Below are 107807 nucleotides of genomic sequence, written 5' to 3' on the forward strand. Positions count from 1 at the left end.
TTTTGTTTCTAGTTCTTACTTTTTTAATACCTTGTATTTTCTTTCTCATTTTTTATGTAAAGCACTTAATTAGCCTACCATTATGAAATTTGGTATATAAATAAACTTGCCTTGCAATGAAGCTAAAAATATAAACAACTACATCATGTTGATATGTTATTTTTTTTACTATAAAACTCTTACGACAATCATGTCTTCTAATATCTTCAATTGTTGCGTATATTGAGCTGTAGCAGATACATTTTGTAAACAACTTTACTTGGACCCATTGTGCAAACTGTCTCTTTAATACCACATGGTTTATTTACATGTTGCTGCTGATTGGGCTAACATATATGACACACCCACCAAACGAGAGAAAACGCATCTCAAACTGTAGCAAAACATTGCGCACCGGTTTGAGCTTTGAACGTGCCCCAGGTGACTGATATTCCCATTCCTACCTATTCATGTGACCCCTCACCGGGATATCACCGTGATAATGTGACATAAATAAAAATCCACTAACCCTTTCACGTAGCCAAGAAATCTAGATGCAACCTAGCGGCAGCAAATCTAATTTGCAGCCAGGGTAGTCTAGCAACTCTCCGTTGGCTTGCGAGCTGGAAAAACCAAACTCTGGTCAGGCCAATCACAACGTGTATAGAGTCGGTGGGCGGGCTTAACATAATGACGGCAGAGTTGCGGCGGTTCCAAGTGCTACTTGTAAGCTGGCGAACAGCTGTCTTTCGAATCGGCTTTGGCCGCGACTCTGGAAGTCTTGGAGTTAAGCTTTTCTTTGAAAAAAGAACGGCACTGAAGTCATTCTTAAAAAAGGAAGATGTGTTCTCAGTTTTGCCGTCCAGATACGGCAAAAGTTTAATCTATCAACTAGCTCAGCTTCACCACCTTTGTTGCTCTGGTTGGTTGTAGCGCTATCCTATTGCGTGCAGAGGGAATTTGAAAGACAACCGTTTATCCCGCCCCTCGGATTGAGCCCTGCCAATGGTGTGTTCCCAGACCCAACATCTTGATGTGGGTCTGGCTTGACAGGCTACCTTTCATGTCTACAACAGGCTACTTTGAATTTAGATTTTAGTAAATGTGATTTTCTTCCTTCCTTCCATGCCTAACTATCCATAATGCAAGAAAACAAACATTCTTCGTCTTCTAGCGTGTTAAATCTGCCTTGGTCTCCAGGATCCCTCTGGCTCTCCCGGTAATTAGTGAAGGTGAAGTGATATGGGGGCCTGGGACACGAAAGGCAGGGGGGAGAAGAAGAGGAGGGTGGGGAAGCTGAGAAATGTCACTCGCCGCTCTTTGTGGGTGCCAGAGATAGGAGGCTTACCGGCCGCTCCAGGCAGCGTTGCTCCCCATGGCCTTGCAGCAATGTGCTGCGATTGCAATATGCCATTGACTCCTCCTTAATCGCTTTTTCTGGATCTGCCACGTCTGCTTACAGCAGCCTGCGTGACTCCCGTCAGTGAAACCGAGAGATCAATACAATGTGGGAGATGGCTATTACTGAGCGTTATTGCATCCTAGCTAGCCATTCTTTGTTTCCTTGGTGTATGTTAAGAGAGAGATGTGCACTGTATCTTTTCCTTTTTTAAATCATATTGTTATTGAGGATTTTCTACCTTCATTCTGACCCTCTGTCTGAAGTGAGCTGTTGTTAAGGGGCGGCTACTTTAAAGGTCACATGATGTGGATTTTTAAAATTATTCTATAATGTTTCCAGAGGTGTACTTATATTGTTAGTATGATTTTTTACATCATAAAATGTCATAATTTTTAAATAAAGGCATTTTTCTATCCTGATTTTAGCCCTCTGGCTTGAATGCTCTATTTGAAGGGACGTGTCTGCTGTGAGACTTCAGTGTAAACGCCAACTGTTGTGATTGGCTGACATCTTTGCATTTGAAATGCATTTTTTTTTTACTATAACACTTGTCGAGATTAACAAATCGTGAAAGTGTTGATTATAGCATTATTTTTAGATCTTTTCCAATGACATGAAAGGCTGCAGTGATGAGCATTGAGTAGCCTACACACACAGTCTATTGATCGCGTGAATGCAGTGATCTCGTCATTGCAATGCTTTTTCTCTTATATTTTTCTCTTTCATTATAACGGGAGTTTGGGTAAGTGTGCAAATACACTTGCGACATGTGATTGACAGCTTCAGCCATTATAAAGAGAGTGTTCTTTGATCGCTCTCTGTAGTTTAATTACAATTTAAATAACAGATTTGTTTCATGCTACTAAGGGAAACAATGTGAAGTTGATCGTTTAGTCACTGGCTTGATTCACTGATGCATAAACAGTATTAAACGATTTAGAAAGAAAGTCTTTGTGAACTTGAATATTTAGCAACACATCAGAAGTCACTGATCACAGATCAGGCATTAATGAACACTGTTACTCACTGTTTGAGGCGGCGCTTTCGAATCCATATGGTAAAAGTCTGTTTGTAAAGCCTGTGCTGACATCGCGACTGATAAACTGAATCCATTTCACTCTGGGCGGGCAAAGCAAAGAAAGGGGAGGTAACCTTTCCCCGTATGATAACATATAGGGAAGATTCCAGATTGGCCCATCTGAGCTTTCATTTTCTCAAAGGCAAAGCAGGATACTCAGGGCTTGGTTTACACCAAGCGGCAACCTCCCCCAGTTCTCTTGAAGCCAATACGGAAGTGATTTAAACTGCAATTCATCGACTGCATGGCTCCAGAAGGGAGCAGAATCTCATTGAGCTCCATGTTAAAATGCCCAACTTTACAGCAGAAAAAAAAACTTGTTTACAGCCTGGTAAAAATTGTGGTTTTGGTCTATATATCTAATTTTGCCCTTCATGATAATTGTGAGGGGGGTGATTTTTTTTATAACTCATTCATTTACATTATATAAAGCCTTAAAGTTTGCATAATTAAGGGCGTGGCCACTTTGAGTTACAGGTGGATAGCCGTTTGTCTGCTGTCTGTTAGTCATCACGTCACCTGAGCTCCACCCACGTCCCACCTTTTTGCCCATTTTCTGTTATCCGGGAGTGATGCGCGATGACTCGCTGCCAAGATGGCAACAGCCATCTCGACCCTACTGCTCTTCAGAATCCTATGGGTGACGTCACGGACTCTACGTCCATATTTTTTTTACAGTCTATGGTTTACACCTATCGCCATTACTAGCCACTGGGGGACCTAGGCAGACTAGGGCAACTCATATTAATGTTAAAAAACCTCATTAAGTCAAATTTTCATGTCATGGGACCTTTAAAGCTTGTCAGTAAACGGCCACTGTTATAATTGGCTAACGTCACTGCATAGGAAACAGAATTAATGCCCACTCGCATGTGAGTAAGTGTTTTGAAAATATTATCCATATAAAACCATCATTTACAGACAAAGCATTATGCAATCATTTATTTACCATTTGTGATGTAGCTGCTGTCGGATCCAATACATACATTTTTCCCAAAAAGTTTCTTTGCTAACTCTCCATTACACTGTACCTCGTTTACAAACCAAAATGCTCCTAACAAACATATAATCCTGCAATGTGATCCGGGACGCCATTACACTAAGTGCAAATAGTCCGGCTTGTTGGCAAATGCTATTTACACTAACTCCACCCACTGACGTCTGGTTGGGCCAGTCAAAATTATGGAAGACACTGGATTGTTTACAGCAGCAAAAGTGTAGGGGGCTAGGAGCAGAACGTTTTGATGCAATCAACCAGATGTTTAAATCCGCCTTTTGCCGAACTTGCTCTACTCATTTTTCCCATCACATATCAGATCAGAAAGGCATTTATTTTCAATAAAATGGATATAAAGTGGATATAAAGTGTCTAACGTGTTTAATAATAAAGTGTTTATTGGTTAGGGGTAGGTTTAGGTAGGGCTTTATTGTCCCAATAGGTGGCATCCATTTAATAATTTTAAAGGAATAGTTCACCCAAAAATGAAAATGAAATTACTGCAGACTGTGAATGCAATCAAATATTAGCGTCACAGTCACTTGATGGTGGCTCTGGTGATGAAGCTGTCAAGGCCTTCTGAAAAGAAGCGATGTGTTTGTATAAGAAAAATATCCATATTTAAAACTTTACAAACTGTAATCTCTAACTTTCGTTAACTGTCGTACGCGCATTCACGAGAGACTGGCGTTCCAGCGTGACAAACTGTTAATGGAGCATCTCCATTTGATGTCGAAGCACGTAATCTTGAGACATTTGCACGATCACTTCCGCGTTTTGTCTCAGACCGCCCACTAACATCCGGCACAGCGCCGGAAGCCGTTTTCGCCATTGGTTAATTATGGAGACAGCACAGAAGATATTTTTACACTCCCGGTTTAAAAGAGTGTTAATGCACTGAGGAATAGCCAAGGATATAAAACCTGCGGGCATAAATGCAGTCTGACACTAGTGTTTACTCATCAATATTTTGACCATGCTTTTATTAAGGTCATTGTGCTGAAACGAAGTAGATATTCTACTATAATAAGGTGAATAGCCGTTAATATGTAAACTTTCAGAATGCAATAACTACAATGACATTATATGTTATATTTATAACGATACTTATCTAGAAAATGCTAGCATAATTATTTTTGTTTGCAATATACGTCAGGAAAAAGCTCTGCCGCTAGTACACTCAGAGCTATACGGAAGTGGAGTCGCTGTCTGAGATTCTACCGGAAATACGTAAGCAGCGTCCGTGCTATTCAATTCTTCACATGGATGTCGTTCGATGTCAACAAACGTGGTTCTCGCGAGAACTAGCATATTCTCACCGGAGCATCCTACGTCATACGCTGGAACGCCAGTCTCTCTCGTGCGAACGACAGTTAGCGGAAGTTAGAGATTACGGTTTGTAAAGTTTTAAACATGGATATTTTCCTTACACAAACTCATGGCTTCACTTCAGAAGGCCTTTATGAACCCCCTCGGAGCCGTGTGGAGCACTTTTATGATGGATAGATGCACTTTTATGGACTTAAAGGCCCACTGAAGTGCCTTGGAACGCGCAGCATTATTCAATGTGTTGACGTAATTTCCCCTCAAACGGCTCCAGCTGTTAGCAGCTCCTCCCCTTTTTTGAAACAGCTAATAGCGTTCCGTTATTTCCTCAATTTGACTAGAGCCTTTCTGTTTTTTTAATGCCAGTTTCCTCCAAATCTAACCGTTTATCATCATAATCTCCTCCATATCTCCTTGAAATACAGCATTCTGTGCAGCATTTAAATGGGTCTGATATGTTTTGTTGTCTGCGCCGACTCGCGCATATGATCCACGGTGTGCTCTCACTTATGTAGTCAACGGCTCTGGTCTAGACTATGTGTGTGTGTGCTGCTGCGGTGCGTGAAACTATCGTGAACCCAGACTTAATTTGCCTCAATTGAAAACATAGTTACACTGTCTGAATCGTTTCCTATCGCATATATAGTGCGCTATGTGCCATTCACCATGTAGAAAATAGTAAATGCGTGAACAACTGACCGTTTTCAGACGCAGTTCAGCCTCTATTTATAGTGTAGGGGGCGTGACGCTTCAGATTCTAGAGACCGTTTGATTGGACAGAAGATGTGATGAGAAGATGAAGTCTGCGATGATGTCATCAAAATCTGTGATTCGTTTTAACGGAAGTGAGAGACTGTAAGTTTTGAATGCTTATATCTCCTAAACGCAAATTTTGTCATTGTTTTGGAACACACCAGCTTATTCATAACCTTAAGGCTAACATAGTCATACTAAAAGCTAAAAAACTTCCATTTTGAGTTCAGGGGGCCTTTAACAGCCATTCACTGCCATTATAAAGCTTGGAAGACATTTTTTATATTACTCCGATTGTATTAGTCTGGAAGAAGCATGTCATATACGCCTAGGATGGCTTAAAGGTAAGTAAATCATGGGATAATTTTTTGGGTGAACTATCCCTTTATCCATCCCACTATTTGTCTGTCCATCTGTCTATTCGTCTGTATATCCATCCATACATCCATCCATCCCACTAAAAATGTACAATGTGTTATTACTGTTATTACCGGTAGGCCTATTGCATACTGTTAAATGTACAACAACACTGAGGTGCAAATAGTATCTGCCACTAAAATCATCTAACTATTACACTTATTGCAAAGAAAATACTGCTATTTTTACATATTGTAAATGGAATATAACTGTGGCAAGCAGTCGAGGCCGAGGGACCGTGAGAACGGGGCGAGGCCGGTGGCGTGAGTGATAATGAGCGCCAGCCGCGTGCCGCAGTGGTCTCGTGTCTCACAGTCCCTTGGCCTTGACTGCTTGCCACAATAACGCTATTTTTACTTAGTGTAAATAGCATCTATTGAGCAGAAAATATGCTATTTTTGCACTTAGTGCAAATAGCCGCTGCCTTAAAATAAACCATCCATGTGTTTCTGATGCATCCTTTTGAAGTCGTGCTGTTTAAACCAGGTGCATCAAAGTGAGTTTCCACTCTTCCATTTTTCCTGTTGTCAAACATGCATCTACTGTTTATCCAGTGTAGACAGTGTCAGGGATTATAATGGGTAAAAAATACTACTTCATTCTATTTCAGTCAATCGTTTCTTTGTAATTATTTGTGAAATTCACTAGCAATTTTTTAATTGTTTCGACCTTTGTTTCCACCACTGTTTTTCAGTGCATATACTACTACTGCACACGCATAAACACACCACTCACATATGCATGTATACAGTGTGTGTGTGTGTGTGTGTGTGTGTGTGTATCATCACCTGCTGCCACCAACCATCAGTGGGTCATATTGGCCTTTAACACATCACTCTCTGTGAATTACATAGCTGTGCATATCTGAGAGTGTCTGCGGAGGCGATTAGGAAAGGTTCTTGCGTGAAGCTCCTTGCATGGCAACAAGGCGGCTTAGCTACCGGTTGCCAAGGACCAAATCAGAGGCGAGCCCCTCTGAGGAGATTCTGTGCCAAAAAGGCGGAATCCCCCCCTCCGTGGCAGCACTATAAAATGCCACTGCTGGGTTACCATGGTGACCACATGGAGTCAATGAAGGAGAGAATGGGGCCACATGTGTCTGTTAAGGGTGGCAGATTGGCAGATCCGAGATGTATCCTGTTGTGGAGGAGAACGCTGTGAAACACATCGGGTCTGGATTAACCAGACAGCACAGTAGCTGGCAGTCTCAATGTGACAAATGGGGCAGTTTTGCCCCTAACTGACTGCATTCATTTTGAATTAGCGACAAATGTGGAATGGAGCAGATAGTAGAAGACCCTTTTTTAATGTATAATCAATATGCTTGCCATAATATAAAAGAATGCAACTACATAGCTGGTCAATATATTAGCCTACTAGAAAAAAAGCACTATCATCTTAGGTTGTCTCCTCACACCACACCTCCCATTCTGAACATAGGCAAACCCTTTGTAACTGCATCAGGGTTATTATTTTGAAACCATATAATTATTAACATGCAGCCTCGTCATTGGCTGCATCTTAACACTACTACCAAACACCAACAAATAATGTTTCATATGCATGCATTAGCGTATTATGCTAAATTCATGACGTTTTTTTCAGTTTGTAATTTTAGTACTTCAACGTAAACTTATTTTAGCCATTTAATGTATCCAATATTTATGTTTTAGTTTAAGTTTTTCATCTAATATTTTTTATTTTTTTTATTTTACTACAGCAGTATTTCAACTAACAAATTACTAAACAACTTACTAACAAATACTTATAGTTTTAGTTATCGATAACAACACTGGTTCACAGTTTATATTTAGTCAGGGTGGACGTCTAATTAAATGACATCTACCCTGAAAGAGAAGTGAAAACTGCCACGAAGTGTTAGTGCAAGGGGTTGTGAGTAGCCTACGGTTCCAAAAATCCGTCTGGGCACCTTTGTCGCTTACTTGTCAACGCGCCGTTTTTTTTGTTACTAATTCTGATCTCACATACTATTTATTTATTATGAAAAAATTGGAATACAGTGATAACCCACGTTTGCCATTGTGATCAAACTTAAGACGGAAAGAGAGTCTTTACTGACCTCTAGTGGCCGTGAGGTGAAAGCACAACAAAGTTCAGTTATAGTTTAGTTCTTCACAGATGTTTTTTTTTCCCAACCCATATTTCTATATTGATGCAACAATACACTAACGCATGACTTCATCACCCCAGTCATTCCCTTCTGCTGAATAAGTAGAAATAGTATTCTTTTTTCTTCTTTATGGTTGTGCTTTTGGCCAATACGACAGTTTGAAACCATAAACAGAGCAGCAAGAAGGCTCATTTCCAAACATGGACATATTCAAGCCATTACATGATTTTATGGCCAACATCCGACCAAACTGTCAAACTGGATCATTAAACAAAGAAGGAACAATCTACAGGCAACCCGCTGAGTCCTCGATGTTGTTTTTGGATGGAGCTGGTTTTGGTTTATTGCTCTTTGGCTGTACTGCAGTATAATGACGCATTTACGCTACACAATGTGATGATGACCTGAATCAACCTAGTTTAGGAACAATAGGGTACTAAAAATACCACTCTCCTCATCCTACTACAGGACAGGCCAGTACAGATGATGTTTTTGGACGGTGAGACTGAGCCTGAGATCTATCTGGGGAATGCATGCAGTTATAAATAACATCTGCTCAATGCCAAGCAGAACATTCCTGTTTGGATTTCTTTAAGAAAAAAAAGAAAAGAAAACACCCAAAACGAAAATTTTGGCCATCAGGCCATCCAAATTATAGGTGACTTTTTTGTTCTTCACTTGGACAGTAAAGAAAAAAAACGTGGCGTTTGGGGATTCATAGGCTAATGCAAGTCAAAAGCTATCATCACTTTGAGATAAAAAAACATACAGGCAAAACTTGGATGGTAAATTCACGGCATATTTTCATTTTTGGAGGAACTATTCCTGGAAATAAAGTTTCTAGATTTTTTTTTTTTTATATATGTAGGTTCTACAATATTTCTAGATCACTAATCTATAATGCACAATTGTGACAAGGTGAGATATACCTGCAAATACCATTTTAACTTTACGTTTGAACCATATTGTTATGCTGATACTATAATTCAGTTTTAAAATTTGAAAAATGTTGTAATAATTTGGAAAAGTATTAGAGCAATACATTGGAATTGGAAATTGGTAAAGTATGCAAACATAAGCATTTTTACCACTTTTCTCAGACCTTTGGACCCCAGCCTATATGACATATTTATACAGTATTAATCTCAGGACACATTTGCTTGTTTGTGAATCATTATTTATTTGTAAATTTACAACAATCATCTTTCATCCAGGAATCAGTAAAAAAAAAAAAAAAATCTGCATAATATAAATACAGCTTTTCTTTTTATCTAAATATAATATATATATAAAGTTTTGCTTGCTGTGCTGTAGAACACACCTGCTTCTCCCATCAAACACAGATACTTTAAGGCAATAATTGTTCAAACTTCACAGCTTTTCAGTTGTCAATGTTTCTGTTTGTCTTCACACATTAATATATTAATATAAAATCGCTGCACACGCAAAGGAATTTAATCCTAGACACGCTGCAATTCATACCTGTCCATATTTACAGATCATCTACTGGCAAATATCTTGCAGAAAAGTGCAATGTGTCAGTTGTTTGCTTGTATTTCGTCTTTCAATGAATAAAACACGAGTTAACATTATTAACTAATAAGATATGAATAGCAAAACAACAAGCATTAAGACAGACGAGTTTCAAAGCAAATTCAGGAGGAATTCAATTCTTAATCAGTACGTATACAAAAATTACAACTAAATCTATAATTACAATTTATAATTTAGAAAAAAAATGGCAGTAAGGGTATTTAATAAACTGCAACTGTGATTGTCCACTATTCACTATTCTCTGAAAATTTGGATTTAGATACTTTGTTTAGATTGATACCTCCAGAAATCCATTTACTCGAAATGAGATTTGATTGACAAGCACATTTAAATACGTGATGTGGTTACTCACAACATCTACAATAATCTTAGAGAAATTTGCGGCATCAGAGTTCTATATCAAAAAAGAGAAATACAATCGTTGTCAATACTGCGAGTTATGGGAATTTAAAAACAACTATTTTGTGCAATTGGTGTGTGTGCAAAATATTTCAGAAACAAAGTCACATTTGAACTGTAATCTATGATGAACGTTTTTACAATTTGTCCAATATATATACATGATACTGTTTTATGTAAAAGCAAACCTGCAGTGAGGCCTAAAAGTTCTTATAAGGATTGCATCACAATTTTACGAAAGAAAAAAGTTAATTTGTTTACAGTACCGATTCGCTCAGGTATTTTTGACTGCCTGGGAGTTTGAAAATAAATATTAACTCACTAGATGAGCTATAATTAATGCAATATGGACAAAATTACAAAGAAAAGAGCAACCACGTGGACTGCCTAATAATTGGAAACACATTTGCAATTTACACATTCAACCACCGGGGGTGCTATAGCTGAAAATGAGATCAGCTACATCGCATTTCTAAACGCGTTTCATGTACCACGCTTATAAATAACCTGTCTCTTCAGAAAGCTCACTAGGTAAGCAAGTCATTCTTAGAATACCATGCAGAGGTATACTGGTTAAAAATATTCACATCACAGCCTGTGAAGAACACACTCCTTTCGTGATACTACAATGTGCTCACAAACATTGGCAGTTGCATGAGAAAGCATTGTCACTTCAATCCACAAGTAGAGCAGGATGAGGGCCAAAGAGCTCCTTAGCAAAATAAATCACTGTTGGAAAGATAAAAAAAGAAGGTCAGTGCATCTAGCATAGCATCTAGAAGGAGCATTTCATTAGCGGGGGTAAAGAACAAACTAAAAAAAAAAAAATAGGTAAGAAACATAATAATCAATAAAAGCAAACAGAAGGTATGTGGTAACACTCACAATTCTTCCGTAATCGGTGGCAAAGGTCACTCCTTTATTGGTCCTCTCTTGTGAACCACTGCTGCTGCCGCTCACAGAGTTCTTCCGTATGATACCTGAAGTGAGTTTGTGGAAATTACATTAACACGCATGTATGAGTTACTACCATTTATGCTGTCATTTATAACCAATAAAAGGCTGTTATTATAAATATATATATTACTTTGTAAAAAAACAAACAAAAAAAAACAACTGCATTTGTGTGGGTCTGAAGCAGACATGCACATTTCAAAGTATCATTAAATGCACACAGGAACTCTGATGTGCTCTTGAAGGGAAAACTCCTTGAAAGGGATAGTTCACCCAAAAATGATCACGATTCTGTCACGATTTTGAAATTTGGCTGACAATTAATTGTCAAAAAATTGCGGTTATGCCGATTAATTGTCTGTTTTAGGGCTTTGTCATTCTATTTTTGTGTGTGCTTCATTCATTAAATAATTGTGATGAATTTTAATCCTTTGTATGTTATAATTTTGCAGCGCAAGATTACAGTTAACACCTTTTAAATATTAAAAGAAATGTATTAAATTCAGTGCATAACTGAAACAATCAGAAGAAATTGGCCAATAACAGAAAAGGCCATAAAATGTATCATTCATACACAGTATGAACTAATGGTCACTTTTTTAGTTGGTAAATACAATCCAGAATCCACTAAATACACACTAAATACAACTTTGTTGTAGAGAAAAACAACATATTAATACAAATATATAATCATAAGCTATATAAGCAATAAACTCCAGCAAAAGATGTCATTTTATGCAAATCCACAGCCCTTTACCTACAGATCTAGTATTATAATGGGTCGGGACTGTTTGAATGCTGAATGTGGAATGATTGACAGCCACAGCGAAGGGAAGACGAGTTTTCGTCAACTTGAATTGAACGATGTAAATATTCTTCTGTCACTCACATTAAGCTATGGAATGCCTCCAAATGACTTTGAATATATTTGAACTTAATAATTAGTGCTTGTCTATTTCTTTTGTCCCGTAACGTTAGGCCTATAAAAGAGCGCTATAAGATTAGATCAAATAACAGCGATAAGACTGTTATTTAATAATCGCGACAGGCCTAATCATTTACTCACCCTCAAGCTGTTCCAAACCTGTATGACTTTCTTCCGCTGAACACAAAACAAGATATTTTGAAAAATGTCGGAAACCAAACAGTTTATGGACCCCATTGACTTCCAAAGTATGGAGGAAAGAAAATACTATGCAAGTCAAAGGGGTCCATAAACTGTTTGGTTTCCGTCATTCTTCAAAATATCTTTTGTGTTCAGCAGAACAAAGAAACTCGTACAGGTTTGGAACAACTTGAGGGTGAGTAAACAGTGACAGTTTTCATTTTTGGGTGAACTGTCCCTTTAAGGGATGCACTTAACAGTTGATTGCTTATCAGTTAATACACTTAATCGCTGTCCCTTTAAATCAGTGCTAGATGATGAAATATGTCCAGTATCAGAATGTCTGCTGATGTCAAATAATAAAAACATTTATTGATAATACTGCAGCTGTCAGCTAATAATTAATATGCTGTGGATATTTTGTACATCCCAAATGCCAAAGTAATATTTATTCCAAATGTAATTTCTGAAACAACCATTCTTTGCAGTTGACATCATCGAGCCCTCTTATTTTTAAACCTCATCAACAACTTGACCTCATTGTGGCATGAAGTGCCCACTTTTCATGATCCAATCCATTCCTGATGAATACAATTAAAGGATTAGTTCACTTTAAAAAGAAAGTTACCCCATGATTTCCTGACCCTCAAGCCATCCTAGGTGTATATGACTTTCTTCTTTCTGATGAACACAATCGGAGTTATATTAATAAATATCCTTTTGTTTCCAAGCTTTACAATGGCAGTGAACAGGGCTCACGAGTTTGAAGCTCAAAAAAGTGCATCCATTCTTCATAAACATACTCCACACGGCTCCGGGGGTTAATAAGGGCCTTCTAAAGCGAAGCGATGCGTTTGTGTAAGAAGAAAGTCACACATACACATAGGATGTGTATATGACTGTGTATAGGATGTGTACTAACCAGCCGCAACGGCGATCATGACGATTCTACTTTACAAACAGTTTTTATTTCTGCGGCGTTGTGGCTGGAACAACAAGTGAAGATTATGCGTTTTATTTAATGTAAAAAGAATTTAAAATGAGTTTGAATTTCATTTGTCGTGACCCTTATAGACGTAGCCTTACTGAAAGCAACAATGGATAATTCACCTCAGATCTTGAAAATAAATTTAAGGAAACAGCTATGTTCATACTGTCAACTCAAGGTGAAACAAGTGTATTCTATAGTAAAAAAAAATAGTTTCAGTCACTCAGTATGTATTTTTAATCATGCTAAAATGGTGTAAGATTTAGGAATCCAATATAGTTCATCCATTTCGTAGCAAATGCAGTCAGCCCACCCACACGCTCTTCTGATTAGCTGTGATTTTTGATTGATTGATCTTGGGATTGATTGATTGATTGATTAGCCATTTGCATAAAGTTGAAATTTCGCTTGATATTATATTGACATTCTGTCGCCAACGATCACTGTCGCTCGTGTAGCCGGAAGTCGCCAGCGCTCCATTGAAATGAATGGGATCATGTCGCTGCGTGTCGTTGGCGGTGTGAACGAGGATGAACGAGAACCGTTTAAATTTGCTATTCAAAGCTGCAACAGAATTAATGAACAGCATCGAGCTGTTTATTTCCCCTGCTTGTCTGAATGCCTGGGTATGGCAACTGCCATACTCTGCCATACGTAAACGCCGCCCCTCTTTATGGGTGACTAATTTTAATTTGAAAGTGAACTAATCCTAAGTCCCACCCTATATTTCTCTTCAGTTTCACATTATTCAAGTATAAAATAGATTGTGAATGCATTTCCGAGTTGAAATGTGGTTTAAAGCAATAAAAAAACTTTGTAACTTCACCTATGGTACCTGAAGGTGGCAATATGTCCAGTCTTTGCAGGCTATTTCGGCGAGAGGTGGGGTACCCTCCGCTCTTAGACAGGCGACGCTGGCGGCTGGACAGCATGGCAGCTGGAGACACGATTCCCGGAGGGGGCACTTTACCCATCCGTTTGTAGAGCTCTTCAATCTCTTGCTTTTGAGAGGCCTGGAGAGTCTGAACCTCTGCCAAATGTCTGAGAAAGAGGGAGCAGGAAAGAGAAATGATGAGGAAAAGGATAGGAAGACAACATTCTCAAGTCGGTGCTTTTTCAACTTTGTCAAAAATGAATGTGGACGGATCAATTCATTATTTGAATAATTATTTAAAATAAATATTTGACTAATTTAGGTTTAGATTACTGGTAACCTAGTAGATCTCCTTCACCAATATATCACAGGATATAGAACGTGTTTTTCTGTATTTTTGCATATTTTTACACTGTCATCAGATCTTCAACCAAGATATATGATATAAAATGTATATGATTATATAGGGCATAAATGTGACTCTTCATTAACAAAAAAATAACATTTTATATTTATTTATATTCTTAGTTGAATGATGGCAAGGCGTTCAGGTTCTGATGCAGCAAAGCATCTCCATACCATTAAACTACCACCAACATGCTTCTTAGTATGAGGTTCTTTATATTAAACGCAGGGTTTGGTTTTTGCCAAACATAGCAAGTCCCACGTGTGCCAAAAAGCTCCGCTTTTGATTCATTTGTCCATAAAACAAAGCAAAGACTGAAAACCTTTCACAGCACTGAACATGTTTGGACATATCCAAAAAATGATTTGGGATGATTTGGGACAAAAATAATTAGAGTTTGCTGCTTAACAGGTTTTACATTATGCTGAGCCACACAGTTGAAATGTGATTAAGCTCTTCGTAAAATGTGCAAAATGTATAATGGCCTGAGGGGTTGTTTAATAGACAAAGGCAACCCACGGAACATACTATAGGCTCACCTCTCTCTGAGTTCCTGTAGCTCCTCATACATTCCCTCGTCTTCACTCTCCGTCTCGTCGCTGCTGGCGTATGATGTGCTGCGCGTGTAGCTCATCCACGGCTGATTTAGATTGAACTGAGGACTCCCGGTTGAACTGTCCAGCAAACTCACACTTATCCTCCTCCGCCTCCTTTCTGTCTCCTCCTCCGCCTCCTCCTCTTCTTCACCTCCACGCCCCTCGTCTGGTTCTACAACTTTTCTGTCCAGGGTTTTAGTTTCTGCGGTCCACAAGGGGGCACTGTCTGAGCTGCGAATAGTCTCACTAGGCTGTTTGCTAAGTGGTGGTGATTCATTCAGAGAGCTGGGACTGCTTTCTGATCCCCCCTGTATGTCTGTGCTGCTGCCTGATTGGCTGTTGTGTGTGGGGTGCGTGGTTTGGGGAACTTTTATAGGACATGTTAAAGTTGGCATGGATGTTGGCGTAGCTGTAGGGGTGGGAGTTGGCGTCGTGTTGGGAGTTGGAATAGGAATCTCCTTGCTTGGACTGACTTGGAACCGTCCCACTGTGACAATAGACTTTTTCTCTGTAGACAAGGAGATAAGGATATTGTTTTTCTATCACAACAATGTGGACGTGTTATAACAGCAAGACAATCGAGAACTAGATTTTTACATATTCTAAACACAATTGGAGTGGTAATAAAGGTTATAAAATGCATAACTGAACAATGTGCTTAGTATGCAGTGAGCTCTTACAGTCACTAGATGGCAGCTGTGTGTTTTTATTTTAGCCACTGGCAACACAATTGGACATTATCTAGGAACTTGTGACACTATAAATTGGTATACTTAAAGTCAAATTGGAACAACTAATTTTGTACTAAAGGCATTTTAGTAGTACAAAAGCAGTGCTAAAGTTCAACTAAAGTTATATTAAATAGACTTGTTTGTGCTAAAGTGGAACTATTCCAAATATACTTAAGTACAATTTAAATATACTCTTGTATTTAAGTTTTGAAATGCAGAATTCACTCAGCATAAACTTCAAATGTATTTTGGTGACATTACAACTGCAATTCAATTACACTGTAAGAGTGTTGAACATACATTAATATTATACTGATAACAAACTTTTAGTGATTTTAGAACACATTGCAATGCCATTCCAAGTAAACTTGCTTCATTATAGTGTGTTTCAAATTGGCTACATTAAAGTAACCTTTATAAATAACGACACAGCTTATGAATTTGCCTTTTGCCGACATTTTTTGCCGACTTGCTTATCCGGTGAACATCAGTGAGACAATGTCATTGAATGTAGGAACCATTACGGACTGGAATCAAACCCGGGTCGCTGCCACACAAGTGCACTCGCTTTACCAGTTACGCCACCACGCAGATTGTTGGACCATGCAAAACTTCTTTAATACTGTTACATAAGTAGCCTACTGCTATAAGCAAATGATATGGATTTAAATACTGTGAATCGCAGAGAAAAGTCTCAATATGGGCGCAGTAAGGTGTGCATGAAAATAACTGCAAAAACGGCCTGTATAGAACATTAAAGTGCATTTAACTTGGAGCAATAAATAAAGCCAGCAGACACAACATTAAATATCATCTGCAGAATGTTTCGCTTCCCTTTTACCTGACATGACGCATAAACCGCCATAACTTTTTATTCTTGTGCACGCACTAAAACACAGACAGTTGGTGGAAGAATGTGAACGTGCAGATGCAGAACTGCTTGTGTTTCAGTGTGTGCGGATGGAATAAAAACATCTCTGCCGTTGTCTCTGCACGCTTCAACTCTCGATGCACTGCACATCTGCTCCTGATGTAAAACGCAATGAAATGATTTGCCAATCTTGTATTACGCTGCAGATTTAAATGTGATACTTTTAATGATTTACTTTTCATGCAGTTAACGTTTCTGAATTTATTTGACATTTTAACTTTTTGTGTAATTTTTGAGGACTGGTCTGGATCATTTTAATAAACATAATGCAACGGGCGATTAAAGTACCATTAATGGGAAAAGTGTTTTAGTACAGGTGCATTGGAGTGTATTAGGAATACACTAATTTTGTCATAATTAGATTACATATATTAACTTTTGTAACTATGTCTGTAAAGCTGTTTTGCAACCATGTACAATTGTGGAAAGTGCTATAAATTAATTTTAATTGAATTAAACAATAGTCTACCTGATATTCAAAGTGTGGGCAAATTATTGAAAAGGTTAAGGTCATAATTATAAAACTTGAAACATGAATATTTTCATCCCAAAACATTTCCTGTAAACTTTTATCTAGGCCTATACTGTTTTTATACTCCACAAGTAAAACTCAAATACAGTTCATTGAATTTGACATTTAATCATAACAGGTCAACAGAGGATGACTGAAGTAGTACTTAAATATCTAAGAAATTTAATCATTTTATTTGCAAATTGCTTATTATTACATTTGCGCTGTAAGCAAAAGTTGTGTTTGGAAATTCTGCCCTGAATTGAAACTAGATGTTTCAGTTCATACCTTACATTTCTTTTGGTATGCACAAAAAGAAAGTCTACATAGCATCATCTAAAAATAATTTCATCATTTTCAGATTTGAAATACATGGTGAGACTTGTGTTTAGCTGCAGTTCGTTTCTTGACTCTTTCCTTCTGAGAAATGTGCCAAATCTGCAATATTCTCTAGCGAGTTTAGTTATTTAGCAAAAGTACAGCAAAACCGATTATTGGCGAGTGTGCGAAACATTGATCAAGCATAGCGGTCTGACGTGTCAACTTCTGGTTCAGCCAATGGTAGGACGTTGGTTTAGCTTCGACAGTTACAATGTTTTCAAGTCATGTCAGAAAGAATGTATTTATGAGTTAAAATGCACATGAACATCAGCCCACTCGTAATTATGAGTTTTGGTAACTTTGGATTTTCAGAGCTCGGTGCGTGACAATGGATGGCCTACATTTATTTCATACTAACCATTCTACAAACCCTTTAATATATTTACATACATATTGCTTGAGACATACTGATATAAATATTATAATTAAACTTTATTTGGAGTTCTTCTTTATTGCACAATGCATATTTCTTAATATTAAGCCTAAAATGTGTTCAATATCACTATTACTAAGGATAGTATGATCACTGTATAATTGAAATGCAAGATATTTAAAATATACCTAAACTATGTACTTTAGTATATCTTTAGTTGGACCTCAGCACTATTTATGGATAACTAAAGTGCGTTAAATACAAAAATACTTTTAAGTATACCAATTTAGTAAACAGTTGCAGGGTATTTATATTTAATACATAAATATAAATGTATTTGTAGTATATTTAGCATAAAATAAATGGATTTCAAATACATTTTAGGATATTTATTTTTTACTAGGGTTCAGAAAGACAGCAAAAACCTTAGATTCAGAGTGGACTACCGCTCAAAGTTTTGGGTTTAAGATTTAAGTTTTTGAAATAAGTCTATTATGCTCCTCAATGTTGGATTTGTTTGATTTAAAAATACAGTAAAAACGAGACAACTTCTGTGTCTTTGTGTACATGGAACATAGGGTGTGTGTGGCTTGTTTATGGGTGTGTGTGTGTTTGACAGATGGAAAGAGTGCAACTCACCTTCAGATATAGGTGAGAGTCTGGATTTGGCTGCAATGGTATTTGTTTCAGACACTGCCAGGGACATGGATAGAGTGGGGGAGGACCTTGGGACAGGCGGGGACACCTTTTAAAACAAGTTGAAAAACATTAATAAAAGTGTCAACCCCAGACGTCTTTCTACAGGTGCTTTAAGACATTCAGTATAATAACAGACAACACCCATGTCAAATAATTTACATGCTCAGAACAGGTTTGTCTGAGTATGCTAACAAAGATTTTCCCTTTCATATCATATATATTGACAGAAACACTTAAAAGAACTTCTTGCGTCTTGTGTCTGTTTAAATGGTACACATCAATAGAGTTTGGCTTTAGAATACTTTTAAGTGATAGTTCACTGCCAAAAAATAAACTTTAGTAATTTTTTCTCACCCTCATGTTGTTGCAAACTGATGTTGAAAGACTTGTTTTCTTGAGTGGAACACAAATTAAAAATGTCTTTCTATATTACAGATTTTAAAAAATCAACCTAAATATATTTCATATGGCTATATATATCTGTGTTGAATGACTTGGACAGTCCTGGACTAGATCAACGGGGTGTCACTAAATTGGTACGTACGAGAATTATATTGTTATATTAATACAAGTAAAACAGAGATTATATTCGGGTCATATAATGTCTGTTGTTATTCATATTGAAAAATCAGACAGGTTAAAACATACAAGTATTTAGGAGTGATGATAGATGATATGTTATCTTGGAAAGGTCATATTAATACTCTCTGTAAAAGAATAATGCAGAGAATCTACTTCCTTCATCATCCTAGGTCGTTTGGAGTAAGAAAGCAGATTCTTCTGTTATTTCTGTGATTATGAGTATACTATAATATTGCAATTCCATATGGTACAAGAGTTTGTCTGTTATGCTAAAAACAAAGTTGTTTAATCAAATTGTAGGTCAGTCTCTTTAAAAGTTATATATTTTATCTTATTACAACAATTTGTTAAGGCTGGCTAATAATATAGTCTCTGACCCTAATCATGTCCTGTATAATGAGTTTATATTATTACCATCAAACCAGAGGTACAGGGTTCCAAGATCCAACAGAGTGAGGCTGAAACACTTTTTTTGTGCATCAGGCTATCTTAGAGTTGAATAAAACACTTAAATACAAAATTAAGAGTATAAGAAGCGAAGGTGTTGTAATTTTATAAGCGTAGTATAAGAGAGTAAGGTGTAATGTAATGATTAAGAGGGTGTTATGTGTGAATACATGTTTTAATTGTAAATTGTATTGTGTGGATCAAGTGTGTGTTGATGTTTATTGGATGTTGATTGTTGTGAACATAGATACCGTCATGCGAGATAAATTTCAGACTTGTCTGACAATAAAGTATTTTTGTGTGTATGTGTCGGTTCAAGCGCAAGTAAATGCGAAAGAGGAATCAATACGGTGTTCGAGCGTCGCCTCTCTTTTTATCTTTAACAAAACGGCACATGAGTCCCGGTTTTCGCATCTTCTTCCATTTTTTAAATCTTTTGAATGTGTAAATTGGCAAGAAAAAACACATCCAAATGATAAACTTTCACTCTATGATGGTTAAACTTGGCAGTTAATCTGCAAACCACATGTGTGCTGAACCATTGGGTCCGGTCCGTAACTGTGATCCGTTGCACCCTTAATAATTAATGTACACACTCATAATCATGATTGCTTTCTTACCAGAGATGGAGAAATATCCAACTCCCGTAAGCAAAGTGTCCCTGTCCCCAAAAATGTTGGTAGTCAAAAGCGATTCACCTCGTAATGAGTCTCGTAACTGAATGTGATGATCTAAATTTGAATATTTGTGAGCAGACAGAAGATTCTGCAATATTTCTCGTTTTGTGTTCCATAGAAGAAGAAAAAAAATCATACAGGTTTGGCATGTTCGAAAATGCCTCAGAATTCTCATTTTTTTCTGAACTATATGTTTATGAAAAAGTTGTTAATGTGTGTTATTTCGAACACTCACAGTGTTTTGCGGGCTGGTGGATGTGGAGGATGCTGGTGAGCTTGTGAGGGATGGGGCGCGGGTGCTTGATGCTGAACTGTCTGCCCGTTCTCTGAGGTTAGACTGGCTATCCGCAAGTGGGCTACTTCTGGACACTGGAGAAGAGCTTGGGTTTGTAGGAACTGTTTGTTTAATCTCCGGAGTGGTGCTCGTTCTTAGCTCCCCAGGAGAGACTACTGGTGCTTGGTTCCCTTCTTGAGGTTCAGGAACTGGTGCCGGAACCTGCGTATGAGCATCAGGGTATTGAAACATATCCATATACTGTCCGTTCATTGCCCCCTGGTGGTATGGAGCATCGGCGTTGCCCATGCTTGCATGCTGAGCTGGATACATTGGGCCATACCCTGGTTGAGGGGTCATTTGGAAACCTTGAGGGATGGATCCAGCGGGTATAATGGATTGTGCAAAGTTCATAGCTAGAGAAAGAACATTGGCCAGGGAAATAAAGGGCTGCTGGGAAGGTGATGGCCACATCCCTGCAGCTTGCGGACCAGATGGAGGGGCAACTGGAAGCGGCAGATTGTTGGTTTCTGCTTGAGGCGCCATCTCGTAGCACTGCTGTACTGGTGAAACGACAGAAGAGGACGAAGAGGAGGAGAAGAAGTTTGGGTTGCTGGGAACACGGGTGAGTGGACTTGGGTTGAGGGAACTTTTGAGGGAGGCGGGATCCATTTGGTAGGGGTAGGCGAAGTGGGTGTTCTGAACGTAAGGTGGTTTGGTGAACTGAGGAGGCATGGCAGACATCTGGTTTGACAGATATGGCAGAAAATCAGGGTGGCCGTACTGCGTGTAGTTGGGCACAGAAGACTGATAGGTCTGTGAGGAACCTGCAGGAAACAGAAATAGAAAGAGAAAAACTGGGTTAAGCTCTATACACATAGCAGCAATTAAATCATTCTGGGTGGGGAGAGGTCACCAGCAGTCATTGTCACCCATGTATAGTAAGAAGTGGTGTGGCATTGTGGCTAAAACTTAGGACAAGAAAGAAGTTGCGGATTCGAGTATCACGAATGACAAGCCATGACCCGCTTTGAAAAACAGGCAGGCAGTGGAATGGGGGGAATAAAACTCAAGGCCTCGAGGTGCATTTTTTAAAAGTTTAACAACTTTAAACTTGAACGCCATGTTTTTGAGAATGCCATATCATGAGTGAGACGCTGCAAAAGACATCAGAAGCAAAACGCGAGCACAAAGGTAGCACATGTTTACACAGAAACACGATGGAAAAGTTGCGCAGTGGAATGGAAAAACACCTTTTGTTTGAACTGGCCTTGAGGGTATATTCAGACCTGTAGAATATGTTCCAAAACAGAGACTTAATTTGTTACAATGTTGCATTTTCTTCTTGGTCCAGATTGCTTTCACAAGGCAACATTTCAAAGTCTACCAAAAGTCACAGTGTCCTCTCATTAATCAAAGTACACCTGCTTATATTCCGGGATTCCTCTCACAATGCCATCCATCAAGATGGATTGGCCAGTTTGTTCAGTGGGCTTTATCTGAAGCTACCTTTACAAACTCTTATTGTTTTTTATGTAATGCATTTGCCATTATAAATTATGATACCACTTGGTTCACTGGTCCGATGCTTTCTCACCACAACTGAACGGCTCCAGAGTTCATTTTCAATCAGGCCGATACCACCTCATTCAGACGATCTCGGACCAGTTGTTTTGGTTCTGATCCGAGCACGACAGTCGTGTTCAAATATACCGGTTTGTCTCCGCGAATCGCCAACTCTTGTTAAAAATAACTTTTGCTCACTTCGTCAATGTCCATGTGAAAGTACCTAATCACTTTCCAATGTTCAACTTTGTATGTTAAAAAAATGACGTTCTTTGACCTATCATTGCTGTGCTTGACTTTTGGAAAGACTGCATAAACATCATTGTGGCATAAAAATAAAGCCATAAACGGGGATGTGACCTCTCTCCTGTGGAGCTAACCACTTTGGAGCATTTATCAAACTCCCTGTGCCAGTCCTCGACGTCCTGTGCGGATACAGTTACACAATGATTTGTCACCATAAAGTATGCATCGTTAAAGAAAAGAAAAGACTAGTCATCTCGAAGTAGAGCTTTTATACTGCGCACAGGCTCTGTAATACGTGTAGTTTGTTCTCACAGAAATCTACTTGTTCATTTTGAAGTAGCAGGTGTCAAAAGCAAATCCTGAGATGCGTCAACAATGACATTGGCGTAAAAACCTGGTCTCCATGGGGATGGGCGTTCAGAAAGCCAATTGCAGAGTGGGATACACAAGATATCAAGTTTGCTCCAGTAGCCTCACAGCTAATGGTGTGCAGACATAGTGCTCTCAGTAACAATGTCATCACCGAAGGAAACAAGATGAAAGAACAAGACAGAGTGAATGTTCATTATGATGGCCCTCATAGACTGAACGTCCTCAAAGGGGTCCGGACTGTACTGATGGGTTGTGTGTCCGAACATAGCGCTCGTTACCTGGAGAGACCAAAGATGATTGGTTCTGATATTGAAAGCTGGTGGTGATCTGAAAAAATTGTAAATCACCTTCATGCTAAAAATATAAAAATTTTGGCCTGGTTTCACAGACAGGGCTTAGTTTAAGCCAGGATTAGATTAGTTCAATAAGGACATTTAAGTAGCTTTTATTAACATCCCTTAGAAAAAACATTACTGGTGTGCATCTTGAGACAAAACAATGACACTGACATATTTTAAGATACGTCAGAGCAAGTTGCTTTCAGTTAAAACAGCTCAACGATGCACTTTATTGTGGGACTGTAGGCTTAAGCCTTGTCTGTGAAAATGGGTTAATATGTTAATCTGATTCATTAATACTCCGCAGAGATGGAAAGAGTACCTGAAAAACATACTCGAGTAAATTTACAGCAAACATGACTCCATTACAAGTTATAAGTCACTAATTCCAATACGACTTTAGTAAAAGTCTTACTGATTTTAACAGAACTTAAAGGGTTAGTTCACCCAAACATGAAAATTCTGTCATTAATTCCTCACCCTCATGTCGTTCCAAACCCATAAGACCTTCGCTCATCTTTGGAACACAAATTAAGATATTTTAATGAAATCCGAGAGCTCTCTGACCTCTACATAGATAGCAATTTAATGAACACTTTCAAGATCCAGAAAGGTAGTAACAACATTGTTAAAATAGTCCATGTGACTCCAGTGGTTCAACCTTATTTTAATGAAGCGACGAGAATACTGTGCAAAAACAAAAAAATAATGACTTTATTCAACAATTTTGTTCTGGCCTGTGCCAGTCTCCTACATAGTTTACATTGTAAATACAGCGCTCCTGTGCATGTGTCGTGTTGCTCACGTTGATTCTTACTATTAATTAAATAGCGGTTTATGGAGGGGCCTGAGAGCTCTCGGATTTACTCAAAAATATCTTAATTTGTGTTCCGAAGATGAGCGAAGGCCTTACGGGTTTGGAACGACATGAGGGTGAGGAATTAATGACAGAATTTGAATTTTTTTGGTGAACTATCCTTTTAATTATTTTACTCATACTGAACATCTATTGGACTTGATTTAAGTTGCATGCAAAAACAGGTACAAAACACTTTCTATTCAGTAAATCTGACTGAATCTATATTATCTAACAAGTTTATAGCTACACTTTTGGGTTTGCATTCAGTTCCATGTAGTATAATTACTATTTGGATACAAATTTGACCTCGTTCTCATGTAAATTACATTTCAGCATGATCAAGTTTGTATTGTAGTAATTATTAATGGGCCATTCCAATAACCATGTTATCATTTATGGCTGTTATCAACACAAATTCTCAAAGTAGGCAGAGCTGCTTAGGAACATTGTGTACTGTAAAAACTAAGCACAATACAAAATTAAAGGAAAGAAGTGCATGATGCCTAAAGAAGAAAAGTGGTTTATTGTGTAGACAGATGAATGTACCTGTAGTGTGGAAGGATTGTGAACGCAGGGGCCGGACGGGTGGAACAGCATCAGGATCGACGTAAAAATCGGCGCTCAGAGAAGGAGAAGAACCACGGGTCACTGGACCTATACTGGTACCAGCATAATCTGAAGGACATACACACAAACAGGTTTATATCATATTTGACACTTGTGTTGTTTTATATTAAGCAAATTAAATGTTCAATACCCTAACCCTTAGAGAAAGCTTTAGATTTTAAAGTAAACTCTTTCTAGATTTGAATGAAGACATTATTTAGTCCCTTCCTTAAACCATTTTTGTGAGAACCAAATACATTAATAAAAAGATTCAAGACTCTATACTGATGTAGAGCATACTGTATGTTCATAATTATTATCCATCCATGTCTTCACACATGCTTTATATGATCAGTATTTGTGTGCACGTGTGTGTATGTGGCCTGCATGTGTGCATGTTTGTTACCTGGCAACGAGGAGGAGGAGTGTGTGCGAGCGAGGCCCTGTGTGTAGAGATTGGGCTGTGGGGAAAAACAAAGCGCACGTTGGCATTAACGTCATTATCTAGCAAAGTGACAAAGTTAGCAACACGTGTGTGTGAAATGATAAGATTGATTGTCCCTCAAGCACGAATAAAGTCTCCAATCAAGCTGTTCCAGAGGCCTTTCTCACTAATGACTGTTGAATATTGATGACTAAGTTCTCTTATTCCAATTAGTGAGCGGAACAGTGAGAGGAACGCGTCTTTGTGAATGGTTATCTCTAACATGATGACATCAGGGGTCAGTCGTTCAAAAGTAATCTGATCGGATTGGATCAAATCTTGAAAATGGGTTGTTCAAAAGAAGAAAAAGGATTCTGAAATCAGATAAGATGACAAAATCCAATCTTGGCTTTGATCAGGATCAAATCATCAGTGTGTTGTTCAAAATTTTTTAGTAAGACTGGGATACCTTTGATCCAAACAATCAGGATTATACTGATCCCAGCAGTAGGGTGGATTGCAGGGAAAGAAATTGAATAAAACTTCAAAACTGGTCAAAAAAATACAACATTTGTATCATGTAATATAACCACATTTTTTATTTTGCTCTTGATTAGTATTAGAAGTAGACATTAGGCTACTTGCAGTAAAGTAAAAAAGAGATTTTGGTGCCATAAAATAATCCCCAAACAGCTGTAAATATCAAACAAAATTATTATATTAAATTGAAAGTGTTATTTATCACTGTTTCTAAACTACATTGGCACAATCACAAGAGATGAACCAGTCAAAAGGCGAACACAACGTTTTTTCATCACCATGTCCCTTTAGGGCCTTCGTAGAGCACTAATAATCCAGATTTGGTAATCTGAAAAAGTGTTTCTGGATCAGGATGACCCGACCCAATCCAATTTTGCTTTGAAAAAAACAGCACAAAAGTAAAATGGATTACATGATCATGGATAGCAAAACATTCTAGATTTACTAGATTCAACTTTTTGAACAACTGGCCCCAGAAGATTGGATTCCTGAACCACATCATCTAAAACCCTTAGATGGTACCTTGACAAAAGCTTGCAGAAAATACATTGATTTTGAGAATCACCCTTCAACCTGATAGTTTACTCAATAAACATAGAAAATATAGATATAGAAAATGCTCAATTGCACGATTAATCGCACAAAAGGGTGTAATTAATCTATTTTCATCTATTGACAGCCCTTACATATTTAAAAAGTAATAATAATGTTTGTAAATTCTTTGAGTGGATACACACCTGTGAAGCAGACAGTGTGCCGACTCCGCTCAGGTAAGGCAGATCAGCGGTTTCTCTCGGACCGAGTGGTTCCAAAGGCTCTCTCCTCATCAGGGCTTCTGCCCGACGGATGATATCCCTCATGCGGTGGATGAATCCCTCTCTCTCCCCAGGTAGGATAAACTCATTATGTACCTAAAAGTGGTGCAAAGAGACGAATAAGTAAATTTTGAGTCTTCTTGCATGATCTGTTGAGCAGACTTTATTAATGAGTTCAAAGGTCTCCTTCAAAGGTACTGGAATTAAACACAGAGCAGTGAACAAAGACATGTACTCATAATGCAGAAAAGAGAAACACCACCGTCTATATTTAAGAGTCCTAAATCCAGTCTCAAGGCCATGGACAGGCTGATCAAAACTACTTTTAGACACAGCTAACACAAAGAAGCCAAAGAAAGCAGCTAACAAAAGTGATGTTCAGAAAACACACTCACCCTAGATTCCATTCTACATAAATATTTTTTGCCTCATATCAATACTGACAAAAAGTTGAACTGTTTTAAACCTAAAAATATACTGCTAATTGTGCGGCTGAAAAAAACAAACACAAACACACAGACAGGTCACAGAGGTCCAACAACACTAAACACTAAAACACTAGTAGCAACACGAAAAAAACATTTTCCAGTGATTTTCAGGGCTAATTGAGAATGTGGTGACAAACATTTAAAAACCAGTTCTTTCTCCTGCATGCTAAAAATATGTCAAATATAGCTGACAAGTCACAACAGACACATAAGAACAGGTTTTCCACTGGTAATTGAAGATGTAAAAAAATGTTTCAGATGAACAGAAATGGAGCGTCGATTTTCCACTGTGCATTCGAGGTTGCAGAGTTTGTGCAAACACAGAAGCTGAAACATCAACACTTCTCACGGTATAATGCAGTTCTCACAAAAAGGGCCACTTTATCTGTGTCCTTGTGTCCGCTTTGACGTCCATAACGTTCCCCTTACAGACATTCAGTGAAGTAGTAGTGGAGAACAGGGGCAATTGTAACATGCTTTATATTTTCCTTTAATACAGACTACAGAAATTGTAAAAGTACTTACAATTTATTAGACAATTACAATTTTTTATTTCTATTTTTTATTTTATATTGTATTTCATTTGATTATTTTCGCTGTGTTGCTAGCTCACCATCACTGTAGCAATGTCTTCTGGGTTGTCTCCATCCAGATCGAATTTAAATGTCACCATCTTGCTGTTGTGGGTCTGTAGTTGACACTCTACGACCCGATCCACTTTATCTGATAGCTAAGACACAGGCAGGGAATGAGGTGAGAACATTTATGTTAGTGCATTTTAAAAAAAGCTATTGATTTGGAAAGTTTGACACATTTACATCCCCAGTCTTAGCAGACCGTAAGGTTGGGAGCCACGTATGAACAGTTAATTAAAGCTAGAAAAATTGACTGATGAGTCACCCCAGTGATGCGTAGCCGTGAGCGAGCTCTCTTCCTGAGCAGCTTGGTTCCTGTGCGTTTGTTCTGACCTTTCCCGCTCCTCTCCGATAGACCCTCGTTTCCGTCACTCAAACCAGAGGTGACATCAGAAGCGTAGCTGTTCCGAGAGGAAAGGATACAAAACACACGGTGATGTTCCGAGTTCCTGAATTTCACAGAACTCGACTTCACAGAACATTTCTTTAATCAGTTCACCATTAGCACATAAAGGCCAAGTCATTTACGATAGATCCTCTAAATCAGGTTGAGCTAATTCAGTATAATGCAGCTGTGTTCTTGTGTACCCATTTTACCATATGCTTTACCTTTGATTTGAACAGAAATGCTTTTTAGGGTAAATTGGTCCCCTGAGCTAAATCATTCCCATTAATGCATTTACCGCTGGGGTATGTGTAGTGTATGTGTGTGTGCTTGTAAATGAGAAAGAAACTGCTCTCCACTGGAGCTTTACAGCCACCGTGGGTATATACACGTGGCATGATGTTGGTCAGTTGGTCAGTAAGATTACAGCTCTCACAGCTGGGATCAGATCCACATTTTCTTGACGTCAAAACAAAAGCCACACATTCACACACACACACACACACACTGAGGGAGGTATTTATTTAAACAACAGCCTTTTTATTATATACAGGGAGAGCAGAATTATTAGGCACGTTGATTTTCTGATCATATTTTTTTTCCAGGCACATTTGACCAATTCCAAACCACAGTAATCCTAATAACTACTATTGATTTAGTATTTAATAATGTATAAGTGATATATAATTGTTCATGAAGGCTGGAAATGAAAATCACCTTATATTCAGGTGTGCAGAATTATTAGGCATGTTTTCTTTTACAGATAAATTGAGCCAAAAAAGAGATTTAACTCAGACTGAAAAGTCAAAACGTATTTAATGCCCATGAGAAGGATGCAATACTAATGCAATACTAGACATTGCAGTTAAGGCATGACCATTGGACAGTGAAATGCTCGTTGGGTCAGCAGGATCTGACAAAAACATGTGGCGGAGAAAAGACACCTGTTAACCGCAAAAGAATTAAGAATTAAGGTGAAGAATTAAGGGTGAAACCATCAGGAACCCTTTAGTCTCCAGCGCCACCATTTTCCAGAGCTGCAACCTACCTGGAGTCTCCAGAAGTGCAAGGTGTCAGGATCTCAGAGACTTCAGTTAGGTAAAGAATCCTAAAAAATGACCCCCACTAGATAAGAATCACAAGCTGAAGTGTTGTAAAATACATGAAGCCTGCTTTTTTATAGGCTTTATAGGTTTTATAGGTTGAGAATGACTCTTGAAGGACCAGCACCACATCCTCTAGTACCACTGTTTGAAGAATTCATCTTCCAGAATCTGGCAGTACGTTTTGAGAGTTCATTTTAGTCCATCCTGAAGTCCGTTTTGCAGAGATGGACTAAAAATGAACTCCCAAAACGTACTGCCAGATTCTGGAAGATGAATTCTTCAAACAGTGGTACTAGAGGATGTGGTGCTGGTCCTTCAAGAGTCACTCTCAACCTATCTGTCCATAAAGCCTATAAAAAAACCTTCTTCATGTATTTTACAACACTTCAGCTTGTGATTCTTATCTAGTGGGGGTCATTTTTTAGGATTCTTTACCTAACTGAAGTCTCTGAGATCCTGACACCTTGCACTTCTGGAGACTCCAGGTAGGTTGCAGCTCTGGAAAATGGTGGCGCTGGAGACTAAAGGGTTCCTGATGGTTTCACCCTTAATTCTTCACCTTAATTCTTAATTCTTTTGCGGTTAATAGGTGTCTTTTCTTCACCACCTGTTTTTGTCTGACCCTGCTGACCCAACGAGCATTTCACTGTCCAATGGTCATGCCTTAACTGCAATGTCTAGTATTGCATTAGTATTGCATCCTTCTCATGGGCATTTAATACTTTTTGACTTTTCAGTCTGAGTTAAATCTCTTTTTTGGCTCAATTTATCTGTAAAAGAAAACATGCCTAATAATTCTGCACACCTGAATATAAGGTGATTTTCATTTCCAGCCTTCATGAACAATTATATATCACTTATACATTATTAAATACTAAATCAATAGTAGTTATTAGGATTACTGTGGTTTGGAATTGGTCAAATGTGCCTGGAAAAAAAATATGATCAGAAAATCAACGTGCCTAATAATTCTGCACTCCCTGTATATATATATATATATGTTTAGTGTGTAGGTAACTGTTAATCAGAACTCAACTTACCTGTCGACAGGAGAGGAAAAACCACTGGCACTTCCTGACTGGGTCTTCTCTGTATTTTGGGACACAGCAATGCTCTGTGTGTGGACCAATGGCAAAGAAAAATTCTTAGCAATTCAAATCATTACTCAGTTTAGCTAAACCTCATTCAAATGAGCATTTTTTTAAATCATTTAAAAAAATGTGGGGCATTTTAGAGCTGCTTTTTCATAATCGCTGTAGTATCACACTGTAAAAAGTGATCAGTTGACTTAACTTAAAAAAAGAGAGGAAACCCATTGCCTTAAAATTATCGAGTAAATAAACCATGTGTTTTTGAAACATTTTTTTTACTTTTATTACTTAATAATTTTGAGGCTACGGGCTTCCTAACTGTTTTCTAAGTTAAGTCAACTGATCATTTTTTACAGTGCAGTCTGAAATCTTACATTTTCCTTTAAATTATTAGTTACGCATACAACCATAGATAAGTTTGGGGTCGTTAGATTTGAATGCTTACCAAGGCAGAATTTATTAGATTTAATATACAGTAAAAACAGCAATACTGTGAAATTATATTACAATTGTTTTCTATTTTAATATATTTTAAAATGTCACTTGTTTATGTGATGGCAAAGCTGAATTTCCCACACCAGTCTTTGTACTGACTCCAAATTTTTAATTGTTAGGGTAGCTGGGATAATATAACAAACAGGGGTGTGACGAGACACTTATCTCACGAGACAAGACGAGACACGAGATTGGGTTCACAATAATGAGATGAGACAAGATTTTTACATAGTATTTTTAAGAATCTTAATGATGAAATACAGTACATGACAAGAAAAATTGTTTGCATTGTTTGTCATTTCAGTTCTACTCTCTCAGTATGAATAATCATATGCAGTAAAAGACAACAAGCACTATAAAAGGTCAAACTCAACCGACTGGCTTCTTTCCTGTACGATTGTCTCTTCAGACCTTAGAACTGCACATGAGCTTCTTTTGACCTCCTAACTGAACTCCTGCCCACAAATTGATCATAGATAATCTCACCCTAACCCTAACCTTTTTCTTCAAGTATGATACAGAGCTAAGAGATGGTTCAAACTAGATAGCTTTCATATTGGGAGATATTTGCATGCCTCAGAGGGCAGCCGCTTTCAAACAGCGGTTGCTTATTGAAATCGTATCTAAATGAGCGCTCCCGTTTACTTTCACTTTCAATTTCGCGATCATGAGTACACTGTGAATAGGGAGCAGTGGTGCTGAACGCGCATTTTAAAATATAAGACAATTGTCTGATGCTTCTGTTGCGCAACTAATCCTCTGCCATGGTCCAGTCAGTCTTCTCGTCACGTGATCAGTGCTGCGCACTATGTACGACTCTAACAGCTCGTTTTGGATGAGCTGATGGAATTAAAGCGACTGTTATCCACCTGAATTAAATTGTTTTTATTTCTATAAAAAGCAAAATGTAAACGTAGCGTTGGCATATTCTATCTTAACTTCACCCTCATGCTCTGTCATGACCAGGGGTCTCATTTATAACCATTGCGTACACACAAAACAGGCCCTGAAAGAGGCGTACGCTACTTCTGACGCATAACTTGTGATTTATAAAAACAAACTTGACGGGAAAATTTGCGCACCTGCATGCAAACTCTGACCCATGCGTACAAACTCTTACAGAGTGACTTATAGAGTGAGAAAATTAATGAAGAAAGAACAATTTAAAACTCTGTTTTTTTTATATACACATTTACAGTATTTATATTAATGTTCCAGTTCCATTAATGGCGATATGCACTAAAATTACAAAGTCATTACTCAGAATTTAAACAAAAATTATATGAATTTAGATAGACATGTGGATGTGCGACTTTTGATCACTTTTCCTCTGACACGCTGTTTTAATGACAGCAAGGATTAAATATAGGCTAATTCCAATAATTCCTCTTTAAACTAAACTGCAGATCTCATGTTCTGACAAAATACTTACTTCAATATTACAGACACTGCAGGATTCAGTGGTCGAACGGTCCATTATCCTGTTTGAACAGGTCCAATGATAATCTTACTGTACAACCACAGCTGCACGGACACGGAGTGTACAGACGTCTTCACAAAATTATGAAAAATACCACTGTATTTGAAGGATACAACTTGAAGAAAAATTTAAGATTTGCACGTTTCCTTTTTTAAAATACTTTGAGTCAGATGATTGTATTTACGATGCAATAAATAAGTAGGCCTATCTGTTTAAATTAAAATAGCCTAAACATCCTATATGTTCACATTATCAGCAAAAATGCATGAATTTGAGTTGAAGGGTTTAAAATTAACAAAATATTTTGAATTAAAATACATTTGACACCAGAGGTGGGTAGTAACGAATTACATTTACTTCGTTACATTTACTTGAGTACATTTTTTGGGTAACTTGTACTTTTAGAGTAGATTTAAAGATGGGTACTTTTACTCTTACTCAAGTAAATTTCTTGTGAAAAAACTGTACTTTTACTTAGTTACATTCGGTGGCGTTCCTCCGTTACTGTCAAATGGTAATAATTATATTATATATATTAAAATAAGTGAATATGACTTTCGCAAGTCTCGCGAAACGTTGGAGAGGCTGCTTCGCGAGAGGACGCATCACCCGCTTATAATTAGCGCGCGTTTAGTCGGAAGATGTGTGTGAGCTACGGGAGGCAGATTGCCCGTGGCCTCAAGTTCAGTCTATGTTTTCACTCCAAGATGTAAAAAATAATAGTTTCATAATGCGATGCATGTTGTGTGCACCAAAACGAACTGACATCTCTCAGCATACAAGAATTCCACCCTGAAAAGAACATGTAGCGGTAAGTGTCACAATGATGCCTATATTTGAACACTATTAACGGTCATTTGGTAACTATGGGAAATTTTCCCTTATTATAATACTATTTCACACACTGTCCGAGTGTTTTCCTCATATGCGCTCTTGTGCAAGCAATGAATCGTTTGAATCCTCCAAACAACACACGTCCACGAACAAACGTTCTCATCTTCACATTTACATATCCTTTTCTTCACAAAACGAAACAAATTGAATAGCCTAATGTGACGTCTTGCATTTATACACAAATCCGGACAGACACCTGTCTGAAGTGTAGAAAATACATACAAATAAAAACGGTATTGTATTTTATTCCTACCTAAAGAATAGCCTATATACTTATACAAATATAAGAACAAAGTATGTTTTAAGAAGAGCTCTAGTTAGCCCAGCACACCATTAATTTACACTGTTTAACCATTAATCACACACACACACACACACACACACACACACACACACACACACACACACACACACACACACACACACACACACACACACACACACACACACACACACACACACACACACACACACACACACACACACACACACACACACACACACACACACACACACACACATATATATATACATATATATATATATATATATATATATATATATATATATATATATATATATATATATATATATATATATATATATATAAGGTTCATTAGCTTACATTAGTTAACATGAACTAATAATGAACTGCACTTATAAAGCACTTATTTATCTTTATGTAAATTTAAACATTTACTAATGCATTATTAAAATATTGTTAACATTAGTCAATGCACTGTGAACTAACATGAATAAACCATGAACAGCTGGATTTTTATGAACTAACGTTGACAAAGATTAACTAATGCTGAACAGAGGTGTTGTTCATGGTTAGTTCATGTTAACTAATACATTAACTAATGTTAACTAATACAACCTTATTGTAAAGTGTTACAGAGAGGTGTGTGAAAGCTCTCCAAGTAGCCTGAAATTCAGGGTTTTCGCTTATCAATCAGATCGAAAGTAACTAGTAACTAACTACTTGAGTAGTTTTCTCATCGATTACTTTTTTACTCTTACTCAAGTAAATATTACGATTGTTACTTTTACTTTTACTTGAGTAAATATTTCAGTAAGTACTTGTACTTTTACTTGAGTACAGATTTTGGCTACTCTACCCACCTCTGTTTGACACATAAAACATTTGGCCCGTGGAAATGAATGAATAAACTTTATTTTTAAAAAAATATCTGAGAAGTATTTTATACAATTTTGTTTTTATGGATATTTTGATATATTTATTCTAAAACATAAAAAGGATATTGGATGATTGTCAGCAATGTACTGTGTAAGGCACAAATGGCATCTATAGTCCGTACCTAATATTTTTCAATGTCTTGTACCTTTGACAGTGTTCAACATGGTGTCACGTGGATGGTAATATGCATGCAAATAATATGCAGATGAGGTTTTGCATAGTAAAACTAGGCGTTGTAAGCTCCATATATGGTGATGTCGGGGAGGAGATGGGGTGGAGATGCACGTATGCACAATATTCTGCTGGCTGTGATTTATAAATCTAGCTTTTGTGCGTACGTACACTTTTAGAATGAAATCTACGCAAAGTTTTATAAATGAGACCCCAGGTCATGACAATATGACGCGAGACAGCTTTTCACCTCGACGAGATCTCGTCACACCCCTAATATAAAACAATCATTGCTCTAATCATTTTAAGCATCTCATGCTCACTGGCAACCTACCGAGGGGAAACGGAGAGCTGGGATTGCAGCAGCTGGAGTGGGATGGGCTTCAGTGGGTGGAGCTTCAATGGGTGGGGTTTCCACACGAGGAGCTCCACTGGTTGGTTGCGGAGCTGTGGAGGGTTGGTTTACTTCAGGTTCCTGAAGCCCAGAGGGGCTGAGGTAGCCATCCGTCTCACAGTCAGCTGCAATGGTAATCGTAATTCAATCAAACAGAAGAAAACTATGCACTTTAGCAGCCTCAATTAGCTGCACACTAACAAACTAGAGACATCATGTGTGACCTGGCAAGGCACAAGATTATTCAGTGACTTTCATGGAGGTTACTCATTTTAAAGGAATTTTCCATTTTCCTTTGGCAGCGGCTATTTGCACCAAGTGAAAATAGCAGTAACCCTGACCGATAAACACTATTATTAAACACACGTTAGACACTTTATGTCCACTTTTGGAATATTTTCTTAATTTTTATTGAAAATAAATGCCTTTCCGATCTGATATGTGATAGGAAAAGCGAGTAGGGCAAGTTCTGCAAAAGGCGGAATCGAACCTCAGATCAATTTGCGAAGTTAGTGTAAATAGCATTTGACAACAAGGTGGGCTATTTGCATTTATGTGTAAATAGAAACAGTTTTTTGAAAGGTATTTTAAAGTCTGTTGAATTATTGAATGAACACTACAGTTCAGTTAAGTTTTTTTGTCTCATTTTTATCAAAGTTAAACAGATGCTTAATATTTTGTGGAATCTGTGATGCATTTTTTTTTCAGGATTCTTTGATGAATAGAAAGATAGAAAAACAGCATGTATTTGAAGTATAAATCTTTTGTAACATTACGTCTTTACTGTCAATTTAATGTATTCTTATTGAAATTCCTTTAAAAAATCTTACTGACCCCAAACTTTTGAACAGAAATGTATTTGAGATATATGATAATAATAAAATTATACATAACATGTTCACTAATTGGAGCCAAATGTAACGAAATGGAAACAAGTGACGAACAAACAGACAGTTATTTATTATTTTTTTATCGAATTCACTCTTTTAAATTGCCATGTACAGTAAGTTAGTAAACATTCTGTACATGCAAACGATCCAGAAATAAATGTTTGCTGACATACAATGTAGCAACTGTTCATCCACTAACAAGTAAATCATGTTTGTTTTAAAGGACATTTGGTCATGAGAAACATGTTTGAAGGTTTGGCTGGTCATGGGAAACATGTGGATCAGTTCTAATGGAACAATATTACAATCAACCAGGCAGATTTGAGGTCAAGGTTTACAGTTATTGTCAAGTTTAGACAACCATGGTTAGAAGCTTCAACACTCATACTACATGCTTATTCACCTATCATTTCCTTCTGATTCTAGAGGTAAGTATGGATAGGATTAAGTTAGGACTATGTTTTTGGACGGGAACATGCCTTGGCAAAATCACTGCAACCACTGCACTACACTGTTTCTGTGTGCACATGTCAGAGTGAGAGTTTTGGGTTTCATTCAGATGTGCTCTCATAGTAAGTTGTGTCCTATGACAAAGTCATGGAAAAATACATTCAGCAAGAAATGGAGATCAACAGCAGATTTGATTTTGGAAAACGTACAACACACACTGAAAGACTGGTTGTTTACTTATTTGAAACGGTTACAACAAATGTGAATGCCTGGAAGAAATCGTGACGTAAATCCAAGTGTAATGGATTATTATAAAAAATGTAAGGCAGGACTGGTTCTATGCATTGGTTGTGGATTGGACTTTGAGTTGCACTTAAAAGTGAAGTCAGATGAACATGAGCTTGCAGGATCAGGGTTGAATTGGATCAAATTAGAAGTTCTGTGTACGTCACATATGCATGGGCAAATTGTTCACAGTAAGATCTAAAACTTGCATTTAGAAACCTGATGCCATTACCATTTAATTCCGAACAGTTAAACTCACATGTTGCTGATGAGTAGCTGGCATGGCGTATGTTGAAATGCTGCCGCTGGTCCGTGTCCGGCTCCTCGGGTTCAGTGGCAAAGCTGGCATTAAAGCCAGAGTCCAGAGATTCGTTTGCAGGCAGGGAAATGGGACCTGACACTGTGACAGTGGGCGGAACTTGTGTAGGGGTGGATACTGCCGTCTCTACAGGAGGTTTGGGAGCCGGTGGGTAAGAGACTGAAGGTTCGGCTTCAAGACTAGGTTCCGGTTCCTCCTCAATCACCTCCTCTTGACGCCGCCTCTGCACCTCTTCAGCCTGACGGCGGCGTTTCTCTCGTTGGCGTTTGATGGTGGTGACGCGGTCACGGATGGCTTTGGCCACAAGCTTGTAGTCGGCCTCACAGACGAAGCCAAGAACAACCTGAAGGACATGGATTAGGCATTATGTTTGCTGATCTGTTCAGTAATGGCATGGCAATTAATTCTCACCGCAAATCTCACCATCTCCTGAGCCACCTCCTCCGGGACATCCTTGTAGAGTTCGAACAGAAACTCGATGGCATTGTTGTCCTTGTATTTGCCATGGAGCTTCTTGGTGTCATCCATCCGAAGCCAGAGTTTAAGGCCAGACTTCACCATGTCGTCTTCCTCGGCCAGCTCAACATGGACACCATTATTCTCCTGGAAGAAAGTGTGCTCTAACAGGTCCTGGATAGTGTACCTAAACAAGATATCAAAAAAACACATGATTATATACTTCTTCTATGTTTTTCAAAAATACATCAAGGTTTTGCTGGTTAGCATGGCCTAGTTAGCTGCTACTATCACTACTATCTTCTTCCCACTAGAAGCCAGTCAAAATTTGCTTAGTATTTTGACCAAACATACAAAATAGTAAATATTTAATTATTATACTGAGCTAGCTATTACTTTAATAAATGCTAATTATTTCCCCAATCTTTTCAGCCAATTTTTAACTATACTGCCTTATTGCAAATACACTATATTGCCAAACGTATTGGGACACGCCTCCAAATCATTGAATTCAGGTGTTGCAATCACTTCCATGGCCACAGGTGTATAAAATCAAGCACCTAGGCATGTAGACTGCTTCTACAAACATTTGTGAAAGAATGGGTCGCTCTCGGGAGCTCAGTGAATTCAAGTGTAGTACTGTGATAGGTTGCTAAATATTCCACGGTCAACTGTTAGTGGTATTATAACAAAGTGGAAGCAATTGGGAACAACAGAAACTCAGCCTCGAAGTGGTAGACCACGTAAAAATCACAGAGCGGGGTCAGCGCATGCTGAGGCGCACAGTGCGCAGAAGTCGCCAACTTTCTGCAGAGTCAATAGCTACAGACTTCCAAACTTCGTGTGGCCTTCAGATTAGCTCAAGAACAGTGTGTAGAGAGCTTTATGAAATGGGTTTCCATGGCCACGCAGCTGCATCCAAGTCTTATATCACCAAGTGCAATGCAAAGCGTCAGATGCAGTGGTGTAGAGCACGCCATCACTGGACTCTAGAGCAGTGGTTCTCAAATAGGGGTACTGCAGGGGGTATGTGAGAGAAAGTGGAAACTGACATTTAGGAATAAATCATGAAAATAGGCTATTGCTATATGCGTTGAAAATGAATTCATAAATTATGTTGAGCAACTGAGTGAATGTCAAAGATCTTAAGAGGACAGGCCAATGTATCCCATTGTAAGGATCTCTGACAAATTAACACAAATGGGCATACTAGACTTGTATAGACATATATGAATACTGAACTGTTAGATAAAACACACTGACACTTAGTTAAAACACATTGAAAAAAAAAAGACTGATTGATTGAACTGAAAAACACAGATTTACCTTTTACTGTTATGTCTAATACTTAAGAGATTTACATAAAACTGGAGTTGCACAAAGCAACACGAAATGTCTTATATAGTTATAAACAGTTTTATATAGCTATATACAGCTTTATAAATGTTAAATACAGAAATGTCTATAAGAAATAAACTTGCTCAGGGGGCATCAGATATAATAACTGTCTCACTGTTATTCTTATTCAGGACTCAAATTGGCACCTGCTGGCTGCTACACTGTTTCTCCAGCCTCTGGGCTCCCTATAATTTCACTGGATTTTAAAGCTAAATGTTGTTGTCTGGTCAAGGGGTACTTGGCTTGAAAAATCATAAAAAAGGAGTACTTAAGGCCAAAAAGTTTGAGAGACACTGCTCTAAAGAGCTTCTCTGTCTGGCAATCTGATGGACGAGTCTGGGTTTGGCGGTTGCCAATTGTAAAGTTTGATGGAGCGGGGATTATGGTGTGGGATTGTTTTTCAGGGGTTGGGCTTGGCCCCTTGTTGTTCCAGTTAAATTAACTCTTAATGCTTCAGCATACCTAGACATTTTGGACAATTTCCTGCTCCCAAATTTGTGGAAACCTTCCTGTTCCAACATGACTGCACACCAGTGCACAAAGCAAGCTCCATAAAGGATTAAGAATGGGGTGTCATTAAAGTTCATGTGCATGAAAATCAGGCGTCCCAAAACTTTTGGCATTATAGCGTATAAGCATAATAAGGTCTCACATCTTATGGGAGATGAGCTGTCAGACAAGCACTCTGAGGTCCTAAAATGACAGAGTAAGAACATTCACCCGCTAAATCTGAAGTTAATTAAATAAACACTATTAATCATAAGAAATGCCTGCTGCTGCTGGATGAAGTGAGTCATTACTAGTGGCTATTGACCAAATGTTTGGTTGGATGACATTAAATGGACCATTATCCAGGCAGAAATGTGTTATGCTGAATTACACCATTTTAAGGGTAGAACACAAGTGGTGTGATTGAGTGATTTCAAGTGGAGAACAGGTTGATTACTGATGGAAACCCACATTTCAGTTACTTCTCTACAGATATATAGAAATATTTGACTCATGTCAATTGTTTTTAGTATAAAAGTGATAAAAACCAATTGATAATTGAAATGCTTATATTTCTTTCACTAAAAACTGTTTAGTTTCACAAAAAATAGAATTTCACACAATATTGGTGCGCTATTGTGTGAATTTTTAGGCATATTAGAGTAACACGAGTACCACAAGTAACACGAGTTATTTATCAGATTACTTTTTTTTCAAGTAACTAGTAAAGTATTGCATTACTTTTAAATTTACAACCAGTAACACAAGTTACTTTTTCCCATTTATTGACTGACCTCTTCAGTCCTCATGTTGAGAGAAATCAGCAGTAAGTTTTGAGGCGTTGTGTGCGCTGTGAACATGATGGTTATTGTAGTTATAGACTAAATATCAGCAGGGGGGGGGGGGGTTGTATTTTTTTGGCAGGGTTCCCTGCAAAAATTTGCATTCCCGGGGCTAAATATCACATAATTGGGGTCGCATCAACCCGCGGACATGAAAAACAGCCCGCGGAAACAGTGTTAAAATAGCCCAATTACGCAGGAAAACCGCGGACTTGGCAACACTGGCTGAAAGGTTTATTTGAGCTGTGCCCTCTACTGTATAGGTATGAATCTGCATTTCCTTCAGCCTGAGGATTATTAATTTACTCATTAATTTGCTCATTCGCATTCATTTACTCATATTTACTTTTAACGAGTGAGGGCATTTCATTTGCCAAAAATATAACTTGTTTTTGTTATTAACAAACAAACATATGGAAGCTGCCATAGAATAAAACATAAAAAAGGTAATTGCAACTTTTTATCTCGCAATTCTGTCTTTTTTCTCAGAATTGCGAGATATAAACTCGCAATTGCGAGTTATAAAGTCAGAATTGCGAGATATAAACTTTTTTCTCAGAATTACGAGTTTATATCTCGCAATTTTAACTTTATAACATGCAATAAAAGGGTTTTCCCTCAGAAATTGGAAATTGTGATTATGTAACAATTCAATGAAAAGAAGTCAAAATTGTGAGATATAAAATTGTGAATTTATATCTCTCAATTCTGACTTTATTTCTTGCAATTGTGAGTTTATTCTGACTTTAAATAGCAATTGTGAGAAAAAAAAAGTCAATTATCTTTTAAATTGTTTTATTCCGTGGCAAAAACTAGCTTCCCAACAAACAAGCAAGCCCAACCCAGGTGAGAAAAAGTAATTTAAAAGTAACGCAAGGCAATACTTTTCGTAAAAAGTTAAGTTATTTTTTAAAGAGTAACACAATATTGTAACTCATTACTTTTAAAAGTAACATTTTAAAATAGCCCAAAAATATATTAATAATGTGAATGAAATTAGCTGGGAGTCAAAAAGACGGCCAGGAATATTTTAGTAACTCTGAGTGTAACTCTCTTAAGCGACCCAAAGCCCTCTGATACCACAGAGGTCATGCCAAACAACCCAGGGGAGAATGTTTATGCCCCAGTAACACCGTGAAAAAGTCTGTGTCAGTGTCTTTGACACTGTTGATTCTGCAACATGTGTCAACTGACCAATGTAGGGTGGAACAGAAATATCAACCAGTGGAGCTGGGTAAAAACATAGTGGCGTGCAGGGCTCTCTGAGGATCCTGTATGGTATTGTTTAAAAGCTAAAGGGACAAGAATCAGGGTATTGTTGTTTTAATGTGCACACAGTAAAAACTCGTCTGGCGGGTGTTAAAACATTACAGCAGCTGCTGGCGCACATACACAACTTGGCAGTTCTTTGGTTACAGATTTTCCTGTTTGTTGAATGACCTTGTAGACATTATAGTTACCTTTCGTCTTTGTTCGTTCGGATGCATCCCTCAATGATCTCTTTCAGTTCAGGGACTTTCACTTTGTAAAAACTGTCTGGCTTCATTCCCTGAGAGAGAGAGAGTGTACATTTTTATTTATTTATTTATATTGTCATGCTCATATAAATGCTTTGGCAATACAATTTGTCATGCCAATAAAGCTCTTTTGAATTAAATTGAGAGAGAGAGAGAGAGAGAGAGAGAGAGAGAGAGAGAGAGAGAGAGAGAGAGAGAGAGAGAGAGAGAGAGAGAGAAGAGAGAGATGGGTGATGGAGGGAGAAGAAGAAGAAGAAGAGGTAAAAAATATTTTTTGATACTGTAAATGTCACAGGTTTCAATCATTTTGATGGACGGCATGGGCTGGAAAAAAGAGGGAGGGAAGTCAATGCCATAATGGGGAAATCTTTTTGTGTGTGTGTACATTTGTCAAGTGGGCTGACTAAACACACACCATCATCACACAAGAGATCTCTGTATGTTTAGCGTAAATGTTACACTTAGTTATAGCAAGAGATTAGTAAATATAGACCAGACTAGTTTAGAGGTCAGAGTGGCAGAAATCCAGTTAGGAGTATCTCTAAACTGTAAATAAAAGTGTGAATGATGTTGTATGCGCATGTTATTTACAAAATATTACATTTTTAGGGACTCAAATGAGGAAGATACAAATAATATTTTCTGTATTTATAGACTTTCATACAGTTACATACAATGTGGCTCATATTTTGTCAACATTTGGTCCTCACAAGCATAGTAAAGAAAACACCTACAGTACATTGTGTGGACCAGACTTATTAAATATTCTTTTAGTGCTGATTTACACTAATACGCAGAAATTACTTTAGTTAAACATGGCATTTGCATTTCATTTTTTAGTTTTTATTGCTGAAGTAAGAGTGTTCTTCTGACCCTTTAAAACTAATATTTTTTACTTTGAAATGTCACATGCAAAGAGGTTAGCCAATCATAGAAGATATCATTTATGTATAGACGCGGGAAAAGGTCATAAAACGTTTAATGAAGACCTCGACTAACATTATAAGTGGACAGGGGAAGAAAAATAAAATAAAAACCAACTAATGAATATAATACAGGCATGATTAAATTAAGGAAATAAATGTCCTTGGTTTAATACAATTTAATCTCAATTGACAGCATTGATTCATCCCTCAGTTGAAACGTTTCAAATGCGTCTTCTGAGACCACTTGTGTTTGGATTTTGTGGAGACTCTCGCCTCTTTTCTCATCACACTCAACTACATCACTTTCCCTTTTGATATACAAATACTACAGCATGAATGAGCCAGTGTAGGCAGCTGAATATAATAGCATAACATAATTTGTATTTATTGGCCGTATAAAACTGTAAGCAGTTTTTCCTCATATTTATTCAACAGAACACACCAAGCCAGAAGTACGTTCAGTCCTTCTGGGCTAAACAGATCCATGTTATCAGTGTTATCTGTTGGGCAGCTAATGACAGGAAACAGACGCCATATTGTGGAAAAAACATTGATTATACAAAGCATGCTTTGTGGAATAGAGTTTGGTTGTCTGTTTCCACAACTCTGTTTTACAAGCCTTGTCATCTCAAACACACTTACAAAAGACTACAAAGGACACTTTGATTAAGTCTATACTGGATATTAAAGCAAAACCCTTCATACATAGAAATGCAACTGCACATAAAAAGTATTGTTTTTCAAGAAAAACCTTCACGTTTTCATTTATATGATAATAATCTGGAATCCAAGGAAACGCTCTTTTCACAGTACATCTCCTTTGCTAAGTGTAAAAGCAAAATGAAGTCAAGCTCTCGTTCTGGAAATGCGAGGCAGCTGAAACCACACCGTAAAGTAGATGAGGTGAAAACCACAAAACTGTGACGCTGAGGACATTTTCACAGCATTATACCCACTTCAGAACCAGCTGATTCAAAGTCCTCACCACAGTGATACTGAACTCAAACATGTGAAGTGAACATAACCTAATGTGTGAATACATGTGTGCCATGAACAGTTTTAAATCCATCACTTAAAACGGTGTTCCTAGTCTGAAATTCATGGTGGAAAGCTGTGCCGTAACTTCAGTATTCTTCCAGCCAGGCCTGGTGCCATATGCTCATTGCGAAAGGCATTATGAACTAGATCCATGCTTCTGTTTGACAGAAAATGTTTGTGGCAACAGCAGGCACCTCAATGTTCTGAGCTGGCCAGAAAATACAGAGAGGAACTTGCTGACGTAACCAGGGCGCTTTGGTATTGCTCATTCAGATAATAGGCCCATTGAAATGTTGAGATGGAAAGTAAAAAAGAAAATACAAAACAGAGGTGCGATTCAGCGTAAAGTGGGTGGGGGGCATAAAGTTCTCACCCCTGAAAACCGCTTCTGTCCGAAGCACTGGGCAAAACTGATCTCATAGGCTTTCAACAGGGGTTCAAGAGGCATCCAGACCAGAGTGTTGAAAGGGATTAGCGGAGTATAACAGAATGATTTTTCACTGGTCAGCAACCTCTTGGTGACATCAGTCTTTTGAGGAGACCCCCTTGAGAGCATGAGGCAAAGAACCAAATGAATGAATCTGTTGTGAATAAACCTTCTGTAAGAAGTGAAAACCCTGATATAACCTTCAGTAATCGCATAAATGTCTTCTCTAGAGATCTCAACAGATTATCTGAATCAAAAGTCAATATAAAAGTATGCTGTTTTCACCAAACACATACAATATCAAATTATCGTCGCTATGCTAAACACATTAGTTGGCAACGTTAACACCTGTTAATGTTAATTAATAAAAATACTATTGTTCAGAGCTACAGTAATTCATGTTTGTTCAAAATGCACGAAATTGTTCGGATTTAGTAATGTAGAAATGTGCATTAACCAAGATTAAAAATAAATGCTGTAACAAAAATGTTAACTACTGCATTAACTAATGTTAAACAACTGAATCTTTTTGTAAATTCATTTTACCCATTCATTTCATATCTCTTACTATGTCAGCAACTGTCTCATTTGATTCTTGTTCCTAAGGAATATTTTGGCAAAACATATGATACTTTTATGAAATATAACAGAAAATACCATCCAGTCTTGTTAGCTATCAAAGAGCAAACTCTGAGCATTACGATTCCCTTCCCTGTTGGACACAGTTGCTCTTAGTAAGAAAACATCACAGTTGTAGATATGAAATGACCTTTTCCCCAAGGATTGCAGACAGATATGGCAACCTTTCTAGCTGTCAGCATTAACTCTTGCCCTACCATTGACGATTTATCTTGTCATTTATGAGAAAATACTTCCCTGCCATTGACGAGTTTTTACGTCTTTCCGTGTTTTCACTTTTATAAGGTAGGGGACGCTATTACGCATTTCCTGAATGAGTACAGAATCTCCAGCGGTCCGTTCTTCGTACGTCACTAACTCAGTTAGCTGGATTTGATTGTTGACGATTTGGCATGATCTTGGATTGTTTGGTTCTTCAACGCTCATCCTGGACTTGCTGTCATAGCAACAGGCTCGTAAACTCAAACCTGCTCGGGGAGCAGGCTTATTTCATGTAAAAAGGATTCGGTTGCATCTTTTTAAGCGGCGTTGATACTTAAAATCAGTCCCAGCCACTGCTTCTTTATTACAAGAGTTCCTTACTGAACCAGGGGCAAAAATCATTTTAAATAATAATACATTTGAAAATATTATAACGTTGTATATAATACTACAGACACAGCCACTTTTCAGAGATTTATTTGTGACGGAATAATTACTTTATAATTTTATTGGAGGTTTACACACATGCTGTACAGTTAATATGAGCCGTGCATTAATTTGAGTGATGACGGCTATTATGGGAGTGGCTTGATGCAGTGCAGGGGATCTAAATAACTTGATCTTGACCCTTAAGAAACTTTAATTAATGCGGTCACGTAACAAATCTGCTTCAAATATAAAATTACATGAATTGCTATTTACAGCATTGAAATAAAAATGTAAAGGCTGTAAAAAGACTAGAAATTGTGAATATAAATAATTGGCAATCATGTAAAAAAAAAAAGAAAAAAAAAGGGACATTTAATTTATCTTTTATAACTTTTATGTGATTTTGGTCCCATGGCTGTTTCCTTATTTATAAAGGTCTAGAAATTCGTCAAGTTTTTCGTCAGGTGTCTTTTTTAATTGTATGATGTCATTATGTTGCTGTCTTGCCGGTGTTGTGCTGAATTTCGACCCCCTGCCCGATTATTACCCCCTTTGTTGAAGTCCCTACCTTATTGCCTAATCCTATCCCCAACCCTAATCCTAACCCCTCCCCCCCCACCTACTCCTAAACCTACCAATACAAGGGGGGTAATAATCTGGCAGGGGGTCGAAATTTAGCACATCACCAGCAAGCAATCGCTGCATTGCTGATCGTGGTTTCATTCAAATATCGATGCATCTGCCCTCTTCAAGGGCACAAGAACGCAATAAACTCAGACAACTTAATCCAGATATTTTAATCCAATCCGCAAATACGTTTGAAGAACCAAATTAGCCAGATATCATCACGATTATAAGATCTGGCATCAGTCAAATCATCTCAAATGTATTAAAGGTGGGGTAAGTGATATTTCAAAAATGCTTTAGAAAAGGGGCATGTCTGCTAATGATGGTGAGAAGAGAGTGCTCAGTGCACGTCATTATTCAAAAGACCCGACACACAGGACAGACATTAGCCGAGTGACGACAGAAAGAGAGAGATGGCAGATAAAAAACAAATGTGGAAAATGTCTGTGGAACAAAAGAAGGCTTACGATCAGGCAAGAAGTATCAGCTTTCCAGCACTGGAGAGAACTCAAGGAGCGGGAAGGCCTGCAATCGGACGCAGAGGTTGCTTTATTCTTCTTCTTTTTTTCATTGATTTTGTTTTGTTTCAGAGAACTAATATATGCTGGCTTTTGCTTGAATATGCACTTGTGTCTTGTTCGCTTGTTTGTCCATTTGCAATCGTACTGTCGTTCACTTCAGCGATGATAAAGACCCATTCATTGCCACACTCGATAAGCCTGGAGCATCTAAACCTCCTCCACTGTCTGTTTCAAGCGTCAGCTCCCAAAGTGTGTCCGCAAAGATAATATACTCCTAATATATGTTTGTTTCCTTTGGCTCCTCTTTTCGCGATCGATATAACCCTCTAATCTTGTCATAATTGTAATATGTTGGTGCTCATGCTATAGAGTTGTTCATGAGAACTGTTTGTGTTTTTGGGATGGAAGGGATGACTCTCATTGAACATTCAACCTGGATTACCATAGTAACACGCATTGCTTTCACTTATTGATGACATCATACCCTCGGCCGTCTGGCACAGCAGATTCCGCCATAGTCGTTGCCTGCGTTGCATTCGTATGTGTGGGGTGAAGCTATCACAATAGGGGCGAGACCCTTTTGGGGTAGGGGCGTGTTTGTTTTGGTGATTTGAAAAGCACTTGCTCCACCTTTAAGGGAGGTACGAAGAACGGACCCCAGATCAAAACACAGGCAAAGAAGAGAAACGAGCAATCTCATATGTAGACAGATGCATTATGCATATGAAAAATAATGCGATTATCAACAATAAACAGCATATAAATCAAAACGGCCTAATGTTACAGACTGAAATGATGACCCAAGATGAGCTACAGGACTGTGCAAGCATTAGGGATGTTGATGGACTCTATCTACTCCATCTGTGTTTGTTCAACGCTCTGAATCTGATCTGGATTTTAGACTTGGACAAAAACGCGATTTTCTCATCTTTTTGCTCAAACCGTTGCTTCTTTAATGGAACTTCAAGTGTTGATAAAAAAAGAATACACAAAACTGTTTTTTGTTCGTTTAAAAGCAGAGGGTCTGTTCTTTCTTTTGATATATTGCATGTTCAGATAGTCATACAACAAAATACTCTGGGGGCCATGACATTTCTGTGAAAATGACCAAAAACATGAGTACAAACTTTGGCGGGAAAGAGTTAAAATACCACTTGTTTGTGAACCAAACTGGAAGCTTCACAAACAAACTGTGCTCTACTCTAAATCATTAAATGTACTCATATACTGTACATAAACAAGAACACTACCCCACAAATGTGTACAGAAACCAAGTGTTAAAGGGCCGAGTTGTTTACGTCTAAACATTTTCTCATGAGAACTGTGATAAGGGTTGATTAGCTTGGCTAAATCTTAGTTCATTTTACAAGCAAGATTCATTATGCAAAGCCAATAAATCGACCTAAAAGCTTTTGACTGCAGTGAAAAGGCTGTCAGTTTTCTCCTGCATCTCGGCTAATTGACCAAAATCATCGTACTGGCACGGACCTCGAGCCTGATGGGAAGGCTTTCATCTCCACAGTGCATTTAACATGTGCAGGTAAGCAGCTTGGGGTGAATTGGAAGCTAAATGTACAAAAAACAGCAAGGTAACATGTTTCAGCAAATACATCATGTGTGGCTCAGTGTTCATAAACATGATTTCAGTGTTTTTTTATGGAATCAGAACGGTTTAAGCTGCCATGATGGTGGCTGTGTAAAGTTTAACTCACTTTCTCCCATTTATACATAAATCTCCCAATTATATAATAATACAAATATTTAACCTTACAAGCTGTATGACTTTTAACTTCGGTGGAACACAAAAGAATATATTATGAAAAATGCCTGTGTCTCAGTGGGGCTCTAAACAAAATTTGGCAAAACAGTTCTAACATTCTTCGAAATATCTTTTCTGTTCCATGGATGAAAGGAAGTCAGATAAATACAGGTTTGTTACCTCACGATTCAAGCTACACGTTTCATCAGTACATACATTACCTAGGAATCAAACCTGTCGCACATGCTCTATCATTTGAGCTAATGTGGTACGACCACATGCTTCTGTGACATCACTGGCTCCGCAAAGACTAACAGACATAATTAACGTCTGATCCAGCCTTAATTCTCTTCTGTTTCCCTCTCGTTCTGCATGTCACTCAATTGGCTGCAGATACACTGGAGGTCATACACGGTTGAGAAAGAAAGTTTTCACAGTCATTTTGGAAAAAAACATCACATTCCATGTATGTTTAATATAATGAGGTTTCATCAAAGTTTTATCTATGTTTATGTGTAGGCAGATGAGGAGTGATGTGTACATGGCCTAATTATAGCACTTCTGATATGCAGAGGTGTTACACAATCTTTTGCCCTCCCAATAACATGCACATTAGTAAGTTTGGTCCTAACGCCTCCACAACCTCACGAGAACAGATCTGTCCCCATGGCAATACAGGACCCAGATTCACATCTAAGAGAGACTAATTGTATTACACTTAGCTGGAGCCATGACAACAACAGCATAACATTACTGGAACAACTGATAATTTAGTTTAGATGAACAGACCAAACTGAAATTAAACATACAAAATACACTCATTTACATTTATATAGTAAAATTTGATGCAAGATAATAAACATTACATTTACATCACAATTCAATACCATGTCTGTTGAAAAAAAGAATAAATATAATATTATCAAATAAATTATTTATTAATTTATAAATGGATAAAAATGTCTGTCTGTCTGTCTGTCTCTGTCTGTCTCTGTCTGTCTCTGTCTGTCTCTGTCTGTCTCTGTCTGTCTCTGTCTGTCTCTGTCTGTCTCTGTCTGTCTCTCTGTATATGTCTGCGTCCGTCCGTCCGTCTGTCTGTCTATATCTGTCTCTCTATCTATATCTGTCTCTCTATCTATGTCTATCTGTCTGTCTGTCTGTCTGTCCGTCTGTCTGACCAAATGACTTTCAAAGTGTGAGGCTCTTGAGGGCTGTTAATTTTCAGGAATGAGTCACAGGTGGTTCAAGCGCATTTTTTCACCTTACAATCTTATGACTTTCAGAAGTTAGAAAGAATGACAGGTTAAGAACTAAGTAAGAGACTGTGTTGCCATGGTAACACTAACACACCAAGAGAACCCTGTGGCATAACAACACAAGAATTTTAAGTGCAGGGACAGCAGTTCATAAAGTTGCGTTTGAGGGCCCATCCGCCCAGCCCTATCCGAAAAACAAACACAGTGAGATTGAGGATTGTGTTTGTCGGAGAGCGTGTTGTGCACTTAAGACTCTGAATATTGAAGCTCAACCTCGATCCTCCACAAAATTCATGCGTTTTGTGGTATTTGCACATGGCCTAAAACAAATGTACACAAATAGGACTGCATGGCTGAGGGCAGCCTGTTGTTTGCAATGCTCACCATCTGCCTTTAAATGATTTTCTGTGTGCCTCGTCTCTCTGGGATGCCTGGGATGTGTTGTGTCGAAAAAACAGTTTAAAAAACCCCCCGCTGTTTGTCTTTCTAACTTCCTTTGCTCCAGGAACAATTGAATATTCCTTTTCTCATCTCTCAAAAGCTTGTTAAAGGCTTAAGCAGATCATAAAACCCATTCGCAGTCTAAACAAATCTCACAGCTATCTACAAACAACAGCATCATACATAAACATGCCAGGGTCAAACACCTCCTCCACAGATCACGACCGCTGTATCACAAACCTCACGCTTTCAGCGCCCGGTGACACAGAGGATGATTTTCATTAACCCAGGGAAGGGCAAGGGCCCATCGGGATCAAATATGAATGTGCCTTTGAGACACATTCTCCTATCAGCTGATGATCAGGCACATTGTTCGACCCCCTTTGGGCTCCACTTTGCCCCACTGAACTCCTCTGCGTCCCTCCCAGGCTTGTCAGGGACCATTGCATTGTTTGTGTCCACACTCTTAGATCACGCATAGCTGATCCACTGTGTGCAGTGTGAAAATAAGCAGTCATAATCACTGAATAATGATTGGCTCGAGTCAGTGATAATGTGAATGGACATGCAAATACAGACATTCAAAATACACATGCAAAATACAGATACAAAATCACTGTCTTAGTATTCTTGTCTTTGTCCTAGTAAACGTTTTTAAACAACTATAAAATTATGTAAGATAATAAGGCTTGCTTGAATTACATTAATAATGCACTTTAGACATTCTACTAACTATAAGTAACATTGCAACTACATGTCAACTACCAGTCATTAAGAGTTTAGTAGACAGATTACTAGAGTTTCTAACATTTTTTTTAATGTTCCTCCAGCAGACATTCTACTAACTAGTACTTTCAAGTATGTCAACTTATTCTAGTTATCCTGACCCAAAGCGTCTACTAATACTCTAGTTAGAGTTAGTTGACATGTAGTTGCAAAGTTACTTATAGTTAGTAGCAGGGTTTGACATTAACACCCGCCAACCCACCAAATGTGGGTGGATTTCAGCAGTGGCATATAATGCAGTCACTAGCCACTTTGGCAGGTTGAATTTTATAATATGTAAATATTCATAGTCTTTTAAATGGGCATCTGAAATAATAAAGTGCAATGTAGTGTTGTTAAAAATATAGATTTTTCTATACTGAAATATCTGAAACGCTTCCAATACTAATTTTCCGCAGAATAGATACATTCTCGCTCTTACCGAGTTGCACACAAACCCGCCTCCCCTCACTCACTCGTTTCTTTTGCTAACAATGTGAATATTGTTGGTGTTACAGGGCTTGAATTTCAGTGCACGCACATACAGTAAAATACACTGAAAATAATGTTAAAATGACAGTCTTGGCGAGTCAGGTCTTAAAGTGACAGCAGCCTAAAATATCTTATTACGAGATAATAAAATAAATTACGAGATAATATTGAAAATATCTAAATGGCCACTTTTGCCCATGGTATCGGCATCAAAATTGTGGCCAGTGGAAATGCTGAGTGGCTGGTAACTTTGGAAAACCACTAACCACAGTGGCTGGTGAACAAAAAAGTTAATGTCAAGTCCTGGTTAGTAGAAAGTCTAAAGTGGACTATTGAAATAGAGCGAAACCATATTTTCTAACTCCAAATTATTATTATTGATTTTAACCATAAAATGTAATAAATATAATTATATTTATGTTTATGTTTAAAACAAGAAGAAATGCGATACACTTAATAATGACGTTTTAGATTATTATTATTTTTTTTAGTAAGAATGCATTCAGTTGACCAAAAGTGACACAAAAGACTTTAACAGTTATGTATATGTAAATGTATATTTCAAATAAATGCTCTTGAACTGTCTATTCATCAATGGATCCTTAAAAAAAATGATCACTGTTTCCACAAAAATATTAAGCAGAACAAGTGTTTTCAACATTGATAATAATAAGAAAAATGTCTTGAACAGCTATCTTAAATTGTAATAATATTTAACAATATTACTGTTTTTACTATATTTATAATCAAATAAATGCAGCTTTGGTGAAAATAAGAGACCTCTTAAAAAACATTAAAAAATATCTTACTGACCACAAATATAGATAAATGTAAATATAAAACATATACCACATGTACCACTAAGCTTGCTGCAGTGCTTTCTGGGATTGCATTCACCACAATGGATATATACAACACTAGCTTAGATTTTCTGTTTGCATCAGAAGCAAACCCATAATGTTAAAAATGTTGCCTAGAGGGGCAGCACATTACGTTTTGGAAAAATGCTACTGTCTATCCTTATCGCTTAGTGTTCTGGAAAACAGAAATCCATGTAATTTCTGCATGCCAACTTCAAAGCCACACATGCCACAAATGCACTACTCTATTGTATCAGGAACAGACGGATGAAAGGTGACGTCTGTTTGTCATGTCAGACACACAAATGACGGCAAGCTTCTAATTCACGCTTTCCTTCCTCTTTCCTTATCAGCTGAATATGATATGGCCTAACCTTGACAACACTAATTTGTGAGGGAAAACAGGAACAAAACACAACCAAAAGACGCGCTGATTGAAGACCGAATGGCTGCAATGTCATAAACATTGCGACAATATAATGAATAGGAAAAGTGTTTCTTCAACATGTGTTGTCTATTAAATACATCATAAATGGAACTGAAATACTGAATATCCCCTAGGGCTTCTGTATTCAACAATGCTGCTAGTGTTGTTCTAGAACTGTTTGACTGTGCGGTTTTTGCTTTGTATATTATTCACGTCAACATGCCGATTGGTTGGACTCTTAATGAGTCGTCCCGAGGGAAAAAGTGGAAGAAATAACCATGCAACTCATTGCTCACCCAAGATTGAGGTTAGCATGCATTGCACACAAGTACAATGAAATTACACATTTGCAGCACTGTAATCAGAAATCAACTTGGATTCTGGGGTTAACCAAGGGGTTGATTAGAGACCTGGGCGAGATCAGCTTCTCCTATGTAGAATTACAGCTCAAGAGAGATGCGCTAATTGTCCCCTTGTTGCAAAGAAATGTCACTGAGCGCCTCATAAAGCCCTCACACAACCATTAGTGGACTCATAAAAGCCTTGGAGCCTCTTTGAGGGGAGATGGCCAATGAAGTGGGTGGCAGAGAGCTGAGAATCGGTGCATGGTTTCACAAAATGGCCAACTACGCAAGTTGTAGTACGTGTGAGAGGAAGACAGAGAAAGAGGTGATACATTTCCTGTAACCTGACAAGACAATGTAGTCTGTATTGACGGTAAATAACAGATTAAGTGCAACCCAGGTCAGTGACATCCGTCTCAACTGTGCAATACAGATGCAAGGATTGACTTACACTGGTGACTTTTCGGTAGATCTGCGCAGCGTTTTGGCACTCTGAGTAGGGGTACTCTGACGTGGTCATCTCCAGGATGCACATGCCAAAGGCATAAACATCCACAGCTTCATCATATTTCTCCTCGTACATCTCTGGAGCCATGAACTCTGGGGTTCCTATGTGGAAGCAAAGATCAATGTCAAAAAATAAACATTAAGTAGTCATTTAGCAGACACTTTTATCCCAAGTTTACACGTTTCAAGGACAGTCCTAATGCGGTATCCTGGGTTACAATATCTTGCTCAAGGGCACAGTGGTGATCCCAGAGCTTTTGTTTGGCCCACCAAGTGGCTGAATGTTAAATGTGCAATCATAAACATGCACAATACATTTGAGATCTGAGCTGGTTTCGAGGGCGAATACTTCAGCCGGGTGCACACTGTGCGATTTATAATAGTCCTTTACGTTTCTTACTTGTCAGACTGGACGAACATGATCCCCGCTGTAAGCCATGTCACACTGTAAGATCTAAGCTGTCATTAATGTCAGACTGTACGATAGTCAAGGCGCGCTGAAAACGGATGAATGCAAGAAAACTTGTCAGGAGTTTTATATCATCAATCAATGACACGTTCGGTGACAGTGAGCTGCATACACGCGGGATGGAAATGGTGGCTACTAAGTAATCTGTAGTGCTCATTTTGGTCATAGTTTACCTCAAAAAATTAAGATAATTTGACGTCGTCCTAGGAGAAGTCACACTGCAGGATTGTGCGCCAAATCTTCTGACACTGCTAGAATTTCGTCTGAGGTCAAATTTGATCGCAGCGGTTATTAACCGGCTGCCGGTGAACATGTCAAACTAACGATCAAAGACTTAAGATTTTAGCCTAGGATCAGAGGAATCTTTTAGGATTTGCAAAATTTGTCTAAGACGACCAAATCGTGGTCAAAAATCGCACTGTGTGCACCCGCCTTTCCACAAACACTGAACAAGTAACCCTTGAAAACTCAATTCTGGGAACGTAAGATATTGGTTGGGCTTGCCTGATGTACCAAGTTACACATTCTTTACTTATTCATGCCATTGAACTCTCCTAATCGGAGCATAAGCAGATCAGATTTTAAACTGTGTCGAGTCAATGCTGAGCTAATGAGTTAATGTGATGTATGCAGCACTGTATATAGGCGAGGTGAGAAATCTGTGTCAAGCTCTTGTTGGGGGCATAAAAACAGTTGACGGAGAAAACAAACAAGATAAGCCCATAGTAGAGGCAGCTCAGGGCACTGTTAACAGAAACTCTAGATCTTGTGAAGGTCAAAGAAAGTTCTGCTGGAGTGATTGAAGAGAAATTGTTAACATTGTAACGTTTGAATTTAATAAGTACTAAACTTACATTTTGTGCGCTTTTTAACTTACCAATGACGCTCTTAGCAAACGAGGCACTCTTGAGAGTGGCTAGGCCCAAATCACCAATCTTAACAGATCCAGTGGGGCCAGTGATGAAGATGTTGTCACATTTAAGGTCCCGGTGGATTATGGGAGGTGTCCGGGTGTGCAGGAAGTGAAGGCCCTTGAGGATCTGATTACTCCAACGCTGGAGGAGCTTTAGCTTCATCTCTTTGAACCTTTTCAGATACCTACAGGGAAACAGCAAACAAGAATACCCTCAAGTTTACAGCACCGTAACAAGCAACAATAAGCAAATAAAGGTGCGCTCTGTTCCAAAACCTTGCAAACTGCCTACAAGAGGCAGCATTTTAGGAGGGTGGTAGGCATTTTAGTTATAGTAGGCATATTTTTAGCTAAATTCTGAGGCAACAGTGTATACTTCATGAAGAAGGCAATTCCAGAATGCATTATTAGTAGTCAGCTTAGCAACTTGCTAATGGGGTGAACGTGATTTCACCAAGTACAACATGTTCCTGGATCAACAGCTTTGTTGATCCTGGAACAATATTTCAATCACATTTGAGGGACAAGTTTACAGTATATGTGGACAACCAGGGTTAGGTGCTTCTACATCAGTGTTGCATTTCCCTCTGATTTTAGGGATAACTTATGGGTAGGGTTAGGTTTAGGAGTCAACAAAATATGTTGATCCAAGAACATGTCTTACTAGACAAAATCATGGTGACCGCAGGGGAACCTTCGACAACAATCCGTGAAACATTGTCGAACATTGTGATGCCATTTGGGACAGGACTAATGTTAATGAACAGTGCCAAATGACTTGATATAATATGTGTTTCACTACAGATAAATATTTAATCTACTGTATGGTGGTGGCATAGTTGTGAAAGTTTGGGTTGTTACCTATAGGTTCAGAAGTTGTGATAGAGAGTGAGCCCAATCTTCCAAAACACTTTTCCAAATTACTGCAATTATTCTATGGTTGGCAACTCTTGATAAATGTGTTTGCAAATTGACAAAGTGCAGCTGTTATTCTAGGAAAAAGAATGGAAAAGCAGCTGGGCTTCAGAGCCTCATGTGTGAATGCACAAGAATGAGCAGAAACTCAATTACAAGAGAGACAACTTTTCTTGTCTTCGTACTGGCATCTCTAATGGCCACACCATCTGCAAGTACTTTCGTAGCAATTTTAAACATCTATGCACAGAGTGAACTTACGTCTTCAGCGTCCCTGACGTCATGAGTTCCGTCACAAGGATAATGCACTTCTGCCCTTTCATGGTGGACTTCCAGGAGTCGTAAAAACGGACAATGTTTGGATGCTGCAGGCACTTAAGCATGTCCACCTCTTCACTGAAACGCTGCCGTTCCACTTTCGTCAGCCTTCGGGTCTGTCAAAGAGACATATATTTCAAGTAAATTTATGGGCATTCATACATTCATGTTGGTACATGATGGGACATATAGTATGGTGAGCTCTTGTGCCACATTCAAGTTGAAAGTGACCAGTGGCTGAGAATTCAAAACAACATTTCTTAACCAACCTTCAGGTCTCCACTTAAAGAATTACAACTTAGTCTTTTCTTTTGCCATTTAGTCCATTTTCTTTGAAGTTTAACTTGTTTAATGCAATTTCTCCAAGTAGGACATGTTCCTGGATCAATCTGGCTAATCATGGAACAACATTCCTATTAACCAATGAAATTTTATGCTTAGGTTAAGGGCTGAGGGCTTGAACAATGTTCCTATAAACCAATAATATTCTCCTCATTTCAGGGGAGGTTAGGGTTAGAGTTATGGGTAAGAGGTATGGTTGTTTGATAGAAATATTGTTCCTGGTTCCTAAAAAAATATTTTGGGATAGTTAAATTATCCATATACTTTTCCACTAAACTTCAAAGGTCTCCAAACTGCACTGCAAATAAACTATAAACTGAGATAAAACACCAGAATTCCCTGACAAACCAAAACACAACTTTTCTGTGTTTTTAAAGTATCATAAATGCAGTAGACATCAAAATGTGCCAAATCCATAAGCTGGCTGCTAAAATATTCTGTGCTACACACATGGAAAAACTGACAGTGCTGTCTTATTTCATAACTTTGATTTGTGGCTTTGGGCTTTAAAGGCTGAACTGCATAATTTTCTATAAAAAGAGGAGGTAGTTGACAGAAGTTGTTGGTAAAAACACATATGGCACACCTAAGTTTGTTTGTATTTCCACATCTGGCTCTCCAGACAGCTCGACCTGTCCCACACATGACATTATGTCAAAGGCACAGCCAGATGGTGCCAATAACATTGGGTCCCCTCTCAGTCTCGGTCCCCTGAGACAGGTGACAGGTCAACCGGACCATTGACTGCCTCATGCTCATGTTTGTCAGCCTGTAACCAGCAAAAACAAACTCATATTGGGTATTTTTTGTTTTTCACCTTTAAAACAGAGAACTGATTGTCGAGTTCATGTGTGAGTTATGTGTGTCGGTTCAGGAAGACAATCCTACCGGGGGCGTAAAACTTAGAAATGCTCAGTGAAAAGGCTAATTTTAGGTGTTTAGTCTACTGGAAAACATCTTTCTGATAGAGCTGAAACATCCTGAATGTGGGGCAAAGACAGCTGGTTATGTAGCTAAGGCAGATGAGGACAATCTTGACAGGTTTGGATGAAGTTGGCGGGAGTGAAGGGTGAAGAGTGCATGAGCGTGTTGAGAGTGCATTAATAAGAGTAATGTAGTAATATGGTACTGCAAGGAAAGTAGGGAAGAAGATCCAACGTCTTGTATGTTAGACAGAGCTGCTGAGGAATGCTGTTGCGTCTCTGACAATGCTATTTCAGGAAGTAACCGGTTCAGTCCTGGAAAAACAGATGTGTGAAACTTACTCTCTCCTTCCCTCAGTTGCTTTCTCTGCCCACCCACTATTCCCCTCAGAAAGTGGTTTTTAACTGGTTTTGCTTCACAATAAGTGGTTCTCAACTGGCTTTACTTTACAATAATAATAAAAACATCCATCTTTGGCAAATGACCAATGAATTTGCTCAGTTGAATTTTACTGGACTCACTATTTTTGACATTAACAACAACAAAAAGCACATAGGCCTATTTGAAAGTACATAGGCCTATCGCAGCTGAGAACCAATATCTTATCCAATATCAGTGATCAAACCATCCAGATTTATAAAAAAAAGATGTAACAGCTACAGAACAGTAAAGAGCTTGATGAGAAAATCTAGATAGGTATTTATAACCATTCATAAATAATTCTAGCCGGACAAGCCAGACCCACATCAAGATTTGCACTACCGACTGTTTATCACAGTAACAACTGTTACCTGCGTGAAGTTGGCCCCCCACCCAACGCAAAACGTCGTCAAACTATGCTCAATCGTTTGTGCTCTGTTTGTGCTGGTTTGTGCTGTAAAAAGTTTCGTTTGTGCTGTTTCGGTTTTTTAGATATTAAAAGAATATTTTTAGGTCATTCTGAGGTCACTCAGCCCCCCCACATGCTGCAAATTCACCCAAAATAGTCTCGTTCGTTTGTGCTTCGTTTGTGCTGGTTTGTGCCGGTAAAATTTTCGTTTGTGCTGCGTTGGGTTTTAAAATATCAGAGATTGAATTATAGACGATGACGTCACCAGCCCCCCCACATGCTCCGAATCCACCCAAAATAGACGCAATCGTTTGTGCTCCGTTTGTGCTGGTTTGTGCTGTAAAAAGTTTCGTTTGAGCTGCTTCGGGTTTTTTTAGATATTAAAATAATATTAGGTGGTCATTATGAGGTCAGTCAGCCCCCACATGCTCCAAATTCACTCAAAATAGACTTGTTCGTTTGTGCTCCGTTTGTGCTGGTTTGTGCCGGTAAAATTTTCGTTTGTGCTGCTTTGGGTTTTAAAATATCAGAAATTGAATTATAGACGATGACGTCATCAGCCCCCCCACATGCTCCGAATTCACCCAAAATAGTCTCGTTCGTTTGTGCTCCGTTTGTGCTGGTTTGTGCCGGTAAAATTTTTGTTTGTGCTGCGTTGGGTTTTAAAATATCAGAAATTGAATCAAAGACGATGACGTTACCAGCCAAATCCATCCAAAATAGTCTCAAATTAGTTTGTGCTCCGTTTTGTGCACAACTAACTGAATGGGAGAGACCTAAAGAATCGGCAAACCAAATCACAATATTCCATTAGGTTGTTATCCTGTGCGTTTTCAACTTTTAACGAACACTGCGGATCACAGGATGTGGATGCAACAAACTTCAAGGTAAGTGTTTTTACTTACTGTATGTTGTGTTTTGATAATAACATATATGACAATTGTCACATAAGTTACACGCACCATAATCTGTTTGCTGTGTTTATACACATGTGTGTAAAGGCTTATAGGCTACAGTAGGCTAGGGGTCAAAAGTGTGGATTCTTCTTCTTTTTTTATGTCTCTAAGCTCACTAAGGCTGATTTCTTTTTAATATCACAAATATTATTACAATTTAAAGTAGCTATTTTCGGTTTTAATATACAATGTAATTTTATTCCTGTGATGTAAAAGCTGAATTTTCTGTATCATTAGACCTACTCCAGTTTTCAATTTCACATGATTCTTTTGAAATCATAGTAAAATGTTGAATGTATGCTCAATTATTATTGGTGCTCATTTAAGAAAGGTTCTTAATTTTGATAAATGTTGTCCTTGCTAAATAAAAGTGTTATTTTTTTATATTACTTAACCAAAATCTTTGAATTGTTGTATATATTGGTTTTCAGAAGAAGAAAAGAACAACAATAAGCAGCACAACTGTTTTCAACATTGCTAATGTTTCTTGAGCATCAAATTCATAACATCAGTAGCTATATTAGAATGTTTTCTGAAGGATCATGTGACACTGAACTAATGATGCTAAAATTCAGCTTTGATTACAGGAATAAATTACACTTTACTATATATATTCACGTATAAAACGGCAGTATTACATTGGAATAATATTTCACAATATTACTGTATTTTTGATAAAATAAATATAGCCTAAGTGAGCATAAGGAACATTAAATAAAATAAAAAATAAACTTTTTAAATCTTTTGACTGGTAGGCTACTGTGTGTGAATTTAAGTGTCTGTGTGTGTATATATCATTTAATTAGTACTATTATTATTATGTATGTGGAAACTCATGACTCAATTAAGTCAAAATTATTTAACTTTTGAAATTTAATTATGTACTATTGAACATCCATTAACAAAAAAAAAAAAAAACTTTAAAAACTTAAACTTAAAAACACATTCTGTCTTCAAACCAAAGATGCCACACAAAATAATAGACTTGAGTGCAAATCTCCATAAAATAGAACACTACTTCTCCTAACAGGAGTAGGAAAACAAGGGTGTGTGGCATACAAAAAGTTCAACAAAAATAATTTAACTTGTGAAATTAAATATAAATAGTGCAATCAGTCTTTTGTGTATAATACAGCATGTGGGCATATTTTGTTTTTTTCTGACGCTCCTGTCACTCCACTTCTCAGGTCGTCATACATTTCCCAGACACATGGAGACCTCCTGCAGTAGGCCACATAATGTCCAAGAGCATCCTGGGTTAAGCCTCCTCTAAAAGCAATGACTGCCCGTAAAGTAAATCTCTTTCCCTGGAGCATCAGATTGGAGGGAAATTCACTCAAAGGAAATTCTGTGGAGCTGCTTCCCAGGTCAGTGTCAATCCACATAAGTTCTCCCAGACTGTAACTGTGAGAAACTTTCCCTGCACAGAGTACTTTTTCTGAGGTATCTGGCTTGATTGCAGAGGGACACTGTGACGGACTTTGGATCGGCCTGAGGCAGGGGGACTCCGGAAGGTCAAGGCCTTCTTCCACTGCAGTCTGAAGATGAGCCATGCCAGAAGCCTGCAGTACAGCAACAGAAGTACAAACAAATGCAATTTCCCTTGTGACTTGTTTGCTGAGACCACAATACTGTGAAGAGCACTGTTTTGTTAATGAAGCACAAGTGCGTTTTGTCATTGACTTTTCAATGATAGTGGAGATGTGGCATTGTGCATCGATTTGGAGAGCGCCAGACTTCAGTCGGACAGCTTTGAATATTTCGCTCAGCAGTTCTGCCCTCTGTATGTAGGCCTGTGCATTCAGACCCTTTGTGGTGATGGATTTCACTAGCTGGAGGAGGTTGTTGGAATCCTCATTGCAAACAATATTTTCAAAAGTGACACAATCACAGTAAGCACAACATAAGCATTGACAAAAAGCATCAAATGCACATGTGTTCAGGACAGAGATTCTTGATTTCCTGAGTTTAACAGGCTGTTGATTGTTTCCATTTTTCAACAGGTCCACTTTGAGTCTTTTCCCTCTCACAGATGGATCTGCATGGAGCCATTCAGGACAAGGAGAGAGGTATGAACTCCTCTTCCTCTTTTTGGGTGGAACTGCTAATCCTCTCCAGTTTTCAACAGCTTCTTCATCTGTTGGATGGATTTTTGTGACAGTGTCAGACTTCCCAGAGCAGGAGGCATCCATCTCTGGCCTTCCATCCATCCTGCAGGTTGTGGTGGGTAGTGGATTGACTCCTGTGTCGATCACTGTCGCAACAGCCACATCCTCTTCACCTTTTACCACACTCTTTTGTTTTGCAGAAAAAATACGCATGTTGCCTTCAATGAAGGACAGATGTCGAGCAATGAATCGATCCACTCGAATAGGCAAGTGTTCATGCTTGAAAAGGCTGCGTTTGATGTTTTTAAACTCGGCTTCGACATTGGCTGAACTTGCGGTGATTTTGGAGCTCCGGAAGTGAGGGATCATTACCCCTGTCCAGAGAGGCAAGTAATTTGCAAGCCAGATTATATTTGGAATAATCTCAGGGAGGAAGTGCATATTATCATGATCACCATTAGATGTGGCAAGTGACCTGCTCTCCTCACATATATCTGTTACCCACTGCTTCAGGTCTGTCTGTGTTTGGTCACATGGATCCACGTCTTCCAGGTCCACACCCTCTACATCTGGAATGATGACACACTCTTCTGCAATTCGGGCTTTTAGGTACTTCTTGCACCTTTCTGAAATGAGGGGGGCTCCAGAGCTGTCACTGCCCTCTGTTTCGCTGAGAGCCACAATAGTAATGCATCTTAGTAGCTCTCTTGCATCGTCCATGGATTGTGACATGAGAAGCTGAGCTATTGACCTAACAAAGAAATCTTTAATGCGATGTGGGTTTTTTTTCAAGCAGTCCCACCGGCAGATCATCTTGATGCAGTGTGCAACATCAACCCGCACAAAACAAGGTGGGATTTTTGCTGACTGTCTACCGAGTAAGACACCACAACACTCATTGATGTAGGTCTTAAGATCAGGATGAGGAGTAAAAGCCTTGACCAAAGCTCCGAGCAAAGCCAGAGAAAAGTCACTCACAACCTCTTTTGGAGTAGGTGCACCTGCGCGTAACCATTCTGTCAGCCAATGTGTTATGGCATTAACGTCATGTCTCTCTGACAGCATTTGCACCACTGGGACACTTGAGCTCTCACCCCCTGCCACAACACCCTGATATAGGAATATATGGCCAGACTTGCCATTTGGTCTCTGTAGTTTCCTCACCACTGAGCCAGTTGCATCAAAACTCACAGTGGGGTTAGTAGATGTCTTTGATAATGTCTTGTACATATACATTTGTGTTTGACTCCAATAGTGACAGAAAAACTTGTCTAGTCCAATGTCTTTAATGCTACCACTGTGAGGTGCACTGTATTTTAACATCTGCAATGACAGAATAGGATCCTTGTCGCCTAATTCTAAATCATTTCTCTCCTGCTTTGCTTTGCGCAGAGTGGCCAAATTAGGCAGATGACTTGGCTCAGGATCTCCAAAATCCATCAGCTTTGTTGCCTCTGATGCCCTCCATACATGGGGTTCCTTTCTACCCTCACACAGTTCTTTGGATATCTGCACACGCAAGTTACCAGACATCGCACGCTTGGAACAGCCAGTATGCAGGGAGTCATCAGTGTTTTTAAGTGAACACCTGAACATCATTGTGCTGTTTATTTCAGGCTTTTTGTCACATTTTATGTGAATGTGGCCACGGCACTCCTTACAGTTGCCTCTGATTACAATATATTTGTCTGTGACTGATGGATAGACCTTGGCTCTTTTAAAAGCAAATGTGCAGGGGCATTTCACTTCTTGCCAAATGTGGCGATTTATCACATGCGTCCAGATACCAGGCTTCAAAATTGTGTATTCCCTTTTTTTTGTTTTAGAGAACTTGTTTTTGTATGTTACTTTTTCAGGCATAAATTCAATCCATTTCTGAAATGGAACTTCAAAATCAAAAGTGCAGCAATCTTTTGGACTGGAGGAAAGGGACCCTGGCTCAAAATCAGTGTCATCACTACTGCCACTTGTTTCATGATTACTTTCATGAGTAAACCCTAAAGCATTCCAGATGTTGTGTCTGTTTAATTTAACAAAAGTGTATAGTGCCTTTGCAGTGATCTTGTTGTCTAGCTTTTTACTAAGCTCTGTCCAGATACTCTGATTAGGAGTAGCTATGTTGGCATTTTGGACTATGGCCTCTTTTGATGAACACAGGACTGTGAAGATGGAATCCCTGTCGACTGCTGGTTTCTTGGGCATCTGGTATAAGCAAAACATAATTATCCTCAATTATCCTTACTCTGAAAAAATAGCATGTACAGCATACATTTGTTTTAATATATTACTGTATTGATCTGAATATAAGGATAATATAATATAGTAAGGATAATGTAGATGGATAATATATCTTATATTCGAAACAATATGGTAATGTTGACCCCTAGATTGTCAGTGTTTATTGAACTGAAAACTCTTTGCTAACACTAATATCACTAATTTAGCTATGAAATGTTAAATACAGATGCACATGTGACCCATGGTCGTTTTTTAATACTAAAAGGCAACTTTGTGCAACTGCAATCAGCATTTCATAGCTAAATTAGTAATATAAGTGTTATTAATGAGGTTTCTGTTCAATATCAAGTCATGCCAAGAGCATGCCTAGCTCTCTTGAATGTTGTACAATTATTCTTGAAGCTACTAATATTGTAACTGACAGTTAAAACAATGTATACTTACATTGGCCAGAAATTTGGATCAGTAACGACTTTTGTAGTTTGATTTATATCGACCTTTTCTCCACTAACTCTACACCACTTTATACAAGAGCATTCTTGAACAGAAGTGTCACTTGCACCTAGTGGTGGCAGTGAAGTGTAGCAGATGAAACTCGTAAAAATAAAATACAATCAGGACAGACTGAAGTGAAGATAATTTAAATTGTTTATTGAACAAATTATGTGCTGACAGAACGTCTTTGTCAATTCTACTTTAAAAGTGTGAAAGAGAAAGAAAAAAAAAGTCACATAATGTCTGAACAACATGAAGTTTTTAATAAAGACAACAGGGACTACAAAAACACTGATAAGAAGTTGATGTTCTATTAAATCATCTTTATTAGCATCTAACATTAGAGATTGAATAAATGACAAACCCGAAATAAAATGCTCCTACATCGTAGGCTAGGCTACTGACTAACTTCACACAAAAAGAGCTGTCTATAACTATTTTTCATCTTGTGACCATTGATTGATCTATTTTATTCAGTCAGCCTTGTATAGGCCTAATAAATATCAACATTTGATTCAATTTCTGATATTTTAAAACCCAACGCAGCACAAACAAAAATTTTACCGGCACAAACCAGCACAAACGGAGCACAAACGAACGAGACTATTTTGGGTGAATTCGGAGCATGTGGGGGGGCTGATGACGTCATCGTCTATAATTCAATTTCTGATATTTTAAAACCCAAAGCAGCACAAACGAAAATTTTACCGGCACAAACCAGCACAAACGGAGCACAAACGAACAAGTCTATTTTGAGTGAATTTGGAGCATGTGGGGGCTGACTGACCTCATAATGACCACCTAATATTATTTTAATATCTAAAAAAACCCGAAGCAGCTCAAACGAAACTTTTTACAGCACAAACCAGCACAAACGGAGCACAAACGATTGCGTCTATTTTGGGTGGATTCGGAGCATGTGGGGGGGCTGGTGACGTCATCGTCTATAATTCAATCTCTGATATTTTAAAACCCAACGCAGCACAAACGAAAATTTTACCGGCACAAACCAGCACAAACGAAGCACAAACGAACGAGACTATTTTGGGTGAATTTGCAGCATGTGGGGGGGCTGAGTGACCTCAGAATGACCTAAAAATATTCTTTTAATATCTAAAAAACCGAAACAGCACAAACGAAACTTTTTACAGCACAAACCAGCACAAACAGAGCACAAACGATTGAGCATAGTTTGACGACGTTTTGCGTTGGGTGGGGGGCCAACTTCACGCAGGTACAACAGTTTACATATGCATCTTACACTGCCATATCTTAACTGGATTATGCTCATTTGCACTGCCGACTGTATTTATAGTACCAATGTTTACATTTGCATTTTGCACTGTACTTCTAACTGTAATATGCAACCACTTTCCACTGCACTTTACACTTTTTTTTTTTTTCCGGATAGCTCTGTCCATAATTTATTGCACTACCCTAATCCACTGCTATTCCTCATATTAGCCTAACATATTATTGTATACCTCCATCTGTAAAATTCTGTTTATAGTAATAGCCATCTGTATATTGTATTCATAGTACATATTCACCTGTAAATTCTGTTTATAGTAATAGCCATCTGTATATTTATTCACTGTACATATTCACCTGTAAATTCAGTTCTGTTTATAGTAATAACGTCTCTCTATTTATACATATTTATACATATTCAGTACATATCCATGTCCTGCACTTACGCATCCATTGTATATCCTGCACTTGCTGCTATTGCACTTCTGGTTAGACCTAAACTGCATTTCGTTGCCTTGTACTTGTACTTGTGTAATGACAATAAAGTTGAATCTAATCTAATCTAATCTAAAGATGTAGGGTCTGGGAACACACCATTGGCAGGGCTCAATCCGAGGGGCGTGATAAACGGTTGTCTTTCAAATTCCCTCTGCACACAATAGGATAGCACTACAACCAACCAGAGCAACGAAGAAGGTGAAGCGGAGCTAGTTGATAGATTCAACTTTTGCCGTATCCAGTCGGCAAAACCCCGAACACATTTTCCTTTTTTAAGAATGACTACAGTGCTGTTCTTTGTTAGCAGGGAAGTAGCAGGGAATTCACACGGAACTGTCACAACTCTGCCGATTCAAAAGACCGCTGTTTACCAGCTTCTTTGTTTTCAAGTAGCACGCGGAACCGCCGCAACTCTGCCGTCATTATGTTAAGCCCGCCCACCGACTCTATAGACGATGTGATTGGCCTGACTAGAGTTTGGTTTTTCCAGCTCGCAAGTCAACGGAGAGTTGCTAGAAGCCCTGGCTGCAAACTATATTTGCTGCCGCTAGGGTGTGTCTAGATTTATAGGCGAAAAGAAATAATCTTTCATAGTAAAAGTGTTTAGATAGCTTTAAAAATGGTAACAAAGTAGGTAATGTCCACATGGACATGCTCCTAAGCAAAACACGCTCATGGTATAATTATCTCACTATAAAGATGTCACAAAATGATGCAGTGTCTTTTTTAATCTTTTTAATTTCTAATGTTCATTCCCTCCCATAGTAACAGTCTCAGATTCTAGTGGTTAGTGGATTGCTTCTTAGTTGTGGCTGCCAACAAAACTAACCACTAATGGAACCACATTCAGAATGACTGTCTCTGAGTTTCACCAGAGAGGAGACAGGCCACTCATAGAAATATGAATGGGAGAAATCGCTACAATCAATATGGCCGCCGTAGGAATGCAAGTCTTGTCTTTTATTTAAAAAAGCTCTAACTTTTCAGTAGAGTTTGTTTATGCTACAACGCACATGTGCAGTTTAAAATACATTACTGAAAACTTGGCAGACGTGATTGGTTTAGACATGATTTGTTCTCACAGGCTGCATGCAAAAACAAACATGCAATTATATTAATTAAGAGTATACGAATACGCTTATGAGCCAGTTCTTTTTGGTGACTCAAAAACATACAGCACAACCAGTGTAGCCTGGTTTCCAAAACATCTTAATCTTGTGAAATAAATAGACAAGCTACTTTTAGTTTTGGATCAGTTTGAAAGACTACCGTCGGAATTAGACTCAAATGGAATTAAATCAAGTGCTTGTGAATCTGAACTGAATTAGACATTTCGAACTCACTGATCTACCCACTGAAGAATACAACAGCTCATGACATCGATTTATTTGTTCTTTATACTTTAACAGGGACTTTCCAACCAAGCCGTTTGATGAGTTGAGTTCTTAAGAGTCTGTCCCGCCAGGATTATTAATGAAAGGAAAAAATTGTCCTTGATAGTTAAATAATCTTATTTGTACATTCACCAACCCCAAGTGTGGGAAACTCAGCACCACAAGTCGAAACACTCCATGAGGCCTTATGCAACACAAAAAGGCCATGCAAGCAAGAAAAGGTCTTGAAACATACAGTAAATTGGGGTTTCTTTGCTTCAGCATGCCCAAAAATGCATAAACAGAAAGAATGTGTTAAACTGGACACTGGCTTGGTAAAGAGGAACCTATAATTGTAGTTTATGATGGCGGTTGGTGGTGAACTGTGATTGGGGTTTGTGAGAGCGTTCGTGACGTCAAAGCTAGCATGTAAAGTATTCCAGACACGGGAATAAGCACACACATGTAATATACATTTACAGCGCCAATCATAAACTAGGAAAAAATTGAGGATGTGATGTAATAGGGTTTGAGCATGTGGGTGTGTTAGAAAGACCTGTTCTTTATCAGGAACATGCTGTCAGCTCTAAGATACGCTCAATACGGTCTCAATGGCTCAGTGTTCTTTTAACAGATACACAGAAAACATCACTGACTTCCCACAAATGTGCCTTTGAGATAGCATGATTAATTAAAATAAAAAGACAAAAACTGCCACAATATCTAGGGAATATACTGGACACTATAGGTCTCCTATGCTCACCAAGGCTGCTTTTATTTGTAAAAAACAAAAAACAAAAACAGTAAAAACAGTAATATTGTGAAATATTACAATTTAAAATAAGTGTTTTCTATTTAAATGTATTTTAAAATGTAATTTATTCCTGTGATTTAAAGCTGAATTATCAGCATCATTCTTCCAGTTTTCAGTGTCACATGATCCTTCAGAAATCATTTTAATTTGCCATAAAAAAAAAAAAACATTTAAAAATCTTCTTGATTCTAAACTTTTGAACAGTAGTGTACTATTGAGTAGAAACTTGAAATGTATAATAGTTGTGAATGTTCCAAATGTTTAAAAAGGGATTATGCCAGGAATCTCAGATAGTAATATGTGCAAGAATTTGAATGTGACTGTTTTCAATCACTGTTTGGATCAGCAGCGTTTACTCACTAATATTGTAAGGTCAAAATGAACTTGAACTTGAATTAAATATTACATAATTCATATAAGATATTAATAAAATATGTAAAATAAAATAAAGTTCAGTAATATTTGAAATAGCTGGGACAATTTCTGAAATATTTTAGCCCAAATTTACCACTGGTTTTATTGGTAAAGTAAGCTCTTTTTTTCGTAGCAGATAATGTTCTAAATTGCATTGCATGTTTGCACGCATATGAGAAGAGAAGCTAATGCATTTTTGTAAGTTGTTCTTTTGTAAGAACATCTACTAAATGCCTTAAGCAGAAATCCAAAGCATTTTCAGTCCATACTCTTATTAACAATAATTGGAGCAATTATCTGTCCTTGTACAAGGTCAACAGTTACCATGTCTGTGCAAGTGCTCATCTTACATGGGTCATCAGACTCCACATCTGCTCTGGGCATTGTATTCTTAGCCTTCACTAGAGAGCAATGAATATTTGGCTCTGCATGTCACTCCTACCAAACCCGTATGATAGGGTGTTTATAGACCCTTCACTTGCCTCTGTGCCTTTTACAATGACTGAAGGCCAGGATATGAAGATAATCTATAATGATGAACTGAATAATGGTTAATGCCATGAGATGTACATTAGATAGCAGAATTAAGCTAAACTGCTGTCTAGGAGACAATGTTTTTCTGCATACAGGCCGTAATTCATATTCTGTCATCATTTACTCACTCACTCATATCGTTCCAACCCTTTCTTTTGTTTTTACATTTCTCACTGACACATTTTTCAGAATATCTGCTTTTGTGGTCCACAAAAAGAAGGACTATCCCTTCAGTGTGTGAACTGAAGCACAGTAGCTGTTAATGTAGGTGACAACATCACAAGTTCATCCAGGTTCGCAAATAGGACACTGGAAACTTCTCAGGTTCCTCTCTGGTATCTGAGATGATGTGGCTGATCTCAATGTACAAGTGGAAGCCAAGTACTTCCAAAGATACCCATGGTGATCCATATATTTCCAGGCTCTGATCCACATGATTGGAGTCAGTATTCAAGCGAGGGCTGGTAACCTGCCAGATGGATCACCCGAGATCTCACTATAATCTAGACGTCAAAAAAGGAGAATTGCACACATCACAACCACCTAAGCGAGCACAATGACATGACAATGATGACAGAATGATAATTTGGGTGAACTACTCCTTTAAACCTTCTGTCAGAAAGGAGGAAGTCTGGCATGCTCAAGAAGCCAGAGGAACGATGGATGATTTCTCCATTGCGTAAGAGATGAATAAATCTGGAACTAGCAGAACCAAAGCCCCACTGGAAGCTTCCTCTCTATCTCTCTCTGAATTATGAAAGGCCAAGATTTAACGGATCACCAAAACTCCACAAACTGCCTCTTGCTGTAATACAAAACAGACTGTACAGTTAAAATTGACAAGGTGGAAATGAGGTGTGGAAATATCTGCTCATTTCCACAACACTGGTGTGTTTGTCTGAACAGAACCAGACCCCGAGAAGCCATATCACCAATTTGACATTATTAAACAGTGGCATGTATATGACATCATTCATTGGTCAGAAAACAAGCATGTATTCTAGCACTTGCAAAATATATTACTAAAGCAGGACTGCACAATGCATGAGAAGATAAACATAAAACCCACTAAAATTAAATTTAACTTTAAAGTCCCCATGAAATCAAAGTTTTTTGGCTTTTAGCATGAATATGTTAGCCTAAGGTTAAGCTAATGTTCTCCAAAACAATGAGAAAATTCAAAACGTACAGTCTCTCACTTCTGCCAATATGGATCAACGATTTTGATGACATCACTTCAGCTTCTCATCAGATTTTCTGTCCAATCAAATGCTCTATAGAATCTGAAGCGTTCCGCCCCCTTCACTATAAAAAGCTGCGGCTGAAATCAGTCACATGTTCAGACATTTACTATTTTCTATATAGTGAATGGCACATGTGTTATATATAGAAAATAGGGAATGATTTAGGCAGTGCAAATATGCTTTCCATTGGGGCGAAAGAAGACTGGTTTCACGTTAGCGTCACGCGACACACACACAGTCTGCTCCGGTCCAGAGACACGATAGCACAGAGCGGATGCACGAGTCGCCGCAGACCACAAAACGTATCAGACCCATTTGAATTCTACACAGAATGCTCTATTTTAAAGAGATGTGGTGGAGATTAGGAGAAGAAACGTTTAGACAGACTTGCATTAGAAACAGCACTGACTTTTCAAACTACACATCATGTTCAGTTATATATTAAACCTAAAAGGGAAACGATTAGACTGTGGTTGTCATTTGCTGTCAAATGCGGCTTTGCCAAGCTCAACGACTCTGACCTAGCTGTGATATAAACAAAACGCTATTGGCTATTTTTAAAAAGGGAAGGAGCTTCTCAATATATCCCGCCCTGTCTTCCTGTTTCAGTGGAAATTACGGCAACACATTGAATAAAGCTGCGAGTGTGCTTTTAACCCTTTCCCCACCAGCGTTTCTTAAAAAAAGTTGCCAGCCACCGTCAGCATTTTTGATCATTTTCACAAAATTTTAATGGCCCCCAGAATATTTTGTTGTATGAATATCTGAACATGCAATATATCGAAAGAAAGAACAGACCCTCTGCTTTTAAACAAAAAAAATCAACACTTGAATATGGCTAAGTTTCATAAAAAAGCTACATTTTGAGCAAAAAAGCTGAGAAAAATCATGTTTTTGTCAAAGTTTACATCCAGATCGGATTCAGAATGATGATCAAAACATAAATGGAGTAGATCGAGTCCATCAACACCCCTAATGCTTACACAGTCCTGCTCGTCCTGATCGCCATTACATTCAGTAACATTAAGCAGTTTTGATTTATATGCTGTTTAATATTGGTGATCACATTATTTTACATATGCATATGATATTGCTTGTTTCTGCTTCTTCTCCTGTGTTTTGATCTGGAGATCCTGTAGTCTTTCAGAAAATGTGCCCCCTAGCATAGAACAGTGAAAACACGGAAACACAGAAAATTCTGTGTTTGGCGGGAAAACATTTTCTCACAAATAACGAAAAATGACGTGCCTGCCGGGGAGAAAATTTAGTTAAAACTCTGAAACTTGAGTAAAAATAAAATAAAATAAAAACTCTGTCTAAAAAGACAAATATTAATCAGCATATGAGAAGAATTAGCACTAATATACTAATCAAATAACTAACATAAAACAAACCCCTTGAGAAAACACATTTCATGTGCTGCTTTTATTCCCTTGACAGGAGCTGATAACAAGTTTCTCTATGATCTGCTCTATTTTCTTCCACATAGTGTTAATTTCGTCAGACGAGACTAAATATGTTCGTCAACGACCTTTTTTTCCATGACGAAGACGAGACGATGACGAGACTGCACCAATGTCCAAAAAACGCTGACTAAGACTAAATTAACATGCATTATTGTTGACGAAAAAGGACGAGACTAAAATGTTTTGCATAAAATAAAAACTAAGATAAAATCTCTCTTCATTTTCGTCTACAATTGTCTCTACTTTTTCATCATAAGATGAATATTCAGCTGTTCAAAATATTCCGAGAGAGTTTGCGCTGTTGCTCAAGTACAAGTCTCATACTCCTGTTGCTGCCAGCCTGTCATCGTGCGGCAGCGCGCGCGGTCACGTAGTTCACGGGCGCTGTGTTCTAGCGCTGTGTCATTACATTTGAATGGCTTTAAGCCACGGATACACAACAGCTTCACGACACTATACAGGTGTTTGCAGCAATTTTTGGTAAACAGTACAGCATTGTGTGAATTGATTATTGCGTCAACCACATTTACAGTATCATTATATTTTGGAGAGTGATGGAGATGCAATTTGTTAACATTAATGTTAATGTTTTTCTTGTATTTAGCCCACAGGAATTTCTTACTAATTAGTCACACTTATACTGTGTGACTAATTAGTGGTCAAATGTGACCATACACCTTAACTATTTTAAAATAAATAGCCTATATTTTAGTTCAATAATATTTATTGAATATTTTGAGGAGATATTTTGGTACTAAATACTATTTGTGCAATAATTATGGTCCATTAAGGACCACTTAAAACATTTTTCTTCAAATATTTGTATTATTTATATTACAATTAGTGTAGTAATGAAGGTTAAAATATAGAATTCCAATGCAAAGAGGCAAATTAGAGTTATTAGATTGTGGCTGGAAAAATAATAATTTTAATTTTTAATGCCATTCCCCACTGGTGCCTGTATGGCTCTTTAATAAATATACATGTATCTAGTTGCTCAAAAACATATTGCAGATCATAACTGCTTACTTATTTGTGAAATTTGTGAAATTTTAAAATGGTAATAATAGTGAATAGTAATGAATGCAAGCAAATATAATTTAACCCCCAAAAAGTTTAAAATAGTGCTAAAAGGCAAACTTATGTTTCCTTATATGTACAGTAGGCTATATACATATGAACTGATACTGAATCAAGATCGAAATCGATATTTATGCCCATCTTCTCATAAGCCAATGCTGATTTTAGGCATCTATGCTGTAAATCCACCAGTTAGCTATGGTTTTATTGCACATACATTATGCAGATTATATATATATTTTACGTAACTTATTTTGCCACACAATATATTGAGTTTTCCTTTGACTAAAACTAGACTAAAATGACGAGACTTTTAGTCTACCAAAACTTGACTAACAAAAAAAGATATGTGAATGACTATATATGACTAAAACTAACAAGGACATTTGGCACAAGACTAAGACTAAATTAAAAATAGGTGACAAAATTAACACTACTTCCACATGTTTGTGCTTCGAAGTGATAGTAAGTTAGTTTTTTTTAAGGTGTTGGTTTGACTCATTCCTCTTTACTAGTCGAGAGTGTACGTCTTGCCTGAGGGGAGGGAGGCCGTCTGGTGGCTGTGTGGAATGTCTCATTAAAGCAGCATCTCGCAAATAAAGCTCTCAGATCTTTAAAGGGAACTGAAGATCCAGCACATCTAGATGTTCCCTATTATAAGATTTCATAGGAGCATCTAGCAGCACTTGGACTAGATTACCACATACTCCCAGATAACAGGTAAAGTCAGAGCCAGCAGCAACAACAACAACAATAAAAAGCATCTATCAATCTAGTGATATTTATTTTCTTTTTTTTTATTTGTTCCCTGAGAATAAGGACATTTGCAATAAGCATTTGATCATTTTACGTAGATCAAACAGTTTTTCTTTGGCAACTGCAGGCTGTTAAAACTGTTAAAATACTGGCAGAACAATACTGGCAGAACCATAAGGGTTTATTGTTTTCCAGCAGTAAAGGGGAACAATTTTGCTGCCATTTTCATATTTAAGCATCTGTTTCCTACAGTAGTGAATGATGGTTTTAAGTTAATATATCCAACTGAGCTGTTGTGGCATGTTTAATCCCAAACAGTATTGATAAATGTATTTTTTTTAACCTAAAGCGCCCTACTCTGTGCAATGCGGTGCCAGGCGCAACGCAAGTGTTTTTTTTGTAGTTTCAGCCTGACGCATTTATCATTTTCTTGTCCAGTGCCACTTTGTTTAAATAGCAAATGCACTCGCGGTCATCTGTTCGCCCATGGCAGTATTAATTGTGTTATTTAAAGGGCACGTTAGTAACATGTGCCTATAGGTGGGTGCACAATGCGCGTACACTCTGCTTATTATTATTACAATAGCGACAACACTTTTAGACCATGTGCCTGGCGTGCAGACCGTTTTTCCCGTCGTTAAACTAGCAAAAGTGGATTCGGACATGCCTTAAGTGCACCTGCACCATGCTCTTTAGACCATGCGCTTAGGTTATTAAAATAGGGCCCAAAGTATTTTATACTGGCCCGAGAATAGAAGCTGGGAGCCACTGGATGTGAATAAAAGATGGAAATTATGTTTGACAGACATAAAATGACCAACTACCATTTGCTTTAGGTGCTATGTACTGCAAGTAATTTTGAAATACAGTACCCCCTCAACAATTAATATTGTGATGGCTTTGTGATGGTTTTGAAAACCCTTGAGAAAAGAAAAAAAAAAAAAAACCTGGTTTGCTTTTATTAGCTGGTATGTGGGAGTTTTGGGTACATGAATAAGTTTAGTCCAGTATCAGGAATCACAGTCTGACTGTAAAAGAAAATCATTAGTCATTTCAATCAATTTATGGCAAGAAAAGGATTTATGACTATATATTCCAAATGTCCACTTTGAAACCTAGTGCATTTCCACACTTTAGGAAGGTACTACAGATAACACCACAATAATACACCGGTTCAAATTCAAACATTTTAATTAGCGCTCAAATAACTGCACAGCATGTGGACGCAAAATTTCTAAGCAACCAAATAATATAATACAAACCATTATTACATTAAAATCGTAGATTTATTCACATATCTTAAAGGGGCTATATGCGTTTTTCTGAAATTTAAACTCGCGACTGACACCTGTGGCCAAAAAACAGAACTGCTCTCATTTTCTGCTCGCTCTCGCAGCGGTGGTGACGTCACATCCGCAGACAGCGCGGGAAAAGACGACCCGCCAGAAAATAGGAAAAATAGGATACAGGCTTATAGGTGCACCCACTGTGAGCGGACAAGGTGTCAGTATGCTCATCAGGAGATGTGTGAGTCATAAATGGTCAAATAAAAAGGCTATTGTTACGTTTATTTTGGGGAAAAAGTTGCATATAGCCCCTTTAAGACAATTCCAAAGATTAAAAAATAAATAAATGAAAAATTCTCACAAACCCTGTGACATTCAGTCATCCCTAAGTGTCACTTAATAGAGTTTGAACAAGCGTCACCACATGCAGGGCCCACAGTGGCAAGATCAGGTAATTATATGAATCTACTATGACAAATTACTCTCGCTCATTTATAAATCATTTTCCATCGTGTTATCCATCCATACAGAAGGAACCATGACTCACAGTTCTAATATGCACAGGGTGGGTGTGTGCAATAAATCTTACACAGCAATTCAATAAATACTGTCAGTGTAGCTAACGATCCAGGCAAAAACATGGGAACTCAGTGTGGAACACTAACCTTGGCAGTGTTTTCCAAAATCATCATAAGCCTAAGTAGATCGTTGAACCATTGCCAGAATTTGCCAACAATGGTCTCTACGATCAACTTAGCTCACGATGCTTTTTAGAAACACAGCTCTGATTGCTTCCATCTTAAAATACTACTGTATGTTCTGTAAGTGCAAAAAAACAAAACAGTGAAATACAATTACAAGGCCACATATTCTTTCCTAGACACTTATCTTTTTTATACTGTAAATGTGTCGCTTTTTAGATTTGCACTGAAGTCTACTTATACTGTTATAATATTAGGGTTTTTTTGCACCAAAACGGTCATAATTTTGTAATGAACAATAATTTCCCACTTTCTCTCTGACTAAATGAAATGTATTAAAAGCTTGTTAACCTCTGTTTAATGGCAAATAGTCTTGTCAAAAGAGCAAAGCATATCTATCTGCAGTGCATTCTATTCTGGATATTATAAAGCTTTAGAAGTTTCTAGAAATTAAACACAGTGTCCATGAAGCATGAGCTTACTGTACACATCAGCTTATCCCAGGATACACGGTCACCATGACTGGAAATTACAGGAATAAATATCAATGTCAATGTTTATAAAAAACAATATGACATTGATTTAAATGCAATGCCAACAATAAAGTATCATAAACATCAGGTTTATCTCAGTTTGAACTGTCACTAAAGCAATAAATCAGAACACTTTTTACTAGAGAGTGCTGACGCACTCAATGGTCGAAAATTATTGCGTTCAAGTCATGTTGGAACCATTGAGACAAATTTATTGAGTTGGACTTTCCATGTCACATGAGGAATTATGGTGGGAACAAAATGGCATTGATCTTAAGTTATTAAGTATTGTGAATGTTGATGTAGAATAGCAAAATAACTCGTCCCAAACATACTAAACATCTAGCTGGTTAATGAAGCAATTGACTTATATGACCAAAATGTGCAGTAGTGCTTTAAAAAGAGAGGAAGAAATATCAAATTGGCCACTGTATTCATTTTTCTCCTTCAAAATCAGTTGAACGCACAGCCAAATGCAACTATGGGCTCATAAATACAAACGATCCAGGAGTACTTGAATGCAGCATGAGGTCATTTCAAAATCAATTGGAAGCACATTTAGCAATTAACATTTCACCTGGGATTAACAGAATAATACGGATAACTTAATTCAAGACTAATTGCATCACAACCCTCTGTTTGGGATTCATGTTTGTCATATCACCTCTGGTTAGATCAATATTGTGAAATTATGAAGTGATTATCCTCCTGAAAAGATCTCCCAAAGGAACGTACATTGCTCTTGACCTGAGTGAATAAAAACAAATTAGTCTTGACTCATCATATTGAAAATGAAAAATCAAGTTAATTGCATTTTGGGGGTATAATATTCTACACAGTGTGCTCTGGATGCATGATAGGTCATGTATTGCTATTGCATGCATGCGCATATATATATTAAAATATAAATAAAATATATCCCTTAAAAGGATAGTTCGCCCCCCAAAAATGTTCGATTGTATGAACAGAAACAGTGGAAACTTTCAAAATATCTTCTTGTCATCCAGGTTTGGAACTACAAGACGGTAAGTAATTGATTTTTGGGTGAACTGTCACTTTTAACAGTACGAAACCACAAAGTTAAAGCTTTGGTAAGAGTAATAACCCAAACAACCCATAATCTGTGTCATATCCTCCATGCTTGTTTAGCCAGTGCGGTCACATGTTCTAATTGGGTAATAGATTTAAATGTAAACTCTCACCCTCCATTGAAGACATCTGCTGTTGTTTCATTATACAGAAACAAAACAGTGAGCAGCCATGGCCCTACAAAAGACAGAATGAATGTGTGAACAGGAAGACTGGGTTTGTTTGAATGTGTGGAGGCGTGTGCAAATTGTATGCATGTGTCTAAGGACAAGTTTGCACAGCTGAATTATCGCATGCTGTAATTGTAGTGCATCCTGAATGACGTTAAACGTATAATCTAATATTTCTAAAACTTGTCTTTATCCGATCTAATCCAAATCTGACTGAAATGCATAATTGTGGTTTGTAAAGTTTTTTTTTCGCTATTCAACCTATAAATAAATATAATGGATTTGAATCAGAAAATTCACATTTCTGACTGTTCTATTAAGAAATCACACAAAAAAAAATTAAATACTAATATTAGTTTGCTGAAAACACTACTAGGAAGGCAAAAAAGTCTCTATAAAAGGAGATTAATATGTAAACTGATTTGCAAAATAATGCTATCTAACACATTAATTTAGTAACACTTTGAAGAATAAAGACAGAGATGAAGAGTATTTGTAAATGTATTGCTATCTATCACTGTCAGAAAATAACTTTCCCATTAATCAAAATATTTGCACCCACAAATTGATTTTGAAGGGTATTTTTACCTAGGAATTTGTTTCTAATTTAATAATATGTCATCTTTATTGTTAAATTCTGAAATTCAGTCAATTAAATTAGAATCGTGAGACACTATAGGCTGCTATCAATTAAATCTGTATCAACCAAAAGCACCAAAGTTACTTTTAGGCTATTGCATGGACACTTAATCCGTATACTGAGGAACAACGGATGATGGGACAGTTTGATGTTTGGTTGACCAATCAGTGGAAAGAAGGATTTCATTATTTTTATAGGGTTTATCCATTTTATTGTGTTTCCATTTGGTGATTTAGAACGGTGTGATGAAAAAAAAAATTTAAATATGAAAAAAAGGGGAAAAAAAGTATGTTCATGAGAAGGGTTAAAAATTAGAAAACAAATTATTCTAAGGTACACAGACCCTGCCTGACTGCCTGAATAATTTCCTTTTCAGTGTTACTGATTTGAGTTCAGAGAAGCTGTCAATCATAACGTCTGGCCGCGACTCTGGAAGACTTGGAGTTAAGCTTTTCTTTGAGAAAAGAACGGCACTGAAGTCATTCTTAAGAAAAGATGATATGTTCGAAGTTTTGCCTACCGGATATGGCGAAAGTCTATCAACTAACGTTAGCTCGGCTTCACCTTCTTCTTTGCTCTGGTTGGTTGTGGCGCTCATGGCGCTATCCAATGGCGTGCAGAGGGAATTTGAAAGACAACCGTTTATCCCGCCCCTCGGATTGAGCCCTGTCAATGGTGAGTTCCCAGACCCTACATCTTGATGTGGGTCTGGCTTGTCAGGCTAACAGAAACCACCTTTGGAAAAATAATTATTTGAAGTGAAATTTGAATGTTTAGCTTGTCCTATGTCCCATTAGAATACATGGAGAGGGCGGGCTTTATGACCTATACTGCTTCCAGTCACCTGGGGGCGATCGAGACGTGTCGGCTTCAGTTTTCAGAACTCGTGTTTCAGGCTTGTTCAGTGTATACACTCCTAGGCAAAAAAAATGGGCCAAGCAAAAAATGGTAAAACATTTAGTGGTGTTTTAATGGTCTTAATTATAATCACAAATCATTGGTTAGGAAATTAGCAATAATTGCACAAGTACTGTAGACTTAGCACTGAAATGCATTCTCAGCTTTTTACATCAAGAAGAGTCAGTGTTGTTCCCCTCAATGTTAATGGCTTCCATCAGTTCATGAGTAGCTGAAAAATGTCTCAGTTTGAGTTTAATGTGAGACCAAATATTCATTATAGGGTTCAAATCTGAAGAAATTTCCAAAACATGGCCTGATGGACTTGTTCTAAAGCCACTTCTTGGTTGTCTTTGCAATTTGGGCATGAGCTTTTGTCTTGTTGAAAAATAACATTGATCAATCCTCTTATCGTTTGTGGGAAGCAAGTCATTCTGCAATATTCTCCAGTACTCCAAAGCATGAAATGCTTTTTCAGTGAAGTATCTCACCAATACCAGCAGCTAAAAAGGCTTCCCACACAATGACAGTTCTTCCTCAATGCTTCACTGTGCTAGAGATGCATTTATTATTATATTTCGCAGCAGATGTTCGAAGACATTGCTCTGCTACTTCCCATATTCTGCCCAAAACTGTGTTTGATGTTTTTCTGAGACAGCAATGGCTTTTTAAGAAGTGCTTTTGCTTTAAGTTTGCTAATTTCCTGTAATAATGTGTGGCCAAGACAATTAAAAGCCTAGTGTTTAGCCATTTTGGATATTTTTGCTGTTTTTTTTTTTTGCCTCTGTTTGTATCATTGGTTGTCCATTCTTATTATTACACCGATACAGACAGGGGTCAGCATGGGCACCATGACTGGTCTGCGGCTATACAGCCCCATACGCAACAAACTGTGATGCACTGTATATTCTGACACCCTTCTATCAGAACCAGCATTGACTTCTTGAGCAATTTAAGTTACAGTAGCTTGTCTGTTTGATCGGACCACACAGGCCAGTCTTCACACCCCACGTGCATTAATGAGCCTTGGCCGCCCGTGACCCTGTTACCGGTTCACCACTGCTCCTTCCTTGGACCACTTTTGATAGATACTGACCACTGCAGACCAGGAACACCCCACAAGAGCTGCAGTTTTGGAGATGCTCTGACCCAGTCACCTAGCCATCACAACTTGGCCCTTGTCAAACTCGCTCAAATCCTTAAACTTGCCCATTTTTGCTGCTTCTAGCACATCAACTTTGAGGACAAAATGTTAACTTGCTGCCAAATATATCCCACCCACTAACAGGTGCCGTGATGAAGAGATAATCAGTGTTATTCACTTCACCTGTCAGTGGTCATAATGCCTGATCTGTGTATATGGAGGTTGTTCTGTTTTTGTACCAAGTGTTTAAAGTTACCCGAGTATTTCTTACTGCTGCAATTAGATCCTTTTTTTTTCATTCTCAGTGTGACACAAATAATGATTTCATATAATGTCATTGTTTTCAATTAAAATATAATACACACTGTGAAAGCCATACAATATTAGAGATCCAATGTTAGAGGTCTTGTTCCTCTGACTCAAATTAATCTGAATTTGCAACACACTGTACTAAAATACTCTAGTTACTGTAAACGAGCGATCAGAGTATGACAACACCAGATCTGATGTAATCTCAAAAGATACAGTTCACATGCTTTTAGGTCACTACATAAAAATATGCAGTGTTTAGATGTGTACAAAAGTTGCTCAAAAAGTTTCAATGTTGTGAGTGTATTTTTGTCAGTGGTGAGGAAGGGAGTGTTACATTAATGGTCAAGCAACACTGATAATGGTATTTATAGCCTATCATAGCCTATTTTGCTTATGTTATCTCATTCATACAGACTAACATATCTGTAGCATGACGCATGACCAGATGAGACTTCACTTTCCATACAGCGCGAGTATAGAAGCAACACATCACAACATCTTCAAAAACACAAGAAATTCCTTAAACTGGATTTAAAGATGCGCAAGAAAATAGAAAGAAAAGAATATAACACCACAGGTACTGCAGTAGTAGACGGGATCCAGCCCTGGCCCCCTTCCAACAGCAACATGTGATGAGATAGCATCAATAGTGAATCTATGAATATCCTACATTCACCTGTTGCTAATCCCACTGACACGTGATATCTGGGAAATGTCAGATGTCAGAGGATACTGTAAATTATAACACATTTTCAGAGAGGAAGAAAAGACATTTATATAAAGAAAAGAATAACACACAGTCTAGTGGGCAAATCCAAAAAGCCAATAAAACTTCTTCCGTCTGGTTCAGCCAAAACTCTTCTCGTGATTTACAGTGGCATACTTTTGACTCACGACATAAAGCCATTGTCCACACTCCACCTTATTTTTTGTCAAAACCTGCCCAATTTAACAGGAAGACACAATCTGATTGATATGTAAAGTGAACAACCATACTTCATTTTATTTGTACGTGTCATTTAAGGGAGGGATTTATCTAACAATAATAGACCAGTTCTATAGCATATTTGGGCATTTTGAAAGTATCGACAATGATCGATAACCACTTCCACTAATTAATTTTAAATTTTAATCTCTCAATTTTCATTATCTCAAAATTCTACTGACAGTTTTGACAATCAATAAATAGTAAATTATTTATAAGTGAATATTTAGTGGGAAAGTTCAGCAAGTTTGTGTAACATTTGTGTACACATGCACACACATATATATAGGGTCTGTGTACCTTCGGACACACACACACAGCAAAATATGATGCTAAAATCCTACACCATATTTATAAAAGAAATCAAGTGTATTACACTGCCAGCTCCCAAACACTGTATGTCTGTGTATTAGAGCCCGACCGATAAAGGATTTTTAAGGCCGATACCGATACAAATATTTGGTCACTTAAAAATCCGATATTCCGATATATCAGCCGATATATATAAAAAATAAAAAAATAAAATAACAGAAACGCGTAAAAAAACACAAACAGATTTCCCTTATACATCAGTTATTTGTAGTTATTCATGATCCCTCAGCCTCTCTAAAATAATATGATAATGCAGTTTAAAAATAAACTTGTTTGTTTTATTGTTACAACAGAACAGAGGAACATAAAATATATTAAAGTTCTGATAAATAAAATGTATAAAAATACAAACTTAAGATATGAAACTTAAAGTCGTTTGGACGAAAACACAATAGGCTAACAAAAACAAAAAATCAAAGTTACCAGTATTAATAGATGTGGTAAGCTTTATAAATATAACTTTTAGCAAGACTGGAAAAAAAAATATTCAGTTAAGTTCTAGAAGTTCTGATAAATAACAACAACAGCAAAACATAAACTATATACAGTATAAATATGAGCCACCTTATAATTACAATGTCAACTTGCTTATCCCTTTACATGCACTTTTAATTCTATCCATCAAGCTACAACAAACCATTTTCAATCATCATTTGCTGCCTGCCTTCTAAAATCTACAGCTGATGATGCAGTGAATCCATTATTTGACTCGTTAATGCGGCGTCTGAACGAAGTCACGCACTTTCGTTCACTCTTCACGAGCCTAACTTACGATTTACAATGCAGAGACTGGAACTACAAATATACTAGTTATAAATACAGTAATCATTACTTTATTTAGGCAGAATAAGTTTGTTGTGTTTTTCAAGGCGCATTAATGTTAGCGGTCTCCCACTGATATATCCAAAATCACAAGACTGTACATAGATTCACAGAAACATGTTAGCAGATGTTTCATAACAATGTTTGCCTAGCCGTTGACCCTGGTCCAAAAGATTATCTTAGATGAAAAAGAGTTCCAAGCTTGTACAGTCTTTGGTCGTGCCTTATTAAGTCGCGCAGATGTATGTTCAAGGTTGACAATGTTGACAAGACTATGGATCCAGAATGATTCCATACACATATCCGGAAAGAACCAGTTTTTCAAAATTGTTTTCTTAGCAGAAGTAAACCCGGAAAATACCATTCTGAGCTGAATTTGCTTTAGATTTATACCCGAACTATCATTAAGGAGACAGAATGCAGGATTGGGAACATAAAAGATGTCAAGAATATCCGCTAAAACTGAATTTACATGCAACCAGAATTTAGAGATAACTGGACACTCCCAAAACATGTGTAAAAACGTTCCAGGTGAAGCAGTGTTACATATATGACAGTTGAGAGTATGTTGTAGTTTCATCTGGAATCTCTTATAAGGTGTGATGTAGGCTCTGTGTATGGTTTTAAAGTGAATTAGTTGGTGAGCTAGGTTCTTAGAAGTCATGCTTAAATTGCACCATATTCTCTCCCAATCTAGATTTATATTTAAACTCCCCAACTCCCTATTCCATATGGATTCAATTGGTAAAGCCTTAGCGCTATGCCGAATCAGTGTACTATATATTAAAGAAACAGAAGGTCTACCAAATAGAGGTGCAATCCATTGTAACATGGGATGTGCGGGGAGGGGAGAATTCCATGGAACTCCATACGTTTTTAAAGCTGATCTTAGCTGAAAGTAAACAAAATAAGAGGACACAGGAAGGGAAAAGCGTGTCCTTAAATCTTGAATGGAGCAAAGACCTTTAGTATCATATATATCACCCAATGTATTCACCCCAAGGGATGACCAAGATGGTTGATTGAATGGTTTGTTGCCACATAATAACTTTGGATTATGCCATAGTGGTGTGTTCTGACAGACTTTGGGTGGACCGCCTATCCGCTGTTCTACTTTCTTCCAGACTTGAATAGAGTTAGCAATGATGGGACCAAAATTTTTAATTGTTTTGTTAGCTATACTGGAGAATAGTATGTCTTGCAGCTTGTGTGGAAAAGTCTTAGCAGATTCAATCAATCGCCATGCAGCAGTAGACTGTGGGTCCACCCATGTGCTGAGCGCTCTAATCTGAAATGACCAATAATAAAGCTCAACGTTTGGTACTGCCAGACCACCCAGCAATTTGGGTCGTTGCAGTGTATTTAGACGAACCCTGGGCCGTCTACCATCCCAGATAAAACTGGAAATCATGGAGTGAATATCTTTAAAGTAATCTGGAGGGGGGCAGAGTGGTAACATAAAGAAGAGGAAGTTGAGACGGGGCAATATGTTCATTTTAACTGTATTAATTCTGCCTTGAAGAGACGTTTTTAGATTCCTCCATCTATGAATGTCTGATTTTATTTTGCTTAGCATCGTGTTGAAGTTGTCTCTATTAATTTTATGTATATTTTTGTAAATCGTAATGCCCAAATATGTAAAAGAGCTTTTGGATTGAATATAGACGGGAATAGGAACATTTATGTGCACATCATTTAGAGGCATAAGGGCAGATTTCGTCCAATTAATTTTGTAGCCTGACAGGCTACTAAAATTATCAAATTCCTTAATAATTGGGTGAATGGAGGTGTCAAAATTATCTAAAAACAAAATTATATCATCCGCGTACAGAGATATAATATGATTATGATGACCAATTTCCATAGGGGAAGCTGTAGATTGCCTAATGGCTTGTGCTAGAGGTTCCAGAGATAGACAAAACAAAAGTGGCGAGAGAGGACACCCCTGTCTTGTACCACGCTGCAGAGTAAAAGAAGAGGAGATTATGTCACCTGTTAGAACACTTGCTAAAGGTGAGTGGTAAAGCGCCTTAATCATTGCTATAAAATTATGCCTGAAACCAAAACGCTGCAAAACTGCCCACATATATTTCCACTCAATCCTATCGAAGGCTTTCTCTGCGTCGAGTGAAAATACGGCACAAGGATTTGGGTGTGTCTCTGCAACCTCTATAATGTGTAGCAGCCTTCTCATGTTATCAGATGCATAACGTCCCTTGATAAATCCTGTTTGATCCTCATTGACTAGAGATTGAATAACTTTTTCCAGGCGTAGAGCGAGTACTTTAGCATATATCTTAAGATCGCTTGTAAGTAAAGATATTGGTCTAAAGCTAGAGCACTCCAAAGGGTCTTTCCCCTTTTTCAAGAGTAAGGTGATGAGTGCTGTTTTTTGGTCTCTATGGAAAGTCCCACTATTAATTGCAAAATTAAATGAATCTAGAATGAGTGTGCCCACCATGTCCCATAGTTCTAAATAAAGCTCTGGAGGGAGGCCATCCAAGCCAGGTGATTTGCCTTTATTGAGACATTTTGCAGCTCTGTGTAGTTCATCCAGCTCCAATGCAGCTTCCAGATCATCTTGGTCAGTTTGCTTGAGGCAAGGAAGCTCTAGTTTGTCAAGAAAATGTTTACCAGTAGCAACATCATCAGAAATTTCTGATTTGTATACATTTTTATAAAATGTTAAGAATGTATTATTAATGACCTGAGGATTAGTGGTAATTTTGCCCTCGGGTGTATTTATTGCTGAAATGTGAGATTTTGTTTCGCATTCCTTAAGCATAAGAGCCAGTAGATGACTAGGCCTCTCTGCTTCAAAATAGTACTTTTGTCTGGTTCTATGCCAGATAAATTCCGCCTTTGATATGGCCAATGTATTGTATTCATCTTTTAAAGAGGCCAGCAGTTTAGACTGATCATCTGAAAAGCTATGTTTTTGTAGATTTTCTAATGATTCTATTTTGTTCTCAAGGTTTGTGATCTGGAAATCTTTTGTTTTAGCTAAAGTTGAAGAGAATGAAATACAAAAACCACGAATAAAACACTTTGTGGCCTCCCATAAAATTTGTGGATTAGAGCAATCCTTTGTGTTAGTATCTAAAAAATCCTTTAGTTGTGCTTTTAGTAAATTAAGAAAACCAGAGTTAGTTAGTAAAGATGTATTTAAACGCCACCTGGGGGCCTTTGTCTTAATGTTGGGCAAATCGATGTTGCATAAAAGTGCAGAGTGATCCGATAATAGAATTGTTAAAATATTAATGGACGTATGTCCTGCAATAAGGGTTGGGCTAAGAAAAATATAATCTATCCGGGAAAATGTTTTATGTCTGTTAGAGAAAAATTTGTAATTTCTAGCAGTAGTATTCTGTATACGCCAGATGTCCACAAGATTTAAGTCTTTGAGAAGCGACTTCAATAAGGTAGATGAAGAGTTGCCTATTGCATCTGAATTAGATTTATCAAGGGACGGATTAAGGACTGCATTGAAATCACCTCCAACCACTAAAGAAAAATCATTTTGTTCTAACAATATGTTTCCAATGTAAGAAAAAAAATCTTTGTCAGGCTCATTTGGGCAGTATATGGATGTGAAAGATAACTTATGATTAAATACACAAATACAGGCAAAAGCAAGTCTTCCATTCTCATCATTTCCAGTAATATTTACACTGCATGCTAATTTTCGGTTAAGAAGAATGCATACTCCCTTGGTCTTATTTAGGGCACATGATGATGCAATTAATCTGTAATATTTATTTTGAAATCGTGCCACGTCGCATTGTTTTAAGTGTGTTTCTTGGATCAGGGCGATGTCCACTTTTTTACGATATATATACTCAAGAACACGGGTGCGTTTGATAGCGGAGTTTAGGCCATTTACATTGAGTGATAATATATTCAATGATTGTATCGACATAAACCGCTAAGATCTGTCTCAAAATATAAACATGCTAGTATAAGATCTAACAGAGGCATATAAACATCCTGCCAATTACCGTACAGATGTCCCAAGACTGATGTTCTATCAAAGAATAGGAATATGTCTGTAAGGGGGAGGGAGTGGGAAAAACTATATACAAAAACAAACACAGACCGCACAGGCAAAAAACCGTAGGTCTGTAAGAACATAAACATCGCTTGACACGTGACCAAACCACCCCAATGCATGACAACAGCATCAGATCAACCCACATAATCTTAACAATAAAACAAATACATTCTTCACCCCTCAAACTGGGCAAGGAAGGCTAATTTAGCGTACTTGTTTTTAGATCGTACCTCGGTTATCTAAGATTATTCCGCCATGTCCACTAAATTGCCTTCGCTGGCGTAAGAAGGATCCCCGTGGTTGTTTTCTTCGGTCGGATTTGAGGTTGCGTCAGAAGCGCCACCGTCTCGGCGTGCAGGTGTAAAGGTGGACCTCCGCGGAAGAGAGTTGATAAAATCTTCGGCGGCCTGGGGGGAATCGAACATCTTCCTTTCGCCTTTATACTGCAGTTTTATCCGCGCAGGGTAAATGAGAAATGGCTCCAGGCCCATGCCCTTGGCCTTCTTCATGGCAGAACTGAAGCTCTTTCTCTTTGCTGTTGTCGATGGACTATAATCGGGGAAGAACAGGATAGTGCCGGCTGTTGGCGCCGAAGAATGAGCGAGAGGCGTGGGCAGGTGAGCGGATGATGCGCGCGCTCCATTGGCAACGTACTTAACTGGATAAACTTGACGTGCCCCGTTCAGGATAGCCGCTCTGTCTTGCCAACGCAGTAATCTGAAGATGAGGGTGCGCGGCTTGTTGGAGTTAGCCTCTCCTCCATCATACACACGATGTGCCCGTTCAATGTCAATGTCTCGGCCCACCAATGAGGGTATCCACTTGGGAAGATTATCTTTCAGGTAGCCGATTGCATCAGAACCCTCCACTGCTTCTGGTAAGCCAACCAGCCTTACATTATTTCTTCGTCCCCTGTCCTCCAGGTCTGTCAGCTTTGTAGTGAGCTTGTCCAGCTGTGTCTTTAGTTCGGTAACCGATCGCCTGTCTTCCCGCGCAGCCGTTTGAACAGAATCCACTCGGTCTTGAGTCCGTTTAGTAGATTTAGCTATCTTCTCAAGTTCACTGCTGATCTCCTTCACCGTTTCATTAGTCTTTTGGATTTCCGTTCGCAAGTCACGTAGTGCTGGGACCAAAATAGAGTCCACAGCTTCCCTGACAGCGGAGGTTACGGCCATATCTATACCGCGTTGTTGTTCTTGGAGGGCTAGCTTTATGCCATTAGCAATAGCTGCATCGAGTTCTTCTTTGGAGATGGCAGAATCCTTGAATTTTTTCTTTATAGGCGACTGTTCATTTTCCCTTTTCCGTGTTTCTTTGTTTGGGGAAAGATTCATGATGAGATAGATGTCGAAGTATTTGAAGTATATTATAGGATTATCGAAAAAATAAGACTATGTGAGCAGAGCCGAAAACTATGCTGGCATCGCTGTCGATAGGTCACGTGATCTCTCATGATCTGTGTTGTGAATGCAGCGCTCAGAGCGCTGAAGCTCAGCATGACTCTGCTGGATCAGCTGGTGGTGTTGCCAGCCGGCACGTTGTAGAGCGCCCTCTGGTGGACAAACTATGAAACGCCAACACTCAATGTGTTTGAGAGGTGTTTCGTCCGGTTTTTTTATTTTTAAAAAAATATTCATTTATCGGCCATCATAAATGCCGATACCGATAGTTTGGAAAAAGCCTAATATCGGCCGATAATATCGGCCCGCCGATATATCGGTCGGGCTCTACTGTGTATAAATACGGTGTCTGTCTCAAAAATACTTAAGGCTAGAAGTGCTGCCCATAATCTCACATCATCTCTCTTTCATAAATGGTCTTAAAGGCAGCGTTTAATCATTAAATGGGACACCTAAAGACAGAAAACAATGTCACAAGAACAGCGTTTCTCTGTGCTTGGTGTCTGGTTTTCCCAGTCTTGCTGACATTAAGCTACAAGGGCAGGGCAGGGCAGAGCTGTGCTTTGTTTAAAGTACAAACAGGTGGAAAGGTTTCATGTAACCATCAACTTTAAAGCCCTGTTTGCAAACCCAAAAGATACAATTTTGAGATATTATTTCTACACAAGGTCAAGATACAGGAAACACCTTTAGATGTACACTACTGGCCAAAAGTTTGGAATAATGAATTGTTGTGAAAAGCATAATATTGTGAAATATTACAATTCCAAATATTGCTGATTTGGTGCCCAGTTATTATTAATTATTATTATTATTGGTGCTCAATTATTAATGATGGTTCTTATTATTATAAAACTGATTATTCGTTAAATAGAAAGTACAATGAACAGCATTTATTTGAAACAGAAATCTTTTGTAAAATTTAAAATGTCTTTACTGTCGCTTCTGGTGCTGATAATTTGCTTCATATTAGTCTCCAAGTCATATGCAATATAATCTCCAAGATCCCCATAAGTATGAATATGGAGTATCTGATAGCCTTGTAAAGAGCCAATGAAAGTTCATGCTAATGTTGGCATCCCAGAATCAGACAGCCGTCTACCGTCACTCTCATTGCTGATAGCACCTCAATACCTGCTTATACGTGCATGTGAAATACAGCAACCTGGGTCTGAGCTACAGTCACACAAGCTAATATGCCTCATAAAACAGTGGGTGACCAACACCACTGCCAGAGGAAGTTGCAATTAGTAGGAATGTTGCACTGCTGAACCATCTATCCAGACAGACTGTGATTGTGATTCGCACAACTACTTATCACCTACTACATCAACTATTGTTTCCATAGATGTAGAATTTGCCCTACCACTTTTGTTAGAAGGGAAGTTTATCATCACTTTGCTTGAAAGGGCCAGACCTTTGGTTGAAAGGTCAGTTTGCAATATAGGATCCAAAACATGGCTAAATCAACGGAAAACATATGGTTTCTGTCTAATTGGCCTGTCAAGCATGTATGGAGCGTGATGACATGTCATACAATCGGCTTCTTTACCATGCAAGATTCTCGGGGGAAGTGAGGCACTTACATGGACAAACTGCTGAACTATTAAACAAATGAAATCAAAATGGAAGGTTTGTAGTTTTTAGTCCAGGGGCCAGATTTACTAAACAGGAAAAATTAGTGAGAGCACTGATGGAAGTGGAAAGTTCTGCACGTGATCTACTGACAATGCACAAATTAAAGAAGCAGCGCAGATTAGCGTCTGGTTTAAGACATGCTTTTTTGGGTGGTAAAGAATGGTGCAAATTCCAGTAAATTGACTAGCGTAACCCTTAGTAAATTGCGTTCATTTAAATTCTCTCCTCCCATAAATTTTGCATCTGAAAGGGAAACTCCTACAATTGTAACCGCAAAAATAACTGTGTTCATGCCTTTTCAGTGCTCATTTTTCACTGTGTCTTTAGTAAATCCTGACAGTAGTTTTTATGTCAAAAGAGGGTTTGCGCTGGCGCAAGCTGTTAGCAAATCTGGCTAGTAAGTCTGTTAGCTTTGAGCTGACCTACATGCTAGTGTGCTCCTAAAAGTTGACAAGAAAATACAGATGGCTCATCTTGTTTGCAGAGGCACACAGAATGTAGCAAGTAGGCTGTTATGTAAACTAAATGCTATTAGCTACTTTAAAACAAGAAAACTACCCATTGGATATGTCCTGTCCCATCCTCCAGTTTCAACAGGAAATCAGTTCAAGAAAGAAAATTGTGTTCAGCAAACATTTCAAGGGGTTTGTATCTTAGTAATTTATATAGGTGCATTTTAGAATTTATTAGCATAAAGCTTTACCAACAAGTCTAAACTGAGTCAAAACCAGTACTAACCAAGAAGCTAGTAGAACCATTCTTGGTTTGTTGTTTAAAAGCACTGATGCTCAAAAAAAAAAGTTAAAAGTTAGTTTGTCAATATTTTAGAGGCAGTATTCAATTCCCACTGATTAACAAATGTTTTAGTGCAAGATATGCCATCAACATGTTTGGTCCATTTTCCAGAAAAGTTCATTTTAAATCCATATACTTAATATTTTAGGAATGCATTAGCAGTAAAGATAACAGACGTGGACTAAAAACCACTAAACCTGAAGAACCTCGACACCTTAGTCTCATTGCCAGACGTCACATGAAAATCTAAAAAAAGCAGCAAGATACAATCTCACTGTTGGATGGGAGAAAACTGATATGCTGCACAACTGATGTCACAACAGAGCTTAAGGCCAAAGGCTTTGTGCGAGAAGTTTTTGGAATGACGAAAAAGGAGGAGTGACATGTCATTCAAGAGCAGAATGTGTGGCGAAGCAAGGCACAGTCTCAGCCCTCTAATGATGTGTTGGGCAACAAATCTTCTTTTCACCAGCTGTTGCTGCCCTTTATGCTTTTATGAATGCTTTTCATGTCTGACTTCATTGGAATATGTGAGATAAAGGGTGTGAAATGAGCAAGATCAGTTGGTGAAATCCACCTGCTGTACTGAATTACAATGGGTTGTATTCAAGCCATCTGAATTATGACTTTCATGCACTGCTATCTTTAATCACATAGTTATCATGATCAAAACATTGACTTGACAAAGAAGAAAATTGATTTCATTGAAAAAAGGGACTGTGTGAAGCAGTTGATTTGGGATTTAAAGGGGTGGTAAAACAAAATTTCACTTTTCTAACTTTAGCTAGTGTGTAATGTTGCTGTTAGAGCATAAACCACATCTGCAAAGTTACAACGTTCAAAGTTTAAAGCAAAGGGAGATATTTGCTTTTAAAGAAATCCATTTCTAAGGACTACAGCAAACGGCCGGTAGGGACTACAGACATTCCTCCAGGGTTGCTGACATCACCAGTCCCAATATTTACATAAACCCCTCCTCCGAGAATATCCCGCTGCACATTTCACGGAGGAAAGCTTCCACAATCTTTGCGAGTTCAATGCAGGATTCGCACAACGCCTTGTCCTGAAAGATGGATTTAAAAACAGAAGCTGTTTACTGGCCACAACCTGTAAGTATGATTTGTTTTTCGTCGATGTGTTTTCCTGTAATAGTTCGTATTGTTAATTGTACGCTGTAGCAAGGAAGTACACAGATGACAACGCTGTTCTGCAAACCAGTCTGTTAAATGCTCATTCATACTTACAATATCCGACAAACACCTAACGTTACAAACTTTTTAAAATCTCAACAGCGAACTTGGAATTAGTGTAAATGATTCTTTGATTAGAGCTTTTATGTATTGTTTATCTACAGGCATGCTAAACATGGTTCTGTCTTTGATTTGGATGCCTTTACTATAGTAAAGCCAATGTTTAGTGTTCGTTTTTGGTTAATAGTTCTTGCGACAGATATTAGGCTATAATCGCTCAAATTCAGTAGCGATCACTATAGATCCGCAGTCTTTACTCTTGAGGACTGTTCTGCTTCATCGTCCTCACTAAAATGTTCTGGGTCCGATTCGTGCTCAAATTGGTATGGTTTTATAGACGCAATTGTTTCTAATACTCCCAAAGCACAGTCTACCGGTAAAGTTAAGGGGCATGACGTTTCCAACAAACGTGCACTAGGCGGTTAGCGAATCACAAAACACTGGGCCAGCTAACCAATCAGAGCCCATTGCGTATTTTTGACACCGGCTTCATAGAACCCGGAAACCATCAGACCGTTTTTACAAGGAGGGACAGAGCAGTGTAGAATAAAGGTCAAATATATGAAAAATAATGCAATTTTTTAAAAACGAAGCATGAACACATGTTACAGTGCACTCCACAAACACAATCAAGTAGGGTGACCACCTGTCCCGCTTTGCGTTGTACCGCACAGCATTTTCACCCCTTGTCCCGCATGTCGCATATTGAGAAAATGTCCCGCATTTTCACCAGTCTATTGATTTTTAATGATCATATTGAGAAAACATGCATGCGTTCTTTTGCCTTTTTAAGAAAGCATTTTATTTATTATTTTTGCGGCATCGTTTTTCACCTATATTTAACAGCGCTTCGTCAGAAGTAACATCCCGCCTTACACAAATACAAAAGCCATTTTTTAAACCATATCCAATGGTTGAAAAGAAAGGAGTAAACACGGTCACTGGTAGGTTGTGACGGCTGTCAATCAAAATGTGGAGCGGTGATTCGTTCCATGTGTTCCCTGTCAGAAAACGAATGGATAGTTCTGTATATAAATGAATATATATATATATATATAAATAAATGCAGTTCTGTATAATTTTTTATATATATATATATATATATTAATATATAAGATTAACTAATTTAATGTGGTTTTATTTGTTTCATTATTTATTTAGTTGGATTTTAGTTGCACTTGGTCAGAACTGTTTCAAAAGTAGTTATCTGCATGATGCCTGCTGCCTTTGGGCTCAGTGATGTTGAATTTAAGATTATACAACAATTTCAGGTTATGTTTTAGTGTTGGTAACATGTCCCACATTGTCCCACACAAACTTAGTAATCGTCCCACATTTGGTTTGTTTGATGGTGGTCACCCTACAATCAAGCCTTCGAAAGAATGTGTTTTACCACCCCTTTAAAGAGAAACCCAAGAGACATTCAGGCTGGTTATTACATTTTACAAATCTGGGGAGTTGGCAAACTCTTATGCAGCAGCTCAGAAAGATTGATAATTGCTTGGGAGGGAATGACTTTTTCTGAGTTAATCCACCTTCAAAAGCCTGAAGCCCTCAGCCCATTTTTACAACACAAGTGCAAATAAATATTATGTACTCAGCCATAAATAAGTCTTTTGGTGCTGCACTATTGACAAATAAAATCCCCAAAATAATTTTAGACATGAATGGACACCAGATTTTTTTGTCCATTTATCCTAAAGCACAAAACAATGCAATGGGTAATTCAAGATACAGGTAAAACATCTATATGGAAAATTCCTTCATTAACACAATATCTGGTGGCCTATTTTTACAGACTCTTTTATGCAGTTACAAATTATATTTCATCCATTTATATTTCACACCAAGCTCGGCTTTCAGTTTTGCACAGGTTTTTTTTTATTCATTAAATTAACCCACCTACAGAACTGGCTATGAACAAACCATAGACCATCTGTTACACACTTTGACATTCTTGTTTTCACCCTGCCCCTCTCTTTTACATTATATCCCTATCCAGCCAGACCACCTGACAGACATGCGAGTCCCTAGTATCTCTGCTACTGTGCACCCCTCTGCAGGAAATATAATATCAGACCCCACAGCTGGGCCACGTGGACAGCAAGTTAGACAACAAGTGAGACATGGCCTAGCATGCTGAGCCTCTAATCAGTGAGCAGCAGAAAGGAGGCGGAGAGATAGGCATGAATGTAAACATTCAAGTCTATATGTTTAAAAGACAGATAAAAAATGCATATTTACATAAACTAGGTATTTTAATAAAATGTAATATGCAAATAATTTTATAGCTTCACAATATTTCAATAGTGAAAACATGTATTGCTATATATATATATATATATATATGTATATATATATGTATGTATGTATGTATGTATGTATGTATGTATGTATGTATGTATGTATGTATGTATGTATGTATGTATGTATGTATGTATGTATGTATGTATGTATGTATGTATGTATGTATGTATGTATGTATGTATGTATGTATGTATGTATGTATGTATGTATGTATGTATGTATGTATATTCAAGTGCTGTGAATTGATTACATTTTTGTACTAATTAATCAAATTTTTTCTGTAATTAATCATGATTAAATCGCAATAAAAAAAACGATATTTTTCAATATTTTGATATTGTAATAATTTCAGTTACTCTCCAAATTAATGAAGAAAAATGTATTTATTGTAATGGCATCTTATTATGAATGAAGGCCAGTATCACTGACTAATGTCTCTATGAAACATCAATGGCGTTACATTACAGTATAACTGAAAGCTACCAATTTCAACATTTATTAGGCTTTAAAAATAACAACTTTTAATTTAATTGAACTTAAAACAATCTTTACATAAACCCATTATAATAAATGTATTTACCCATGGCCTTCCCTGTTAGACATTGTCTACACAGAAATTCAATAAAGTTATCAACACCTTTCTTAAAGGGTTAGTTCACCCAAAAATGAAAATTATGTCATTAATTACCCTCATGTCGTTCGACACCCGTAAGACCTCCATTCATCTTCAGAACACAAATGAAGATATTTTTGTTGAAAGCTGATGGCTCAGAAAGGCCTCAGATAGGCCTCCATTGGCATTCAGTACACTTATACTCCCAAGACCCATAAAAGGCACTTAAAACGTTGTTACAAAGTCCATCTCACCACAGTGGCTCTACAATAATTTTACGAAGCGACGACAATAGTTTTTGTGTGGAAAAAAAAAAATTAAAATAACGACTTCATTCAACACGTCCTTGTTTTCTGTTTTGGCCTCTGCCGTGAACTCACGAAGCACCACGACGCATGCGCAAAAAAATTGGACATAGCGCTGGCGTTCAGGAATCCATGAAATGCACACTTTAGTCCCATTTTGAGCACTACGCCGAGACCTAAAGCACGATCAATGTAGAATTCAACAGTTTAGATACAGCGCGTCTTCCTCTGCTTGTAAACAAATCTCCTCCTCGCTTCTGGGTCATGCGTCCGAACGACGGATATGCGTAATATTCTCGTGCATGCATCGTGGTGCTTTGTGAGTTCACGTCCGAGGCCTACATGGAAGACAAGAACCTGTGGAATAAAGTCGTTATTTAGATTTTTTTTTTGCGCACAAAAACTATTGTTGTTGCTTCGTAAAATTATTGTAGAGCCACTGTAGTGAGATGGACTTTGTAACGACGTTTTTAGTGCCTTTTATGGGTCTTGTGAGTGTGAATGTACTGAATGCCAATGGAGGCCTATCTGAAGCCTTTCTCAGCCATCAGCTTTCAACAAAAATATCTTCATTTGTGTTCCGAAGATGAACGGTGGTCTTACGGGTGTCGAACGACATGAGGGTGAGTAATTAATGACAGAATTTTCATTTTTGGGTGAACTAACCATTTAACTGCATAAATAAATGAAATATAGATTCATCATCATTAAAGCTACAATGTTCTCTGGTCCCGTTGTTCTTTGATCAACATTAATGACACATATCATCAGTGCTGCTGTCACTTTAAGATCGGCCGCTGGCGAACATGACGCGGATTCGCGCATCTCATTTTCTCACAAGTTCATTTAAGACGTTATTTAACTTAAGATTTAACTTATTATAGAGAACTTATTTCATTTAAGACTCCTAATATGAGAATAAAAATTATCTTTGTTGTTTTTTTTATTTTTTGTTCAAGAGCGAAAGAGAACTCGATGTGTGCACGAGACTGGCGCGCGTGTGTGTGTGTGTGTCAGAGTGTCCCTTGATTAGCTCCCTAGGTGGTAAATCAGTACCGTGTACATGAATGTGGCCGACTCCCTGATCAGTGCCCTGACTACTACACTAGGGATCTGATTGAGACGCACCCACACAGACAGGACATTGACATACAGCGCATTCTCGTGTCTTGTCGCGCTTAGATTGTTTAAAAGCATTTACATGAATAAGAGCATGATCATATAATGTAACGCTGGGCTAAAATGGATATAAAAACGGACGCTGCGTTAATTGTGTTAAATATTTTTAATGTGTTAAACTGAAAAAATTAATTGCCCGCGTTAACTTGCCCAGCACTAATATATATATAAAACTCTCGCTTAAGGTGGTTTTTGACTTTATGCGAATATAATGGGAGATGGAAACTCAGTTTGCCGAATACATTCTGACGTAGCGAACATTAAACCCATGTGACTAATCGGCTGTTTCCGCTGATGGTGTTTTATTTACTGTTGGTTACTAGGTTACCAATACAAACGTCATCCGCTCTAACAACTTCATGGAAACGTACCTAATTAGGGCCCGAGCACCGATGGTGTGAGGACCCTATTGGAATTGCTCAGTCTATTCTTCTTCTTCTCGGAAATGAATAGCATTTTTGAGGGCCTAAATATGCTCAAAAACTCATGAAACTTTGCACAAGCGTCAGAAATGGTGAAAATTTACATCTGATAATGGCTCGATAGCCTAGTTTTTGTTTTTTTGTAAACTTTGAAAAGATTTGCTTCACGTTTGGATGGAAACCCAGCCACTGGGTCTTAAACACACATATAAGGGCCATTCCTACACATGCACTGAATGAGCAGCAATGCAGCCAAGCTCTGGGTTAAGTCATTCTTAACTTTGATCTCCCTTCACGTCAGCCGTCATGAAAGAGAGATCGCTGAGTGAGAGATTTCTGTCAATCCCATTAGCAGCCTTAAGTCTCAAAGCAAATCTTGCCTCATTTTCACAGAGCATGGAGCCATCCTCAGCAGTCACAAGTCACCGTCACCATGGGAGCTCTCCTCCACTAATGACCATTTACCAAGGTAATTAAGCACTGCATTAAGGGTAAAATAAATGTTCTACTCTTTCAAGAAGATTAGCTCAATGAGCGTGCCACAGGCGTTGAGATGAGCAGGCAGAAAAATGAGCTGCAGGATAAAGTGTCGCAGAGAAATGGCTTTCTCAATAAAACTGTGTGGGGAAAGCAAGTTCTCTATGAATGGCCAGGGGCCGGTAGTCTGGGATGACACAAAAACACTTCTCTGGCTGTTCAAAAGGTTAACAAGCATCCTTTTTTCTAACGAGACAAACAACATGTCCTGCGAGTACATGGAAAGAATCAGTGATGAAATCCAAGTGATGAATAGTCAACGCCTCCTCTAAAGCTACCTTCAAATTACAGGCCTTAAATGTTCAGAATTCATATCCAATATTTTGCTATATTTGCAAGAATACCTCAAAGGAAAAAAGAAAATCGCTAGAGAAGCACTCATCAGAAACTTGCAGTGCAGCAGTGTTGACAGATCATCGTCTGCTCTGTCCAAGAAAATTGCCACTGGGAATGAATGATGACAATAATGTGAACCTCCACAGTGATGAGTTAAATTAAACAAATACATGAATACATGAAGTCTTTTTGTGCAGTAGCGGTTTTGCTTCAGGACACACATTTTACTTAAAGTGTGTGTATGTGTGTGTGTGTGTGTGTGTGTGTGTGTGTATGTGATGTGATATTATATATATATATATATGTTTGTGTGTGTGTTTTTATCATGTTTTCCCAAATATATATAAAAAGAACACTTATTTAATGTCTTTTGGGTCATGTTTACTTTCAGAGGTGTAGCTTTGTTCATATTTTTCGATTGGCAACTGGCTAATTTGGTTAACTATGCTGCCACTTGGTAATATTATAAGAAAACATGGAATTAGTTTCCACTGTTATGCTGATGATACTCGGTTATATGTTTCAGCACGACCAGATGAAATCTCTAAATTATCCAAGCTGACAGAATGTGTTAAAGATATAAAATATTGGATGACCTGTAATTTTCTCCTATTAAATTCAGATAAGACTGAGGTATTACTTATTGGACCAAAAACCTGTACACAGAATCTCTTAGAATATAATTTGCATTTAGAATGATGTATTGTTACTTCATCCGCTACAGTAAAATACAGCAACTTGTCTTTTGAAAATCATATTTCAAATACTCGAAAAACAGCCTTCAGAAACATTGCTAAGCTACGGAACATGCTATCTGTCTCTGATGCGGAAAAGTTTGTTCATGCATTCATGACCTCTAGACTAGAGTACTGTAATGAATTACTAGCTGGCTGTCCTGCATCATCAATAAACGAGCTATAGTTAGTCCAAAATGCAGCTGCTAGAGTTCTTACTAGGTCAAGAAAATATGATCACATAACACCAATTCTAGCATTTCTACACAGGTTACCTATTAAGTTTCGTATCAATTATTGTAAACTATTGCTACTGACCTATAATGGCCCTAACGGTTTAGCTCCTGTGTATTTAACTGATCTTCTATCGCCTTATATATAACCCATCACGATCTTTAAGATCACCAAACTCTGGGCTTCTGGTAATACCTAGGATTACTAAAGTCCACTAAAGGAGGAAGAACGTTTTCATTTTTGGCACCTAAACTATGGAATAGCCTTCCTAATGATGTTCGGGGCTCAGACTCACTTCTCCAGTTTAAATCTAGATTAAAGACTCATCTCTTTAGCCAGGCATTCACATGATGCATCTCATAACCTTGTACATATCAGTGCACATGACTGTATTTGCTTAAAGGGATAGATCACCCAAAAATGAAAATTAGCCCATGATTTACTCATCCTCAAGTCATCCTAGGTGTATATGACATATACATATAGTTATATTAAAAAAGTCCTGGCTAATCCAAGCTTTATAATAGCAGTAATTGTTGCTCTGTTTTTGAAGTCCATAAAAAAATGCATCTGTCCGTCAGATATAACGAGTTCCACATGGCTCTGGGGGGTTACAAAAGGCCTTCTGAAGTGAATCGATGCATTTGTGTAAGAAAAATAACCATATTTAAAACTTTATAAAGTAAAGTTTCAGCCGATCGCCTTTCGTATTCAATTTATGGAAAAAGTGTTGAAAGTGCCTCTGCCGTTCAAAAGGCTTACGAGACCAGTTACGCTCATCAGACGTCGCGTAAGCATCTTGAATTGCGAGGAGGCACTTTCAACACTTTTCCACGGAAGGCGATTGGCTGGAACTTTACTTTATAAAGTTTTAAATATGGATATTTTTCTTACACAAACGCATCGATTTGCTTCAGAAGGCCTTTATTAACAGCCCAGAGCCGTGTGGAGCAGTTATATGACGGACAGATGCACTTTTTATGGACTTCAAAAACAGAACAACAGTCACTGCCATTATAAAGCTTGGATTAGCCAGGACTTTTTTTTAATATTACTCCGATTTAATTTGTCTGAAAGAAGAATGCCATATACACCTAGGATGACTTATGCTTGAGTAACTCATGGGCTAATTTTCATTTTTGGGTGAACTATCCCTTTAATGCTTTGAACAGCAGCTACGCTAATTATTTTCCTGTTCTGTTTTATCTCGGGACGCCCATCCCGAGGTAACTAGAGAGTCTGTCAGCTCCAGTCTGGATCCAGCCCCTCATATAGACTTCAGATGACCAACACCTGTGAAGAGACGAATCCAGCTCCTGCGAGGACTTCAGATGACGCAGCTTTGCATCAACACGCACCCATGCACATCTCTATATACCCTAATCATTAACAACATGTATTCTTATTTCACTTATTTCTGTGCCTTAATTTAATTATTATATTGATTAATAATACATTGTTAGCTAATCTGTGTGCTTTGTATATGTGCATTTCTGAAATACATAAAGTGGACAAATCACTTTAAATTGTAACGTAGACGCATGCGTTTTCTGTGAAGCTGCTTTGAAACGATATGTATTGTGAAAAGCGCTATACAAATAAATGTGAATTGAATTGAATTAACTTCCGCCTAATGATACCTGAAAAAAAGTTTGAACATTCAACCTTTGACATCAACAACAAACAATATGGGAAGCATTTTCTCTTCCACTTTGGAGTTGATTTACTATCCTAAAAAAAGTGAATTGCATATTATGATTTGCATTTAGCATTGTTTGTTTTCTTGGCATCCACGGAGCCATCCAAACCTGCGATCCACCAAATGAGAACCACATATATCAGATATAGAGGGATTTATTGAATTAGCCAAAAACAGATTTAATGTGCATAGAATCAGACCGGTGGCCATATCCATCTATAGTGTGCACATGGCATGTTTTAGCATGCATGTTTTTGCTGGAATTTTTTTTACTTAACTACTAATATGACCCCAGCTATCTGCCTAGTAACCACAGCATGTGACATCTTGCATATAACACCTTAAGGAAGCCTGGCAGAACGTCTTGTCCACTGCCCATTACTCAGGTTACCTATAGGCTTGTGAACATCATAGCCAAAACCACATTAAGGAACTTTCAACATTACAGAAGAAAGTCCCTAATGCACAGCAGGCAAAGCGAACATGAGGCTATCAATGAAGAATTCTAGGGTTTGGATTCAAGGTGAAAGCATAACTAACAGAACACATACATAAAATTAAGGATAGGTCGATATCAGACACTCTACAACATTCAATTCAATCTGCATCCATTTGTAAAGTTAAATATAACAGATTCAGCAGATTTTATTCACATGATTTACACTGTATCAAGCAATGTGCTGCTTATAAACTAATAAGCTTATTTAGAGTCTGGACTATCCGTATTATAAACGGTTTGACAATCCGCACAAAAAGGTATTAAACTAGAGGAAAGTTCAAACTTAAAAACCTTAAGCTATCTGAGGTGAAAATAAAAATAGGTTAACCCATCTATATTTACCACTGAAAAAATGCAACATGACATAACCTTGAGCAAGCAATTCCCGACCTGAGCCTCGCACATTAATCAACATAATGACTCTCCATGTGAGTAGATGAGATCTTGCCTCTAATGAGATTGTACATTTGCAATGTGTCGCCTTTTGCAAAATTACATCTGATTTTTTTAGAAAACCACTGCCTTGATCAGACTGTAATGTCACATTCAAATAAAACCTATCAACTGCCTTGGAAAGTAATATGTGATTGTGACATCAGTGTTCCTATCATTTCAAGTGAAGAACAGATGCAGAGGGAATCTGACAACTAGTAGTACAAAGATAACAACTACATTCTTCCATTCATCATGGGTGAGCATATCAGATGGTTGCAGTCAGTCATTGTATGACACAAAGGCAATCGAAATGCTATCATTGCTTGTTATTTTTTAAAAAGGCCTACACCCTTCCTCATCACCACCGCCTCATCAACACAAGATTCTGATCATATTCTAAAACTGGTCCTTATTGCAAGATCCATACTGACTAACATACTACACATCTATGCTGTAACTGCAAATAGAACAATTAAGACATCCCCTCAAAGGAGGTCCAAGAAAAAGGTTGGGAGCTTTATAGGTCAGGGGTTTTCAAACTGGGGTCCTCCAGAAGGTTCTATGGGGTCCCCTGAAAATTTCAGGGAGTAAAAACACAAAGCAAAAATGGATAAAGTCTAACGAACATTCTAATGTTTAATTTCTAAATGTTTCTCTCCTTTGTTGTCCTATACTTTCCAGAATTTGATATGTTTGCTTGTATCTTTCTAGAGAGTTTTTCTCACTATAGTCCCCTTTATCTTACTCGCTGGGGTTGTAAGACAGTATTCTTAACATAGCTTGCTTACATACATTTATTGTGAAAGTTGCTTATAAATAATTGTTAATTGGAAAATGTTCTTCTTCAGGTTTATACATCCAACATTATATATAACTAATTTAAGTTTGGAAACAATATGTATTTATAATGTCACATTTTACTATTTATCTAACAGTTTAAATGTTTTTTCATAAATAAATAAATAAATAAATAAATAAATAAATAAATAAACATATACATAGCTATATATCAATATACAACATTTTAGGAACCAAGTTAGTCAGAGTGTGCTAAAATGCATCGGACAGAACATCGATAAAACCAAGTAGCCTATCTGGCTGTCATTATTTTTCTATCACATTATACATTATAGATGGCAAAAAAGTGCTTAGCGTTTTGTTTAAACAGCTAACCGACTTCGCTAGGGGCGCCATAAGAAAATGTGGGCTGGCCCCCATCCTTACCTGCAGTTCACACCAAGCAACCTCCACGGTGGTCTCCGTATCCAAGCCTTTGTAGACCGTCTTGAAAGACCCCCTTCCGATCTCAATGTTGAATTTCAGAAACCTTCCATCAGGTGAAGTCGCCACAGCTTTAGTCTCAACCTCATCCTTTTCCTCCTGTTGGCGTTTACTCTCAAACTGGGCTCTTGACAAAACAAGCTTCTTCTGGGTGCTTTCATCATCGGAGTCCGAGCTGGCATCAGCCTCCTGTGCGCTGGGCTCCTCGGCGGCCCAGGAATCAGCCGGTCGCGGGTCCGAGTCCTGCTGCGTCTCAGGAGGGGAGATTGAGACAGGTGACACTGGAGGAGAAGAGTCCGCTTTTTTCTCCTCGTTGGTACTTTCCGATAGAATGTTGTCGGCTGACCATGAAAGAGTTTTCGTGAGAGGTGCGATGCTCTCCTGGGGCTCTACGTCCATGGTGTGGAGTTTGTTAAACCTGTAGGCATTTCTCCTGGAGTTTGCCGAGTGTCTCCTCCGTCTCGGCGGCAAGCGAACTGGGAAGAACGAGTCCGCGTCAAAACCTGCAGGTAACTTCGGGAAGCCTAGACCAGCCATGTCAACCTCAGCCTGTGACATTGTAGTCGATATATGTGCAGTTAACATTAGAATTGCAGCGCATAATCTAGTGCATTAGCCAATGTCTTTGCATTTCAGAAATTTTCCACAAAAACTATGCGTTTATTCAGCTCAACAATACTCTTCAAGCCCAAACCATAACAACAGCTCTAGAACGAACTTCTTCGTGAGCGCAATGTAGGCTAGGTTATATGTAAAAGTCAACGCGACTATAAAATAAATAACGATAAAGCAAATGATAGTAGTATAACTCGGTTATTTAAATAATCATGGCGTTCGAGCGTCTCAACGGAGCGCACGCTGTGCCGTCGCTTTCCAAGTGCAAGTGTCTAGTAAGCTGCTACTCTGCCTCTGGTTGCTCCTCCCCGTGGAAAAACACCTTAGTAATTAGTGAGGGACCACTAACAGTCAAGCTGCAATGCCATAAATGCAATCCCTCACGTCTCAGACATATCACAGTCGTCTATTATGGCAAGCCGCTGAAACATTAATTCTTTAAAATGTTATTATTGTTTTGATTAATTATATATTGTTCCAATAGTGACAACATTTAGCTTTCATTAAGGGGTCATATGATGGTTCTAAAAAGAACATTATTTTGTGTATTTGGTTTAGTGCAATGTGTTTACGTGGTTTTAGGTTAAAAAAGTCATTATTTTACACATACTGTAGGCTACATTGCTCTTCTATGCCCCTCCTTTCTGAAACGCCTCAATTTTCACAAAGCTCATCGTTCTGAAAAGCGCTCTGAATTGGTGCATTGTGATTGGCCCAAATACCTTAAAGGATTAGTTCACTTAAAAATGAAAATTTCCTGATAATTTACACACTCCCATGCTATCCAAGAAGTTCATGCCTTTCTTTCTTCAGTCTGAAAGAAATTCGTTTTTTTTGAGGAAAATATTCCATAATATAGTCTGACGGAATAGGCCATATTTGGAACATCAGCTCCCAAAGCAACGCAATATTGACAGATGATAATGTCGGTCCTACCTTATCAATTCGAGCCCGAATCTGATCCGGATGATGCAGATGACCTGATCGATCAACGTTGCCAGCGCGACTGGACCAGAAAGATTCAGATTGGTAAGTTTGCATTTGTTATCGTAGAAACGACAAAGACGTAGAAACGGTCTGTGCTCTTGTAACCCCTCCTGTTCGAACCGCACGCTCCAAGCGGGACTGGAACCTGGGTCCGCCGGCATGAGAGTCGGACGCTCTAACAAGGAGGCTAAAGGCTGCAACCTCTAGCGTCAATCGCTAGAGCGTCTCTTGAGATCAGAGGAGTGTGGTTTACTTGCACAGCAACTACTAGCTGGCGTCTCACATGTGCTAGAAACAGTCCTCCGAAAAATGCGCAGCGCACAGTCGATGGGTTGTACTGTTCTGGAACAGTGTTGTAACTAAAGCTTAGCCACTGTTCTCTAATTGTGCCCTCTTTTGGAAGGCCAAACAAAGTAGTTTGGATTTCGCAATGAAAAACACAGCGTCTCCACGACATGGCGGCGCCGGCGGCAACAATATAAAGCGAATAAAAGTTCTTTCTTTGCGTATACGTTTGGGTGGTGTTATGAAACTCTGTCCCTACATACTGACGTAGAGATGTGGGGATGTGTTTAAACCCCTTAGTTTAAAGGAACACGCCACTATTTTTGAAATAGGCTCATTTTCGAATCCATTCAGCTCTCCGGGTCTGGTGGTTGCACTTTTAGCATAGCTTAACATAGATCATTGAATCTGATTAGACCGTTAGCATCTCGCTCAAAAAAATGACCAGAGTTTTGATATTTTTCATATTTAAAACTTGACTCTTCTGTAGTTACATTGTGTACTAAGGCCGACGGAAAATGAAAAGTTGCGATTTTCTAGGCCGATATGAACTATACTCTCATTCCTGCTTAAAAATCAAGGAACTTTTCTGCCGTACCATGGGTGCAGCAGGTGCAATGATATTAAACAGCACCTGAAAATAGGCTAACTTCCATCAACATAACCAACGTGACAACCTGCTTGCACAGGGAGTGTGCCTTGTAACCATGGAGACATTTGTGAGAAACGATTCCGAAGATATTTACTTTGGTGCAGATCCTGAACCGTATCTATTTGAACCGGAATACACTACACTACATTTCAGTCATTTTCATTAATATCTGAACCACAGATCAATTTTTGCTATTTATTACCAGTAACAATGGAACTATTGGAAAAGTGACTGCAAATATACATATAAGTAGTGAATCATTGAATAGAAAATAGTCATTTTTGGAAAAAGTAATCTAAAATAAAAGCAGGAAATAAAAATTCTATAAAAGAGTCTAGTTAGTTTTAAGGAATAAATGCTGAAAATTCTTGCCACATGTCTATTGCTTAAGTTACTTTTGGGTTTGTCTGTTGCAGGGAAACCCAGATCTTTGAAATCATGAAGCAGTGAATTCAAGAAACAGCTGCTTAATGAGAATACAAATACCATCAAAACTTCCCCATTTTAAAGTGAACAAACCTAACAGATGAAAATATTTATGATTGGTTAGTCAGAACACTTTAAAGGCACAATATGTAAGATTTTTTGATTAAACTGTCACTAAACAATGTTCTATATTTTGTTGACTTGTGTACTTACATTATCCCAAATGTTTCCAAGAATGTTTAAATCCAGAGAAATAAGCTATTTTAACCAGGACACGGACCGTGTCTATGCGTCGCCTATCAATGACATCATGCCCTCGATTTTCGGTTTTATTTTGAAGAAACCATGGAAACCCCTAAAGATGCTTTAATTTATTATGTGTTTTAATAGACAGGTGAACAACTGTTTGGATACATTCATCGACAGAAAACTATTCATTGTTATATAGCTAAACACAGTTAGTTTTATTGTTTAAATCTTGTTTTCTTGATTTACCGCGAGTACCATGTTTTACCATGCCTAATATCGCTCTAGCTTACTGCAGTGTGCAACAAGCGTCTCATAGTAGCCGACGAGCGAACCCACAGAGTAGCATTATAACATAACTTTCAACACACTCAAATGTATCTAATATGATAAAACATACCACACATACGCATGACCAGAAAGAGCGGAAGCGATCGTCAGTGGCATAATAAAAGCTCCGCGGCTCTCGAAACAGTGTGTCGCGATCGTCTCTCATTAGTAATTGCAAATCCAGCGGCCTTCAGCCCCACCTTGCTTCATACTACAGTAAACGTTATCAATCAATCTTCACATTAGCTCATCCATGAATATGATTTCTGCCAGAGTCCCATCGGATTCTTTTCCACTGGCTGTAGAGGTGAAGACAACAACTCCCATGATTAACTCAACCCATGATCAAGCTACGCCTTTGTTTTGAATAAGCGACCTCTGCCTTAAATGACAATCAAATTAGTCAAGCTTAAAACAGCCATTATACTAATTCTTTCTGTACTGAAGATGAGTAAATTCTGCAGTATTTTATTAGTTTGAAATGCATGCAAGAATCATGCCAAATAATTTAAGAGTCAATATGTGAACCACTAACCCATCAGTCAACCACTAATCTAAATATTGGGGAGAACGTGCCCCCCTTAATGTGGTTATGACCCCATGATCATGTTACAATAAGTAGGCCGTACATAAAAGAAACTAATAATAGCTGATCAGCTGATGAGCAGTATCAGAGTTACAAAAACATAAACATTGGTGTTGCTTAGACGTGTGCCACACTTTGATACATATCAGTATTGCTCTAGCTAAGACATACAGTAAACATGTTTGACAATATGACTACTACATGACAAATGTTTGTAATGGCTTCATGTGACTATTAATATTATCCCGTTCACATACACCAGCAATCACTGAAACTTTTCCGCACCAGTCATTCTGTCAGTGTCTGTTATTATGCCTTAGTTTCATAGCAATGAGCTGATGCCCAATTAAAGGAAATGGACTGATTAGAATAGGATCGCATTGAAGCATGAGGGTCAGTGAGGGTCTAGCCACTCAAACACAGGTCATCTGTTTCCGACTGGGAGTGTTTTTATTGGCTTAAATACTCTAAGGATAAGGGAGGTTTTATCTGCAGTGCAGACTTGACAACAGTGTTTATGTTCATTTTTAGATAACAGTGATCGCATCAAACTCTCAGGGGAAATAGAATCAGGATAGTTTGAAAATTGTCATTTATGCATTCTCCAATCTAAAACTGTATCCAAATAACATTGGACCACATTGACTTCATTATACAATCTTAAAAATAAAGGTGCTTTATTGGAATCTATGGTTCCATGATGCACCTTTAACATCCATGGAGCCTTTCCACTGGACAAAATGTTTTTTATATATATAGTGGAAAAAGTTCTTTAGATTAATATAATGTTCTTCACACTAAGAAAAAAATGTCCTTTTGAAAACAGTTCACTGAAAGGTCCTTTTGGGGACCCTAAAAGGTTTTCCTATGGCTTCGCTTTTGGAACCTTTATTTTTAAGAGTGTATGGACAAAGGATGAATAAATGATTGGGTGAGCTGTTTTTTAAAGCAGTTTTCAGAATGGTTGAATTGGCTGGCCTGCAAACTGAACGATGCACTTAAATATAATCTAAAACAGTATCAGAACACTGAAGGCTGTCTGCGAGCCGTTTCGTGACTGCTTTGCTGGAAAGTTTTCGTTTTCACAAGCATTCTAACAAAATCATGTGTCTCAATACAATGAAGAAGATATGAATGTGGTCCATAATGGAGCTATAGATGAGCTTGCGTGGAGAAGATATCTCCGACCCCCAGAGCGAGATACAACATAGCTAGTGTCTGAGGCTCTGAACTGCCCCACGTGACACACAAGCTCACAAGACGGACATGTGTGTGTGTGCACGCTTATCAGGATCAACATATTGCTGCTTCGTGAGCAGCTGGGCCTCTCTACAAATCAACCCCTCCCCCTCTAAAACTTTTGCAGAATCATATTCCATATTAAGAACATCTTGTTGGATAGAGAGAGAACATATATAATCACGTAACCGAAGTGTGTCATGTGAGAGGTGATGACAGTTATGTTTTCCTCACTAAATAGTGATGGCCCCGCATCAGCTTTCTGCCTTTCCTATTTATCTCTGTGCGGGGTCTGTGTGAAGGGCATATGCTCTGAACCATGTAGACACTTCAACAGAATAACAAGCTTCCAGGAAAGGAACAAACACTGGGGGTAGTTTAGTTCCTCAGATGAAATTTTAGATGACATTTCCAATTTATATTTCAGCATTACCACAAAAAACTATTTCCACTCACCCTTGCTTTTCTTTATAATAATAATATTATAAAGTATTATTATTTATGAATTGATTTATTGCCATCAAACACCATCATTTATTAGCATCAAACGCTATACAAAATATAAATAAATAAAAAATAAATATATAAAATCTTATGCATGATCGATGTGAGAGAGAGATGTAAAGTTGAATAGATTGTTTTGTGGCATTGCAAATATCATTGCATCAAATTTGTAACTTAACCTTTGCCTTAATAAGCATTTTTCCACAATAAAATCATGTTACATGCTTTTTATGTATACTAAAGTCTAAGTTAATTTAATCAAAATTATGCCACAATTGAGCTTAAATGTATGTAACCTGGAATATTTCTTTAACATCCCCAGTAAGAATATTATCAGAGTGGAGAAGATTGCAAAATT

General features: G+C 38.0%; 1 protein-coding gene across 2 annotated transcripts; it reads right to left on the reverse strand.

Moving 5' to 3' along the window:
- Positions 1 to 9249: 9249 nt before the first annotated feature.
- wnk4b (WNK lysine deficient protein kinase 4b) lies at positions 9250 to 102494 on the reverse strand. 2 transcript variants are annotated; one of them, XM_079826950.1, is made up of 20 exons: positions 101523 to 102494; positions 55535 to 55707; positions 54323 to 54543; positions 52921 to 53078; positions 41261 to 41349; positions 37039 to 37258; positions 36556 to 36958; positions 34612 to 34796; positions 29986 to 30059; positions 27720 to 27855; positions 27433 to 27549; positions 26254 to 26427; positions 24959 to 25013; positions 24493 to 24621; positions 20527 to 21392; positions 18526 to 18631; positions 14903 to 15467; positions 13919 to 14124; positions 10922 to 11016; positions 9250 to 10765 (listed from the first exon to the last, which is right to left on the reverse strand). In XM_079826950.1, the coding sequence occupies exons 1-20, from the start codon at positions 102162 to 102164 to the stop codon at positions 10763 to 10765; spliced, it is 4617 nt and encodes a 1538-aa protein (XP_079683076.1). In that variant the 5' UTR covers positions 102165 to 102494; the 3' UTR covers positions 9250 to 10762. The 2 variants fall into 2 exon arrangements, with proteins under 2 accessions (XP_079683076.1, XP_079683075.1); XM_079826949.1 differs by having other exon boundaries at positions 13910 to 14124.
- Positions 102495 to 107807: the final 5313 nt, after the last annotated feature.

The sequence above is a fragment of the Gobio gobio genome (genome assembly GCF_949357685.1).
Source record: "Gobio gobio genome assembly, chromosome: 1".
NCBI classification, from domain to species: Eukaryota; Metazoa; Chordata; class Actinopteri; order Cypriniformes; family Gobionidae; genus Gobio; species Gobio gobio.

Coding starts and splice junctions, on each gene's coding strand:
- wnk4b (XM_079826949.1), bottom strand. CDS start 102,164: ATGTTAACTGCACATATATCGACTACAATGTCACAGGCTGAGGTTGAC. Junction 34,797..36,555: donor CAGCTACTCATCAGCAACAT/GTGAGTTTAACT, acceptor TTACCATTGCAG/CTGACTGTGAGACGGATGGC. Junction 21,393..24,492: donor ACAATCCTTCCACACTACAG/GTACATTCATCT, acceptor TGTTTCCTGCAG/GTTCCTCACAGACCTATCAG.